The sequence below is a fragment of the Pleurodeles waltl genome, chromosome 2_1, assembly GCF_031143425.1.
Source record: "Pleurodeles waltl isolate 20211129_DDA chromosome 2_1, aPleWal1.hap1.20221129, whole genome shotgun sequence".
Taxonomy (NCBI): Eukaryota; Metazoa; Chordata; class Amphibia; order Caudata; family Salamandridae; genus Pleurodeles; species Pleurodeles waltl.
This window is the reverse complement of record NC_090438.1, coordinates 729400469-729544647: the sequence shown is the minus strand read 5'-3', so window position 1 is coordinate 729544647 and position 144179 is coordinate 729400469. Positions and strand designations below refer to the sequence as shown.

Below are 144179 nucleotides of genomic sequence, written 5' to 3'. Positions count from 1 at the left end.
CTAAGATTGGTGGCATGGCACCCTCCAGTGGCCAGACCGTGCAATAGCCCTAGGTACTGGTCACCTCCATCAGACACCCAGAAGGACAGTCCATTCTGGACTGAAAAAGAACCAGGAGGACGCCCCAGTCGATGGACCTTAGAAACCACTTGGACCTCCCACCAGAGTGCTCCTGCTGGCTTGCAAACGACCGTCAAAGTGACCTACCTCCTGCTTCCAAGGGCACCTTTGTGCACAGATCCTGGCTGATCGATTAGCTCTGCATCTGGCCGCCATGTGCCCGGCACTGAAGATCTAGCTGTGCCCTAAGTGTCCCCACCCTTTGTGGGGACACTTAGGGCTACCTCAACACCCCAAGGGGACCCACTTGACTTACCTTTAAGTCCACCTGTGCAGCGCTTTTCCAAGTGGTACCCTGCAGTGGCCTGGCATCTGCTCCATCAACTTTCTGCAGCTGCTCCTGCCAGAACTGGGAGTCACCCACATTTCTCCAGCTGGTCCAGTGTACCCACCGATGACCTTGACGTACCTGCAAAAGGAGACACTGGTAAACGCCTTGCGTGATTTACTGTGAATTTTCAAACTATTTCTCAATTGATTCCTATGGTGCGCACTTATGCACAAAAAGACTAACTTTATTCAAACATTAAAAATTCATAAAAATGTAAAGTATTTTTGTAAATTGGTCTATATTTATTCTTTTGAGTGGGTGGTCTAATTTATTGGTACTGTGAGTACAACAAATGCTTTGCACTTTTCCAAGATTAACCTAACTGCTCAACCAATCTACCTTAAAACTTAGATTAGGTGGTCTAATTTGTACCTCTGTAAACCAATGTGTGGTTGCCTGGACCCCCTGGGACAGTGTGTCTAGGTACACTACATCGAGAGCCAACCTCCTCCATTTGGTGTATCAGCGGTGGGATAAAGACTTTGCATTTAATAATACCGCTTTGTCAATTTTTTGAGCACACAAATAACTCTCTAAATTGTCTTTAGCCTAGTTGTTTTTGTTTTTCAATTGGCTAGAATTTTTTACTATTTTTTTAAATAATTGTTAGGGCCCTGGGTAGGTCCCTACAACAATAACAAACGTTTAAACGTTCTTACTTTAGTTGGCTGTATCCAAAAAGGGTTTGCAAATTTATAAAAAGGCCCCAGCTTTAGTGAAGTAAACATGTCAGATGCAGGGGTGTGCTGTCACTGAGATCATCCAAGGAGGAGTCCCTTTCTTCTGCTGACCATTCCTACTTAACTGAAAAATGATTGCCAACTCCTGGCATGTCCCAACCCCCACCCCACCTTCCAGGAACCAGCATTTCTCTTGGGGCTACACCTCTACACCTCTTCCCCCACCCCAAAAGGGGTTGTATGGCTCTGCTCCAAGGGTGTCAGGATCTGTTGAGGGGGTCCACTCTCTGGGCTTCTCCACCCCCTTTATTAGCAGGTTGAAGCAGCTCTACTCCCTCTGTGTCCTTGGTGTCCAGTCCCCGAGTTTTTGCAATAGGTTGTTGAGGTGTAGTCCCGCTAGGAGCACCATTAGCAGTCAGCAGGTGGGTGGATATAACAAAATCAGTACCTGGGGGTGATGGCCTTGCAGTTCCACATGTCAGGCCTTTGATACTTCGTTGATCCTTTTCATGAGAAGTCACCTGCCCTGTCTTCTCAGAAGCGTTCCTAGCATCCTTTAATTCCACAAGCTGTAGTGTTCAAGTTTGAGACTAATCCCCCTGGTCATGTGCAGTAATTCTCTGCTCCCCACTGTCCTATTTAAAAACTCTTAATATAGAAATTCCATGTAGGGATGAAGGAGGGGAACATGCTACGTCCATCTTCCCCCTCTTATTGTTTCTCTCAGTCTTGGCATTTGCTGGAGCCCATCACCGGCTGCTGCATGCTGGCTTTCCCCACCCATTGGTGGATTCCCTAATTAGTCTGCTCCAGGCTGCTGCATGAAGAACTGTCCCTGCTTTGGCCATTAAAGTGCCTGCCATTTTTGGGGTCATTAGTCAGGAGATTGACTTTCGCAGGAATGCCATTCGCCTCCTGCTACACAACAAGAATTTGCATTAACCGTCTCACCGCCACCACTACAAACCTCCTCAGCCACCTTTGGTTCGGAGAGTGCAACACAGCACAGAAAATGAGGAGTGTCATTCCGGGGCTCATACTGCAGAAATGCTCTGTGTAAGCTCCCTGTGCTCTCTGGTCTGCTGCAATCTCGTCCGTCTGACTTGAGTTGGCAGAGGAGAAATGCGCATGGCCGCTTCACTTGGCTGCCATATTATTTCCTCTTCTTGCATAGTTAACAGATGTCAAGGTACAGCAGAGATTAAAGTTCAAAAAGAAAAAAAAGAAAAATAAAGATTTCTACCAGGGGAGATCGATTTCCCACGGTGCATCACAAGGGATAGTCAACAAAGAATAAGGACCTTTGCAATTTCCTGGAAGTCAGAAATGTTTCACACTTGAGCAATTGCTGATTATGTTAATCTATTAAGAATTGTATTGCTGTGGGGAGCTGGGGCTTTGCTTTCTTTAGCTGCAAGCAATAAAAAAATAGCTACGGTACAGTTACATTAACAAGTAATTAATTTTCTAGAGTAAAAGTGCATAGGATTGAAAAGACCAATTTCAGGATCCTTTTGATAAAGAGTTACATTGACAATGGCGGCTGTAGCATTGGCTTCCACCATCAACAGTTGTTTCTGTGGGGATGATTTCGGACTGGTACAGAAGAGGCTGCCAGTTTAAGAATACTGAGGAAGGATTCTGCCTCTGCAGACTAATAGGAGAAACTATATTTTGTAGAGGTTTGGTGATTATCACAGCTAATTTTGAAAAGTTGTACATAAATAGTACAATTAGGCAAACCCCATGAACCTCTGACTCTGATAGATTGAAATTGGTCAATCAAGTTATTTTGCAAGTTTAAGAATTTCAATGAGGTGGTATGGAACTGGTACGTGCAAGCTTGGCAACCAACCCATTCAAGTTATGATGATAACGTTCCTCCTATGTTTTAAGGATATCATCAAATTACATGATATCAGAAACTTTAGGATCATCTCAGAATAGACGAAAGAGGATCAAATTTGGTCTTTTGTTCATCCTCTTCCTTTACTGTCACAATGTGGTAAGCAATGCGAAGATAACATTTACTCCATATCATTATATACCTAACTTGACTAGGCAGTACCAAAAAGAGTGGCAACAGCTTTGTTTTTACAGTAATTGATTTTACAGCAAGGACAATCTATCCTCTCTACTGTTTGTCTTCAGAACTAAAGATCAGCTAAAAAAGTGATGAGTTAGCTAGAGTAATAGATAAAACCATTGGCCAGATTCTCCTTTAGGTATTGTGTGAGGTGGTCAGTCTTCGCTGCTCTCACAACATGGATTCTGCTAGAATTTATGATGGGATTTGAGAAATATTAATCTTGTAGTGCACTGAATAGTGGATTAGGAGTGTTGTTGATTTTCTCAAATGCATTGCTGACTGAAGCATAAAGGAGTGTGAATGTGAAATCAGGGAACTCAAGGCGTTCCCACATCGTAGTCATGGACTATCCTGGCTAACTCATTGAATATTGATACCCTTGGAACTTCATGTGATCGCCTTACACTTCTCAGGCACTGCCTGTTTTTCAAAGCCATACTTCCTAACATTTTTTTAAGATTAGATGTCGTTGACAGCTATGCCCATAAGAACACGGCACAGAAAGTCAGTATACTTCCTACCTCAGCCATAGATGTGCTCACAAATAGTCTTTGTTAGAAATGGGGTCTCTAGTTGGCAGTGGTTGGCAACCTATCCAAGTAGAGACCTCACTCTAGTAAGGGTAAGCAAGTCACACAGCCAAGATTACCCCTGTTCTCCCCTCTGGTTGCTTGTCTGAAGCAGTTAGGCTTAACTCAGAGGCAATGTGTAAAATATTTGTACACACACACAGTAACACAATGAAGATACCATAAAGGTACTCCACACTAGTTTAGAAAAAATAGCCAATATTCATCGGAGTAAAACAAGACCAAAATTACAAACATTCCACAAACACAAGTAAAGATGCACATTTACAAAGATTAAATCTTAGTATAGCGCTTAGAAACATAATAGCTCCAATTGGGGCTATCACGGTGTCTTGACGGAGTTGTCTGATGCTACTCACAAGGGAGTGCGGGCTGGTCATGGAGTTACACAGACCCCAGGTACAGTACCTTGGAAAACGATGAGAAAACAAAGATGTTGCATGGAGTCGGGGAAGTGCAGCGTGGCTGGAGCTGGTGTGGCATTGGTTCCTTACTGGCGTCAGTTCCTTACTACTAGGCAAGTGAGGTGAGGTTACGGTGCCTTACGGTTGAATAGGAAGTGATGCGGCATCGGTGGCGAGGCATCAGTTCCTTACGACCCGGCGGGTTGCTGAATGCAGCAGGTCAAGATGGGAGTTGTCAACTTTGCACATTGCGATCACACCCAGAGTTAGAGTGGGGTGCCCGGATGTCTGGTAGACAGCCCACGGTACTCAAGCTGAGGCTGGACTTCAGAGGCACTGCAGCAGCGTTGGGTCGTTGCGCTGGGGGGGACCACGGCTCCGGTGCAGGCAGCAGCGTGGAGTTTGAGAGCAGCCCCAGTTCCGAAGTCGTTCTGGAAGTCGATGTGCATAGTTTCTTCTTGGTTGCTCCAGAGCTCACTTCGAAGGGTCCAGCAACTGTATTTGGTACCACTTGACAAGTCCAGACTCTCATCAAGAGAGCCCAGATGCTGGCAGGTGAAGTCTTTCATGGCTCTGAGACTTCTTAACAGGAGGCAAGCTCAGTCAAGCCCTTGGAGAACCTTGAAAGCAGGATGTAGAAAGCCAAGTCCTGTCCTCCCAGGGCAGAAGCAGCAAGCAGCAGGCCAACCCAGCAAAGCAACAAAGTGGCAGTCCCTCCTACAGCATCCAGCTCTTCTTCCTGGCAGAATGTCCTCAGTCCAGAAGTGTTCTAACTATAGGGTGTCAGAGGTTCAGAACTTAAACTCATTTCTGTCTTTGAAGTAGGCAAACTTCAAAGAGACGTCTTTGTATTGCACAAGACCCTGCGTTCCCTGCCCTTGCCCCAGATACACTCCAGGGGGTTGGAGACTGCTTTCTGTGAGAACAGGCAAAGCCCTATTCAGGTGCAAGTGTCAGCTCCTCCCACCACTCTTGTCCAGGAAGATCAATCAGCCTAGTGATGGGCCATCAAGATATGCAGGGCACACCTCAGCTCCCTTTGTGTGATTGTCTACAGTGAATGCACAAACAGCCCAACTTTCATCCTGACCCAGACGTGTATTCCACAGAAAGGCAGAGGCACAGAATGATTAAGCAAGAAATTGCCCAGTTTCTGAAAGTGGCATTTTCGAACATACAATTTAAAAAACAACTTCACCAAAACATGTATTTTTAAATTGTGAATTCAGAGACCCCAAACTCCAAATCTCTATCTGCTCCTAAAGGGAAATTACACTTAAAAGATATTTCAAGGCAATCCCCATGTTACCCTATGGGAGAGATAGGCCTTGCAACAGTGAAAAACAAATTTAGCATTATTTCACTATCATGACATGTAAAATACACCAGTACATGTCCTTCCTTTTACATACACTGCACCCTGCACATGGGCTACCTTGGGCCTACTTTAGGGATGACTTACATGTAGTAAAAGCAGTGGCGGCTGCCGCCATTAAGGCTTGGTGGGGCAGCGCGTAGAGGGGGAGGGGGAAAATCATTTAAAAAAAAAAAAGAATTACCTGCCTCATCCGTGTTCCTCTGCTCCCACCAGTCCCGCCACCTCAGAACGCCTGTGTTTGCTCCCCTCCCTACACAATCCAGACCCTTCTCTCATTCTGTTACCCAGCATGAAAGAAGCATCTGGCTGAGTGGGTTGATATGCAGCTCGGCTTGGGACTTGGAGCCTGTGCTGGTTCTCAACGCAGCTGTGCAACACAGCCCGGGTGGATAGTTCAAACTGCACATGTTGGTTTGGCCAGCCTAAGGCAGCCGGCCAAACTGATATGCGCACTTAGAGTGTACTGAGTACGCCCTCTCCCTCTGCTGACGCAGGGGTGGCCCCGTCCACCATACACTCAGCACGCAGACTGGGGGAGGAAGCAAAAATTAAAATGATAATAAAATGGTCTTATTATTATTTTTTCTTTGCTTTCAGCTGCCTTTCCGCAGTGGGGCAACGCTCTTCCACCATAGCGGAGGGGCTGCCCCTGAGTAAAAGGGAAGGTTTGGGCATTGCAAATGGGTTCATTTGCCAGGTCGAAATGGCAGTTTAAAACTGCACATACAGACACTGCAATGGCAGGTCTGAAACATGTTTACAGGGCTAATCGTGGGTGGCACAATAAGTGCTGCAGGCCCACTACTAGCATTTGATTTACAGGCCCTGGGCCTAGTGCACTTTACTAGGGACCTATCAGTAAATCAGATATACCAGTCATGGATAAACCAATCACCAATACAATTTAGACAGAGAGCATTTGCACTTCAGCACTGATCAGCAATGGTAAAAGTGCCCAGAGTCCTAAAACCATCAAAAACAAAATACAGCATAGGATCAAAAACAGGATAACAGAAGCAAAAAGACAGGGGAAACCACGCCAAGAGCTGACAGGTCTAACAGTCTTCATCATCTCTGTACATAACTCAGATTTAACTTTATCGATATGGTATACCACTTGGTGTTAGACAAACTGCAACCAATGTCTCCTCTGCCTCAGCATGAGCATTAAGCATCCCAAAACTTACCAGTAAAGGTAAGGAAGTGCCATGACATACTGTTATTACCCAGGACTATCCCACACTCTAGATTATGTGTCACTGCTTTCAGTTTCCATTATCCCTGCCATCTATGGTCATGGTTGACTTTGTATTTCCCAATGCCTACCTGACCTCGGTAGCATAGAGTAAAATTAACCCGTAGTGCCATTACATAAAGCAGCATCACTCACCCAGTCTTTTTTCTTTAGCAGCAGCACCTTGATCCAGACAATAGTGAGTCCTACGCTTACCCAACAACAGTAATGTATCAGTCAGTCCCCTAACAAGGGAAGGGATGTTGGCCACCTACCCACAGAGGAGTAGGCAGCAGGTGAAGCTGGTTCAGTTCTGCAGCAGTACTGTCTGATCAACTTTGGGGACAACAGGGGAGATAGGTGCTAATAGACCCCAACCATGATGGTTAGGGTTGTTTTGCAGTGGTATCCTAAGTAGGGCACTCCTACTTTGGTGCTGCAAACGAGGTAAAGTATGCCCCTTTCTGCAACTGAGTCTTAGATGTGTGGGATGAGCAGCCACAGGCTTCTTAGGGAGGTAGTGTGGAAGCACAAGCTCAGAACTCAATATTCACCTGTCACGATAAGCAAAATTCAATTGAAGTATACAGTGTAATACCACTGGCCAGTTTCCCTCTGGGCACTATGCCCTTCTTTTCTCTGATCACCCCACCGTGGCAACTCTGTTTTGATTGATCCCCAATAAATTGTGGTAAGAGCATGAATGAGGCACTGGTGCATTTTTCATTCCCCACAGCTCAAATGTGCCACGTGTTTAGTCTTTTTCTTACCCCTGATGTCCTAGTCGGTATGGGCACATTCTCAAGTCCTCGTGTTCACTGCAGCACTGTGTAGCGGCTGGCTCTCCACTGCAGGTAGAGACTCATATCTTCACTTTCAGTCTTGACAGGGATTGTAGGAGATGCCAGGCACAGCTCACATCTTCTGTGTGCATGGCGTCTCGACTGAATCGATTGGACAGCTCGCATCTCTGGAGACCTCAGTAGATGCGACCTGCTTCTGGATCGACTCACACAAACTCAGCATGGTAAGTGCACCCTGCCATTGGCTGGTGGGTGAATCATGTAGCGCCACACTTGCGGTGCAAGATGGGCAATTGCATGATGCACAGAGCATGGCTCTTGCGAATTCACAGTGTAGACCTGACAAAGACGATTCAGGGTTAAGACAGCATAACAGTTGCATCCCAATCCAAATTGGTGTAATGTTGGGGGCGTGGCCAAAGAACTTGGCCGACGGGACGCACTTCTAGTGTGCTCCCGTCCCTGGTGAGATCCTGCTTCTATCCTGAGGCCCCCCGGTGCTCAGGGACCCGTGTTCCTGGATCGGGTGGACATCTGGAGGTCGCGGGTGTGTTCGGGACCCAGTTTCGGGCCCCGGCAGTGCGGAATCGGTGGCGACGCTTGCGCACTCATGCTGGGACGGTGTGTGCCGCGCTGCCCTAATCCTACCTAGGATCGCCCAGAGAGGTCCTGGGGGGGCAGGAGGGATATCGATGCCCCACCCTCTGGGAATACGAGGGGTTATCTTCAGCAGCCCGTATTGAAGGGGCTAGGAGCGGCCTACAACCTGGTTTGCGGCGTGAGGGACGGGGCCAGGACGCCGTCTGGCCTTGATTCTGGGTTGGCCTGTGAGCCAGGAGGATTGTGGTACTGCTGCACCTATTGGATTGAGTGGCTGCGGGCTTGGGGAGCCACCTTCTGTGCTGGGAAGTGTGCTGCTGTGTCTCCCCCGGGGCCCTGGAGTTATGGGCCTTTGGCCTGTGTGATGGGTGGATAGAGTCACGGCAAAGGTCCCTGGAGGTCCTCCTGGTCATCCTGATAGAGTAGTCTTGGCGTCTCCGTTCCTACACTATCCTTGGATTCTGCTGTGCTTTGGTCCCTGTTCTGACTCTGCTGGACAGAGTTATCTGTTTATCTCTCAACTGCTGGAGAGTTTGACGCCCATTTGATTTTCTTGCTTTGCTGGGCACTGAACTTTTAAGAAGTGGAGTGCTGCGAATACCGTTTTGGTGGAGCTTCGCTGTCTGGAATCTGAGCGGGGCTGGCAGTCGCTTTGCCTGTGTGGAGCAGCATGGGACGTCACAGGCGGAAGGAGGCCTCACAGGGTAACACCATGGAACAGCATACTACCCATGTGGCTCTCCCGCAGCGACCGGCTAGATCGGAGGTGAGTGGAGATTTGGCCGATACGCCATAGAGTGCTGGTGAGCCGTCGCGAGCGGAGCTACTTGTGGCCATTCAGGGCTCCCGGGTGGCACTGGAGGGCAAGATAGAGACAGTTACGGTGGAGGTCAATTTGCTACGAGCAGACCTGCTGAATGTATCCGACAAGGTGAAGGTGGTGGAGGGCTCCATTGTGGAGCTTCAGTCGGAGGTGGGGACACTGCGGACGCAGATCGCGCAGGCCACATCTACGGTGGGACGGCTGGAGGACGCGGAAGGGAGGTCCCTGCAGAACAACATCAGGTTGCTGGGCTTTCCGGAGCATGCGGAAGGGTCTGCCACGGAATCCTTTGTGGAGAACTGGATCAAGGACGTGTTGCAGCCGATTGGGCTATCTAGAGTCTTTGTGGTGGAGCGTGCCCATCGGGCCCTCATTGCGCCTCTGCGGCCTGGCGCCCCTTCCAGGGCCATCATTGCACGCTTGCTTAATTACAAGGACCGGGACTGTATTCTGCGCGCTGCACGGGAGTCGGATAAGGCGTTGTACGAGAAATGCAAGATCTCAATCTATCCTGATTACACCAATAAGGTGCTGAACTCTCGTAAAGGATTTATGGAGGTCAAGGCGAAACTCTGAGCCATGAGCATCAGATACATGCTCCTGTATCTGGCACATTTGAAGGTCTTGTCGGGTGGCAAGGCACACTTTTTTGATCGTCCTGAGGAGGTGTGACTTTGGCTAGAGATGTGGGACAAGGTGGCCCCCGGCAGACCGGAGGGGCTTGGAGGCACCACCTGGCGGGCCCCTGGCTCAGAGGGACCGGATTGGAGATTACATGGTTCTGGGCGCCTTGCAGAGTCCTGCCACAGGGTGGAGATACAGCGGGATGGCACAATGGCAGTGGTGTTCTCTGACCTGGATGGTTGCACAGCTTCGGAGCAGAACTTGGAGGCGGACGGGGATGCCGAGATGACCCGACTGTTAATTCTGTTGTGTTTTGTTTCTCGTTGGTCCTGAGGGGGGGATGCAGGTCTGGGTGGGGGCTGACCCTCGGGGCTATGGATGCTTGGGTCTCAGGTTCAGGGGGGTGCTGAGTGTTTTGTGTTTGATGCCGGGGGGGGAGAGGTGTTGTGTTAGGCCATTTATTGTGATAGGGTGAGGTTTAGGCTGTGGTCCTGGCAGCATCTACAGGTTGGTCTTACAGTATGGTTTGTTCTAGTTGTTTTACTGTATTTCCGGGATGGGACAGGGGTGGTGAAGGGGTATGTTTATGTTTACAGTTTATTCTACAGTGCAGGTGTTGGAGCGGGGTGTGCTGGCTGTCTTTTTCTGTTTCATCTTGAGGGGGTAGCATACAGCGGGTTATGTCAGTTGGGTGGGTGCATCCACTACTACTGCCATGGGTCGCCTCATTAATATGCTGACTTGAATTGTTCGGGGCCTGAAAAGTTATACGAAACGCTATAGGGTGCACCCGTTTCTTCATAGGCATAAGATACATATTGCTCTAAGAGACTCATATGATGGACGAGGAAGTGTTTAAACTGGCCAAGAAGTGGCGGGGGCAGATGTTTTCTTCCTCCTTTTCTTCATATGCACAGGGGTATCTGGGTGGCCCCCGGGGTCCCCTTTACCCATGTGTACAGCGAGGTGGATGTTGAGGGTCGCTATGTCTTGGTGGAGGGCATGTTGGTTGGTCTACCCATTGTGATCCTTAATGTATATTCGCCCAACACGGACGATCTCTCCTTCTACTCCAGAGTACCTGAGATTTTGGGGGACAGTGTGGATAAGCCCTTGGTCTGGGCGGGGGACTATAACTGTGTGATCAATGGGGAATTGGATCGCCACCCGCCAAAGCTGGGAACCATACCATTAATGGTAGAATCCCATAGAGATGTGATGGTGCACTTTGGTCTCTGGGACGGTTGGAGGGAACGACACCCTGACGGTAGGGAATATACCTGTCATTCTAGGACACATGACACACTCTCCTGATTGGACAGGTTTCTGTTGGGTGGCCTTGACAGCTCGCAGGTTCTGGAGGTTACTCATCTGGGTCGGTTTCGGTCAGATCACGCACCGGTTCGGCTCCAGTTGCAGTGGGGAGAGACAGCCTCACATTCGGCTTGAGGTTGGCGTATGCCCTCAGATTTGCTGACTGATCAGGGATGTGGGGAACGAGTGGGTGAAGCCATAAAACAGTATCTGGACATAAACTGGAACACGACTGCGTCCCGCGGCTTGGAATGGGAGGCTATTGTATTGTATTGTAATAGTATTTATATAGCGCTTACTACCTCTGACGAGGCGTTGAAGCGATTTTTGGCGAGTAGCACGCTACTCCGGAACCCAACAAGAATTAGTGATGGATTAGTACCGGGAAATATGAGTACAGTTTTAGTATTCTTATGAGTTAATTTGAGCTGCGGATATGAGAGTTTGTTAGTTAGATTGACTGAAGTAATGGAGAGGTGGAGGAGGAAAGAAATCCACTAGTGTTAATTGGGAGTATATCCCTCATTTACTCATTCCAAAGGCTTGGGATGAGTAAAGGGGGATGGAGGAGGGAAGGGTTAGGGAGATCATAGTAGCAGGGTGAGATAAATGAAGGAGAATTTAGTACGGTTGTTTGGGAGGTCATGGTAGTAGAGTGAGGTTTGGTGAGGTAGATGTGGAAGCGGAGGGAAGAGGTTAGGCAGAGTTATTTAGGAGATTAAAAGTAGTAGAATGGATTTGAGATGAGTCAGAGTGGGAATGGAGGATAGATTGATAGAGACATGACATATGATGATGGGTAGATAAGTGTGATAAGATGAGAGCAGGGATTCATAGATAACTAGTATAACAACCCACCCAGGAGCCATGCAATGACCCACGAACATGCCAAGCACAGAACAACATACACACATATATATATATATATATATATATATATATATATATATATATATATATATATATACACACATACAAATGCACACATATATGTACATACAATACATAATTAGAACCATGGGTAAATATACTTAGTCAAACAGGTTTAAAGAGTGTCTGTGTATTTTATTGTTATGACATAGTAGCGATACTTATTTTCTAAAGAACTATACATAACTAGAAATAGACCCATAATCAGAAAAAATATTTATCAACATAGGCATATGCAGTCCATAGTTGTTTGAATATGGTGGTTATGAAGGAAAGAGACAACTGTTGACTAGTTTTCTGAAGACAAAAAAAAGTTATCTGTGGCTCTTATAGTTGGGGGTAATGAGTTCCATAGTTTGGCTGCTTGAACGGAGAAGGATGTACCACCTATAGTCTTTTTCTTGTATAGTGGTGTTCTAAGGTGGCGTGCCAAACTTGAGCGGAGGTTTCTTTGTTGGATGTATTTGGTTATTTTGTTTCTGATAAAAAGCGGTCCTGTTCCATGTATAGCTTTGTGGGTGATACAAAACAGCTTGAAAGTGCATCTTCTGGCAACGGGTAACCAGTGTAGTGCTCTCAAGGAAGGGGAGATGTGGGCTTGAGGCTTTACATGTAATAGTAGCCTGTCTGCGGAGTTCTGAATACGTTGTAGTTTTTTCATAATAGATAGAGATGATCCATGGTAGAGGCCATTGGCATAATCCAGTTTGGATAGTACAAGCGAGATAGTAGCTTGCACCTTGTGTGTAAATCCGAGGTGGGGGAAGATGCGTCGTAGAGTCTTCAAGGTGATGAAGCTGGTTCGTGCTAATTTGTCCACTTGGGCATTCATAGATAACTTGGAATCCATGGTGATTCCAAGGTTTTTAACTTCCTTGGATAATTGAGGAGGTGGTCCGAGATCGTCAGGCCAGACGCACAGAGGGTCATAACTTTTCCAGTCACCACATATGAGTATTTCTGTTTTCGAGGTATTTAGTTTGAGATGGCTCCAGGTCATCCACTGATCAACGGCTCTGAGGCAACTAAAGATTTCTGAGTTTTCAATGTTTTTGGGGCATTCTAAATTAAGTAATATTTGTGTGTCATCTGCATAGTCGTAGTATGTGAGATGAAAATCATTGATCAGTTCTGGTAATGATATCATGTAGATGTTGAAAAGCAAAGGTGAGATGATTGATCCTTGGGGGACCCCTGCTTTTGTGAGGTAGGGTTTGGACGAGAAGGGGGGCAAGTAGATGATATTAGATCTTTTTTGAAGATAGGAAGTAATCCAGTCGAGAGCAGTCCCTTGTATGCCGGCTTCGTGGAGTCTTTGAATTAGGGTGTCATGGTCAACCGTATCAAAGGCAGCCGAGAGGTCCAAGAGAAGTAGTGCAGCAACTCCATTGCGGTCGACTGTGTTTTTAAGATCATCCCAGATTGCTATGAGTGCCGATTCAATGCCTCTTCCTGGGCGGAATCCAGTTTGGAAGTCTGAAAGTATAGAATTGTCTTCAATGAATTGTGACATCTGGGCGAATGCTGCTCTTTCTATCAATTTGCCCAGGAAAGGTCCATTTGTGATTGGTCTGTAGTTGTTGAGGTCTTGCGGGTCTAGGTTTGTTTTCTTTAATTACGGTCGTATGTATGCCTTTTTCAGGTCTATAGGAAACGTTCATGTAGTTAAAGAGTTGTTGATGATTCTTCTAACAGGTGTGGCAGCAGAAGTAGATAGAAGAATGTTCTTGAAGATTTGTGGTGGGCAAGGGTCAGAAGGGCAACCGGAATGTCTGCTTGCTTTGATCAAATCCATAAATTCACCATGGGATATTTGTTGGAAGGACTGTAGAGGCTGGGTTGGTTTATTCTTAGAGGGTATTGTAGGAAAGGGGTTGGTGCTGATGGTTTTCTTCTGTTTTAAATATGAGTCCAATGTGTCTGCCTTGGTTGTGTAGTGAGTTGCCAATTGGTTTGTGATATATTGAGTAGAGGGATGACTTCCTTCCATGCATGTAGGTTTTTGAAATTCTTTGAGAATTTTATAAAATTCCTTGGTTGTAGATTGAACATTTTGAATTCTGTCTGAGTAGTACTTTTTTTTAGCTTTTTTGATTGATGATTTGTATATTCTGTTAAGTTTGTGTAGTTGCAGTTTGTCTTGACTGTTGTTTGTTTTGAGCCAGGTCCGCTGCAACTTTCTGATTTGTTGATTTATCTTTTTAAGTTCTGTGTTCCTCCAAGGTGTTGGTTTTCTTTTGTCGTGCTTAGTTTTTCTGAGTGGTATTAGGATATCAAAAGCTTCCTGTAGCCACTCATAACGTTTTGGCACAGAATTAATTGTATCTAGATCTTTGTTGGCTCTTAGTTGTGTTTCTAAGTCATCCAAATTGTTTGCTCCATGGCGATGGGTGCATGTATGTAAGTAGTTGGGGGGGGGTGTTGATTTGTGGAGTTTTATGTCGGAAAGTTATCAAATGGTGGTCAGACCAAGTGATTGGCATGATGCTATGACTGGTAACTAGTTCAGGCTTAGCAAAAAGGACATCTAGGATGTGTCCGGTGATGTGTGTGGGATTCTGTACAATCCGATGTAGGTTTAATACGACTAGGCCAGTGGTGATAGCTTTTGGATGGGGCATATTGGGTTTGTCAAACCAAATGTTTACATCCCCAAGAATGCATAGGTTGGAGTATAGTGTAATAAGGTTTGAGACTATATCTAGAAAAGCATCTAGGAATGTTGAGTTGTTAGGTGGAGGTCTGTAAAGAAAGTTATAGGAGGAAGTTGGAGTAGGGTGGCATCTGTTGAGGAGGGCTTCACAACCTTGTATGGAGATGTTGTCTGTTTTACTGAGGTTCATTGCCTGTTTGAATATATTAGCTAGTCCACCTACTCTCTTGCCTATACTGTTTTGTGTGATGGTTTGATAGCCCAGAGGAAGGGCTTTGTGCAACACTGGGGCCATGTCATCTCCCAACCAGGATTCCGTTATGAATAGTAAGTCAGGTTGTGTGTCTGTGAGCAGGTCGTAGATGTGGTGCTTGTTTTTTGAGAGTGATTGAGTATTTATGAGCTGTCAGTTTAGAAAAGGTGTGTTAATGGTAGTGTTGTTTTGTTTAGAAGGGTAAGTAGTATAATATGAGCTTGAAACAGGAGTGTTGCTAGTTGTGATAACTGTTTGAGGCTCACAATAGTCTTGCTTTTCAATATAGTGTTCCTCTTCCAGCAGGTTAAGGAGGCATTTTGTTGGGTCTGTGTGTGTGGGTGGTGGACTTGGTGGCTGAGAGAGACATGAGGAGTGTACTGTTTTTTGTAGGGTAGTCTTATTATGTAATAGACAAGGGTATGCGAGGTTGCTAAGAGTGGCATGTTGTTTATTTTGTTTGCTTCTGTTTAGTGTGGAGTATGGGTTAGGGGTGGTGGAGGAGCATGTGGATCATGATGTAAGGCTCTAAATTGTGCAATGGAGGAGAGGCGAGTGAATGAAAGTTGCTGGGTTGGGGTGCTTGTGGTAGGTGTTTGTGAAGAGTGAGAAAGTAGGGTTAAAGATAGGATGGGATTTGTATTCTTTGTGTAGTCCTGAGGGTGGGAGTGGGTGTGACGATAAGTGTAATGAAAGTTTGTGTTGCTTTGATGTGCTGATGTGTGTGGTCTGTATTGTTTTTGTGGAATAGTGAGGGGATATTAGTGTAGTTGTTTGTGGTGATGGATTTGTAAGTGAAATAGTGCTGGTGAGTGGAATTAGAGTGTTAGATGGGGTGTTGATGTGTTTTGGAGATGAATGTACGAGGTGATGGATGTGTGTCCGGGGAATTAGTGTTAGTTGTGATGACTGGAAGAGGTAATATGTGTGGTGGAGTGAAGTGTGGGGATTCTATGGTTGTGTGTAATTGGTGAAGAGAGGGGAAGGGTGTTTGTAAATGGTGTGTTGGAAGGCTGGGTTTTGGCATTGTTATGATGAAAGGTGGTCTGTGTCAAACAGTGGATAGTGTTGTTGGTTAGCATGAACAGAGTGTGTATCTGGAAGGCTGAGACTGAGAGAAATGTATACTGTAGTTTTGTGTCATGTGGGTGATGGCAGGTTGTGTTAGTGGGAGTGGACAGAGTAGTGTTTGCTGTGAGAATGTAGGTGTTTGACTGTTGTAGTTGTGGAGGATATGTGTATATGTGTTGTATAATGGGTATTGTGTTGGGTGATTGCAATCTGTCTGCGATCAGTTTGTGATGCATGAGTTGGATGTTTTTGCAGATAATGTGTTTGCATGTTGATGGATGTGTAGGGACTGATATCAAACCTGGTCAGTAGTGAATTGGGCAGCATTTCTGGCCCTAGGTCTACCAGGCCCAAACAGGCAACTGCCCTTGTCCTCTCCGCCCTTGTCCTCTCCGCCCGGGCTGAGACGCCCTGAGTCCTAGGCTTAAATTGCCCTACTGGCCAATAAGAACCTGGTCCTAACCCTAACCAATCCAATTTCTAACCCTAATTCAAACAACTAATGGGAAACCCAGCCCTAATCACCAATCATACCCCTAATCCTGACCACCAATCACATCCCCAGCCCTAGACCAAGCAACCAATCAGAATCCAAGCCCTATCCACCAATCACAGCCCTAGAAACAACAGCCAATCAGAATCCCAGCCCTATCCACCAATCAGAGCCCTAGAAACAACAGCCAATCAGAATCTCAGCCCTATCCACCAATCGCAGCCCCAGCCCTGGAGCCAGCAGCCAATGGAAGTACCAGCTCCCAACAACCTATCACAACAACATATGCAACAACCAATAGGAACTTATATAAGGAGGAAGTTAACTGAAGTCCAGTCCCTGTGGCCAGGGAGGAGGCAGCTGATGCTCTATTCAGAATCTCCTTGGATACAGACAGGCTGAATCCACACTTCCAAGCTAGCAGAGTCTACTTTCCAGGTAAGGGAGAGATTGTTTAAAAACAAACATTGGAATACTGCTGGTCACGCGCTCAGAAATGTGGCTTTTTTAAGGCAAAAACAGGGGGAGCAGACAGTTTCTAAACACAATTTAAATCACAAAAACAGATTAAAAACAGTCTCCTAAAAACACTCTGCAAGATGTATGTAGCCTTTTTACTTAGAAAAAAGAGGGGAGGGGCGGGGGTTTATGAAGTCATGTGCCACAAACTAGCAAGGTAATACACACAGTCACGGCAAAAACGAAATTTTAAAAAAAAGCACCACTTTAAAAAGGCCAGGCTGCCTGAAACACAGAGAGTCCACAGGAAAACAGGCACAGGTAGCTGAAATAAACACTTTTGAGCAAATAATACTATTTACCCAGAAAAGTCTGGGGGCTCCTTACCCAGGTCTTTTTGCAATCCTTGAACACTGGGCTGTATTAGGACACAGGGAAGATGCTGAGGCTCACAAAATGGAGGCTATGAAGGCAGCAATTCGGGGAGAGTGTATAAGCATGGTGGGTGGGGTGCGCAGACAACTGGAGCAGGATCTTACGGCCCTAGAGATTAAATTGGGGTAGGTACAGCGGCTGCCTCCTAACTTGAGCACCACCAGGCAGGAGGAGCTTAGGTTGTACAAGGAGGTGAGCATTTGTTGGGACTCACTAAGCAGAACAACTCTGAGAGGGTATAGGCAGTGTTTGCATCAGGAAGGCTACAAAACAGGCCAACTCCTAGAGTGGATCCTGAAACGGGAGGTAGAGGCTCTGCCAATACTGGGTATTAGGGATACTGAGGGAGCGCTTCTAACGAGGTGTGGTGACATTCTACGGGAATTGGTGTCCCACTTTCAGAGGGTATCTAGATCTGGCACTAAGTCATTAGCAGGGGATGTGGAGCAGTTTCTGCGGCGGTTGCGATTGCCTAGGTTGGACCCGGAGAGTAGGGATGCGCTTGACCTCCCGCTCACTGCAGAGGAGGTGGGAGAGGCAGTGAAGGCTGTGGCAAGATCCAAATCCCCTGGTGGTGACGGTTTTCCTGTGGAGCTTTATCAGGATTTTTCCTCCACACTTGGGGAGAGACTGTTGGAAGTATTTGAGGAGGCGTGGGTGTGTGGCAGGTTGCCGGAAACCATGCGACAAGGCATAGTGTGTTTATTGCTCAAGCCAGGGGGGGGATGCTGCGGATCCCTCTTTGTATCGGCCACTAACTATGTTGAACTGTGATGTTAAGATACTCAGTAAGATCCTGGCCACTCGACTTAGAGGAGTGATTCGGGGTCTTGTGCATGAAGACCAATGTGGGTTTATGCCGGGTCGCAGTACGTCCTTTAATCTGCGTTGCTTAGCGCATGTTCTGCATGAGCCTAAGGGAAAGGAGTTGGAATTGGCACTGGTGTCTCTCGACATGGAGAAAGCGTTTGACACAGTGGAGTGGGACTACTTATTGGAGGTGTTGCAGGGCATGGGCTTTGGCTCTGGCTTTTGCACATGGGTTCAACTATTGTACGCTGCCGCGACAGCGCGTGTGCGTGTAGGGGGAGAGACCTCGGCTGTCTGGGAGATTGACAGGGGTACACGACAGGGGTGCCCGCTCTCGCCTCTCCTGTTTGCCCTGGTAGTGGAGCCATTGGCGATTTGGCTTCGGGAAGAGATACACATAACTGTACACATAATTTCTATGTATGCTGATGATGCATTGATCTATGTGCGGGATCCTTGCGTGTCGGTGCCGGAGTTGTTGCAGAGGATGGCGGTATTTGGGTCTGTTTCCGGTCTCAAGATCAATATGAATAAATCACTTCTGTTCCCTCTTGGGTCTCTTGTTGGAGTTCCTCCGGTCGGGCTCCCTAAAGTGGGGTTGCGCTGGGAGGTGGAGTGTTTTTGGTACCTGGGTATTTGGGTCGCTAACTCGGTGGATGTGTATAACACTCACAATACTGAGCGGGTAGTGGCGGGTCTGGAGCGCTCGGTTACTTTTTAGAATAAGCTGCCCCTCTCTGTTATGGGCCGGGCCTCAGTAGCGAAGATGGTGTTTTTACCCCGGTGCCTTTATCTGGTACAGAACTCCTTGTAGCCGCTGCCTGCGCGGCTTTTTCAATGCTTGGATAGCCTGTTGATTTCCCTAGTGTGGGCGGGCAGGCACAGCAGGGTGGCACTGTCTGTGCTGCAGAATGACCTAGATGGGGGGGGGGGGGCTGGCGATTCCCAACATCAGACATTATTATTATGCAGCGCAGCTACAATGTGCAGCGAAATGGTTGTCAGAGATTGATAATTGGGAAAAGAGATTGTATACTGGTGTGTGCGATGGGAGATCTTTGGCGCACATTCTCGTGTCTGGGGGCAGATCAGACCCCCATGCGCCTTATCTGGTGAGGACTACTGCCGGGATTTGGGAACAGGTGGTGAGGGGGGGTACTCCGGCGGGCTCCCTTTGATAGGTATTTAAGGCTATGGGATCTGTCTCTGTTTCGGGATATGGCAAGGACAATGTCGATGGAGGCCTGGCGATTGGGTGGTTGTGAGGTGGTCGGTGATACGTACCCTAATGGTGAATTTCCTTCATTTGCTGAGGCTCAGGATTTGTTTGAGGTGGGCCCTGGCCAGTTTCTGCAATATGCAAAACTTGAGCGTATAACCCGCGAGGTCTGGGATAGTTTCCCGTTGGCCCCTAGGGCCTCCTCGAGTTTGAACGGTCTTCTTAATTGGGGCGAGGATTCGCACTTGATTGCTCGGTTTTACAGGGCACTACGGGAGGATCAACCAGCCGTGATTAGCACGGGATGTAAGGCGTGGGAAGCTGATTGGGGATACCTATTGAGGATGCTGACTGGGTTGCGGCCTTATCGTTGGTCCGAACGGTCTCATGTAATCGTAGGTTTAAATTGCTGTATTTCAACTTTGTGCACAGGACATATATGACTCCTAGGAAACTAAATAAAATAGACCCAGGTAGAGGGGCCTGTTGTCCTCGATGTGGTGAGCTTGGTGCTTCTTTCCTACATATGGCATGGTCCTGTAGGGCTGTACATGTTTTCTGGCAGGTGGTGACGGCGGCGATCACTGAGTTTTCTGAGCTTGATTTGGAGGTCACTCTGTTGTCGTGTCTCCTGGGTGTGGTGGGCAGGCGGCGGGGTAGAGGGATTGTCTACAGGATCGTACAGTTGGCTTTAGTACTAGCCAAGCATAGAGTAGCGATTGGCTGGATGAGCGCGTGGACCCCTGCGGTCTCTGACTGGCTGCGGGATCTACTGGAGTGGGGGGCGGCGGAGGAGCAGCACATGCGCATAACACGTAGCGATGAGAAGGCGCTTGCTGATGTGGCTGCTTGGAGTGCACTCCTAGAACGGTTCACTGATGAGGAAGACGTCTGCTCTGTGAGCAGCAACGGGACGGTGGGGGACGGGGAAACACACTTTTCCTCTTAGCACTTGTGACGACCAAATGTGGAGTTGATCTATCTTGACTTGTTTATGTTATCAACGGCCTGGTTTCATTGAGTTCTGGGGCTGGCTCCTGGGATTGAGGACCGGATGGTGGGTCTGGTGATGTCTTCACCGATGATGCAGTGCTGTGTGCGCCCCTTTGGGCATCATTATATGTCTGTGATCTTGCTCTGTTGAACCTGCACTGTGTTGATTTTTATGTTGGTCTATAATTTTTCATTTGGAGAAATAAAAACAGATTAAAAAAAATAATAATAATGTTGTAATGTTAGCTGCATTTGCAGCCTGACAAGTGCTGGTGCAGTGCCCACAATAGTTGCAGCTGGTGCAGAATCACTGTAGCTGCAGTCCGACGCAGGACGGCGCAGTTCTTTTTGGGAACAGCTAAGATAGACAGCAAGACTTTGTGCAGCACTGGGCCCCTCTTGCTTTGCTCTCTCAGAGAGTCTGCTCCCTCTATGTGTTCTTTGACCACGAAAACACTGGGGGTTTCCTCCTTGGCCGACTTGCCTTCTGTAAAGCCAGTCAGGCTCCTTCTGTCTCTCAGAAGGCAGATAGGCCTTTAGGCACTAGGCAGATTTTCAGCTCTTCCAGTAGAAAGTGTAGACTTCAGGTGATATCCTCTCACCTCTGGGAGACTGACTGTCAAGCTGGCACCAACTGGTTGCCCAGCAGTTCTTCCTCATGAAGAACTTGGAACCGCAACAAAATGGTGTTTTTTATCCCATTTTTATACACACTTTCTAGACAGGTGATGTGGATGCATTGTATAAAACTTCATAACAGGTGGTTCACTTTCAAGTGTCGTTCTCAGGCTGCTTTCCATTCACAGCCTTTGTATAAGGTGAATCTTCTGACAGCAGGTAGCACTGGGGGTGTCTCCAAACTGGAGCGCTCACAAGACGTGCATAAGGAGGTATAAAGTGTCTATGCCGGACTGTCACCAGCCTTCCTGAACAGTCCTGAACCAGGGACAGACAAAAGGTCTGTCCTTATTTACAAACTTCCTAATGATGCACAACAGAAACTCCAGTACTACACTACACTCCTACTGTAAACTCAGTGGCCGTGCTCTGACAGAATTAATCAGCTGCCTCTTGCTAACGTAGTCAGTGGAATTTCTAAAGGTAGTCTTTTCTCCATTGTCCTTTCTTCATTGTCTGGATCTCCATCCTCCAACCACAAAATACAAGTAATGCACTTCTACTGTGTAGGTAAGCTGTCCTTGTCCTCCATCTTGTGCCATGCCAGGACAAGGACAAACAAAAAAGGATCTCATTGGCTTCAGGACTCACTCATTCACACACTGAGTCCTACTACCACACATCTGTGACATGCACACTATATGTTCACTCACTTGCCACACTTGATGTCAAGGCAAGGTTCTGGGCTTCACATCACAGAGGAATTTTACATGACAGTGGTTGGTAGGCCTTATTGTCACCAATACACATAAAAAGGTCAAAAGGTCTTGTCACTCTAGGGATTTACAAAACACAGTACACTTTAACCACAGCTTATGTATTAAACTCAGACAGGGGCAGTTGTCCTTTGCCCACTATGAGAGTACACTTAATGCACTCTCAAGGCCATGGGACAGGTCCTGGACTTTGCATTTTTCAGTGACAGGCTGAATCCTCTGTGCATAAGCTAAGTTAGTATGATGTCAAGGCCAAAATAAAAGTCAATATACCAGGTATACATACCATCAGGCACTCGGGGCGCAGGTACACTCCAGAATAGCATGGAGGGGACATTCCCCTCCCAACACATACCTGTCAGCCTTATGATGCAGGCAGAGAAGACATACTTGTACAGGCATGTTTTATATTTGATTCAGGAACTTAAAGTGGGTCAGTGTATGCCTTTTGTTCAAGACTCTGTATGCAAAGAATGAGAGTGAGAAGTGATACAGGGTTCACTCACCTTCCCAAACAACTAACCATTCAAAAACAATAGAAAGGAACCCCTTCTGTGCTTAGCCTATCTCTCCATAACTGCCCAATGGGGGCACCGTAAGGTGTTAAAACGACTCTCACCCATGGGATTCCAAATGTCATGCTTCATAATAGAGTCCGCGTCTATATACACCAGGGCTCAAAGTTGGTAGTCAATAAAGCTCCTTTGTTTTCAAAGAGCAACCTGATGGAGTTAAACACAGTGGTAAGATGCACTTAGGACATTGATATCCTCTATATCCCTGGGTCAGCATGTTTCAGCCATTACACCAATGCCTCACCGGGCTAGTTGGCTTTTGTCAGGACCTCACAAGGATCCTGTGAATATCCTGTTTATGTGCATTCAATTGTGAAAGTTCCATTCACCATACTCATACATGCCATATATACTGACACATTTGGTCTCTGTTCTCACATTTCTTTAGTAGTGCCCTATTTAGAGCTTCATGAGGGTAAGAAGGCACATGGACCTTTCCCAATATCGGGAAAGGAGGAAGCAAATAGGTTCATAGCCAGGAAGAGACCTTTGATGAAAGCTTGACTACAAGGTCCACTGCCCTCCTTACAATCATAGAGCTCTAGATTGGGCACTACTAAAGAAATGTGAACATAGAGACCAAATGGTCGGAATGTATGACATGTATAAGTATGGTGAATCAGAAGGGACTCTTTAATCACACAGATATGGGCTACGAACTTTGACACAAGAGGTCTTTCCGTTGAGAGGATCTCTCCACACAGGGGTAATTGGACACTGCATCAACCAAATATGATACCATTGGCCCTGGTTGCTAGATATATGTAGTTGTAGTGAATCTATATTGAGGTTTGAGGAAGGTTCTTAGATACTGGGAGATTTAAATCACTGGCAAATGGGGGGGACACATAGATAGACGTGAGCTTTAGTGACACTGCTTCTATGTATTGTATGATGAGGCTTTCAGAAGTCTCACAGTCATTGAAATGGGCCCCACACGTCTTCAAAATGAAGGAGTTTATCCTGAATTGTGTAAATGCTGCTCCCATACATGGCTAGTCGAAAGAGTTCAGTCGACCATTCTTGGTGCATAAGTACTTTGGTGAGCGCCAATCTCTTAAGATATGGATTTCTTTGACTAGCAATGTTGTTGACATTGGTCCATTGTCTCCAGTGAGTAGTACTGTCATTTACATCTCAATTGTCATATAAAATGGCTAATTTGACCGATTCAGAAAAATCATAAAGGCAGATATTATGCAATGTGTGCCTAATGGTCACCCAGTACTGAGTCAAACTCGGGCAGGACCACGGGATGTGTAGCAGGTCACATTCAGGTTCCATACATCTCCAAAAGTAGGCATGTTATAGGAGATGGGCTTTTCTAAGTCAGTATGGAGTCCAGTACCAATTATGCAGCACTTTAAAGTAAGTGAGCTTCAACCAGATCTCCCTTAGGTCTCATTCATGATGGTCAAGTAGGTCCCCCCAGTCTTTGTCTCTATAGTCCATGTTCAGTCTAACCTGCCAGTGTGTCCTGGTCTCCTGAGATAGCCCATTCTATTTCTTCCTCCATTATGTCATCCTCCAAAAGCTGCCTTCCTTCTTGTAAGAGGGAGGGCAAATGGTTCAGGATGGTTTGTTCTGGAAGAGTGTTATCACTCGCTTCCGCACTATGCATACCGCCCCATGAATTTTCCAAATGCTATTTCTGCAGGATGGGTGAGTTATCCATCCCCTTGTTCCCTGATTGCCATAATTGCTTGTAGAGCTTCCCGTTGCCAGATTTGTGCCACTAGTTGTTGGCTCACTTTCACTCCCTGTTCATAATGCTGCTGCTTCTTCAACCGTAAAAAGGCATATTCTTCCTATGTGGATGTTTTTTTAAAACCTTTTTAACTTTGTTTATTGGTATTTTTATAAAGGTACAACATTTAGCCGAGAGTGGTATCTCTTGGTGCATGACATATATGCAAATGTGTACAGTAAAGCTGGTTCTCAATCGGTAACATAATTAAGTCATGACTCTTCTGTGTATTATTGTGGTATACAGTGCCTAGATTTGCAGTTGCATAGCCTTGCAACCCCTCTCCTGCTCAGACCAGAGGTCATTTGTTATCATCATTGCTGTTACCATTTAAACTATTAACGCTTTTAACTAACACTGGTAAGACATTTCAGTGCTGTGGTATGGCTGCGGTATTCAAGGGTATCTAAACTATCTAATTTGGTAGGTCAGTGTCCCTACCATGGTCTCTCCTCAGTGCCAGTAAAGGAATGGCAGTCCCAATCACCATCCCAGCTGAATCGGTGGATACAGTACATGTGAATTGGCGTCAGAGCAGTGGCCCCTGGCTCCCCCATCTCTTGTGACTGGAATATCGCAACTTCTTGGTTGCAAGGCATGTGTTTTGTCATATCTCCGCTCCCCATCGAGTGGGTCTATAGCCCAGCGCTAGCAAGGCGCGCCCTCATAAGTCTCTAGGACCCCACCCTCCTCTTGTCTCTGCGTTTCCCAAGCCTCCAGTACCTCAGTCCACAATGGAGCAATAGGACGTGTGCGCATCCCCCGGGCCTCCTCCCTGCGTAATGCGTGTAGTGCGGCCTGGGCCCAGGTTGATACATCCCATTTCTAATCTGCCAGGGCCAGGCCCGTAGGGGACTTCCAGACCATAGCAATCTATCGATGCCTGAGCAACACCAGGGCTAGGTCCAAGAACCTGCTGCCAACTCTTTTGGAGGCAGGTCTAGCATGTAATCCCAAAAGACAGAAGGAAGGGTCCAGGTTCAACTGCGTATCAAGGGCACCCCCCCAAAGACTCCAGCACTCCCCTCCAGCACCTCTGTATCTCAGGGCACTCCTATATTATGTGGTCTAAATCTGAATCCACAGCATTGGACCTGGGACATTCTCTGGGTTTGCCACCGTAGATCACCCGGAGTCTGCGAGGGGTAAGATATGTTCTGTGTACATAATTGTATTCAATTAAATGGAGACGTGTGTTGTGTGATACCCTATGAGGGTATGCTAACACTTTCTGCCACTCTGTGTCCGTCAACTCCTTGCCTATTGTCCCCTCCCATTTCTCTCTTAGTGTTTGCAGGGACTCCAGTATAACCTCGTTAAGGGCTGTGTGAAGCCTAGCAATCAAGTGGGTGTCCTCCCCAATTGTCAATAAAAGTTGGAGTATTCTATGCATCTCTGGCTCTGCGTTCACCATAGGTCATGTGTCAATAACTGGTATAGAAGAAATTGCCCCCCCCCCCCCCCGAGACCCCGCTCTCCTCCACTAGTGCCGTGAATTGGCACAAGACCCCTTCACAGAAGCAGTCTCCTAAGGTCGTCACTCCTGCCTGGGTCCACGTCCTCATCTGTTTTCTCAATAGGGTGCGGTCAGGTGGTATCCCCGTCAGTTGTATTTCAGGGGAGTAGGCCACAGTCGCGCCCGTGCGTCTCAAGACACCTTCTCCAGCAGGACAAAGCCACAATCAGTATGACATTCCGTGCTGGGAGGTTGATCCGAGAGCTGAACATCCGTGCTAACAATAGGTCACTTCTGATGTCACCCCGGGATGTAATCTGATCAGGTCGGTACTTACCCGTAAGCCACCTAGCAACCCACTGAAGCTGGCAGGACAAGTAGTATAATTCAAAATCTGGTACACTCAATCCACCTCCGTCAGTGGGGCGGTGAAGGGTGGTGAGAGATGTTCGCTGTCAGCCCCCATCCCAGTGGAGTTCCCTGAGCAGCGCATTCAGCTCCCTAAATCAGCTCACCGGTATATTCACTGGAAGGTTAATGGAGTAGCATAAGAGGCGGGGAAGCATAATCATTATGGATAATGACACTCGGGCCATCATAGAGAGCCTAAGAGAGTGCCAAAAAGCCATGCACGATCTCAAAGACTGAAGTGTTTTACCTAGGTTGCCATCCCGTAGGTCTCTGAGATCATGGAACACTTGTACACCCAGATACGTAAATGTGTGGGGGGACCATGTAATATCACCAGGACAGGAAGAGGGGTGTTTCATACCCGCGGTCAGTGGAAAAACATGTGTCTTTTTCCTATTCACTCTGAGACCAGATGGACCACCAAATTCCTCAAGCAAATAGAGCGCCCAAGGTATCCCTTATGTACCATCCTGCAGGTAAATTAGTAGGTCATCCGCATAGAGCGATACAATATGGTCCGTAGAGCCCCTCTGTATCCCCTAACATGTCCCTCCATTCGTAACAGAGCCGCTAGGGGCTCCATGGCCAGAGCGAAATACAAGGGAGAGAGAGGGCATCCTTGCCTGGTGCCTCGGAATATGAGATAGGCGTCCGATACTCTGCCAGTTCGGACCCTCGTCATTAGGAGGCAATACAGTAGCTCTACCCAATACACCCATTTCTCCCCCAAGTCCACTTGAATCATTACTGCCCTTAGGTAGTCCCATCCTAATGAGTCGAACGCCTTCTCAAGGTCCACTTAGAGGAGTACAACTCCGGGGTGTTCGTCAAATGGCATGTGTAAAAGTGAGAATAATCAAAAACCAAAGGGAGGGCTAAGATTGCGGGAGGTTTTGAAAAAGAGAAGTTGGTCCTGTGTATAGTACTCCCATCCAAATCATAACACAAGGAATACACAGTTCCACTCAGGGATAGAAAATTCAATCCCAACAGTATGCAAAAAAGGGGGAAAGAAGAGAAAGAGAAGGAATCAGACGGTTCCGGTGAGTCTGATCAAATCGGAACAAGAGCCCTCACTCACCAGATGGTGACATGCTTCATCATAGGGCTTTGCTCCTCATCAGGCCGGCACTGCAATGCCTGACGGGCCCTGCATGGGGGCTCTTTGCGGGAGATCTTTTAGTGTAGACAATTACCAGTTGGTGAATGTAGAAATGTGGGATTGGTACAAAAACGTGCTGTTAAAAATGACTAGAGGAAAAAGCAACAGAGCAATTTTAATGGAGATTAAACTTCTGTGATGATTAAAAAATGATGTGTAGGGAAAAGAGATTAGAATAATGACTAATCTACCCTAAACAGGTAAAGTGTCTGATGACCACAGTCCCTCTAGTCTGGGAATGTGATATGTGCAAGTACGGGAATCCCTATACTGCCTCAAAGTCAGGTCAACATCTTTCTCGGAGCAGGAGGCCTCGCCGGCACCTGATGTGCCCTTTCCAACACAAAGAAGGAAGTGAGTTGCTCCGGGGCAACCTCTGACCTCAGCCATTTCTCCAGGAAGGCTACCATGTCAGTACTCTTGACGCCCTCTGGAAGACCGATAACTCGCAAGTTTTTTCTTTGATTATAACCTTCAGCATCTTTGGCTCGTCGTTCCAGTCCTTGGATACTGTCGGTCAACTGTAGGACAGTAGCTTTAATCTCCTGGTGCGCTGGCGTCAGTTCCGTGAGCGTGGTTTCAGTGCGCTGAACTCTGTCTGCTAGCTTCTGGTGGTCTGCTGTCAAAAGGCCCAATTCTGCTGACACCTGGACAATTTCCCATTGGAGCGTTGTTTTGGATTTCTCTATGGCTCCCAGGTTCTTGTCCAGTGTGGCCTGTAAAGAGTGCGGAACGGGGCTCGCCATGTCTGCTTGGGTCATGTCACTTGCTCGGCACCGCCCCTGTGACTTAGCTCTGTTCCGACCTTTGGTCGTCATTCAGTGTGACAAGTGGTAGATTCAAAGGGGGTCTGGTAGGGGTCCCCACGGCCTCATTCAAAGTCACCTTTCCACCCCTTGATGCAAGGCTGGCCAGCACAGGGCCCGATGTCGTGGGATGGGTTGTCGCCGGTCCCTGGTATGCGGTTTACTCTCACCAATATGTCCTCCAAGGGTGTGGGAGTGCAGCTGCATCCTATCACCACTAAGGCCAGTAGCCCTGTCTGTTGCCCCTCGGGGGGTGCTACGTGTCTCTGTGCAGGATCGCAGCGGTGGCATGGATTCATCTGGTGCCAAGCCCATATGGTCCCCAGCTGGGCCCTATCAGACTCTGGGGGTCCTAATCAAAGGGCACACTGTACTCCCGGAGTCTCCTGGTGTCTAGCATTCACCACCACAGCGTGTCCGATCAACCAGCACTCCAAAGGCGTTCCCTCTTAGTGCTGTACTGTACACCAAGAGTGTAGGGTGGTCCAGTCCGGCCTCTCTTCTGGCGTTCACCGCCCCTCACGGTCTGTCGTTGTACCCCGCTCTGATGAGCAAGGGGCCCATCTCGCTTCCTCAGTGTGTCTTTGTGGGGCCCTGGTCCCCCAGTACTTCCCCATTGCTTGGCCCCCCACTGCCCTTTCTTCACTTTGGGGGCGCCTCCGAATCCTCCGAGCCGCATAGATCCGTGGTGGCACAGCCGCCTCTCCTGGCACGCGCTGACCGCAGGTGCTGCCTCAACAGCCGCGGTTGGAGCATCCAGTCACCCAGCTCACTCACGACTCGCTCCGCGCAGTTCGAACCCACACCACGGGTTTCTTAATTATGTCCCCTGTCCTCCCCTGCAATCGGTGTCACTCTCCAGCCCCCTAGATGGGGTAGTACCAACAGGATATCTGCCGGGCCTAAGCGGAGCGGAACATCCTTGCGTCAGCTATTATCGCCAGTCAGGCCACACCCCCTAGTAAAGTGGATGTTAGGGTGAAATTTTGCTTGCTCAGTCCTTTGGGGGAGTTGAAAGGTGGTTTTGGCTGTATATTGTTTGGTCAGTGTAGACGTTTTTAGGTCTAAGGCTGTAACTTTCTCCTATACAGTCTTTTTACTCAGGACTAACTCTCTCATCAATTCCTCACATATGGTAGCTTTCCCTGACGCCCAAATGGTCTGGGGTGAAGCAACCGAGTGTTCATTGTCATCTAAATAATGGTTTAAGTGTGTTGTTAGTTTTTGTTTCTTGTTAGGCAATTTGTAATTGGATGAATTGAGGTGCCAGCGTTTGATGGTAGGTGTGACATATCCTAAGTCCAGTTCCAAAGCCATTGAGGCATGGTTGGAAATACCACCTTTGATAATTATGCAGTCCCTCATTAAGGCCAGTGCATGGTGGTTGACAAGATAGTAGTTGATTCTGGAATAAGTTCCATGTACAGAAGAAAGGAAGGTATATTTCTTCTCTCTCTGGTGCTGCACATGCCAGGGGTCTACCAGTCCAGGGTCTCTAAGCAGGTCTCCCAAATCTATTGTGTCTGAAAAATGTGCTTTGTCAAGTGGAGCAGACCTATCAATGTGCAGATCCTATGCCAAGTTCCAGTCAGCACCCATCACTAATTTTGATTAGGGTATCACCCTAAATCTGTCAGTAGTCTTGAGAAATTTGAGAAAAAGGCCGCCCTGCTGGAGTTTGGAGCATAAATGGAATCAACTATCAAAGTAATAATGTCTCCGGTTGTCATCCTAGCAAAAACATATTTACCTATCAGGTCGGTCCATGTTTTACATACTGTGTGTTGTAGAGACTTTCTAAGCAAGATCGCCACACCACATTTCTTTGGCGAGGAAGGGGAAGGGACTGTCGAATAAATGGATCATTTCTTTTTATAATATTTCTACTTATTACCTTACTAACTCAGTCCCTTCTCACTTTATCTGATTCAGTGTGTGAGAGTTGTATCTCCTGAAGAAGGGCTTGTCTAGGGAGTGGAGACTTAGGCCCATATTTATACTTTTTTAGCGCTGCATTTGCCTCATTTTTTTACGCAGAAGCGGCGCAAACTTACAAAATACAATTGTATTTTGTAAGTTTGCGCCGCTTTTGCTTCAAAAAGGGGTGCAAATGCAGCGCTAAAAAAGTATAAATATGGGCCTTAGTGGCTAGGAATTTTTTTTCTGCTTAATGTACTGTGATATACCATTAACATTTAGCGAGAGGATGCAAAGATTTTTAAGGTGTGGCTCCCCTGTCATCACGTTAGTGGCTCAGTGGTGGTACCAGGATTCAAGGATTCAGAGGACAATATCCATCAGAAAACAGAGGTCCTGAGGGAGAAGAAGGGGAGAGTGAAATGAAAAGCAATCAGTGTTTATGAGGTGAACACTTACAGCTGTGAGTCAATGTAGTATGTGCACTAAATGGGTGACTCTCTGTGAAATAACCACTTCCTTAAAAAAAAAAAAGTCAAGACACGACTATATTAAATGTAGCACACTTCCAGAGAAAACAAGAGACTAACAAACTGTTAACAAACGTCTTTGTGTGGGTGAATTATCTCCCCTCAACCACATGCTGTTTATCACATTATTGGCTTTACCAAGGCTGGGAAAACAGTACCAAAAAGCATTGTTTTCTGTTAATAATGCATATAGGAAATAAAGAATTGAATTTGACAAATCGCTTATGATTGAGTGTACTTTTCAGATGTAAAATAGCCGCTCATGCTAGCCATTGGAAACTACCTGAAAAACAGAGTGGTACAACATCTAACCAGTAGCATGAGGTGAGAGAGTCATACTCCTGTGGGTACAGCAAAAGTCCACTCGATTTATATTTTGAATCTTTGGTTAACAGTATATCTTGAAGACTACTGCCATATCAAGCCGGACATTGAAAAAATGGGGGCCCAATTCACAAAGATGAACTTAGACTTTTGGTCTAAGTTTAGACAAAAAGTCTAAGTTTACGACTTTTTGGTATTCGCAAAGATAAGTTATGAGTAGTATCTTTACATCCGCACTCAGAGCAGATCATCCGCATTCTGGCCGGAGGAAGTAACTCTTCATACTGACACACCTGTGTCAGTGCCTACCATCCCCCATCCAGCTCCTGTTGAAACTCCTCCTTCCCACCCAATTCCCACCTTGCTGCACACACAAAACCAGAACTGCAACAAACAAACTATTTTCAGACCTTTTAACATGACACTGAATGTGTTTTTTGGTTTGGCCCTTGGAGGAGGAGAATAAAGAGGATCTTCAGACAAAGGATCAACCCTTTTGGCATGTCCAGCCAAGATGTCTTTGCCTGATACTTTTTCCCCTGATGTCATCTTGGTGATGGTTTGTGAGTGGGAGCAGGATCTTGACTCTGTGACCTGCTGCTCCCACGCCATCCCAGCCTATGTCAAGATCCTAGCAGCTCTCCATTTGTTTGCCAAGGGGTCGTTCCAGAGGGTCTCTGGTGAACTTTTGGGCATCGCTCAGACAACCCAGTCCCAATGCCTGCGTCAGGTACTGAGCTGCATCAGTAGGAGAGCACATCACCACATACGAATGCCTTATACACTGGCCAGAAAGCAGAGGGTAGCTAGGGATTTCTACCTCAGGTCCCACTTTGCACGTGTGCTGTGTGCAATTGATTGCACTCATGTGGCTCTTCAGACACCTCACCGCAATGCAAACATCTTCTACAAGAGACACAGCTGCCACTCCATCAACGTGCAGGGTGTCTGTGATGCCAGTGGTAGCTTTATTGACATGCATGCGGTGTTCCCAGCGAGTGCCCATGATAGCTATGCATTCCGCAGATCACCTCTTGCCCGGTGGATGGTAGCAGGAGAAGTGGCAACATGTGACTACTGATGAAGTACCATGTACCACACAAGTATGACATGTATTATTGTTTTTTTTAAGATGCACAACCATTAAATAACACTTATTCTCATGCCACATACATGCCCCAAGGAACAGTATGTACCATTTCATTCATCATGTAGTGTACTGATGCAAGAGGGACATTTGCAAATATCACTCCATTTCCCTCCTCCTGTGATGGTGCCTATGCACTCTCCCCTCATCTCCTCACACCATACATACATGCAACCACTGAACCTCAGCAGAGGTACAATAGGGCACACAGACGTACACAAGGCATCATTGAGCGAACCTTTGGTCTCCTGAAGTCAAGATTCAGATGTCTCGACCATACAGGTGGTGTGCTGCATGTCTCACCCCAAGTTATGTGTAAGATTATAGTAGCCTGTTCATTTTGCACAACATAGCATTAAATCATGCCTTACACATACCTCTGGACCGTCATCTAGGTCTGAATCCGGGCAACTGGGCCATTGTACAGAGGCAGGGTATGCAGGTGCGTGACCAGCTGATTAACATTTTCTTCACCTGAGTTACATGTTATGTCATGGCCTTCATGTGGTTTGCAGTCTATTATCAATGATGATAGTTGGACTTTTGACACTCTGTCTATATATTCCATCCTGAGGCTACTTTGCAAGCCATATATGATGCCTATAAACAGCAGTCGCTGCCAAGAGTCAAAAGATGGACCATGCAATGCGTTATGTGCATGTCAGCGATTAGCATGGACAACATCTCTTAGGGCTTCATTGACTCTGGGGAGTAAATGTTTGCATGTGTCAGACCTCCTTGGACAGTGTAACAATAGGAATAGGGGTCTGCTTCATAAAGGACCTCTCCCCTTGGGGTGAAGGTGTCAAATCAAAGGGTGTGTCATTGTACACAAGGGGAAATTGCTGCTATGAGTGTTCACAGTGTAGTGATCCTGCCCCAAGTGTGGTGTCACACACAAAACTGTGTGGCAGAGGCCCTTTGTGACACAGGATGTGTGTGTGTGTGTGTGTGTGTGTCAGTGGCAGTGTGGCCATATGTATGACAATTGTACACCATGGAACAAGTTGACCACTGTAGAGAGACCTGGATAGTACATGCTCATAGCTAACATGTTTGGCAGCTTCTCATGGGATGTGTCACTCCAGGCCTGTGGTTAATCATAGTGGAGACTGGGACTTTTGTTCCTGTTTCACTATGGAATGACAGAGACCACAAGACCCGGACTACATCATGATCATCTGGACTAAATCAGCATATCAAGAATGGACCTGGGAAATTTGGAAGGGCTCCCATGATCACAAATGGTCTTCCTCATGAATTATACTAAAACCTACTGGTCATATTCATGATGTGGAGCAATTTAATATTGTGTGTAATAAAGAATGCATCATACATGTAGGGTCTCATGTACCCCTATGGTGACATGTCACTGTCTCTTCTCAACCCTACAGGTACCTTGCGAGACATATGGCTGCCACTGTCTGGGCAGGTGATGTTATCCTAACAGACACACCCTGCTCCAAAGGTACTTCCAGGCCTACCATGCAGCACTCATTGAATTAACTCTATTGGCCATATTATACAAAGAGTGCCAGGTAAGCAACGCAAATGTACACCCGCTCTGTGCACCCCCAAGACACTTCTGTAGTACAAAAGGGCAGCAGACACTTGTTCTGCCCTTCCTGCATTATGGATATTGCCGGTGTATATATAGTGCCTGCACTAGCACCAGCGGGTGTCCACTCATTAGGTTGGGAGCATAGCCCCATGTAAATGATGGGATCCCTTTGCCACTGCAGCCACGTCACAGATTAGATGTCGGTGCAGAGTCAAAGAAGCTGTCAGGAGGTGCATTTACAGTGTGCCACATAAAATGTTGTGGCACTGTCAGTGCATTCCCTGATGGAAGCCCCCTGTAGAGAAGACAGGTGGTCCTACGGACCCCACAGACATACCTTTGCAGGTAGTTGTAGTCACTCACTGCTCTTGCCTGCAAGGACATCACTAATCCCCCTCAAATGTGTATCCGAGTTGACGTCTGCACAATGCTACATGGAGTGGCTGCTCTAATAAAGCTCCTTTTTCCACTTGACTGTGCCACCCCCAGGGCATCAAAAGTGTGTATCTGCCCTGGGGGCCCTGTATTCAATCTATTGGGGCACACTTTCCTGCTCTGCACCTTTTTAAAGCTCTGTCGAGGTGCAGACAGAGAAAGTGTGTCTTGTGTGAAATGAGGCCCAGCTACCAATGTGGACAGCAGCATGCATCTGTTTCTCTGTGCCCACATAATGTTGGGACAACCTATCAATCTCCCCCTCAGTGAGTATGTCCATATCAGTATTACTGACTGTGTGGGTGGAATCTCCACAGGTCCTTCAGCCATGCTGTATGAGGGGTTCAACAGTACAGCAGGATGGCCGACGATCCTGCTTGGAGGTGGGATTGAACATTAAATGGATGTCATCCTCTCCAATTGTTGAAGGGGGTTTGGAGTGCTGCTCACTGCTGTTGTTTTAGGAAATTGCAGACCACATATATAAGCCGGATTCACAATGGGCCCTGCACTTGAAAGTCTCATTGTGTACATTGTTCCCCAAGTGCAATTACTGAGGGGCCTCTGCCACTAATGCGTAGGCTGTTTGCAAGGCCAGACTGGCTAGGTGGGGAATTTGGTGTTTTCCCAGGAGCCTGTAGGGAGTTGGTATTGTCAGTGTTTGTTGGGTCAGAACCATTTCCGCAATATGTGCCCCCAGTAATGAAGCAGCACTCCTGCATAATCCACACACTTGCGTTTCCTGTCTGTGTGGGGGCTGGTCTGATATTCTTGACTGTACTGCTATGGGTTCCCAGTCCTGCTCTGGCTCTCTGGCCCTTTGTGAATCTGGCCCTATGTATCCAGGGATGAACACCACTACCTGCACATACTTTTGTGATACACTACAGCCTACAAAGGGCCAAACTGTGCTGGCCATTAATGTAGTGTGGTGTGTATCTATACGTTCTTCCATTTCTCCATTTAATGTCCTGCCCTTTTTAAACCTGTTTGCATATGTTACACTTATTTAACCTTGCCTACCACCCCTCGTATGGATTTTACCCTTCAAATGAGGAGTCTACGTTCTGAGTATGTAGAGTACGCTCCAAGTGCGTATAATCTTCACTCAGGGCGTAGAGTCTGAAGAATGGCCGGAACCCAATGAATTTCTACAGGAAATGACACAGAGGAAATGCAAGGCAGAAAGTTCATGACAGGAAGTTGCAGGTAGCCATTTTATTGTTCTTCTGAGTCATCCCCACCTACAGATAGCATCCTCTGCCATCCTGCTGCTCTGTGCATCCTAAATGCTCCCAACATGGCTGAGGCAGTTGATGAGAGTGCACCCCCCTTTAGTGAATGGGCATTGGACATTTTAGTGGGGGGACAACTACCCTCAGCTTTTTAGGGGTCCCGAGGACTAGCTGAGCAATGCAGCACAGGCCTGACTCTGGGCCGACATTGCTCAGCGCTGCAGTGCAGTGAGCGTGTACTAATGGCGGACCAAGACGTGCCGCAAGCACTGGGAGGACCTGAAATGCTGGGCCCGACTGAGGGACCTGGAACTGTTGGGCCAGTCCTCCCAGCCCCATATGCACTGGCCAGACTTACGCCACTATAAAGGAGAGTCCTGAGGACAGCCCGGCTGACCCTCCATGTCCAGCTGGAGGAGTTGGAGCAGCAGTGACCTGGTAAGTGTATGGGCTGCATGATGTGTCTGTCACTATGATGTGAGTAGTGATTGAGCTGTGCCATCATGTGTCTCATATCACCATATACACACTTTGAGCAATTGCTGGAGCAGTCATAAGGCCAATGTCTCATTGGAGCCCATTGGATGCACAAACCAGGGGGCATCCTGGGAATGTTCTGAACACTACTGGAGAAATCGGGCTCACTTGTGTATTTGGAGGAAGAAATGCTATGTCAACACCATGACTGGTGATCCGAGGGCATTATCACTGCTGGGTGCAAGGGCAAAGGGATGGGCCAGACAATGTCCAGTGTGGGGTCAAGATGTTATTTTAGGTGTGGGATGTGGCATCATGCATGCTTTTTGTGTGTATTTTTTATCATTGTAAAGTATTATTTCATGTATCTTGGAGTAACGGCTGACTTTTGGATACCTGTCTCACACAAAATGGTACCAACATTCCAAAGTAAAAACAAATTCACACGTCTCCACAACAGTGGCTCATATATATATAAGAGCATTATTTGATTTTGTTTCTCCATTCCCAATGGACGGTATTATTTTATTTTCATTCTATTCATATACATATAAAAAAAGAAAATGCCCTGTGTCATGTAGTTCATTGTATTTTTCTGGGATCGAAGTATGGAAGTATACATCTGGAGTGGTTTAGCTATGCCGTCAACATGATACCTTTGTACACAGACTGTTCTGCAACCACATGTAGCAATTGACTATCATCAACTATTACTCCACTCAGTTTAAATGTGGAATATGTCTTTTATTTACATTGTCCTTTGTAAACATATTTACAGTGCTCAAGGGGGATCTCCTTTGCTCCTTTTGGTGGTGAGGAACGTTGTGAGGGTGGGCCTTTCCTGGGGTTCAGGGGTGCAGGTGGGTGTGATTCCTGTGCAGGGGTGTGCATCCTGGACAGTGGGGTGGTGGTTCCTGTACAGGATGGGGTAGGGTAGGGTGGGCATCGTGGCCAGCGGTGATGGTTCCTGTACAGTGGGGTGCATACTGGACAGGGGATGGTGGCTCCTGTGCAGGGGGAGCTGCATCCTGGACAGGGGGTGGTGGTACCTGGACTGGGGGGTGGTTCCTGTATGGGGGCCATCCTGGACAGGGGTTGGTGGTTTTTGTTCAGGGGTGGTGCATGCATAGGGGAAGGACGTGACTGTGTATTGGGGGGCGTGTACAAGTGGAGTCTTTCCTTCGTAGATTGATGGTGACCCTATGCAGGTGTCCTGAGCTGGGGACTGGGGTGTGGTGGTGACCTCCGTGCATTGACTGTGAAGGCTGATTTGGTATCATTTTGAGTATCCCCTCCATCTTCTTCCTAGCCAATGCATGGTGTCTTGCACACTGTTGCTTCTGTATGCCCTTGATGTCATTCAGCCTCTTCCCTATGACTTTCCAGGATGTATCCGTCATCTCCAACACCTGGGTCATTCTGTGCACCAACTGTGGGAGTTGGCGCATGCCCTGTAGTGAGGCAGAAATGTCAGTGTAGCTTTTGGGCCACAAATGTCATTTCTCACATCTGACTGCTGTTGGAAGAAATCCTCATCCTACTCTCTACCATTAATATCTGCCAGCCCTCTCCACCTGGGATGGCCTTGGATGCGACCGGCAGGTCCACCAGCAGGGTGGGGGTGGCAAGTGGGAGGTTGTGAAGAGGAGATGTGACCAGCAGGTCCACCAGCAGTGCAGAGGGGCAAGTGGGAGGTTGTGAGGAGGAGATGTTTGCCTAGGGACTATCTGTTCCTCACCGGTCTGTCATCTACCTCAAATGTTGGAAAGAAGGCCTGGGAGACACTGCCAGAGTAGATGTGTGTAGGGGAACCAACACGTCTGACCCAGATGTGAGGGCTGTGAGGAGGTGATGGTCGTTTTGTGGTGTGTGAGGACTGGGCACTCATTGCAGATGTAGGAAGATGAACCATGCTGACCAGAGCAGAGAGCAGATGTAGGCTTTGATAGTATGCTGCGTTGGTCAACAGTAGTGCTCAGGGGATCGGCCTCTACATCCGTTGGAATCAGGCCCTGATCTTCCCCCTCCTCTACTTCCTCCTCCTTCTCCTCCTTCTCATGTGCATTTCTGACAGCTGACAAGGCAGCTGGGAAGAGGAGTGGGTTCTCCCCTCGGATTGCCCAGTGCCTGTCACTGATAGATGGTCCTTCCTTCAGACTCCAGTTATCGTCCTCACCACCTGTAAGACAGAGGTTGCAACAGGCTAAGTATTTTCCTTAATTTGCCATACAACAATAGGCGGTGCAACACAGGGATTGAGTCAAATTATCTTCACTTTAAAAGATGTTCCACATGTGACCTGGTTTGTGTGCACCCACATATGATACCTCACACTGTGGCATTGAGGTGTTCAATGCAGATGTGAAATGCAAAAGCAAACTCACCAGTTCCAACCACAGCTCTGTGTGGCATTGAGGTCCCCCTTGATGTCAGCTCCTGGACTGGGCTCCTTGAGTGTGTTGCAGAAGATATGGTCCTTGATCCAGCAGCTTGTAAAAGAGGTGACACCATAGTTAATGTCCTGCATGATGGATATGTGAAAATTCACACTGAACACACACATCACTGATTATGTTGGGTACATTTTACACACCAACTTCAGATGTAATGCTAAAGTGGCAATATCCTGTCATCCCCTTCCACAAGGATTTGGTTATTGTACATGGGTAGAATATCAATAGTCTACAACACTGTATGGCATGCTTACCTGACAGATGGATGGCAGTGGTTTTGACTGCTGCAGCCAGGATGCCTCCTTAACCCCCTGGATGGTGTCATCCGTATTGCTGAAGTAGTCCTGACAGCAGCTGTGATATAACATTCATATCCGTAACTAAGTGCAAAGAATGATGGTGATGATTCTGCATGTCAGAGGCATAAACCAGTGATCTACAAGTTACAGGCTGCCCTCATATCAACCAGGTATCATGCTTACAGGCAAACATATATTTGGGGGTTACTGAGAGCTACAGTACAGAAACAACTAAGGTGTCCTTCACTTCCTACCTTTGGACACACCTTAATTTTTTAGGGGCATCATGCATCCTACGTATGATGTGGTATCTGCTAATTTGTAAATAAATATTCCAAAACATGCAGAGCTGGTTCATCTTTGCACATCAGATTGTGTCAGTGCATTGCAGGGTAGATGTTTGATATACACAATTATCAACCAAGGAATGGGTAACATTCATTCTAGTCCCCTCTCCCTCCCCCAGGCAGGATAACATTGCCCATTGTGGACTGTGAGGTCAGCCATTTCTCCTCTGCACTCTTTCTGGCCTGTGTTCCAATGTACGTAAACAACATCATGGTCTATTTTATCTGACACTGGATACGGTTATGTACAGCACACATCCTGAAGTCATGTATTTCTAGTTTTACTCATTTTGATTATGGGGAAGGGGAGGCAAAGTAAAATATTAATTGGTCTGGGATCACACAATTTGGTCAAGTGGAGAAGCTGGGCTGATCCCCACCTTTACTAGTTTCATGTTGTGCAGTTCACCCACTAGATGGGCTTCAGCTCTTCTACACCCACCTTGCCAGCCACAACCCCATTCCGCAAACACAAGCCTGCTTGTATCAGCGCACCCCTCATTCACATCATTACTTTAGCTATTTGTTACTGGGAACTTGTCAGCAATTATCCATGTCATGGACTCACAAACAAGTTGTAACTACTCCTCTCTGAGAGACTTGTGGACATATCTATGAGCCCCCTCAAGGCCCTGGATTATCACTCTTTGTACAACTCCAGCTACGCACACTAGTACATCATGTCTATGAGGCCACAGCAAGCCACTGCATGATTTGGAATGGCCTCCTAGCTTTGGAATGTGCCAAGGCTGGACACATCACAGTGCTGCCTTACATTGCACCTGAGTGGCATTCCGTGAAGGGGGGTGTTATTCCCACACAACAACTATTGATTGTGACACTTCCCAGAGTGACAGAACCATGTACGCCTGGGGAAGCACTAACACCTCCTGAAGTGAGTAATAGTGACTTGTAGCATGTAGACTTTCTGTGCTGACCTACTCAAAATCCACCTACATGAGGGCCAATTGAACCCTTAGGGAGGTTCTCCCTGCATACATTTTGAGTTGAGCTTACATTGGCCAACATGTTAGGATGTGGTATACACTTATGAACCATATGTGAGCATATGGAGATGAGTGACAACAGTGATATTAGACACACAACACATGCTGCTGACATTTGAACCACAATTTAGGAGAAGGAGCATTTGGTATAGTTATTTTTATGTATCCATACCAGTGTCTGGCATCCGCCCAGTGTGTTGTACCTGACCAGATGTCACACTTATACATGTTGCAGAGGTCACGGCAGGCTGGGTCCTTCTGTACAACATCACAGGGCCTACAATGATATGTGTGTTTTCAGTTTACATTCTAGTTGACATGTGATATACAGAATTAACTATTTATAGATTCCATGTTATATACCTATGAGGTGACTGATCACAAAGCAGAAGTCATTGCCATCTCCTGGCCATATTTACTCACCAATTTGTGCGGATGGTATGAGTTGATGTGGTCCGTGGCGTTGCCTCCCTGATGGTGCAGGGGCTTCTGCTCCAGTGTGTGACTGCACTCTGGCTGTATGTGTCAACAAAGGAGAGAGGTCATCATACACAACCAAGTTATTTGAATATGTGCAACCTGTCACATTCATAAACGATTGCATCTACATGCCACCTGCAGTGGTAAGTGAATGAAGGACATTAGCTATTGCCTTTTACCAGTATCACGTGGGTGAGGCAGCAGTATTGGGCCACTGTTTGGGACTGGGGAATTTAAAATTGCAATTTCCCTCACAAACGATTCTGGAACTTATAGTGCAATGGACCAACTGAGCTACATGAGAGTCTGACTCACCATGCAGATTGCACACAATTGGGGCAGTATTCATGATCACGTTTGTGGAGTATCACTCACATTGCTTATTTGGTGTCATTTTTAGTATCATCACATATTACCTGGCACCACATAGAGGTCATCACTCACAGGCAGCCCATGGAGCAGGTAGGGGTCCAATGAGGGAAAATACGTCCCTCTCAAGTGGGGTGAGTTGGAGGAGTGCTCCAGTTGATACACCAGGACAAGCTCTTGCCACCTCAATCCTGGTGTAGATCTCTTTCACCCTTCTCTTCTAATCCTGCAACTTCTTTTCAATGTCATTCACTGTCCGTATGTCCTCCTCAATGTAGTGACGGCCGTGGCCAACCGCTGCCATAGGGCTGCCTTCTCTGCGGAACTGCTGCTCTAGGGTCGGATACCATACAGTCTCTTGTAGTTCCTGATGATGTATTGGAGGATCACAGTGCTCTCCTCCACTGTGTAGTTCTTCTTCCTCCTTGTAGGTGGCCTGACTTTTGTAGATGCAGAGCAGACAGGCGCTGTGTTGTTGTGGATAACCCAAACTTTGCTTTTGGGCTGCTTTTATCTGTTTTTTTGGTGCAGAGTTGCAGGTGGCATTAATAATGTGCAGGTGCATGTATTACAATGATTCTGGCCCAAGATCGGATGACCTATCCAGAGTGCAGATGATCCAACCCTGAGTGCGGACGTAAAGCTATTACTCATAACTTACCTTTGTTAATACCAAAAAGTTGTAAATTTAGACTTTTGGTCTAAACTTAGAACAAAAGTCTAAGTTTACCTTTGTGAATCGTGCCCTAGGAATTTCAAGTCAATCTTCAACAACCAAATAAACTAGGGCACACCACTGGTCTTCACCAGAGGTATATATAAGTGTAATGTCACTCCACTCAACAGTTTGATTTTACATTTTGTTGAAATGACTTTACCATCTTAAAAAATGCAGATACAATTTTATTAATCCCAGGTAATGTTTTACCCTCCCTTTGTTGTAATCATTCTCTCTCTTTCTCTCGATCTCTCTTCTCTTTTTCTACCTCACTCTCTTTTTCTGTGTTCTGTTTTTCATGCCTCTCTTTTTCTTCCATTTGTCTAGGGCCTGTGTATGATTTATTTAATGATGACTAATACCCCATTATCCCACTAATAATCTCTTTTCAATTTAATACAGAGAGAGTTTACGTGCTTTCTGCTTGCATTGAAGACTTTCCTGTTTGCAAGCTGCTTCAAAAGGTAGACTTATTTTCAAATTTATAAATGATTTAGGTTTTTATTTAGGGGATACTTGACCTTAACAAATATAACTTTTGGTTCTGCTTCCACCCCAATAAACATGTCTATGAATAGGGGGTATTTTTATGTTTCCTAAATAACTATCCAGCCGCCTCTTTATTATGCTGTTAATATAGCTTCAATATATCCGTATAAGTTAGGGACGTCTGTATTATCTAGAACAGTGGTTCCCAACCTGTGGTCCGGGGACCCCTGGGGGTCCGCAAAGCCTCCTCAGGGGGTCTGCGACTGCTCAGAAAATTAAATAATATTAACAGATTAGGTTCCTATCTTTCAGTAATGACTCAGTGGGGGTCCCCAGGTTTCAATAATGATTCAGAGGGGGTCCCCGGGTTCCAGTAATGATAAAGTGGTGGTCCACAGAAGTCAAAAGGTTGGGAACCACTGATCTAGAAAAGACTGTTAAATCTACGACTGGACTCTTATATTAATTTTCCGACTGATAAATGAAGGAATTGTCAAAAGACAACAAATGATTTTTAAAAGGAAAAGCATACAGCATCCTGCTTACCTGAATCTCGTAATAATATAGTAGACAGCCGGTACAGGCATGTATTTTCTGGCACTGATGCTTAAGCTTCACGTCGATTTCTATTTTTTTTCTCTTCAGTGTTAACAACTCACCAAACAATGTTACACAAAAGGCTTTTGCACCAGTTTTTGTTGTCTCTAGGGCTTCTCAGGTGTTACAAAAGGGACTATAGACTGTGCAAATGCAGAGTTCGTCTCCTACAATTAAAAGAGGGCATTTCACATAATTTGAACAGGGGCATGTGTTCATGCAAATGAGTAACTGCTTCTTTACCCATGCAACAGTCGCATTTATTTATACTTATGTAGTTATTTATGTGTATATGTTTACTTAGCAATCGCAATATGACATTTGGACAAAATGGCGTGGGAAACACAGGCTAACGTGCGCTGCTCCGGAGATAGAGCTTAGTTAGTGCATTCCTTGGGGAAACATTTTAAACAGTGCAGTTAGGATCCAAGTGACAACCCACCCGCCGGGGTGCAATCACAGATTACACAGCTTGAGTTCCCGGGCCTACTGCAAAGTAATTCTTCGGGGTGCTTTTTTTCTGCTAGCTCACACGAGAATCATCCCCTTTACCACGCAGTCTTTTCCACGCCTGCCTGTACCACATATCCTTTATGAAGCAGATGACTTTACCATGTATGCATTTACTGTAGGTCCATTTACCACACATGGTATGTATAGGTAACTGTGTGTCTCTCTCTCTCTCTCTCTCTCTCTCTCTCTCTCTCTCTATATATATATATATATATATATATACATATATATATGTATATTCACTAAAAAAACAAAGGTTACAGGGAAGGTCTTTTTAAATTCTATTTCCTAACTATGACATCTCTGTAACCTTTGTTTTGTTTAGTGAATTTCTAGGGTTTTTGTAATCATTAAAATAAAAATGCCCATTGCAATGCACTGGGTGGGGGGCGGTGGAGTTGAATGCAGGCCAATGAGTCAATGTCTCTACCCCATTCCTCCTGCCCTCAGTGACTCGTGCCCTAAGGTAACTATAACTTGCACCCTTGCTATGTACTGCTAATTACCCTAGATATTCATCACTCATGACATCTTCTCTGACATCATTGATAATATCACTGTAACATTTGCAGCAAAAATATTGATAAGAAAACTGCATGGCGAGGGCACGAGTTATAGCTACCTTAGGGCACGAGTTATAGTTACTTTAAATAACTCTAACTATAGCAGCTGAATTTTTATGGTTTTGTGTGTGGAAAATGTGAACCTAACTATAAAACTATAATGTCTCTGTAACCTTTGTTTTTTAGTGAATATATATATATATATACATTCACACACAAACATACACACACACACATATCTATCCACCTATCTATCTATCTATCTATCTATATACATATGTATGTTCTCTGAAAAAAATAAAGTTGAAAGTGACATTATAGCTAGGTTTTTCACCAAATCATGCCCTAGAGTAAATTTAGCTCGCACCTCTGCCATATACAGTGTTGTCTTCAATTATGTCATTTCAAATGTTACAGTGATGATATCAATGATATCATAGAAATGTCATGAGTGTTGTAATATGTAAGGTAATTAGATTTATAGTTACTTTAGGGCACGAGTTATAGTTACTTGATATATCTTAACTAGTGATTGTTAGTTGTTTTGTTAGTTTAAATATGTATGTTTAACACTTCATTTCCACCTAACTATAAAGCCATTTTGACAGTTGTTTTTCATGAGGTTTTTTTTAATAACATAAAGTATGCTGCCCATCACCAGGGACAGCATGGGGTTCGACACAGTGCCTGGCCTGGCTTTGTATGTTACTCTGGTGAGTTATAATGATAATTGTGTGCAGAAAAAGTAGCTGCTCCCCTGGTAACATACAGCCTTTTCCAGAAAGTGATTTACCAAGGAACAAAAGAGTAATGATCTTTTGTGACCACTGTCATGAAAAACACCCCATGTCTATGCACTCCACAAGATGGGGCATGTGCACAAGGGAGGAAGGAACAAGACCTTGAGGATATGGCTGCAGGATGTTTATAAGTGGCAAGGCAGGTGGACTCTGCAGGACCTTCCACTTTTGCAGTTTCGAGTGCAGCAGTACTACCAGCCAGGACATTTGGTGCAGTATCTGTACCTGCTGCTGGGACTGTTGTGCCTGTGGACATGTTGACATGTTGAGGCAAGACAGGGACATATTGGAAGAGTATGCTAGTACTGCCACTTACTGCCTCCTGTGGCACAGTGTCATAGAGGCTCAGGAGTGAGATGCCAACATTAATAGTCAGCATGTTATTACTCACCAGTGCCCATTTGTTAGAAATCGGGTCTTTGGTTGGCAGTCAGGTTACCCCTTGTCCAAGCAAGGACCCTCACTCTAGTCAGGGTAAGCCACACACAATCCAAATTATCCTGTGCCCACCCTCTGGTAACTTGGCACTTAGCAGTCAGGCTTAACCTGGAAGGCAATGTGTAAAGTATTTTGCAATAGATCATGCAATAACACAGTAGAACACCACAAAAATACACCACACAGTGTTTAGAAAAATATATACTATTTATCTGGCAAGATGCAGGTAAAAAACTATCAAGAATCAATAAGTATATGTTAGAATATCACTGTAAAAATGATATAAAGGGGGTCATTACAACATTGGCCATAAATGCTGCTTACCGCCGTGCAGAAGCCCGCCAACACACTGCCGCGGAATTCCGCCACAGCTATTATGACCCACAGCTCGGAATCCGCCAAAATCCAGACACCCACACAAGTCCGCCACACCAGAGGTCAGTGATAAACTGGCGATAACAAAACCTCCACCATCACGCCAACAGGAATACACCCACACTATCACGACCCACGAATCCACGCGGCGGTCTTTCAACCGCGGTATTCCATTGGCGGTACACACCGCCGCGCTCAAAATACACACACATTTACAAAACACTACCACATTGGACAATTCCAAATACACACACCTAATACACATACACACACCACACCCACACACTCAATACAATATAAAACACACACCCACATCACCCACAAACCCTTACGACCACAAATTTAGACGAAGGCCAGAGAGAAAACACAGCAAAGACAACCCCACCATACAGAGGCACACAACACCATCACACATACACATCCACGCACAAAACACCACACACCCCTAAACATCACCCCACACATCACAACACACACCACCTCACACATCACCCACACCACCCCATGGCACCGCAAAGACACCCTAGGTTTTCTGAGGAGGAGCTCATGGTCATGGTGGAGGAAATCATCCGGGTAGAGCCTCAGCTATTCGGATCACAGGTGCAGCACACCACCATAGCTAGGAAGATGGAGCTATGGCGCAGAATCGTTGACAGGGTCAACGCAGTGGAACAGCACCCAAGAACTAGGGATGACATCAGGAAGAGGTGGAACGAGCTACGGGGGAAGGTACGTTCCGTGGTCTCAAGACACCACATCGCGGTTCAGAGGACTGGGGGCGGACCCCCACCTCCTCCCCCACAACTAACAACATGGGAGGAGCAGGTCTTGGCTATACTGCATCCTGAGGGCCTCGCAGGAGTAGCTGGAGGAATGGACTCTGGTAAGTCCAATCTTTCACTACTTCATCCCCCACCCTACCTGCATGCTGTCACATACCCCCACCCTCACCCCCATCACTCCAACTCCTCACGTATGTCCCACTATCACAACCCACCCATCCCAACACCAAGCCCTGCATGCAACACCAAAGCATGGACACCCATCACCAATGCATGGCCACTGCACATACCCACACACACCCCTAAACAATTATCACACAAGGTCCTACACAGGAATGCAAGCACTGGGGTACAGGGTCACCCACCCATTGCACACCATGGCACACACAGATGTAATAATTACGCCTTTACACCCCTGCAGGACCCCTACCCAACGTCACCGGAGAGGAGGTTCCAGACATGTCCACTCCCCCCACAGAAGAGGCCCACAGTGATGACAGCAGCTCTGTCCTACTGGATCTAGATGACCAGCCTGGCCCATCTGGGACCTCGGGACAGTCGGTTCCCCTCACACTGGCACAAGCCACAACAGAACCTCCCCTCTCTGGAAACACCAGCACAGCACCCACCCAGCGGCCCATACCTCTGTCCCCAGGATACGTCAAGCAGCAGTGTGTCCACCACTACAGGGAACCCAGGCTAACCCACCACCCCAAGAACAGCAGGGACCTGGGGGCAGTGGCAGTGGGCACACGGTTCAGGGGACAGAGGCCCAGGAACACAGGGGAACTGGGAGGACTGCTGTGCAACAGGGGGATGACAGGCCCAGGGAACCCACTCTCCACAAGGCCCTCTCCAACATCATGGGAGCCTACCACCATTCCCAGGAGACGATGGCAACGATACTGGCCAAGTTTCAGGAGACCTAGCGGCTGCAGGAGGAACAGTATTTGGGGTTCAGGGAGGAACTCAAAACCATCAATACCACTCTGGGCACCATTGTAGGGGTGCTGAAGGAACTCGTGAACACCAGGAGGGACACTGTGGCACAACAAGGGGCCCCTGACACTAGCCTGGTCGATGAACTGCCCACCACCTCCGCCGCGCCAGTGGACAGGAGGCACCGCCACAGGACCACGACACCAGCACCCCACCCCCTGCAGGTGGAGAACCACCCCGCAAGCGGTCCCTGAGATCCAGGACAAAGACAGAGAACAATGCCAAGACCCCCGCCAAGAAATGAGACCACCCCGATTGTGATCCTTTTGTCCCACTTTGTCACCCTGTCCATCCATCAACTGCCCCACTCCACTTCACTTCCTATGCCCCTTTGGACAATGCACCTGCGAGACTAATAGACTGGGCTCTGCCATGGACATTCCTCCACCATCACCCCTGGCCATTTTACAACCCCCTCCACTATTTAGCACTTAAATAAACACCCTTAAATCACAAAACTATCTGGAGTCAGTCTGTGCTTTCGAAAATGTGTATTTGCAATAACTGAGGAAAAATGCAATATCCATTGTATTGTCAACATACCTATGCCACACAGCTCTAGTCCATGAGGAAACAAAGCAGATGTCACACAGTGGGACCCACATCTGTGAAATCGAAAGGGAAAGTGACAACTCAGGGTCCATACACTGGGTGAAAGTGACAGACAGATGATAGGTCTTACAATTTGATCAGATGTAGGAGGTGGTGATGTCTTCTTACCTGTGTCTCACTGGAAGTATTGATGAATCACAGTGTTTCTGTTGTTGATATCCTCTTCTTCTGGTTCCTCGTCTTCACTGTCCACAGGCTCCACAGCTGCCACAAGACCTCCATCTGGATCATCTGGACCATCCTCCTGCAGAAAAGGCACCTGTTGTCGCAAAGCCAAGTTGTGAAGCATACAGCAGGCCACGATGATCTGGCACACTTTCTTTGGTGAGTAGAATACGGAACCACCTGTCATATGGAGGCTCCTGAACCTGACCTTCAGGAGGCCGAAGGTCCTCTCTATAACCCTCCTAGTTCGCCCATGGGCCTCATTGTAGCGTTCCTCTGCCCTTGTCCTGGCATTTCTCACGTGGTCAGTAGCCATGACAGGTTGGGGTAGCCAGAGTCACCTGCAAATGTCGAGGGACAACTGTTAGAAACACACTAACCCTTAGGGACAACCCCAGACACTTAGTCACGCTGTATAGGGTCCATGTCCTCACCTAATAGCCACACACGGTGCCTCTGGAGTTGCCCCATCACATAAGGGATGCTGCTATTCCTCAGAATGTAGGCGTCATGCACTGAGCCTGGAAACTTGGCATTCACATGGGAGATGTATTGGTCGGCCAAACACACCATCTGCACATTCATAGAATGGTAACTCTTCCGGTTTCTGTACACCTGTTCACAATGGCACCAATGATGTTGGGGATATGTCCCAGGGCATAGAAGTCACCTTTCACTGTAGGGAAATCCTCCACCTGAGGGAAAACGATGTAGCTGCGCATGTGTTTCAGCAGGGCAGACAACAATCTGGACAACACGTTGGAGAACATAGGCTGGGACATCCCTGATGCTATGGCCACTGTTGTCTGAAAAGACCCACTTGCCAGGAACTGACAGCACCTGCACTAGAGGGGGGATACCTGTGGGATAGTGGATAGCTGACATCAGGTCCGGCTCCAACTGGGCACACAGTTCCTGGATTGTGGCACGATCCAGTCTGTAGGTGACAATTACATGTCGCTCTTCCATTGTCGACAGGTCCACCAGTGGTCTGTACACCGGAGGATGCCGCCATCTCCTCACCTGCCCCAGCGGATGTGCTCTATGGAGGAGAACAGCGAGCAGAGGGTCTGCCAACACTGAGGTACGAAAACACAACTTTATTGCACACATTTTTCAATCCGCTATGTCCCTGTCTTAATGTGTATGCAAGGCCTAGATATGTGTGACGTATTTAAAAATAATGCCATGTGGCCCCCTGAAATGGCGGCTGCCTGATCTGTAATGTGGGACAAGAGGATATGAGGTAACTGCGCTGGCGTTGTACACTGTTGTGGTAGGCCGTCGAAGACCGCGGCGCAATCCTGCATTGGTTAACATTGGACCCTATGGGTCCCAGGAGCCAATGACGATTTACGCCGGCGGTGACGGTACGCGCCGCCGTGGACGTGACCGCCATTTTCTATCTGTTCACTCACTTGATACCTGATCTTCGACCAGAGAGGACCTACACTGCAAGTGCTGCTGTGACCTCAGTCTGGAAGAGACAATGGCTCGTGTGTCTGGGGAAAGGGCACCTGCCTTCACCACGGAGGAGTTGGAGAAACTAGTGGATGGGGTCCTCCCCCAGTACACGCTACTCTACTGTCCTCCAGACAAACAGGTAAGTACACTGTGAGCATGCTGTATGGGCAATGCCTGTGTGGAGTGGTGTGGATGGAAGATAGGGGGTGTAGAATGAGGCGTGCATGAAATGACGGTGAGTGCATGTGCGTTATGGCAAGGGTAGGAACGCGGGCCAATGACTGTGACGGTCCGGACGGTTATATCTTCTTCTTTTTCCCTGTACTATTCCTGGAGGTCAGCGCCCACCAGAAGAAGGATATTTGGCGTGCCATCGCCAAGGAAGTACGGACCCTGGGGGTCCCCCACAGACGGAGCACCAACTGCCGGAAAAGATGGGAGGACATTCGCCGCTGGAGCAAGAAGACGGCGGAGGCCCAGCTGGGGATGGCCTCCCAACGTGGGAGGGGTACCCGTCGCACCATGACCCCCCTGATGTTCCAGATCCTGGCGGTGGCATATCCGGAGTTGGATGGGCGCTTGAGAGCATCACAGCAGCTACAAGGGGGTGAGTACACTCTCATTCAGCTGAATCAGTGTGCATTACGAGGTGTCTGGGTGGGGGAGGTGGGCTTTGGTTTCCCCTAGGCCAGGGTGAGTTTAGAAGGCGAGGTCCCTTCGTAAGGCAGGCCATGTGGCACACCCCACCAGTGTTCAGAGCCAACTACACCTAGTCAGGCTCGTGTGACTTCCATGTGTGCTGCAATCGGGCATAGGCCTTATACCCCATGTCCCTGTGATTAATTAGGGAACTCTAAGTCCACGGCGAAGTGCAGAGGTCTTCTGTGTCTGTAGTGTCTGCCAACAGTAGCGGTATTGCATGCACTCAACATGTCTTTCTTCTGTCTTCCCCCACCCCCCTTTTTTTGGTCTCCCTGTTCTTGTGTGCAATAGCATCATCAGGCAGAGGAGCAGTGGCACCGGAGCAGGAGGGAGCTGCATCCCACATGGCCCTGGAGGGCGAGACATCAGAGTCTGAAGGCACCAGTGGGACGGAGAGCGAGGGGAGCTCCACGGCGGGGACAGGGGCTGAGACCAGCGACACAGACTCCTCCTCTGATGGGAGCTCCCTTGCGGTGGCGGGCCCCTCTGTGCCCCCGAATCTACAGGTACAGCCGCTACCCCCCCCCTACCAGCACAGCCCTCCCAGCAGCCCCTCAGTGTGTGCCCCGTGGCCGCTCAACCAGGAGGGTGGCATCTCCTTTGCCCCAGTCACCTCAGCCCCTGCCACTGTCAGCCCTGCTGCCCTCAGTGAGGAGGCCATTGACCCCCTCCGATCCCTCACTGTTGGGCAGTCTACCATTCTGAATGCCATCCAGGGTGTAGAGGCAGTTGCAACAGACCAATGCATACCTGGAGGGCATTCATTCTGGTCAGGCAGCCCAACAGCGAGCTTTTCAGACTCTGGCCTCAGCACTGATTGCAGCCATTGTCCCTGTGTCCAGCCTCCCCCCTCCAGCTTCCTCCACCCAGACCCAAACCCCTGAACCTCAGCCTATCCCAAGCACACCATCAGACCAGCATGCACACACCTCAACACACAAGGGAAGCTCAGGCAAGTATAAGCACCAAACATCCCACAGGCACTCACGCAAGCATCATACCCATGCAGACATACCAACAGCCACTGCCTCCACGTCTCCCTCCTCCCTCCCTGTCACATCTCCACTCACACCTGCATGCACTACATCTTCATCCACTACGTCCATCATCAGCACACCCATCACCACTCACGTGCACTCACCACCCCTACTACCATTCACACATCCACTGTGTCCTCTCCCAGTGTGTCTGTGAGCCCACCTCCCAAGGTACACAAACGCAGTCACACACCCACCCAACAGCCATCCACCTCACGACAGCCTCCAGCCCATGCACCTTCATCCAAAGTCAGCAAACATACAACTCCTACAACCACTACCTCTTCCTCCACTCCCAACCCCCTCCATCTACCCGTCCCAGTGTGTCTAAAAAACTTTTCCTGTCCAACCTTGACCTCTTCCCCTCACCTCCCCCACCCCTTCAGTCCCCTAGGGCACGCCTTTCCAGGTCCCAACCCAGCACCTCAGCCACCACATCAGCGGGAACAGTGGTGCCAGCAGTAACCGGCTTCTGGAGTTCACCAAGCAGCAGGGCAGCCAGTGTGCCAAGGAGCCAGACCACGGACAGTCCCCCACCTCAGAAGCATAAGAAGTTGACCACTGCCCAGAGGGAGAAGGGTAAAACACCTGCCACCAAGGGCTCTCCCAGGACTACAGTTGGGTTTGGGAAACAGCTGCGCCACCATCCAAGGTGGGGAAGGGGCACAGAAAGAAAGGAAAGTCGCAGCCAACCTGCACGGCGGACAAGACCGCCACCAGCACCGCTGCCAAGAACACCGCCGCCACCAGCACCGCTGCCCAGGACACCGCCGCCACCAGCACCGCTGCCCAGGACACCGCCGCCACCAGCACCGCTGCCCAGGACACCGCCGCCACCAGCACCGCTGCCCAGGACACCGCCGCCACCAGCAACGCTGCCCAGGACACCGCCGCCAGCAGCACCGCTGCCAAGGACACCGCCGACAGCAGCACGCTCACTGAGCCACCCACCAACACCGCAGGCCAATAAGCGCTGCAAGCACCGCCGATAATGAGGCCACCACGAGCAGGATGAAGCACTCTGGGCACAAAGCCCCCTCCAGAACCAGTGGAGAAAGGCATCCACTACCTCTGTCCTTGGCAGGATGAAGCACTCTGGGCACAAAGCCCCCTACAGAACCAGTGGAGACTGTTATCCACTTGAGAGACTGTGGCTTTGCACTCCCCAGGATAAAGCAATGGGCAAACCACCCACTGGAGAGACTTGAGAGACTGTGGCTTTGCACTACCCAGGATAAAGCAGTGGCCAGACCACCCACTGGAGAGACTTGAGAGACTGTGGCTTTGCACTACCCAGGATAAAGCAGTGGCCAGACCACCCACTGGAGAGACTTGAGAGACTGTGGCTTTGCACTCCCAGGATAAAGCAGTGGGCAAACCACCCACTGGAGAGACTTGAGAGACTGTGGCTTTGCACTCCCCAGGATACAGCAGTGGGCATTGAGCCCCCTTGTGGATCTGGCGTCGTGCACTCATCCAGCTGAGGTGCCCCCCCCTTCTCTTCCCCCTGAGGTGCCTGTTGTATTTCTATCTGATGCCCCTGCAGTGTTCTCTCCGTTTTGATTGGGTATCTTGTGTGGGCTTCGCCCATGCATTTTGGGCTCAGTGGTCCACGGACTATAAATGGTGCAGTACCTGGATCTGTATTCTTGGTGTATATCTTTGTTAATAGTGTATATATATTTTTGAGTACTGGATTTTAATTGATTACAATCGTTACAATCATTTCCTTTTGTCTTTGCATTCTTCCAGGGCGGTTGGGGGTGTAACTGTAATGTACCAACATGTATTAGTATGTGTGCTGTAGTGGGTGAGGTTGGGGGTGTTGCGTGTGTGTGTCACTCCCTTTTCCCTCCCCCCTGCCCTGTGTCGTAGGTGCAGTACTCACTGTGGTCTTCGCCACCGGCATTCGTGCTCCTGGTAGAGGAGTAGGAAGACAAAGGCAGGTAGAATATGGAGTTCTGGCTCCATGGCGTCCTGGTTCCTCATGGAGTGTGTAGAGGTGAGCGTTTTCCCTTCCAAGTCCTGTTTCCGCCGTGTTTTTGTTTGCGGTGAATCCGCCCCGGAAAAGGTGGCGGATTGGCCTGTTGTAATACTGTGGGCGGTACATTGTCTTCCGCCTGTCTGTTGGCGGTGACCGCCACGGTGTTTGTTTGTACCGCCGTGGCGATCGGAGTGTTAAAGTGGCTGTCTATGTTGGCGGTTTCCGCCATGGTCGTGATAAAAAAAAAATCCGCCGGCCTGTTGGCGGTTTTACCGCCGCTTTAACACTGAACGCCAGGGTTGTTATGAGGGCCAAACTGTCTTTAGTCTTTAAAATGCAATATGGCCCTCATTACAACCCTTGCGGTCAGTGATAAATTGGCAGTAATACCACCAACAGGATAGCGGTAACTACCGCCAAATAATGACCATGGAGGTGCAAACTCAGATAGATAGCCACCTTACCACACCGACCGCGAGGGCACAAACAACACCCACCATGGGGGCAGCTGCCTACAGCCAGGCGGAAGTCAATGTTCCGCCCACCATATCAAGAGACACGAATCTGCCACCTTTTCCGGGGTGGTACCAATGACATCAAAAGCCTGGCGGAAACAGAACACAGAAGGGAAAGGACTCAACTTTGGAGACACAGGGAACAACCACGCCACCATGGAGCCTGAACTTCAGATCTTCCCAATGATTTTCTACGTCCTGTTCCACCACAAACACCAACGACAGCGAAGACAACCAAGATGAGTACAGCCGCCTAGCACACAGGGGAGGGAGGGAGGAAAAAGAGAGTGACACCTACACGCACAACACACATCCCCACCCCCAACACCATACACACAATCAGATGCAGTAATAAAACAGGAATTGATGAAAGTGAGTGTAATAATATAAATACAGTAGAAATACGAAAATTCAATCTAATGGTATATACATATGTACAGTTCAAAGGACACAGCCCAGTCCTCAATGTGTGTGGGCCACAGCCCAAAGTCCAAGGCCCCACCTGTCACCTGCACCAACACTGCAGGGGCATCAGTTGCAAAATAGGCAGGCCCCTCAGGGGGACGGGGAATGGGGGGCATCTCCGCCGGCAGGTGGAACAACACCACTGGTCCTGGAGGGGGCAACATGCCCTGTGCTTGGTCCTGGGGAGTGCTAGGCCACAGTCTCTCAAGTGGGTGACTTGCCCACTGGCTCTGGAAGGAGGCATTGTGCCCCGTTCTTCTGATCCTAGGGAGGATGGGGTGAGTGGGTGTCATACCCACTGGTTCTGGAGGGGGCATTGTGCCATGTGCTTCTGATCCTGGGGAGTGCAAGGTCACAGTCTCTCAGCTGGGTGTCATTCTCATAGGATTTGCAGGGGGCAGGCTGCACAGCAGCCCATGGAGGCAGGACTACAGACCATCCGCCGGCAGTGACGGCTGCTCAGTGGTGGTAGTGGTGCTGCTGCAGCCGCTAGTGGGGGGAGGCTCCAGTCCATCCCCTGCAGCCTCGGATGGCTGCTTACTGGTGGTGGTGGTGGTGCTTCTGGTGCTGGTGGGGGGAAGCTCCAGCCCATCCCCTGTAGCCTCGGATGGCTGCCTACTGCTGGTGGCTGTGCTGCTGGTGGTGTTGGGGGAAGCTCCAGCCCATCCCCTGCAGCCTCGGAAGGCTGCCCACTGCTGGTGGCGGTGCTGCTGGTGCCGGTGGGGGGAAGCTCCAGCCCATCCCCTGCAGCCTCGGACGGCTGCCCACTGCTGGTTGTGGTGCTGCTGGTGGTGGTGGGGGAAGCTCCAGCCCATCCCCTGCAGCCTCAGATGGCTGCTCACTGGTGGGGGTGGGGGTGGTGGTGGTGGTGCTGCTGCTGCTGCTGCTGGTGAGTGGGGGGAAGCTCCAGCCCATCCCCTGCAGCCTCAGATGGCTGCCCACTGCTGGTGGTGCTGCTGGGGGGAAGCTCTAGCCCATCCCCTGCAGCTTCAGATGGCTGCCCACTGCTGGTGGTGGTGGTGCTGCTGGGGGGAAGCTCTAGCCCATCCCCTGCAGCTTCAGATGGCTGCCCACTGCTGGTGGTGGTGGTGCTGCTGGGGGGAAGCTTCAACCCATCCCCTGCAGCCTCAGACGGCTGCACAACCATGGTTGGTGGTGGGGGCTCCAAGTCCCTGCACCAGGCCCCTTGTCCTTCTTGCCTGCTGGTGCAGGCCCTTTGACCTTCCTGACAGCAGCTGGGGATGGCAACTTGCCCTTCCGGGCAGCACTTGGGTCAGGCTCCTTGCCCTTCCTGGCAGCAGCTGAGGATGGCTCCTTGTCCTTCCGGGCAGCACTTGGGTCAGGCTCCGTGCCCTTCCTGCCAGCAGCTGGGGATGGCTCCGTGCCCTTCCTGGCAGCAGCTGTGGATGGCTCCTTGCTCTTCCTGGCAGCACTTGGGTCAGGCACTCTTTCCTTGAGGCTGCCTGGTGCCCTGGATCCTTTACCACCACGAGTGGGTGTGGAGACTACTAGGCCCGTGGACTGGGTGGCTGAGGTGCTTGCCTGGGTTTTTGCCACCCTGGCCAGACGTGAAGGACGGGGGTAGGGGTAGGGAAGAGGTCAATGGCGGAGAGGAAAGGTTTCTTAGGGACACTGGGGTGAAAAGAGGGAGAAGGTTTGGGAGTAGAGGAAGAGGGAGTGGTTGCAGGAGGTGTCTATCTGCTGTGTTTGGGTGCAGGTGCATGGGTTGGATGCTGTTGTGAGATGGATGGCTGTTGGGTGTCTGAGTGCTTGCCTTTGTGTACCTTGGGAGGGGGGACAGACACAGTGGGAGAGGATACGGGAGGTGTGCATGGCTGTTGTGGTGGTGTCTGCCAGTGAGGTGTGTGTTCTGCTAGGTGTGGTGGTGATGCTGGTAGTGGATGATGGTGTAGTGGATGCAGGTGTGAGTGTAGATGCAACTGGGAGGGACGGGGAGGAGGAGTGGGACACAGTGGAGGCAGTGGATGTTGGTTTGTCTGCATCTGGATGGTGTTTGTGTGAGTGCCTGTGGGATGATGTGTGGTGCTTGTGTTTGCCTGTGCCACGCTTGTGTGTTGTCTTGTGTGCATGCTCGTCTGCCTGTGTGCTTGGGATAGGTTGGGGTTGAGGGGAATGAGATTGGGAAAAGGAAGTTGGAGGGTGGAAACAGGGACAATGTCTGAGAGGAGGCCAGAGCCTGGATTGATCTCTGTTGGGCCACCAAGCCAGTGTGAATGCCCTCCAGGAATACATTAGTCTGTTGCATTTGGGCTGCCAGCCCCTGGATGGCATTCACAATGATTGACTGCCCTACAGAGAAGGATCGCAGGAGGTCAATAGCCTCCTCACTCAGGGCAGCAGGGCTAACTGGGGCAGGGCCTGAGGTGCCTGGGGCAAAGGAGATGCTCACCCTCCTGGGTGAGCAGGGACGGGCAACTCGCTGAGGGGCTGCTGAGAGGGTCGTGTTGGAACGGGGTGGCGGCTTTTCCCTTTAGCTGGGGTGGTCAAAGAAGTGTCTGCCACCACCAGCTTCCATCGGAGGAGGTATCTGTGTCTGAACTGTACCCTCCTGCCTCTGCCATAGTGCTCCCCTCGCCCTCCGACCCACTGGTGCCCTCACCTTCGGTGGACTCTGCCTCCTGGGTCCTGTGGGATACAGCTCCCTCCATCGCCGGTGCCTCTGCTGCTCCGCCAGATGATGCTAATGCACATAAGGACAGGGTGACAAAACAAAAAGGGAGGGGAAGAGACAAAGGATACACTTGGTCAGTGGCTGCACCAACACCACCGTTAGTGTACACACCACCATCACACACAGGGAACAGCCCTACGCACTATGCAATGCACTACCAGTAATAATGCTAGCCACCAGGGCATGGGGATGGGCACATGCCACCAACTGCAGCACACCTGGGACCCATACAGCCCTGACCATTACTGGATGCCTACAATCTAGGTAGCAGGATTATCACTTCAGAACCCTGCCCAACATGAGACCTACTCTGCAAAGTCAGGCCTGGCCTAGAGGCACCCACTGACACACATCCCCCACCTCGGTACCCCCTACCATGCGTAAGTTGTAATGATGGGAACTGTACTCACCCCCTTGTGGCTGCTGTGATGCCCTCAAGCGCCCATCCAGCTCCGGATAGGCCACCACCAGTATGCGGGCCATCAGGGGGGTCGGGGTTCGACAGGCACCCCTTCCTCGTTGGGAGGCCATCCCCAGCTGGGCCTCCGCAGTCTTCTGTGCCCAGCGTCTCAGGTCCTCCCACCGTTTCCGACAGTGGCTGCTCCGCCTGCTGTAGACCCCCAGGGTCCGCACGACTTTGGCGATGGCACGCCAAATACCCTTCTTTTAATGGGCGTTGACCTGCAGAAAAATACACACAGGAAAAGGTATCAGTCAGACCGTCCTGCCTGTTGCACTTATGGCCCACCATACCCCTTCACATCGCCATTTGCACACACTGGTCCCAGCACCCAAGCTCCACGCCACACAGGGAACATCCATCAACCCCCCTATATGAGGCCTTCACACACACCACTCCATGCATTCATGCCCCATGCACCGTGCTCACAGTGTACTCACCTGTTGGTCTGGAGGCCCATACAGCAGTCCGTACTGGGGTAGGACCCCATCCACCAGTCTCTCCAGCTCCGCCGAGGTGAAGGCAGGGGCCGTTTCCCCAGTTAAATGAGCCATGGTAGGTTCCAGACACAGGTCACAGCAGCACATGCAGTGTAAGTCCTCTCCTATGGAAGGTCAGGTAGCAAGTGAGTGATCAGATAGAAAATGGCGGTCACGTCCGCAGTGGTGCATACAGTCATTGCCGGCGTACATCACCTTTGGCCACTGTACCCCCTAGGACCCAATAATAACCAATGAGGAGTTGCACGGTGGTTCCCGACCGTCTACCACAACGGCGCACAATGTTAGTGGAATTACCTCACTTCCACCTGTCCCTCCACACAGGACGGGCGGATGCCCTTTCCGGGGGAAGGGGGACAGGCCCTGGATAATAACTGCGTCACAGTTCAAAATTGGACATACAGGACAAATGCCACTTATACATTAAAAATTAACATAATGCATTGTACTGTTGTGGCTACGATGTACAATTTGTGACTGCCTCCTTACTCTTTTGCCCCATAGATTGCTACTGCTGCGGATGAACAGGAGATGGAGACATACCCCCGTGTACAGACCCCAGGTGGACTTGGCAACAATGGAGGACAGGCACATCATCCTCACCTGTAGATGTGACAAGGCCACAATCACAGAGCTGTGTGCACAATTGGAGCCTGACCAAATATCTGCAATCCGTCACTCCACTGGGATCCCCCCTCTTGTGCAAGTCCTGTCTGTGCTCCATTTCTTGGCATCTGGTTCTTTCCAAGCGACAGTGGGCTTGGCAGCAGGAATGTCACAGCCAATGTTCTCAGTAGTGCTCACAAGAGTGTTTTCTGCCCTGATTAAACACATGTGCAGCTACATTGTTTTCCCCCAGGTGGAGGATTTGGCCACAGTGAAAGCTTACTTATATGCAATGGGACATATCTCCAAAATCATTGGGGCAATTGATTGTACACATATTGCATTTGTCGCCCCCGGCAAAATGAACAGGTGTTCAGAAATCAAAAGAGTTTTCACTCGATGAATGTCCAGATGGTGTGCTTGGCAGACCAGTACATCTCCCTTGTCAATGCTAAGTATCCAGGGTTGGTGCATGATGCTTTTATGCTGACGAATAGCAGCATCCCAAATGTGATGGCCCAACTACAGAGGCATAGGATGTGGCTAATAGGTGAGCCCTGGTCCCCACCCAGTATAAGTTGGTGTATGGGTACCCAAACCTATCATGGCTACTGACCCCTGTGAGGAATCCCAGGACAAGAGCAGAAGAACAATACAATGAGGCACATGGGCTAGCAAGAAGGATTATCAAACGTACCTTTGGCCTCCTGAAGGCCAGGTTTTGGTGCCTCCATCTAACAGGTGGATCCCTGTGCTACTCACCCAAGAAGGTCAGCCAGATAATCGTGGCATGCTGCATGTTGCACAACCTGGCCCTGAGACCCCATATGCCTTTTGTCTAGGAGGAGGAGGCTGGAGATGTCTGTGTGGCAGCAGTGGACCCTGTGGACAGTGAGGATGAGGAGGCAGAGGATGAGGACAACAGAACTGCAGTGATTCAACAATACTTCCAATGACACACAGGTAAGACAGTGTTACTTCATATTTCATTGTCATTTTATGGTTTTTCTTTGTCACTGGCATGCTGTTCTTTCCCACGTCTATGCCCAGGTGGTTCTCCTTCTGCAGAGGGAGGGGTGCTGGTGGCCTGTTGGTTCTGTGGCGGGGCCTCCTGTCCACTAGCGGCAGTGGAGGTGGAAGGCAGTTCAGATGTTTGGCTAGTGGCAGGGGCCCGCTGTTGTAAGACTGCCTCCCTCATAATGATGGCCATGTCTGGCAGCACCCCTGCAATGGAGACCAGGGTGGTGTTAATGGCCTGCAAGTCCTCCCTGATCCCCTGATACTGTCCCTCTTGCAGCCGCCTGTTCTCCTGCACGTTGGCCAGGATCTGGCTCAGTGTATCCTGGGAATGTTGGTATGCCCCCAGGATCTCGGTGAGTGCCTTCTGGAGAGTTGGTTCCCTGGGCCTGTCCTCCCCCTGGCGCACATCACTCCTCCCTGCTTCCCTGTTGTCCTGTGCCTCTTTCCCTTCCCCTGAACCATGTGCCCACTGCCACTGACCCCATGTCCCTAATTGTCTTGGGTATGAGGTGTGCCCTGGGGTCCCTGTAGTGGTGGACTCACTACTGATTGACGTGTCCTGGGGACAGAGGTATGGGTAAGCCGGGTGGGTGCTGTGGTGGTGTTTCCTGATGGGTCAGGCTCTGTGGTGGTGTGTGACTGTGCCTGGGTTACCGACTGCCCAGAGGTCCCTGATGGGCCGGGTTGGTCATCCAGATCCAAGCGACCAGAGTTGCTGTCATCCCTGTGGGCCTGTTCTATTAGGGGACTTGATAGTGCTGGCACCTCTTCGCAGCTGACATTGGCGGGGGTACCGGTGGGGTTGTAAATGCAGTGTTATTGTTTCTGTGTGTGACATATTGTGCATCAGTGGGTTGCCTGTTTGGTTGTATTTGCCCTGGCAGCTTTCACTTGTGTAAGTTGGTATGTGGTGGGATAGCTGATTCTCTCTAGTGTGCATGCTTTAGTGATAGGTGTCCATGCAGGTCTGTGAGTGGTGCCCATGCATTGGTATGGCATACAGGGCTTGGCATTGGGATGAGTGATATGTGATGGTGGGGTGTGTGGGAGGTGGTGGAGTGATGGGAGTGAGGGTGGGGTGATAGTAGTAAAGTGTTGACTTAAGAGTCCAGTCCACCTGCTACTCCGGCCAAGCCCTCAGGATGCATGATTGCCAAGACTTGCGTCTCCCATGTTGTGAGTTGTGGGGGAGGAGGTGGGGGTCCACCGCCAGTCCTCTGTACAGTGAGTTGGGTGTCTTGCTGCAATGAAACATACCTTCCCCCATAGGTCGTTCCACCTCTTCCTGATGTCATCCCTGGTTCTTGGGTGCTGTCCCACGGCATTGACCCTGTCCACAATCCTCTGCCATAGCTCCATCTTCCTTGCAATGGATATCTGCTGGACCTGTGCTCCAAACAGGATGATTTCTTCCACCATGACCCGTAGCTCCTCCTCTGAGAATCAGGGGTGTCTTTGTAGTGCCATAAGTGTTGTGAGTTTTGTGGGTAAGGGTGTGTAGGGTGATGTGTTTGGGTGTGTGATGTGGGGTGCATGGGTGGTGTATAGGTGATGATGGTGTGTGGCTCTGGTCTTGTCTGTGGTCGTGGTGTCCGTCTCATGGCAATGGTTTGTAGTCGTAAAGGGTTGTGGGTAATGTGGGTGTGTATTTTATAGTGGTGTGTGGGTGTGGTGTGTGTATGGGTGTCAGGTGTGTGTTATTTGAATTGTCCAATGTAATGTTGTTTTGTATGTGTGTGTGTGTGTGTGTGTGTGTGTACCGCCAATGGTTTAACGTCATTGAATGTCCACCATGGTGATTTGGCCGTAATTCTGTTGGCGTAACGGTGTGGGTTTTGATACCGCGGGTTTATCACTGACCTTTGGTGTGGCGGAATTGTGTGTGTGGCTGAATAGTGACGGATTTGTGTGTGTGTCATGAATGGCGGCGGTGGCGGCGGTATGTTGGCAGCAGTCAGTGTGGCGGCAAGTGGGATTTACCGTCAATGTCATAATGAGGGCCTAAGAGTCTCTTGCAAGCACAAAGTACCTGCTTTGCATTCAAAATCTCTGCAAGGGACCGCAGAGGAGGAGATGCATGGAAAACGGGGAGGTGTGTGTCGGTTTCTCCGGGCGCATACAGACAATGCGTTGTTTATTTTCCATGCAGGGAAGGCTTTGCGTCGGTTTCTCCGGGCGCATATAGACAATGCGTCATTTATTTTCCATGCAGGGAAGGCTTTGCGTCGGTTTCTGGGGCGCTGTCTTGGATCCTCTTCAGGTTGCCGGGTTTTCGGACGCCCCGTGGATGATTTGTTGAAGTCCTGGACACGCAGGACGAAGTCACAGGATCTGCATCGTTCCAGTGGGCAATGTGTGGAAATTTCTGTTGCACAGCAGGCGCTGTGTTGATTCCTCCCAGGAAGTCGGGCTGCGTCGTTCCAGTGGGCAGTACGTCGAAGTTCCGGTCGCAACACTGGCTCTGCGTCGATCTTCTCTTGCGAAGTCGGACTGCATTGTTCTGGTTTGGCGTGCAGTGATTTTCTTACTGCGATGCAGGCTGTGTGTCAAATTTTAATCGCACAAGGAGCTCTTTGCAGAGATGAATGCTTTTTGGTCCTGAGACTTCAAGAAACAGGAGGCAAGCTCTAGCCAAGCCCTTGGAGAGCACTTCTCAGCACAGCCAGAGAGCAGCAAGGCAGCAGGGCAACAGCAAGTCAGCAGTCCTTTCAGATAAGCAGTCCAAGTGAGTACTTTGGGCAGCCAGGCAGTTCTTCTTGGCAGGTTGCAGGTTCTGGTTCAGGGATTCTTCACCAGTGGTTTCTTGTCCAGAAATGTCTTGTGAAGTAGAAGTCTCTGAGTTGGTAGGGTCAGAGGCCCTGTTTAAATACCCAAATGTGCCTTTGAAGTGGGGGATGCTTCAAAGATTAGCTTAGAAGTGCACAAGGCCCCCTTTGAGTTCCATCCTGTCTGCCAGGGTCCCAGTAGGGGTTGTGGCAGTCCATTGTGTGAGAACAGGCTACTGTCCTTTGACATGTACGGAATCTTAGTGAATCTAAGAGAGGGAAAAATACTTTCCCTTTCAGTGCACAAACTGATTCATGTGGTTGGAATTGTATTAACTTTAGTTCCATCCTGATAATTGTTTGAAAAGCATGTACATTTTGTCTTAAAATACTTTCAGATAGATTGTTGCAGTAGCTCTGATGCTATTGGATATATTTCCAAATATTTATGAATACCCCAGAAAGGCATTAAGTTATGATCTAGCTTTCCTAGGCAGTAGTTGGATATTAGATGATAGTCACAAACAGCATATCTTTTTTCTACAATTAGATATGGACAGTAATTTCTTCAGGCAGATTTGCTCTCATCCTCAGTTTTCTCAACGAGGTCTATAGTTTTCACTTGTGTTTGATCATGTGTTCTGCAGCAGCAAATGCAAATTTAATTTGGTATTTCAAAAGTGGTTTCTTGAAACTGAAGATTGTCCATTTTGTAAATGTCCAAGTTCATTAATGGATTTTCTGGTGGATTCTGAGTTCAGCTAACATCTGTAGAGGTGTTATCACATACTACACCAAAGTATTTACATTAGATGTACAGTGCAATACTGTTCACTTGAGCTGGAATTGATTGAATTAGAGCATTATTGAGTTGTAATTGCAAGGGTAGTGTTTTGACAAAGTTGAATAATGTATGGAAGGGGGCTAGGCTAAGCACCAATGGAATAGGACATGAACCACATTGCTCCCCGCCAAAACTCCACCCTCCCAGCCCAGGAAGTCCCATTCAAAATGCAGATGTGTGCAAGTGTGACTGAGTATCCTGTGTTTGGGGTTGTCTGAGTGAATGCACAAGGGAGCTGTCAACTAAACCTAGCCAGATGTGGATTGGAGGCAGGCTGTAAGGCACAGAAGGATTTGAGTTTAGAGAAATGCTCACTTTCTAAAAGTGGCATTTCTTGAATAGCAATATTAAATCCAACTTCACCAATAAGCAGGATTTTTTATTACCATTCTGGCCATACTAAATATGATCTGGCTACTCCTTGCAGATCAGAATCTACCACTCAAACAGTGTACGAGGGTAGCCCTAATGCTGCCCTATGAAAGGAGCAGGCCTCACAGCAGTATAAGACAAATTTAGGAGTTTTACACTACTAGGACATTTAGAACACACATGTTCATGTCCTGCCTTTTACCTACATAGCACCCTGCCCTATGGGCTACCTAGAGCCTACCTTAGGGGTCACTTTTATGTAGAAAATGGGGACTTTAAGGCTTGGCAATTACTTTTAAATGCCAAGTTGAAGTGGCAGTGAAACTGCACACCCATGCCCTGCAGTGGCCGGTCTGAGGCATGGTTAGTGGGCTACTTACGTGAGTGGCACAACTAGTGCTGCAGCCCACTAGTAGCTTTTAATTTACAGGCCCTGGGCACATGTAGTGCACTTGAATAGGGACTTACAAGTAAATTAAATAAACCAATGGTGTATGAGCCAATGTCACCATGGTTTAAGGAGAGAGCACATGCACTTTAGCACTGATTAGCAGTGGTAAAGTGTGCAGAGTCCTGAAGCCAGCAAAAATTAGGTCAGAAAAAGAGAAGGAGGAATGCAAAAAGTTTGGGGGTGACCGTGCAGAAAGGCCATTTCCAACACCATCCCTAACATGCTTAATTGTTTTACCCACCCTACAGTCCTGTTATTTATCCTTTCCATGATGTTGGTCCGGTTAGGAAAAAATACAGAAAAAATGTGCAAAATCAGAAAGAGACAAAAATGGTTCTTTTCACAACTACCCAACTGCACATTAATCCACAGAACCGTATTAATGTGTGGCACTCCTTTTGCTTGATGATCTTTTCTCCAAAAGAAATCAAGCACCTTTCTTAGGGGATTTTTCTTCTTGTTGGTCAAGTATTGAAGCATGGTTTGAAATAACTAAACATTAGCGGGATCCATAGAACATAATTCAGCTGTAGATGTGGTGATAATGTTTGCAATATTAGCATTTGCTTCTGGTTCTGAGTTCCTATGTTGCAAGTAGTCAGCACAGCTTAAAGTAAGAAACCAAGTTGGTGGTCCTAGATTTCTGAGCATAAATTTCAGTTCTTCATGTCTTCAAAACCAATATTCATTTGTCCCTCACTGAGATGTCATAATATTCATCAAGTTATATTCTAGGTTCTCATCTTTCTCCTGCTGTTTTTTGGATCTAATCATGAGCTGTTACAATATTGAAGGCAGTTCTAGACCGCATTACGTGAGTATCAGTATAAGAAATGATTGAAATGTCATTTTTGTATAGGAGTGTGAAAATATAAGGAATGTCTAGACGAAAACATGGATCTTCTGAATATATTCTTGTCGCTTGTTACTCTGATGCAAGCATTTGTGCTAGGCGATCATCATAACACCCACCTTTCCCCTTGGGGTATAAATCTGCTGAACATCTTCCTTCCAAACTTTTTTCCCCCAAACAATAAATGGCTCTTTTCTAGCTTCCCTCATCTGATAGAGTTCTAAAGTATCACCCATCATATTTCTTGAAGGAAGTGGATGTATACATAATGTTCATATATTTCTTCAGCATGTTTGGGAATGATCTTTTGAAACTGTCTATTAACATTTTATGCTCCAATAGATAAATTAAAAAGTGAGATAAGTTGTTCTATGTCCATATCTTTATAGTAGATATTGTTTTTTGAAGGTTAGATATAGGGTTCTGAACCTTGTCAGAACTTATTAGTTTCTGCCAGTATTGTTTGTCTTTTTAGGCGCTTGATTAACTACAACTAATAAAGGTTCCTCTAATTTGCATTGTATTCTAAGAGTAGAAAGGTTTTTTTGAATCTAAGAGAGGGAAAAGTACTTTCCCTTTCAGTGCACAAACTGATTCATGCGGTTGGAATTGTATTAACTTTAGTTCCATCCTGATAATTGGTTGAAAAGCATGTACATTTTGTCTTAAAATACTTTCATATAGATTGTTGCAGTAGCTCTGATGCTATTGGCTACATTTCCAAATATTTATGAATACCCCAGAAAGGCATTAAGTTATGATCTAGCTTTCCTAGGCAGTAGTTGGATATTAGATGATAGTCACAAACAGCATATCTATTTTCTACAATTAGAAATGGACAGTAATTTCTTCAGGCAGATTTGCTCTCATCCTGTTTTCTCAATGAGGTCTATAGTTTTCACTTGTGTTTGATCATGTGTTCTGCAGCAGCAAATGCAAATTTCATTTGGTATTTCAAAAGTGGTTTCTTGAAACTGAAGATTGCCCATTTTGTAAATGTCCAAGTTCATTCATGGATTTTCTGGTGGATTTTGAGTTCAGATAACATCTGTAGAGGTATTATCACATACTACACCAAAGTATTTACATTGAATGTACAGTGCAATACTGGTCACTTGAGCTGGATTTGATTGAATTAGAGCATTATTGAGTTGTAATTGCAAAGGTGGTGTTTTGACAAAGTTGAATGATGTGTAGAAGGGGGCTTAGCTAAGCACCAATGGAGTAGGACATGAACCACATTGCTCCCCGCCAAAACTCCACAATCCGAGGTCATATGACATCAAACCAGCCCATAACTGCCCAAAACTATATAGGGCACAACATACCTGCACCAGCGGTGCCCCTGTAATGTTCTGGTGCCTGATAGATTTGGGAGAATGGCCCCGGACCCAACAGTGAAGTGGGTGTACCTGGGACCTGTGAGTAACCGCCACTGGGAGCGGGCGACTGGGCTGGTTGGATCATGTGCAGGGAAGTGGCAACCTAGGCACCCGCATCTGCAGCCTTCAGTGCCTTACCACCGGTTGGGGGCTGGGTGGTGCTGGTGGCTGCAGACCCAAGGAGGCTGACATCTGGCGTGGCGGAGGCCCGGGAGACGATTGCAGCTATGCCCATTCTTTACTGCCGAACGCCATCTGCTGCATCCCATGATGCTTTCGGGCTGCGCTGCAGCTCCCACAGACTGATCTGCGGCGGGGAGCACTCCGATAACGATCCAGGGATGTGTGTCCACTGAGTCCCCCCCCACCCAGGACTTGGTCCCGTTGTGTCAGTGGTCTCACTGACCTGGCCTACCATAGAATGGGAAACAACAACCGAGCGGCCCAGAGACGTGCACTTCCTGCCTAACTGAGGCCTGCCCTGGGAGTTGGACTCACTTGAAGCAGTGGGCCAGGTGCTTGCACATCTCAGGAGATGATTGGAGCCCGTGCCCCTGCTGCTGCTGGGGGTTACTCTGCTCCCTTTGTGGCTGGGGGCCTCACCGCTCATCAGTGGCATTGGGACACGGTAGGAAGTTCACGCCTGCTACGCCCTCAACAGCTCCTCCACGCACTCTCTTCCCCTCCACTTGGAACAGTGACAACTAAGCAGCCATCTTAGGCCCGAGCAGACTGAATTGTGAAGGGGTAACTGAAGACTGGAAGTTAGCAAAGAAGCTAGCTGACAAAATGGGACACTGAGTTGTCTACCAAAGATGCCCAGACACATCTCATAATTAGTGGATTTGCTGACGCAGTCACTCTCCATTAAACAAAGGGCGCCCCTGCTTGTGTAACTAATGTGAGGATTGGTGACAAACAGGCAGTATAATCACCCGTTGTCCTTCTGCCCTTTGTGTAATACCTCAGAGGTCTCGGCGAGACAAACCAACCCGCTCCAAATGTGCCTTTGGTGAATGTGCCTATAGCAGAAACTGTGGGACTCCTAATTGGACATAGATTGTTGCCCTGGCTACTGGTGGACCCATCATTCCCACTGTCCAGATTGCACTGAATGTTGCTCCCACCTCCCAGTGCACTCCTGCCCTTGTGCAGCATGGTAAGAATGGGCAAATCCACTAGAAAGAAAGTTGTACTGAACCCTGGCTCTTCTCAAGACATAATCCTAACTAAGAGATGATGACATCAGGCATTGTATCACCATCGGGGGTCAACCAGAGACCACTCTTGACACTATCCTGCAAGCTATAACCGCCTCTGGGGAAGCACTGGAACTAAAGATTGACACTGTGGCCGCTGACATTGAGCTCCTCCGAGATTATCACCGGCGAGTTGCAGAGAGTCATGGCTACGGAACATGTGCTGGAAGACACTACACTCGAACTGATGTCCATGAAGGAGCTAGTACTAGTGGAAAATGTGGTCAAGAGATTGGAAAGTAGAGCCAACAATGTTGAAAACAGGGCAACTAGAACAATCTACGCATCATTGGCCTGCCAGAACGTTTCGAAGGGGTGTCTGGTCAAATGGTTGCTTCTTAGAAAACTAACCCCGCGACTGAGTAGCGCTTGAAAGAGCCCACCGAGTACTGGTGCAACTGCCGGTCCCAGGCACACCCCCTAAGCCAGAAGTAGCTAAACTTCTATAGCGATTGAGACAATATACTTCAACGGGCAAGGAAAAGGGGGCATCATGGTGGAGTCAGAGAGTGATGATCTTTCCTGACTTCACCAAAGTGATTCAAAAACAACAGGCGTCATTCATGGATGCTGAGTAGCGCCTTTTATCCCTGGGAATAAAATAAGCATGTTGCCTCCAGCCAGATTGCAGATATCCCACAAAGCGGACACCCTCTTCTTTACGTCTTCTCAATGGTGCTACTGGGATGGGTTGGATCAGATACCAATAGAAGGGGGAGGATCCCAAAACCGTGGTAGAAGAAGTTCTTGGAGACCTCCTAGGAAGAATGTAAAAAAGAACTCATGAGCCATCTCATGCCGATCCCAAGCACTGACTGACAACGAAAAGCGGTGGAAGTGGTGGCAAGAGCCCTTGGTGGTACCGGCACCAGCCCCCCTCAGTGATTGAAGACGATGACTTGAGAGATTCTAACTCTGATTGGGGCTCAGTTTCCACCCAGTGTTCCGGGAACTCCTTGCCAGGGGTCACCCCTGGTACCTTTGATGAGGTAATTTAACATTGGGTATATTTTTATGGGAATGTAATTTACAGTGCCTTTAACCTATGATTATTTTGAAACTGAATGGTTGCAGGGCGATATGTGGGCTCAATTATGCTGGGAGTACCCCAGGTGGTATGATGTGAAGCTGGGCGTTGATGTGGCAGGTGCACCCCCATTATTTTTCTGTTGAAGTGTGTGAGAGACACTTACGTAACAGTTATATGTTGTTTTGCTTGTTTGGAAGGGGAGCAATTCTCTTCTTGTCCTGGGGTTGGGAAGTTGTGTGTTTGTCTTTCAAATGTTAAGCTTATTAAGTTGGCAAGACCCAGCCTGTTTAACTGCTTATGTCTTTCACAATATGTGGACCTCCACTAACACTGAAGAATTACTACACACTATAGTAGTCCTCCCAAGTGATTATTCCCTACGGCTGAAGCTCTAACATATAACTTATTAGCTGGAATGTCAGAGGGTTAAATAGCATGACCAAGAAATATTAAGTACATGCCTACTTGAAAATTAGAGGGATTAATATACCTTAGTGCAGGAGATTCATTTAACTACACCTGAGAGGGAGGCACTGCGAAAGAGATAGTGAGGCCAATTGAATGCTACATCATATTCGGCTTTTGCCAGGGGGGTCCTAATTTAGATCCGACCAGGAGTGCATTTCCAAATGACAAGTGACCTTATTAATCCAAATGGATGATATGTAGTAGTATCTGTGCGTCTCAGACGTCGTGACCTCGCAATCATGGGCATATACTCCCCCAACATAGATCAGAGGAGTTTCCTTACTGATTGGCTAGGGTCATGGCATGATAAGTTCCACATGACATACTAATATGTGGGGACTATACCTTTATTGCAGCCCCTGTATGTGACAGATCCCACCCACCACTACTAGACTCCCTGACTTAAAGATTAGCCTAGACATTCTTGCATGGCAACACCACTGGGTGTTACTAGATTCCTGGAGGTGCATACACCCTGGATCAAAGACTGTTCCTTTTACTCAAGCAAGCACATCTTGCATATACGACTTGACACTGTCTTATGCTCCCTAAACATCCATAGCACTATCCAGAGCACGGAATACCTCTGCCATACAATTTCAGATCATAATCCCTTACTACTTACATTAAATTGGAACAGAGAACGCCCTAAGATACCAGATTGGAGACTAAAAGTAGAAACCCTAGAGGACCCAGTATTCTTTCACACAATAGGTGATGAGATACTGAACCATTTCTCAGACCGCACAGCCACTGCCACCTCCCTCCTCCTTGAGTGGGTTGCATTCAAGGTGTTTGTTAGGGGAAGGTGCAGAGTAGAAGTGGTGGGACTGAGGCGCACACTACTGAGGGAGGTTGAAACATATGAGAAACCACTTTGGGACCTAGAACTCGCTCGTCCTGAGCACCCGGAACTGAAACAGCATATTTGAGACGAAAGAGAGCAGCTGGAGGTTTCTATGGAAAAGCTTTGCTACTTTGACTCTCGAGCGTACATGGTATTCACAAATGCAGAATGTGACAGGGCTGTAACTTTGTTAGCATGGCTGGTGATCCCCACTACTAGGAACTGCCTAATACTTGAAATAGCACCAGAAATTGGAGACCTGCTGTATATCCAAGATGGTATTAATAGCAGATTTGTGAGATACTACACTATGGGGGTCATTACAACATTGGCGGTAAAAGCCGATTACCGCCGTGCAGAAGACTGCCAACACACCGCCGCGGAAATCCGCCACAGCTATTATGACCCACAGCTCGGAATCTGCCAAAATTCAGACACCCACACAAGTCCGCCACACCAAAGGTCAGTAATAAACTGGCGAAAACAAAACCTCCACCGTCACGCCAACAGAAATACGCCCACACTATCACGACCCACGAATCCACGCAGCGGTCTTTCAACTGCGGTATTCCATTGGCGGTACACACCGCCGTGCTCAAAATACACACACATATACAAAACACAGCCACATTGGAAAATTCCAAATACACACACCTGATACACATACACACACCACTCCCACACACCCAATACAATATAAAACACACACCCACATCACCCACAAACCCTTACGACCAGAATTGCGATAGAAGGCCAGAGAGAGACGCCACAATCTATAACCAGGCATCCACAGGCACACAACACCATCACCCACATAACATCCACGCACCCCACACAACACACCACTAAATATCACCCCACATATCATGACCCACACCACCCCATGGCACGGCAAAGACACCCCATGTTCTCTGATGAGGAGCTCAGGGTCATGGTGGAAGAAATCATCCGAGTAGAGCCACAGCTATTCGGATCACAGGTGCAGCACACCTCCATAGCTAGGAAGATGGAGCTATGGTGCAGAATAGTGGACAGGGTCAACGCAGTGGGACAGCACCCAAGAAATAGGGATGGTGCGTTCCGTGGTAACCAGACACCACCTTGCGGTACAGAGGACTGGTGGCAGACCCCCACCTCCTCCCCCACAACTAACAACATGTGAGGAGCAAATCTTGGCGATTCTGCATCCTGAGGGCCTCGAAGGAGTAGCTGGAGGAGTGGACTCTGGTAAGTCAAACCTTAACTATTACAACCCCCACCCTACCTGCATGCCATCACATACCCCCACCCTCACCCCCATCACTCCAACTCCTCACATATGTCCCACTATCACAAACCGCACATCCCAACACCAAGTCCTGTATGCAACACCAAAGCATGGACACCCATCACCAATGCATGTCCACTGCACATACCCATACACCCCCCTAAACCATCATCACACAAGGTCCCACACAGGAATGCAAGCACTGGGGTACACGGTCACCCACCCATTGCGCACCATGGTACACACAGATGCAATAATCATGCTTTTACACCCCTGAAGGACCCCTACCCAATGTCACCGCACAGGAGGGTCCACACATGTCCACACCACCAACAGAAGAGGCCCACAGTGATGACAGCAGCTCTGTCCAACTGGATCTAGATGACCAGCCCGGCCTATCTGGGACCTTGGGACAGTCGGTTCCCCTCACACAGTCACAGGCCACCACAGAGCTTCCCCCCTCTGGAAACATCAGCACAGCACCCACCCAACAGGCCCATACCTCTGTCCCCAGGACACGTCAATCAGCAGTTTGTCAACCACTACAGGGAACCCAGGCTAACCCACCACCCCAACAACAACATGGACCTGGGGGCAGTGGCAGTGGGCACACCGTTCAGGGGACAGAGGCCCATGGAAACAGGGGAACTGGGAGGGCTGCTGTGCGACAGGGGGAGGACAGGCCCAGGGAACCCACTCTCCACGAGGCCCTCTCCAACATCATGGGAGCGTACCATCATTCCCAGGAGACGATGGCAACGGTACTGGCCAAGTTCCAGGAGACCCAGCGGCTGCAGGAGGAACAGTATTTGGGCTTCAGGGAGGAACTCAGATCCATCAACTCCACCCTGGGCACCATCGTAGGGGTGCTGAAGGAAGTCCTCAACACCAGGAGGGACACTGTGGCACAACAAGGGGCCCCTGACACTAGCCTGGATGATGAACTGCCCACCACCTCCGCCGGCACTAGTGGACAGGAGGCACCACCACACCAGCACCCCACCCCCTGCAGACGGAGAACCACCCCACAAACGGTCCCTGAGATCCAGGACAAAGACAGAGAACGATGCCAAGACCCCCGCCAAGAAAGGAGACCGCCCTGAATGTCATCCTTTTGTCCCACCTTGTCACCCTGTCCATCCTCAAACTGCCCCAGCTCCACTTCCTATGCCCCTTTGGACAATGCACCGGTGAGACTGATAGACTGGACTCAGCCATGGACATTCCTCCACCATCACCCCTCCCCATTTTACAGCACCCTCCAATATTGAGCACTTAAATAAACACCCTTAAGGCACAAAACAATCTGGAGTCTGTCTGTGATTTCAAAATAGTGTATTAGCAATTATAGTGACAAAATGCTCTTACAATTGTAATGTCAACATACCTATGTCACACAGATCTAGTCCATGAGGAAACAAAGCAGATGTCACACAGTGGGACCCACATCTGTGAAATCGTAAGGGAAAGTGAAAACTCAGTGACCATACACTGGGTGAAAAGGACAGACAATAGAGAGGTAGTAGTGTTACATTACATGAAGTAGGCAGGTTTGTCTTCTTACCTGTGTCTCACTGGAAGTATTGCAGAATAACCGAGTTCCTGTTGTCGATGTCCTCTTTTTCTGCTTCCTCATCTTCACTGTCCACAGGCTCCACAGCTGCCACAACACCTCCGTCTGGACTATCCTCCTGCAGAAATGGCACCTGTCATTGCAAAGCCAAGTTGTGAAGCATACAGCAGGCTACGATGATCTGGCACACCTTCTTTGGTGAGTAGAATAGGGAACCACCTGTCATATGGAGGCACCTGAACCTGGTCTTCAGGAGGCCGAACGTCCGCTGTATAATCCTCCTAGTTCGCCCATGGGCCTCATTGTAGCGTTCCTCTGCCCTTGTCCTGGGATTCCTCACTGGGGTCAGTAGCCATGACAGGTTGGGGTAACCAGAGTCACCTGCAAATTTCGGAGGACAACTGTTAGACACACACTAACCTGTAGGGATATCCCCAGACCCAGACAACTATTCCCACTGATTTGGTTCCATGTGCTCACCTAATAGCCACACCCGGTGCCTCTGGAGTTGCCCCATCACATAAGGGATGCTGCTATTCCGCAGGATGTAAGCGTCATGCACTGAGCCAGGGAATTTGGCATTCACATGGGAGATGTACTGGTCGGCCAAACACACCATCTGCACATTCATCGAATGATAACTCTTCCGGTTTCAGTACACCTGTTCATTTCTGTGGGGGGACCAAGGCCACATGTGTCCCATCAATGGCACCTATGATGTTGGGGATATGTCCCAGGGCATAGAAGTCACCTTTCACTGAAGGCAAATCCTCCACCTGAAGGAAAACGATGTAGCTCCACATGTGTTTCAGCAGGGCAGACAACACTCTGGACAACACGTTGGAAAACATAGGCTGAGACATCCCTGATGCATTGGCCACTGTTGTTTGAAATGACCCACTTGCAAGGAAATGGAGTACTGACAGCACCTGCACTTGAGGGGGGATTCCTGTGGGATAGCGGATACCTGACATCAGGGCTGGCTCCAACTGGGCACACAGTTCCAGGATTGTGGCACGATCTAGCCTGTATGTGATGATTACATGTCTTTCCTCCATTGTCGACAGGTCCACCAGCGGTCTGTACACCGGAGGATGCCGCCATCTCCTCACATGTCCCAGCGGACGGTGCCAATGAAGGACAACAGTGAGCACAGAGTCAACCAACTCAGAGGTACGTACACACAGCTTAAACAGAACACGATTCATAATCCGAAATAAGCATGTATGAGTATTGAGGCAAGGCCTAGTTATGTGTGACGCAGTTAAAAATATAGCCATGTGGGTCCCTGAAATGGCGGCTGCCTGACCTGTAAAGTGGGACAGTGGGATATGAGGTAACTGCGCTGGCATTGTACACGGTCGCGGTAGGCAGTTGAAGACCGTGGCGCAATTCTGCATTGGTTAACATCGGACCCTATGGGTCCCAGGAGCCAATGACGATCTACGCCGGCGGTGACGGTACGCACCGCCGTGGATGTGACCGCCATTTTCTATCTGTTCAATCACTCGATACCTGATCTTCGACAGGAGAGGACCTATACTGCAAGTGCTGCTGTGACCTCAGTCTGGAAGAGACAATGGCTCGTGCGTCTGGATAAAGAGCCCCTGCCTTCACATCGGAGGAGTTGGAGAAACTCGTGGATGGGGTCCTCCCCCAGTACACGCTACTCTACGGTCCTCCAGACAAACAGGTAAGTACACTGGGAGCATACTGTATGGGATATGCCTGTGTGGAGTGGGGTGGATGAAAGATAGGGGGGGGGAGAATGAGCTGTGCATGAAACGACGGTGAGTGCATGTGCCACATGGCAAAGGTAGGGATGCGGGCCAATGACTGTGACGGTGCAGTTGGAAATAACTTCTATTTTTCCCCTGTACAATTCCTGTAGGTCAGCGCCCACCAGAAGAAGGATATTTGGCGTGCCATCACCAAGGACGTCCGGACCCTGGGGGTCTATCACAGATGGAGCACCCACTGCCATAAGAGATGGGAGGACATTCGCCGCTGGAGCAAGAAGACGGCGGAGGCCTCACCTGGGGATGGCCTCCCAATGTGGGAGGGGTGCCCGTCGCACGATGACCCCCCTGATGTTCAGGATCCTGGCGGTGGCGTACCTGGAGTTGGATGGGCGCTTGAGGGCATCACAGCAGCAACATGGGGGTGAGTACACTCTCATTCTGCTGATTCAGCGTGCAGTGGAGGTGTCTGGGTGGGGAGGTGGGCTGTGGGTTCCCCTAGGCCAGGGCAAGTGTGCTAGTTAAGTCTCCTTTTTCAGGAAGGCCCTGTGGCACCCCACCCCACCTGGGTACAGTGCCAACTACACCTAGTCAGGCTCCTGTGACATCCATGTGTGCAGATGTCAGCCATAGCCTTGTAGGCCATGTCCCAGGGATTGAATAGTGGACCCCAAGTGCGCGGCGTAGTGCAGGGGGCTTCTGTGTCTGTCGTGTCCGCCAACGGTAGCGGTAATGCATGCACTCAACATGTCTTTCTTCTGTTGTTTCCCCCCCCCCCCACACACTTTTTGGGTTCTCCCTGTTCTTGTGTGCATTAGCATCATCAGGCAGAGGAGCAGTGGCACCGGAGCAGGAGGGAGCTGCATCCCACATGGCCCTGGAGGGCGACACTACAGAGTCGGATTTCACCAGTGGGACAGAGGGTGAGGGGAGCTCCACGGGGGAGACAGGAGCTGACACTAGTGATACGGACTCCTCCTCCTCTGATGGGAGCTCCCCTGTGGTGGCGGGCCCATCTGTGCCCCCCCTTCTACAGGTACAGCCGCCATCCCCCCTTCTAGCACCGCCCTCCCAGCAACCCCGCAGGCTTTGCCTTATGGCCGCTCACCCAGGAGGTTGGGCATCACCTTCGCCCCAGGCACCTCAGGCCCTGCTCCAGTCACCCCTGCTGCCCTCAGTGAGGAGGCCATTGACCTCCTCAGGTCCCTCACTGTTGGGCAGTCTACCATTTTGAATGCCATCCAGGGTGTAGAGAGGCAGTTGCAACAGATGAATGCATTCCTGGAGGGCATTCATTCTGGTCAGGCAGCCCTTCAGCGAGCTTTTCAGACTCTGGCCTCAGCACTGATGGCAGCCATTGCCCCTGTGTCTAGTCTCCCCCCTCCAACTTCCTCTACCTAGACCCACACCCCTGTACGTCAGCCTACCCCAAGCACACCATCAGACCAGCATGCACACACCCCAACACACAAAGGAAGCTCAGGCAAACATAAGCACCACACATCCCACAGGCAATCACGCAAACATCACACACATGCAGACATAGCAACATCCACTGCCTCCACTGTGTCCCCCTCCTCCTCGTCTCCCTCCTCCCTCCCAGTCTCGTCTCCACTCACACCTGCATGCACTACATCTACAGCCACTACCTCCATCACCAGCACACCCACCACCACACCCCGCTCACGTGCAGTCACCACCCCCACTACAATTCACACATCCCCTGTGTCCTCTCCCAGTGTGTCTGTGACGCCACCTCCCAAGGTACACAAACGCAGGCACACACCCACCCAACAGCCATCCACCTCACAACAGCCTCCAGCACATGCACCTTCACCCAAAGTCACCAAACGTACACCTCCTACAACCTCTTCCTCCACTCCCAAACCCCCTGCAGCTACCCGTCCCAGTGTTCCTAAGAAACTTTTCCTGTCCTCCCTTGACCTCTTTCCTTCACCTCCCCCACCCCGTCAGTCCCCTAGGGCCAAACTCTCCAGGTCCCAACCTAGCACCTCAGCCACGACATCGGCGGGATCAGTGGTGCTAGTAGTCACCGGATTCTGGAGTGCACCAGGCAGCAGGGCAGCCAGTGTGGCAAGGAGCCACAGCACGGACAGTTCCCCACCTGTCAAGCATCAAAAGTAGGGCAGTGCCCGGCGGGAGAGGGGGAAGACACCAGCCATCAAAGCCGCTCCCAGGGGTACAGGTGGGAGTGTGGAGTCAGCTGCGACACCTTCCAAGGTGGGGAAGGGGCACAAGAAACCCGGCAAGTCTGGGAAGATCGGCACAACGGAGAAGACCGCCATCAGCCCCGCTGCCCAGGAGGCGACCGCCATCAGCCCCGCTGCCCAGGAGGCGACCGCCAGCAGCAGCCCCGCTGGCCCAGACAGGACCACCAGCAGCAGCCCCGCTGGCCCAGACAGGACCACCAGCACCAGCCCCGCAGGCCCAGACAGGACCGCCAGCACCAGCCCCGCAGGCCCACAGGCCCAGACAGGACCGCCAGCACCAGACCCGCAGGCCCAGTCAGGACCGCCAGCACCAGCCCCGCGGCCCAGACAGGACCGCCAGCACCAGCCCCGCAGGCCCAGACAGGACCGCCAGCAGCTGAGTCGCTGCCAAGGACACCGCCGCCACAAGCACCGCTGCAATGGACACCGCCGCCACAAGCACCGCTGCCAAGGACACCGCCGCCACAACACAAGCACCGCTGCCAAGGACACCGCCACCACAAGCACCGCTGCAATGGACACCGCCACCACAAGCACCGCTGCAATGGACACCGCCGCCACAAGCACCGCTGCCAAGGACACCGCCGCCACAAGCACCGCTGCAATGGACACCGCCGCCACAAGCACCGCTGGCCCATGAGCGTCAAGAGCACTGACGCTACTGAGTCCGCCACGAGCAGGATGAAGCACTCTGGGCACAAAGCCCCCTCCAGAACCAGTGGAGACAGGCATCCACTACCTCTGTCATTGGCAGGATGAAGCACTCGGGGCACCAAGCCCCCTCCAGAACCAGTGGAGATTTACATCCACTACCTCTGGCCATGGCAGGATGAAGCACTCTGGGAACAAAGCCCCCTCCAGAACCAGTGGAGTATCACATCCACTACCTCTGTCCTTGGCAGGATAAAGCACTCTGGGCACAAAGCCCCCTCCAGAAGCAGTGGAGACAGGCATCCACTACCTCTGCCCTTGGCAGGATGAAGCACTCTACCTCTGTCCTTGGCAGGATGAAGCACTCTGGGCACCAAGCCCCCTCCAGAACCAGTGGAGATTTACATCCACTACCTCTGTCCTTGGCAGGATGAAGCACTCTGGGCACAAAGCCCCCTCCAGAACCAGTGGAGTATCACATCCACTACCTCTGTCCTTGGCAGGATAAAGCACTCTGGGCACAAAGCCCCCTCCAGAACCAGTGGAGTATCACATCCACTACCTCTGTCCTTGGCAGGATGAAGCACTCTGGGCACAAAGCCCCCTCCAGAACCAGTGGAGACAGGCATCCACTACCTCTGTCCTTGGCAGGATGAAGCACTCTGGGCACAAAGCCCCCTCCAGAGCCAGTGGAGACAGGCATCCACTACCTCTGTCCTTGGCAGGATGAAGCACTCTGGGCACCAAGCCCCCTCCGGAACCAGTGGAGATGTACATCCACTACCTCTGTCCTTGGCAGGATGAAGCACTCTGCTGGGCACAAAGCCCCCTCCAGAACCAGTTGAGACAGGCATCCACTACCTCTGTCCTTGGCAGGATGAAGTACTCTGGGCACCAAGCCCCGTCCAGAACCAGTGGAGATTTACATCCACTACCTCTGTCCTTGGCAGGATGAAGCACTCTGGGCACAAAGCCCCCTCCAGAACCAGTGGAGATTTGCATCCACTACCTCTGTCCTTGGCAGGATGAAGCACTCTGGGCACAAAGCCCCCTCCAGAACCAGTGGAGTATCACACCCACTACCTCTGCCCTTGGCAGGATGAAGCACTCTGGGCACAAAGCCCCCTCCAGAACAAGTGGAAACTGTTATCCACTTGAGAGACTGTGGCTTTGCACTCCCCAGGATTGAACAGTGGGCAACCCACCCACTGTAGAGACTTGAGAGACTGGCTTTGCACTCCCCAGGATTGAACAGTGGGCAAACCACCCACTGTAGAGACTTGAGAGACTGTGGCTTTGCACTCCCCAGGATTGAACAGTGGGCAACCCACCCACTGTAAACACTTGAGAGACTGTGGCTTTGCACTCCCCAGGATTGAACAGTGGGCAAACCACCCACTGTAGAGACTTGAGAGACTGTGGCTTTGCACTCCTCAGGATTGAACAGTGGGCAACCCACCCACTGTAGAGACTTGAGAGACTGTGGCTTTGCACTCCCCAGGATTGAACAGTGGGCATGTGGCCCCCTCGTGGATTTGGCGTCGTGCACTCATCCGGCTGAGGTGCCCCCCTTTCCCTCCCCCCTGAGATGCCTGTTTTATTTCTCTCTGATGCCCCTGCAGTGTTCTCTCCGTCATGTTCGGGTACCTTTTGTGGGCCTCGCCCATGCAGTGTGGGCCCAGTGTTCCACGGACTTAAATGGAGCAATACCTGGACTTCTATTCTTGGTGTATATATTTGTTAATAGTGTATATATATTTTTGCGTACTGGATTTTAATAGATTACAATGGTTACACTCATTTCCTTTTGTCTTTGCATTCTTCCGCGGGGGTTGGGGGTGTAACTGTAATTTATCATGATGTATTGGTGTGTGTGTTGTCGTGGATGAGGGTGGGGGTGTGGGTGTTGCGTGTTGCGTGTGTGTCCCTGTTTTTTCCCTCCCCTTTCCCCTGTGTCGTAGGTGCAGTACTCACTGTGGTCATCGCCGCTGGCGTTCGTGCTCCTGGTAGAGGAGCAAGAAGATGAAAGCTGGGAAAATGTGAAGCTCTGGTTCCATGGCGTCCTGGTTCCTCGTGGGGTGTGTAGAGGTGTGCATTTTCCCTTTGAAGTCCTGTTTCTGCCGTGTTTTTGTTCGCGGTGAATCCGCCCCGGAAAAGGTGGCGGATTGGTAGGTTGTGATACTGTGGGCGGTACATTGTCTTCCGCCTATCTGTTGGCGTGACCGCCGCGCTGTTTGTTTGTACCGCCGTGGCGGTCGGAGTGTTAAAGTGGCTGTCTATGTTGGCGGTTTCCGCCACTGTCGTAATTCCATTTTTTTTTACCGCCGGCCTGTTGGTGGTCTTACCGCCGCTTTAACACCGACCGCCAAGGTTGTAATGACCACCCATATGCCCACCTACAGATGAGCGACTTCATAGACGCTGCCGCACTCCCAAGACTCACGGGGAATGAAGCAGTAACGTTGGAAAGTCCCATAACGCTGTAGGAAGTGCATGCAGCGATTGGGACCATGGCACAGGGGAAAGGCCCCGGCTCAGATGGGCATATGCTGATGATTTAGGACTAAGGCCTTCATTACAACCCTGGCAGTTGGTGTTAAAGCAGCGGTAATACCACCAGCAGGCCGGCGGGAAAAAAAATTTAATCACGATCATGGCGGAAACTGCCAACATAGACAGCCACTTTAACACTCCGACCGCCACAGCGATAGAAACAAACACCTTGGCAGTAACCGCCAACAGACAGGCGGAAGACAAGGTTCCGCCCACTGTATTACAACACGCCTATCTGCCACCTTTTCCGGGGCGGTACCAACGCTATCAAAAGCACGGGGGAAACAGGACTTGGAACGGAAACCACTGACCTCTCGACACCCAACGAGGAACCAGGAAGCCATGGAGCCCGAACTACAGGTCCTGCCCATGCTGGTTTACCTCCTCTTGTATCAGGAGCAGGAAAGATGCCGGCGACGACCACAGTGAGTTCTGCACCTAGCACACAGGGGAGGGGGGAGGGAAAAGAAAGTGACACACACACACAGCACGCAACACCCCCACCCTTACCCACAACACCATACACACAAATACATGCAGCAACATTACATACACACCCCGTCACCCCCTGGAAGAACGCAAGGACAAAAGGAAATGATTGTAACGAGTGTATAGGCCAAATAAAAAAAATATTATATACAAATATGTACAACAACTGCACAAGACTGGATAAAAATTAAATCATTGTCCGTGGATCAGTGTCCCAAAATGCATGGGCGAAGCCCACACAAGGTACCTGACTCGAAACGGAGAAAACACTGCAGGGGCATCAGATGGAATATAAACAGGCACCTCAGGAGGAGGGAGGTCACCTCAGCCAGATGAACGGACGACACCACTGCTCCACGAGGGGGCTCCATGCCCACTGCTGGATCCTGGGGAGTGCAAAGCCACAGTCTCTCAAGTCTTACCACTGGGTGGTTTGCCCACTGCTTTATCCTGGGGAGTGCAAAGCCACTGTCTTTCAAGTCTTTCCAGTGAGTTGTTTGCCCACTGCTGTATTCTGGGGAGTGCAAATCCACAGTCTCTCAAGTCTTTCCAGTGGGTGGTTTGCCCACTGCTTTATCCTGCGGAGTGCAAAGATACAGTCTCTCAAGTCTTTCCAGTGGGTAGTTTGTCCACTGCTGTAGCCTGGGGAGTGCAAAGCCACAGTCTCTCAAGTGGATAGCAGTCTCCACTGGTTCTGGAGTGGGCATTGTGCCCAGAGTGCTTCATCCTGCCAAGGACTGAGGTAGTGGATGTGATTCTCCACTGGTTCTGGAGGGGGCTTTGTGCCCAGAGTGCTTCATCCTGCCAAGGACTGAGGTAGTGGATGCTTTTCTCCACTGGTTCTGAAGGGGGCTTTGTGCCCAGAGTGCTTCACATGCAGTGTGGCAGGTCCCATTCCCTCCCCTGGGTGTGTGTGCCACGAGATTGCCTGGGAACAGATAGCATGATACTCCATGGCGGCAGCGACACACTCCACCCTGCTGCGACTTCGCCTGCTACCTGCAGGTACAAACAGTCCTGGGAGCCATGCCTCATGTACGCTGGGCAGGGTCCAGGACGTCTCTTGCCGCCTCGGACAGCTGCCCACTGGGGATGATTGCCATGTCAGCTGTGGTGGCACTGTCTGAGCACGTCGCGGGGCTGGTGGCGGGGCTTGCGGCGGTGTCTGTGGCAGAGGTGCTGGCGGTGGTGCATGTGTTTGCACCTGTTGAGGGACACAGCAGGACATCTCCTGCAGCCTCGGACAGCTGCCCACTGGGGATGATGCTGGGGACTGTTGCTGAGGCAGCAGACGTGCAGGTGGCGGTGCTGGTGCAGGTGGCGGTGTCCACCGCCATACAGGTTGATATTGTGATTGACAGAAGGGGTGACTCTGGTCCCTCATCCGGAGCCACGGTGCCCTGTCCTGACCTGCTCTTTGGCTTGTGTCCCTTCCCCACCTTTGATGTCGCTGCTGGTTCCTTGCCACTCTCCCCTTTTGGCTTGGACTAGCCCTTGCTTGCTGGTAGGTGCGGCTTCTCCCTCTGGCATGTGGGCACCTTCTTCACCTTGGCAGGTTGCGGAATGGCCTGCTCCTTGGCCTCGCTAGGTGGCACACTGGCAGCCCTGATGGGTGGTGCCCGAAATGAGACCGGAGTTGCTTGGACCACTGTGCCTGAGGATTTGGTGGCTGAGGTGCTGGGCTGGGACCTGGACAGCCTGGCCCTACGGGTAGGACAGGGTTGGGAGGTGTAGAGAAGAGGTCAAAGTTTGCGAGGAAGAATTTCTTAGACACACTGGGATGGGAAGATGGAGTGGTGGTAGTGGTTGTAGGATGTGTACGTTTGCTGAATTTGGGTGAAGGTGAATGGCCCGGAGGCTGTTGTGAGGTGGATGGCTGTTGGGTGGGTGTGTGCCTGTGTTTGTGTAGTTTGGGAGGAGGGCTCACAGACACACTGGGAGAGGACACAGGGGATGTGTGAATGGTAGTGGGGGTGGTAATTGCACGTGAGCGGTGTGTGGTGATGGACGTGCTGGTGATGGAGGTAGTGGCTGAGGATGTAGTGCATGCAGGTGTGAGTGGAGACGAGACAGGGAGGGAGGAGGAGGACGTGGAGGAGGGCGACACAGTGGAGGCAGTGGATGTTGGTGTGTCTGCATGGGGATGGTGCTTGTGTGAGTGCCCGTTGGATGTGTGGTGCTTATGTTTGCCATGTCTACTCTTGTGTGTTGATGCTGGTCTGATGGTGTGCTTGGGATAGGCTGAGGTAGAGGGGATTGGATCTGGGTGGAGAAAGTTGGAGGGGGAGGCTGGACACAGGGACAGTGGTTGCCATCAGTGCTGAGGCCAGAGCCTGAAATGCTCTCTGTTGGGCCGTCTGGCCAGAATGAATGCCCTCCAGGTATGCATTTGTTTGCTGCAAATGCCTCTCAACACCCTGGATGGCATTCAAAATGGTAGATTGCCCAACAGTGAGGCATCTCAGGAGGTCAATAGCCTCCTCACGGAGGGCAGCAGGGCTGACTGGGGCAGGGCCTGAAGTGCCTGGGGCGAAGGAGATGCCCACCCTCCTGGGTGAGCGGGCACGGGAAACAAGCTGAGGAGCTGCTGGGAGGGTGGTGCTGGTGGGAGGGGTGGTGGCTGTACCTGTTGATGCGGTGGGCACAGAGGTGCCCGCCACCACAAGGGAGCTCCCATCAGAGGAGGAGTCGCTGTCGCTGGTGTATGCTCCTGTCGCCGTCGTGGAGCTCCCCTCGCCCTCCTTCCCACTGGTGCGTTCAGACTCCGTTACTTCACCCTCCAGGGCCATGTGGGATGCAGCTCCCTCCTGCTCCATTGCCACTGCTCCTCCGCCAGATGATGCTAATGCATGCAAGAACAGGGTGACAAAACAAAAAGGGGGGGAAAGACAGAAGAGACACATGGTCAATGCATGCAACACCACTACCGTTGGCGGACACAACACACAGGGAGCAGCCCTATGCATTAAGTCATGCACTAGCTGTGTAAGGGAAAAGCACATGCCCAAGGGGGACTCTGTTTAGACCCATTTCATGCACAGCTGGAAGCCATGGGAGCCTGACTAGGTGTAGAGGGCAAATACCACCTTTGGGGTTAGAGTGGGAATGAGGCTGCAAATCAGTGGATCTACCTTTGTGTGTCTGCCCTGGCCCAGGGGAACCCACAGCCCACCACCCCCACCCTGACACCTCGTCAAGCGCGCATAGTCAGCTGAATGAGGTGTAGTCACCCCCTTGTGGCTGCTGTGATGCCCTCAAGCGCCCATCCAACTCCGGATATGCCACTGCCAGAATCCGGTACATCAGGGGGGGGTCATGGTGCGACGGGCACCCCTTCCACATTGGGAGGCCATCCCCAGCTGGGTCTCCGCCATCTTCTTGCTCCAGCAGCGCAGGTCCTCCCATCTTTTCCAGCAATGGGTGCTCCTTCTATGGTAGACCCCCATGGTCCGCACTCCCTTGGCGATGGCACACCAAATACCCTTCTTCTGGTGGGCGCTGACCTAGAGGAAAAGTGAAGTTAGAATGGATGTTACTCTCCCGTACAGTTCTTCTCACACATTGCCCACAACCCTCCCACCCTGACCCAGACATACATACACACACCATCCTCACATGCTGGCCTGTCCCCCTCCCCCCCCTTCCATCCACAACACTCCATACAATCATGTGCCATCCACCATGCTCACAGTGTACTCACCTGTTTGTCTGGAGGACTGTACAGGTGCGTGTACTGTGGGAGGACCCCATCCACCAGTTTCTCCAACTCCTCCGAAGTGAAGGCAGGGGCCCTTCCCCAGACACTGTAGCCATTGTCGCTTGCAGACACAGATCACAGTAGCACTTGCAGTGTAGGTTCTCTCCTGTTGAAGGTCAGGTATCAAGTGAGGGAACTGATAGAAAATGGCGGTCACGTCCGCGGCGGTGCGTACCGTCACCGCCAGCGTACATCGTCATTGGCTCCTGGAACCCATAGGGCCCAATGATAACTAATGCTGAATTGCGCCGCAGTCTTTGACCGCCTACTGCGACGGTGTATAACACCAGTGCAGTTACCTCATTTCCCCTTGTCCCACCTTACAGGTCAGGCAGCCGCCATTTCAGGGGGCCACATGGCAGGACAAATAACTGCGTCACACCTATTTAGGCCAGGACTACAGACAGATAAAGGCACAAAGAGAAAGTGTAATGTTTTTGCTAAACAGCCCAGTGTTGTATGACCCTCTGCTCAGCGTTCTCCTCCATAGGCCACGTCCGCTAGGGCAGGTGATGAGATGGCGGCATCCTCCGGTGTTCAGACCCCTGGTGGACCTGTCGACAATGGAAGACAGACACATCATTATCACTTACAGACTTGATCGTGCAACAATCCAGGAACTGCGTGCCCAGTTGGAGCCTGACCTGATGTTAGCTATCCGCCATCCCACAGGATTGCCCCCTTTAGTGCAGGTCCTGTCTGTACTCCATTTCCTGGCCAGTGGGTCTTTTCAAACAGTGGCCATGGCATCAGGGATGTCCCAGCCAATGTTCTCTAACGCGTTGTCCAGAGTGTTGACTGCCCTGCTGAAACACATGCGCATCTACATCGTTTTCCCTCAAGTGGAGGATTTGCCCACAGTGAAAGGTGACATCTATGCCCTGGGACATAGCCCCAACATCATTGGTGCCATTGATGGTACACATGTGGCATTTGTCCCCCCCCCTCGCAGGAATGAACAGGTGTACAGAAACCGGAAAAGCTACCATTCTATGAATGTGCAGATGGTGTGTTTGGCAGACCAGTACATCTCCCTTGTGAATGCCAAGTACCCTGGCTCAGTACATGACGCTTACATTTTGAGGAATAGCAGCATCCCTTATGTGATGGGGCAACTCCAGAGGCACCGTGTGTGGCTAATAGGTGAGCCTAAAGTCCACACACAGTTTCATTTGCTGACTGGGTATGGGAGATTCCCTAATGTTTGGAGTATGTCTAACAGTTGTCCCTCGATATTTGCAGGTGACTCTGGTTACCCCAACCTGTCATGGCTACTGACCCCAGTGAGGAATCCCAGGACAAGGGTAGAGGAACGCTACAATGAGGCACATGGGCAAACTAGGAGGATAATAGAGCGCACCTTCGGCCTCCTGAAGGCCAGATTCAGGTGCCTCCATCTGACAGGTGGCTCCCTATACTACTCACAGAAGAAGGTGTGCCAGATCATCGTGGCCTGCTGTATGTTGCACAACCTGGATTTGCGACGGCAGGTGCCTTTTCTGCAGGAGGATGGGCCTGATGCTGGTCTTGTGGCAGCTGTGGAGCCTGTGGACAGGGAAGAAGAGAAGGCAGAAGAAGATGTAGACAACCAAAACAACATCATCATGCAATACTTCCAGTGAGACACAGGTAAGAAGATGGAACTGCTTCCCACATCTCATACTATTGTAGGACCTAGCATACATCTGCCTTTTTACCTCTGTGTATGGACCCTGACTTGTCACTTTGGCTTTCCATTTCACAGATCTGGGTCCCAATTTGTGCCCTCTGCTATGTTTACTCCTGGCCTACAGCTGTGTAACATTGGTATGTGAACAAGTACATTGAGATTGCTATATTCCAGAGATTTTGCAATTACACATTTGTGAAAGCACAGACTGACTCCAGATTTTTGGGTGATTTCAAGGGTGTTTATTTTTGTGCTAATAAGTGGAGGGGTGTGTGAAATGGGCTGGGGTGATGGTGGAGGAATGTCCATGGCAGAGTCCAGTCTCTTGGGCTCACAGGTTCATTGTCCAATGGAGCATAGGAAGGGGAGCAATGGCAGTTTAAGGTGGACATGGTGACAAAGTGGGACAGAAGGGTGACATTCAGGAGGGTCTTATTTCCTGGTGGGGGTCTTGGCAGTGTTCTCTGTCTTGTTCCTGGATCTCAGGGACCGTTTGCGGGGTGGTTCTCCTTCTGCAGGGGGTGGGGTGATGGTGGCCTGTTGGTCCTGTGGTGGTGCCTCCTGTCCACTAGCGCCGGCCGAGGTGGAGGGCTGTTCATCGTCCAGGCTAGTGTCAGGGGCCCGTTGGTGTGCCACTGTGTCCCTCATGGTGTTGACAAGGTCTGCCAGCACCCCTGCAATGCTGACCAGGGTGGTGTTAATGGACTTCAAGTCCTCCCTGATCCCCAGGTAGTGTTCCTCCTGCAGCCCCTGGGTCCCCTGAAACATGGCCAGTACCGTGCCCATGGTCTCCTGGGAATGGTGGTAAGCTCCCATGATGTTAGAGAGTGCCTCATGGAGTGTCGGTTCCCTGGGCCTGTAGTGGTGGACACACTGCTGATTGACGTGTCCTGGGGACAGAGGGATGGGCCCGCTGGGTGGTGCTGTGGTGGTGTTTCCTGAGGGGGTAGGTTCTCTGGTGGTTTGTGACTGTGTCAGGGGAACCGACTGTCCCGAGGTCCCTGATGGGCCAGGCTGGTCATCCTGATCCAGGCGTGCAGAGCTGCTGTCATCACTGTGCGCCTCTTCTGTGGGGGGACTGGATATGTCTGGCACCTCCTGTCCGGTGACGTTGGGTATGGGTCCTGTTGGGGTGTAAATGCATAGTTTTAGTATCTGTGTGTGCCATCTTGTGCATTGGGTGAGGTACCCTCTACTCCTGTGGTTGCATCATTGTGTTTACCCTTTTGTGATAGTTGATTTGGGGTCTGTGTGGGTATCTGTACTGGACATGTTTTGGTGACGGTAGTCCATGCATAGGTGTTGGATGTAGGGCCTTGGTATTGAGATGTGTGGGTTGTGATAGTGGGACATATGTGAGATGATGGAGTGATGGGAGTGAGGGTAAGGGTGGGGGTATGTGATGGCATGCAGGTAGGGTGGGGGATATGGTAGTAAAGATATGACTTACCAGAGTCCAGTCCTCCTGCTACTCCTGCGAGGCCCTCGGGATGCAGTATTGCCAAGACTTGCTCCTCCCATGTTGTTAGTTGTGGGAGAGGAGGTGGGGGTCCACCGCCAGTCCTCTGTACAGCAATCTGGTGTCTTGAAACCACGGAACGCACCTTCCCCGTAGGTCGTTCCACCTCTTCCTGATGTCATCCTGTGTTCTTGGATGCTGTCCCAATGCGTTGACCCTGTCGACGATTCTCCGCCATAGCTCCATCTTCCTCGCAATGGAGGTGTGCGCTGCACCTGTGATCCAAATGGCTGTGGCTTTACCCGGATGATTTCCTCCACCATGACACTGAGCTCCTCCTGTAAAAACCTGGGGTGTCTTTGAGGTGCCATGATGTGGTGTGGGTGATGTGTGAGGTGCTGTCTGTTGTGATGTGTGGGGGGATGTGTTGGTGTGTGTTGTTTGAGGTGCGTGGATGTTTTATAAGTGATGGTGTTCTGTGTCTGTGGATGCTGCTGTTGTGTTTGCTAATCTCTCTCTCTGGCCTTCTTCCAAAATTTACATTGTAAGGGTTTGTGGGTAATGTGGATGTGTGTTTTATAGTGTTCTGAGTGTGTGTGTGTGGTGTGTGTATGTGTATCAGGTGTGTGTATTTCGAATTGTCCAAATGTAGTTGTGTTTTGTAAAAGTGTGTGTATTTTGAGAGCGGCGGTGTGTATGGATTACCGCGGTTGAAAGACCGCCGCGTTGATTCGTGGGTCGTGATAGTGTGGGCGTATTCCTGTTGGCGTGACGGTGTGGGTTTTGATATCGCCAGTTTATCACTGACCTTTGGTGTGGCAGACTTGTGTGGGTGTCTGTATTGTTGCGGATTCTGAGATGTGGGTCATAATACCTGTAGCGGAATTCTGCCGCCGCAACGGTATGTTGGCAGTCTTCAGCACGGCAGACAGCTGGATTTACCGCCAGGGTTGTAATGAGGACCTAAAACTGGTTATCCTGTACACCAAAATGCCTTCAGCTTGTCTTTGATTTGGGTTTTAGACGGCCATTTGCTGTTCAAGTACTGCCTGACCAAATTCAGATCCTCATCTTCTTTGAGGTTTGTTTTCCATATTGCTTCTGTTATCACCCCCTCAGATATTACACAGACATTCGAGAGCACAACATCTTCCTCCTCTGAAAGTTGTTTGTCATCCCCGAAACTATCTGTGCTGGGAGGTAATCTAGATAGGCAGTCTGCTGCTTTGTTTTTTTACACCTGGGATGTAGTCAACTGTGAATGTGTATTCCTGCAGATTGATTATCCACTTCCTAATGCGACTTGATATAGCATCTAGACCTTTCTTCTCAAATATCTCCTTTAGCGGTTTGTGATCAATTCTGACCTTGAATTCTCTAATACCACAACTTCCTCTATCAGTAGCTGGGCTTGTAGCAGTGGCAAAGATGGTAGCACTCCCTAGACTGTTGCACTTCCTCGTTACACCTTGTTATCCCTCAGCAAACTTTTAAACACCTAAACTCATTATTGACCGACCTTATCTGGGGGGCTGCCAGACATAGGGTAGCGCTGACCAAACTTCAGCATTCAACAAGAGACAGAGCATAACTGCACCGGATTTTGATGTGTAGTATTTAGCAGCGCAACTCCAATGGTTCACCCAACGGATTGCTGCTCGTTTACGCCCTGACAGGGCAGTGGAAGGGGCAGTTATGTGCTGTTCCCTCCTCTTCCATACAATCCTGACCCCCGGAGCCCCCCTCATGAGAACGCAATGGGGGTACGAGTGGTGCATCTTTGTTGGCGACGACCTCTTCAGGGGACCTGTGTCCGCAGACCCTACTTGCGGGGCTTTCTACTCCATAACTTAAAACACATATCCACAGGTGCTGCATTGAGGGGTCAGGCAGACTGGTCCCAATATGGAGTTACGAGTTTAGGGGATCTCTATCAAGATGGTGAGCTTATGGCGTTTGACAACTTCTCTGGTACCTACAAGGTACCTTGACGTCAGGTCCTTCTACACTGAGCAGTGGTGGCAACCATTTTCACCCATAGGCTGCCCCGAACAGCCCTCCCACAGAGGTTGCCAGATCCTGTGCACCACCATGGGCCGCTGCAAGACAGCAACCTGTTTTTACCAGGCTCTGCAATAAGATATTGTGACACCCCTGAGGGGACTTAAGGGGTAAATGTGAAGAGTCGCTGGTACACACATTCATAGAGGTGGATTGGTCCTCAATAATTGCCAATACATACACAGTGTCTAGGAACGTTCGCTTTAAACTAATCAGCTTCTACTTCCTACACAAAGTATACTTGACCCCCAGGAAAACAGCTTGCATCTTTCAGACATCAACAACTTGTCCAAGATGTGGAGAACCAAGTGCAGAAATGCTCCACATGGTGTAGTCCTGCCTTATTCTGGCTGGCAGTTGGGATGAGGTGGTTGAGTGCATGAATAAAGTTACCCAACGATCCAACCCACACACTCCTCTGGCCTGCCTGCTAGGGGCTTTCCTCATCCACACACAGGTAAGTCACCAATAGGTTTACAGACCTTGCTATAGTCCTAGAAAACAGTAAATTACTATGAACTGGAAAGCCCCACAGGGCCCCAGTTTGCCTAAATGGTGAAAGGAACTTCTCAGATGGGCGAGTTATGAAGGCGCAACACTCCTCTGGGAGACCAAGTGCAGAAGAGACTTAATGGACATAGCCAAAGTGTGGGATCACTTACTAGACTGCCTGAAGGAACCAGATGTATATTGTCCAGCTGACTCCCCTCCACCTGCTGATGACCCAGCAGTAGCACAAAATTAACCCTTTACGCGTTACGCAGAGCACCAAGTACTAACACGTCAGGGAATGTGAATAATATTACATAGAGCAGGGGGCTCCAACCTTTTCCGTAGTACAATTTACTTTTGTTCAGTGAAAATCATCAGTAAGATCTACTTTTGTTCAATGAAAATTATTGTGAGCTACTACTTTTAGTTTTGTAACAGTGACCACATCAGACAGGAGCACCTTAGCAGCCACCCTATGCAGGAATACCAGCAGTGGTCACCTCCAAGCATCAGGAAGTTTGCCAGCAATAATGTAAAAAATGCTTTGTTTATTTGAAATACCTTCACATGGCCAATAAATAGCCATAGCAGCAATGCCAGAGCATCATTTTTAAGGCAACTTAAAGAATATCTTTGTAGGTTAGTAGCTGTCCAAACTGGGCTCACGTCTAAGGTCTGTAGTAATTTAATTTTGCTGAGAATAGCTGATTTTTTACATGTAGCCACACAATGTCTTAGCTTCAGCATGGAAATATCTTGAATTTTGCAAATGGAAGTGTAGTTCCATTCATATACAGGGTTGTTTCACTCCTGTACATAATCTGCAGAAATAATAGTTTTATTTTTCGCTACTTCCTACTACACTTTCATGTAACAAACAATTAGTGTGTTAATGGTAAGTCTCTTCATGAAATTATAGTTCAGTACTGGTGGTATGTCTCCAACTTCCCTGGACATTTGTACAGATGTTTATTCTTGTTAGTTCTTTCTTTACAAATAAAAATAAAAAGTTTCTTTTTCATGTGAAATGCTTTCTCAACAATACAATGAACTTTTTGTTTATGTACTAATGTGTCAGTTTTTTTTCCTTTCGAAAGAAAGTGTTTGGAGTAGATTTGAGGACACTAATTTTATGTTGCTTTGCAGTAATGTTCCTAATTCTTTCTCTTCTTGTCACAATGTACACGTTTTTTAATACTCACTATTTTTTAACATTTAATACGTACCTGCTTATGTTGTTCTCTCTAGGGTTTGTTCATAGCAAGTTTATTACTGTCCATCCGGGGATGCGTAGAAAAATTCTTAATAGTGTTAATAGTCTTACCAGTACATTTGTTTGTCTCTGCAGGTCTTTGTTCTATCTGTGTGTTTTGTTGTTGACTCATTTTTCTGCTGTATATCTTCATGTGTTTCCTCTTGTGATATTGTTTTGCAGGCATGTTTGTAAACCAGAGAAAATATGGTGGTTGAAGTACGTAAAAAAATATTTGTTTCATAAATAAACAGGCTTATCAACATTACCCTGTTTTGGTTATATAAACATGAACTATATTTTACCTCTGAGTATGACATAATAACATTTACCTGTTGTATTACACAATTTGTAGTTGATGTATAATCTGTAATAGTTGCATATTTTGAAAGAGAAAATAGAGCTGTTTAACTTTCCAGAAGTCACCACAGTGAATATGGTTGAAGAAGATATTTAGTACTATCGGGCTATGCTTGTATCTCAGCTACTGAGATCAGCCAATGAGATTTAATGTGACCTCTTTCTTTTTATGAATTGTATTGCATATGTATATATTAATTGGTTTTTATTATCATGTGACCATTAATGTTCCTTTTAGTTGTTCATGCATTAATTCTGAAATATTACATATGCAGACTAGTTTATGTTTTGGGCTTCCTTGTTACTTTTAGTAGTATTGTGGCACATATGAAGCCCAAAGTGAATGAAAGCTAATCATTGTTGTTGTTATACAAATTGTGTATATTATTTATTTTCTAGTGGCCAATTATCATATCCTCCACATAGTAGTTAGTTTAGATCATTGTGTGGTGACTGTTCCATTTTGTTGCCTAGGAGTGCATAACACAGATGGTTTGTGTTTGGCATGTTGGGCAAAGTTTTGTTTTTTGAGCCAGAGAGCATGCAAAGAACACCTATGTATACTGAGATGTATTCTACTTGTTGTGTAATTGTTTCCATTTTCATGTGGCCATAAACGTGTCGCAGTCTGTCTGTTGTTTGGCTTTCCTTGCTACATTTAGTGGTATTGTGCTACAAATGAAACCCAAAGTGAACTTACATCACTTAGTTTTTGGCCCTTACAACTTCATACCCACTTCAAAACATCAGTAGCAAAAAGGATCATTTAGACTGTCAGGTAGGCTCTCATTATTCTAATGAGGCTACTGGATTTCGAGTGGCAGAATCGCACGCGGTGTGGGAGACTGAGTCTAACCCACTACAGGTGACACCTGTCGCTCCAATCCGGGTTCTGCTCCAGCTAACTAGCAGTGCCTCATCTCTACTCAAGGGCAGGGATGATTGGGCAGCCGAGCGCATGACATAACTGGTTTCTCAGGGAAGCCGTGGTCACTCAGGTCTCATCCGTTTTTCTCAGTTACATTAGTCTCACATACACAATGACAAACAGAGGCAGTATATATTTCAATAATGCTTTAATAAAGCAACTGCATCTTAGATAGCAAAGTGTGGACTGCAATAACCAAGATGATACAGCATGACAAGATTAAAATTGTGACAAGGAGAGTAAAACATAAAAATAATGCTACCATATTGTCACTAGAGTCAACAGACTAATTCCTACCTAGGCTATGACAGAGCACAGCGTTTTAAGCTCTAATTCTGCCCTTCAGGTTCCCCTGGGAAGACATCATCCACCATACCTGAGCAAAGGCCTGAAGTCTGCAAAACAGCTGTAGCGAAGCATTCAGCAATCACCATACAGCTGTGGTTCTCTGGTTGGAATCTCCCTCTAACGTGGTGATTTATCAATCTGCCATTGATTTAAGCCAAGAGTGCCATAACAATGCAGCGCTGAACTGTAGAGACAGCAGGTAATACAATTGAACCCCCAGTGTCTGCCCTGACTAAAAAGACTAACTAACAGATTGTCAGGACAGAGAGATGCATTCATCCAAGATGCTACATAACAGGGTCCTTAGCTCCAAGTTGGTAGCCCACCCCTGAGGGAGGGAGGGAGAGTAGAGTTCCAAGGTTCATTCAATACTGTGTTTCTAACTGTCAGTTAACACAAGCTGTAAGAGACTGATCTTACCCATTACAAGTAAAAAGCTAGACATTGCACCTAGTGTTAGGTGTACTGTACATACTATGGTAAGCACCAGAAGAGTCGTAACTGACAGAAATGCTGTAATAGATATTTATGTTGTGATGCAATGAAAAATAATAAAAAATGGTTAACAAAAACAAAAGAACAAAGCCAGCAGACTTTCCCTGCCCTTCACCTAGGGATTTCCTAGTCCTCAACCAAATTAGTCCGCGTCAAGGCACACATCTGTCAAGACTGTGTGCAGAGAATGTCTCTCCAGTTTCTCTCTTGATTGCCAGAGGGAAGGGCCACTGCTCCCGGTAGCCACGGTGCCACCCTGCACAGTAATATACCTGAAAGGAGTCAGGTGTCTCCTGAAGAGGGTCTTGTGAGGAAAAGGCCTCAAAAGCCCGAAAAAACTCCTTATCAATTTGGTGAATTCTTGATTGTAGCTGATAGTGGATGTTGAGGTTGAAAAAAACCAACCTGAAATCAAGGTTGAGAAAGAGTGTATGCTGAGGTCTTCCAGAAAAGAAAATGAAACTGGAATGTTGCCAAAGATGAAAACTCAGGAAATGAATGTGATGCAAATAATTATTTTCAATCCCAGGCCTTGTTTGAATCTAAGCTTGAAACAATAACATAGGAAAAGAGATTTGATTGGTAACTTATGGCAGCAGACAGAGGAACCATCTTGGATAGGCATAGATATAGGGTTAGTCACACCTCCACAGGATGGTGTTTCCCAGAAATGGCAGATTGTGGAAGTAAAACCCCATGTTTGACACCTCTCAGTTATTTATTCCCTGTCAACGACCTCATGCACCACCTAGTGCTCTGCAGTGCCGGCAGTACACCCGCTTAGAAGTTGCGACCGTGGAAACACTGATGCTGGACAAGTGGAGCGATGGAAAACATTTCATCAAATTGTGGGCACAGGAATCAAAGATGGTCTGTCTATTCCTCCAAGGACGTGAGACTGGAGGAACACACCGCTGCTGGTGAATCCTGTTAGAGCAAGGATAAATATCACAGCCCTCTTTGTGATTATCCAGCCCACATCTAGCTGCTCAGATCCATAGTAAGGAATCAACAGAATCTCAGAAAGGTGCTATTCAGAGAGATAGAAAGGTGATAGGACAGCAACTGCGTGCTCTGTGTGGAGTCCTGCTGAAGCTGGTAAAAGATCTGCTTAAGGATGAGGTAACACAAAACCAGACACATTGTACAGTGTCTGCTAAATCAGAAGACTCAGAAACTTAGGATACAGACACAGAAGGAGAGAGCCCTCCTATTTTGTTACAAACATGGGACAGATGGGTGTTATACAAATGCATTAATCCAAATTACCTATAATATGATGCATATAATTTGGTTACTTTTTAAGGGAGGGATCCATGTGAAATGTAATGAGATTTCCATGCGGAGTGCCTCATTCACCTTTGAGGAGAACCTCTCCTTAAATTACAGGTAAGGAAAGAGGGTTGTGAAATGGAATGTCATGCTATAGTCCACCATAGCCCAAAGGAGAATAGCAAACTGCAAAATTGAAAATATTTTGACTGGGTTTGTTCAGGTATATATTGCTGAGGAAGGGCTTAGCACTGTTGTTCGTAATAATTGTAATTGGATGTATATAGCTTTTAGTACCCCTGACGAAGCATTGAAGTACTGTTCCCAAGGCAGTGCACTGCTCCAGAACTAATATTAGTTGTTAATCCAGCGTTATTGGTTATTGATAATGAATTTAAGGCAATATGATTTACAAACATTTTGATAAGTAGAACATCGAATAATTTCTGTTGAATCCTCTAAGAGCTGATACCTTATTGAAGTAGGAGACATACCCTATATGTATCTAAAGTATGTGAAAGTCTAACTTTCAAAAGAGAAAGCTTGCACAAATTAAGTGTGGATTGCTCTTTCACGTGTGCCTCAAGAGGTAGGTGTTAAGAAAGCCCAAGTTTCATTCAAATGCACCGGGCTGAGCATCTGATCCTGTCCTCTATGTAAGGTACTATGATTATAGAGGTCTCATGCCAGTAAATCAGGTTAAACCAGTGTTTCCCTGTCAAGTTCTTAGATACCGGAGTACCTGTGTTAGACCGTGGGTACCCCACTGCAGGTGTTTTGAATTTGGAAGTGACTTCAGGCACTGCCCTCTATCCACTTAGATAATCACATACCTTCATCACACCAAATTGCTCTGGCAAGCACCCTCCTATGACTATAAGGTACTTTTTCTACCACGTACATGTTGTGCACACTAGCTTGCTACCTAAGGAGCCAACACAGTACATTACTTCCAGGAACATTTAATTCCCTCAAAACTATACATATAAATTTGACAAATATTCGAAATAGAACGTGTATGGAGAATGACCTTCCCCCTCATTTATCTTCAAGTAAGGAATCAGTTCTCTTCTCCATTCTATTTAATTTGCATGTGAGCCCACTGGCTGCTGTGTTTCAAACAGTTGTATTAATGTTTTTTATAGGCTAATAACAAACAGCTTGTCACTAAGGCTCTCATTAGAAGTGGCCTAGTAAATGGGCTGGACTTTCCTCATCCCTAGAGTTACCAATACTGGAGGTACTGGTAATGCAGCAGAGGAGAAAATACAGCCTACTACAAGTTGGACCCAGTGGGTTCACTAAGAAATTAGAAATTACATGGGGAATTGTTAATTCAAATCTGGTTCCCCAAGCAATTCCTTATTTTCCCCATACATTTGCACTGAGGTTTCACCTTTGTTCAGCAGGTGGATTCTCTATGTCAGGATACTTCAATTCGATTTCCTCAGAAGCAGAAGATAACTCCTCAGTCCCGACCCGAGCTACTCACAACGAATATTAATCCTTCGTGCTGAGTACCCCGGAGGGGGAAAGGGGAATGGGATGGTTCTCTTCTTGATTCTTCCTTTGAAATAAGCACAAGATTACTCTGCAAACCTTCTTCCAGTTTGGGCTTTGCTGTCTCCACTGAGGATATCTCTTTGCTTTTCTCATGCACTTCTTTGATTTGACTTGGCAAGTTTGTGTGGTCATGACACTCTAGGTGAAAGTAGAGGAGTGAACAGTGTTCCTCTAAATCGCATAATTTCGATGAGGCTTGTAACTGCTGCTACCTGCCCCATCAGAATTAAGAGGCCACTGGTAATAAGGACCTAACGGTTAATTCAAATCCTTGACTAACCACAACTTGCATTCAGGGATGACTAAAAGCTGTGAAAAGCTGGATGAGCCATTATATTAAAAATGTTACGGTAACAGAATGGATATTCCATTACTATAGAATGGAACGACCACTTAGGAATCCAATTTCTGGTGGAAAGAACTTAGGGCCTCATTACGAATTTGGTGGGCCAGAGACACATCCTGGTGGTCCAATCACCAGATTGCGATCATGGCAGTCGGAGTGCCAGGAGACCGCCACCTCCGCCAGGATCAGGGATCCTGACAGGCTGGCAGCAGTGAAAGTTGTGGTTGGCCACAGTGGTGCCAAACTTGGCACTGCCGTGCCTATCACCACTTTCCTTTCCTCCAGCCTTATCATGGCAGGGTCCCCGCCATGAAAAGGCTGGTGGAAAGGCCGAGTTGGGAACCACATGGGGGGCCCCTGCACTGCCCACAACCATTTCATGGGCAGTGCAAGTGCCCGCCTGTTAGCACCCTTGGATTGTGCACTGTCTCCCTGAGGGAGGCATATCAAATGCTGATGTTTCTGGTGGTCAGCGCGGTGGAAACATCGTAATACGACAGTGGTGAGGGTGCCGGCTTGAAGACCACCTCACCACCGCCATATTGGAGTTCGGGCAGTCCAACCACTGAACTCTTAATAAGCCCCTTAATCTCGACAAACAATAAACATAACCTAAAGGTCTAATTAGATACACAGTTAACCCTGACTCCCCAGATTAATGCTACTCTGCATTATTTTATCTTTCAGGTGGCTGTTGAGACGTATTAGTCAATTTTTTGTTTTACTAGCAGAGTGAAGAGAGTGGTTGCTTTCATTTAAACATGTCACAGTGTTGCTATTTACATAATAATGTGAATGCATAATACTGCAGTTGGCTTCACAGAATTGGCTTCAAGTAGTTGAAAGTACCCAATTAAAGTCACTATGGTGGTCATTATGACATTGGCGGTCAGGTTACCGTCACACCGGCGATGGCGGTAGTACCGTCGCCAGACCGGCAGTAATGACCTCCAAATAATGACCAAGGTGGTGATTTCTCTCATAGACAGCCAATGTACCACACCAGCCGCCAGCGCGGTACGAACACTGAACAAGGCAGTAGCCACCTACAGGCAGACAGAAGACATGGATCCGCCCACCATATAATGACAAAGCACACGACCAGGATTTCCGGGGCGGTAGCAACAACACCAAAAGCCTGGCAGAAACACATGATTTAAAAGGAGACACTCACCTCCAGGGACACAGAGGAGTCCGTAGCCGCCATGGAGCCAGAACTGCAAGTCTTCCCGATGGTGTACCACACCATGGCTGTCCTGGAGCACCAACGCTGATGAAGACGGTGAGTACAGCCGCCTAGCACACAAGGGAGGGAGAAGGAGGGGGGAGTGGCACACACACAGGACAACATACACACCACAGAACCAGCTGCAGAGTAAATCGACAGTAACAGGACCCACGAGCAAAGAAGGCCAGGACATACCTCTGTTCCAACCACTGTAATCATCTTGGAGGACAATTCAGATTCAAGGAACATACAACTGCATATGTACATGCAGGCCCAAAGGCCAGTTTAAAGCCACAAATGTCCACAGGGTAGAGCCCAGGCCCCAACTTGACTACTGACAACATCGGGACTCCACTGTTCAGGGGCATCATGTTGGAAATGGGCAGGCACCTCAGGGGCTAGGGGTGGGGGGATGTGCATCTCTTTGTGAGGGGGCTCCTAGCCCACTGGTTCTGGAGGGGACCCATGCCCACTGGATACTGAGGGGACTCCTAGCCCACTAGATACTGAGGGGGCTCCTAGCCCACTGGATACTGACGGGGCTCCTTGCCTACTGGATACTGAGGGCTGTCGTTGCCCACTGGTTCCTGAGGGCTGTCGTTGGCCACTGGTTCCTGAGGGCTGTCCTTGCCCACTGGTTACTGAGGGCTGTCCTTGGCCACTGGTTGCTGAGGGCTGTCCTTGGCCACTGGTTACTGAGGGCTGTCCTTGGCCACTGGTTCTGGAGGGCTGTCCTTGGCCACTTGTTCTGGAGGGCTGTCCTTGCCCACTGGTTCTGGAGGGCTGTCCTTGCCCACAGGTTCTGGAGGGCTAGCATTGCCCACTGGTTCTGGAGGGCTGTCCTTGGCCACTGGTTCTGGAGGGCTAGCCTTGCCCATTGGTTCTGAAGGGCTGCCCTTGCCCACTAGTTCTGGAGGGCTAGCCTTGAGCACTGGTTCTTGAGGGGTGTCTTGGCCACTGGTTCTGGATGGATGAACTTGGGCTTTGTCTTTGTAGGGGCCTCTTTGGGCTTTGTTGGCGCCTCCTCAGGCTTTGTCTTTGTTGGGGCCTCCTTAGGCTTTGTTTTTGTTTGGGCCTCAATGGGCTTTGTTTTTTTAGGGGTCTCCTAGGTCGTGGGAGGGGTCTCCTTGGCCCTAGGTTTTGGAGGTGGCTCCATGCTCTTGGTTGTCTGTTTGAGAAGTGGGAGCACTTTAGCTCTCTGTTTTGTGGGCGGAGGAGTGTCCTTGGGCGGGGGGCCAGCTTCGCACTCATGAGCCCCTTAGTAGCTGCTGGAGACTTTGTGGGTGGTACAGTGTCAGACAGTTTGCTTGTGGTACTGTCCTGGGGGTGGTACCTTCCTCTTACGGGCAGGACTGGAGGAGGGTGAGGGAAGAGGTCAAGGCAGGCATGGAAAAGCTTCTGAGGGCCAATGGGGTGGGTTGTGGGAGGAGGGATGGGAGTAGAGGCAGAGGGAATGGTTGTAGGAGGAGGAGGTGTACTGGACTTGGGTGCAGGTGCATGGGCAGTGTGCATGTGTGAGGTGAGTGGCTGTTGGGGGTCTGAGTGCAAGCATTTGTGTGTCTTTAAAGGGGGGGCAGACAGGGTGGGGAAGGACAAACAGGACGTGTGGATAGATGTTGTGGTAGTGTCTGCAAGTGAGGTGGGTGTGCTGCATGATGTGGAGATGGTGGTGATAGTGTCTGCACATGTGATGTATGGGGTGTCTGGGGGTCTGCTATTGTGGTGACTGGGCAAGGCTGTGTAGGTGGCAGATTCAGGGACTGTTGATCCAGTGCATGCAGGTGTGAGTGCGGTTGTGACTGAGGAAGGAGGAGGAGGGGGAGAGTGTGGAGACTGTGGATGATGTTGTGTGTGCACCTGTCTGTTGGCTGTGTGAGTGCTTGTGGACTGAAGTGTGCTGCCAGTGTTTGTCTGTGCGACTCCTGTGTGATGTTTTGTGTGCATGCTTGTCTGAATGTGTGCGTGGGATGGGTTGGGGGTGAGGAGACTGGGACTGGGAAGTGGTAGTAGGAGGGGGCACCAAAGAAACAGGAACACTAGCAGCCGTAAAAGAGGAGGCCAGAGGCTTGAAACGATCTCTGTAGGGCCGCCAAGCTACCGTGAATGCCCTCCAGGAAGGCATTGCATTGCTGCATCTGGGATGCCAGCCCCTGGATAGCATTCACTATGGTTGACTGCCCTACAGAGATGGATCCCAAGAGGTCAATAGCCTCCTCACTGAGGGCAGCAGGGCTGATTGGGGCAGGGCCTGAGGTACCTGGGGCGAAGGAGATGCCCACCTTCCTGGATGAGCGGGCACGGGCAACTTGGTAGGGAGCTACTTGGTGGGCAGTGCTGGTACGGGGGTGGCGGTAGAACCTGTAGCTGGGGTGGTCCCAGAGGGGTTGTCCACCACCAGGGAGCTCCCATCGGAGGATGAATCAGAGTCAGTGGTATCACCTCCTGTCCCCGCCGTGGTGCTCCCCTCGTCCTCCGTCCTACTGGTCTCCTCGGCGTCGGTGGATTCTGCCTTCTGGGTCCCGTGGGCTGCAGCTCCCTCATTTGCTGGTGCACCTGCTCCTTTGCCAGATGATGCTAATGCACAGATGGAAAGGATGCCAAAAGGAGAGAGAGGGGGAGAAAGAAAGGGAGCACAGGGTCAATCACACACTGTACTCACCCCCTTGTAGCTGCGGTAATGCCCTCAAGCGCCCATTCAACTCAGGATTGGCCACCGCCAGTATGCTGGCCATCGGGGGGGATCAGGTTCTGACGGGCACCCCTCCCTTGTTGGGAGGCCATCCCCACTTGGCCCTCAATGGTGTTCCGGGCCCAGCATTTCAGGTCCTTCCACCGTTTCCTGCAGTGGGTGCTCCGCCTGCTGTAGAACCCCAGGGTCCGCACTTCCTTGGCGATGGCACACCACAACCCTTTCTTCTGATGGGCGCTGACCTGCAGAAGAAACACAAACAGTGGGACACCATGAACAAGACAATCCAGCCAGTTACACATATGGCCTACAAATTGCATTAGCCCGTCATCAGGCACACTCATGACCCGTACCCATGCATTATCACTGCCACCAGCCATACCCCCTTCCCTCCCACAGTGAGAAACTGCTGGCACACTCATACATCTCTTTCAGCCATGTCGCATTCATCGTTCCCATGATGTACTCGCATGTTGGTCTGGAGGCCCTTACAACTGCCCATATAGGGGTAGGACCCCATCCACGGGCCTCTCCAACTCTTCTGACATGAAGACTGGGGCCCTTTCCCCTGTCGCACATGTCATGGCAGGTTCCAGACACACGTCACAGCAGCACACGCAGTGTAGATGTCGTCCTGTGGAAAGTCAGGAATCAAGTGAAGTGATAGAAAGAAAATGGCGGTCACGTCCCTGGCGGTGAACACCGTCATCGGCGGCGTTGATCATCATTGGTTCCCATAATCCATAGAGGGCCGTGTTAGCCAATGAGGCATTACACGGCGGTGCAGACCATTCCTCCAGATAGGTGATTTACCCACTGTGAAGGCTGGATTCTATGCGATGGGACATATACTACATGTAATTGGGGCCATTGACGGGAGCCGTATTGCCTTAGTTCCCCCCAGGGCCAATGAACAGTTGTACAGGAATTGGTAGAGTTTCCACTCACTCAATGTCCAGATGGTGTGCCTTGCTGACCAGTACATCTCCCACATCACTGCCAAGTGTCCTAGGTCAGTGCATGATGCCTTTGTCCTGAGGAATAGCAGCGTCCCACAGCTGATGCCACAACTACAGAGGCACAGAGTGTGGCTTATAGTTGAGCCTGAGCTCCCACCCAATCTATGTCAGTGTATACCTTCAGGTGCTATACCCCATGCCATTGTGTAGGACTAATGTGTGTCCCTTACTTCCTGCAGGTGATTCTGGCTACCCAAACCTGTCCTGGCCCCTGACCCCTGTAAGGAATCCGAGAACAGGAGCTGAGAATAGGTACAATGATGCTCTTGGGCGTACCAGGATTGTTGAAAGGATCGTTGGGCTCCTGAAGGCTAGATTCAGGTGCCTCCATATGACAGGTGGATCCCTGGGCTGCTCCCCTTAGAAGGTCTGCAGGATTGTGGTTGTGTGCTGCATGTTGCACAATTTGGCCCGCAGACGGCATGAGCCCTATCTGTAGGAGGAGGAGGTGACAGTGCAGCTGTGGCAGCAGTGGACACTGAGGACAGTGAGGAGGAGGATGTGGACAACAGGACAAATATGATCCTGCAGTACTTCAAATGACACTCAGGTAAGACTGTTGAACTAAACATTTCTCAATTTTTGTGCTGTGCTGTGTGGCTCTTCCATTATGCTAGTCATGACCTTTGCATCCCACCTGACTGTTACCTATGCCTTCCCTTATTGCAGATGTTGCTGTGGTTACAACAGTGTAATGCTGTCATGTGTACAGACAGCTGAGACACATTTGTAGGATGGATCAACATGTAACTGGACATTTACACAGGTTCATGCAGTTCATAACAGTTTGATACATTGTACATTACCTTCAGATAAAGCACTGTTACTCAAGTTGTGTCCAAGGATGTTTATTAAGAATTGGTATATGATGGTTGGGAATAGTCCAGTGTAGTGGGCCAGTCTGTTTGTAGCACAGGCCCAGTGTCCAAGGGGCCATAGGAAGGGGAGCAATGGCAGTTCAAAGTGGACAAGGTGACACCGTGGAACACAAGGGGGACATTCAATATGGTCTCATTTCCTGGGGGTGGTCTTGGCAACTGTCTATCGTGTCTGTCTGGGTCGCAGGGACAGTTTGTGGGGTGGTTCACCTTCTGCTGGGAGAAGGGTGCTTGTGGCCTGTGGGTCCTGTGGCAGGGCCTCCTGTCCACTAGCTGCAGCAGATGTGGAGGGCTGGTTAGTACACTGGCTAGTGGAAGGGGCCCGCTGGTGTGCTGCGTAGTCCCTCATGATGTTGGCCATATCACCCAGCACCCCTGCAGTGGAGACCATGGTGGTGTTCAGGGCCTGCAATTCTTGCTTGATCTCCTGGTGGTGTTCCCCCTGCAGCCGCTAGTTCTCCAGCATGATGTTCATCACCTGACCCATCTTGTCCTGGAATTGTTGGTAAGCCCCCAGGACATTAGTGAGTGCCATCTGGGCAGTGGGTTCCCTGGGCCTGTCCTCCCCCTGGCACACAGTTGTCCTCAGACCGTCCCTGGCCCCCTGTGCCTGTGTCCCCGGAATGGTGTTACCACTGCCATTGGCCCCAGGACCCTTATTGACTTGCCTGTGAGGTGTGGACTTGGGTCCCTGTTCAGGTGGGCACACTACTGATTGACGTGTCCTGGGGACAGAGGTGTGGGGACGTTAGGTGGCTGCTGTGGTGTTGGATTCTGAGGGGGGAGGCTCTGTAGTGGACTGGGTGTGGGATGGGGTAGCCGACTGACCAGTGGTCCCTGATGGGCCAGGCAGTTCATCCAGATCCAGAGCTCCAGCATTGCTATCATCACTGGGGCATCTTCTGGTGGGGGACTGGGGAGCCGTGGCACCTCCTCGCCACTGAATTGGCTGGGTCACCTATGAGGATGTAAGTGGTGTATTATGCTACATGTCTGTGACATATTCTGCTGGTGCCTTGCTGCAATGATCATTCCATCTCTTCCTTATGTTGTCCCTTGTGCGTGGATGTAGTCCCACGGCATTCACCCTGTCCACGATCCTCCGCCATAGCTCCATCTTCCTGGATATGGATTTCTGCTGGATCTGTGTTCCAAACAGCTGTGGCTCTACCCTGACTATTTCCTCAACCATAACTCGCAACTCCTCATCGGTGAAAAGGGGGTGCCTTTGTGGGGACATGGGTGTTGTGTGGTGTGTGTAGATTGTGCAGAGAGTGATGTGTGATGTTGTGGGGTGTCTGGTGCGTGTGGGATGAATAGGTAGTTGTGATATGTGTGTGCAGTTCTCTTTTGTTTTAGCGTCACTAAATGTATCTGTCTTGTGTTAGCAAAGGATTGTGGGTGATGTGGGTGGGTGTTTTATAGTGCTGTTGGTGGGTGTGTGGTGTGTGTGTATTTGTTACAGGTGTAGGTTTTTTGTTCTGGCCATTATTGTCTTGTCTTGTATTTGGGTTGCCTTATCCACCGCCGCAGTGTTCACCGCCAATGGTTTACCACCATTGAATGTCCTCTGTGGTGAATCATGGGTCATTATTTGTAGGGCATAGTTTTGGTGCAGTAATGGTATGGGGTAGTTTCAACAGTTTATCATGTTCAGTAGGTGTGGCGGATTTGTGGTTGTGGCAGTTTTCAGTTGGTTTTGCGTGTATGTGTCATAATCTGGGAGACGGATGTTCACCTCCGCGGCTGTATGTTTGTGGCAGTCACCACGGCGGTATTTGGAATTTACCACCAGTGTCATAATGAGGGCCTGTGTCTTATGTAGAAAACAATGTATAGTCAAAGGCCGTCTATTTTATGAATTTGTTTGCATTGGAAGCTTAAGTCTTCATACCATGGTTCATGTTCTTAGCACGGTTATCCGTTTCAACCTTTAATAATCTAATTTTGGAGCAAGATCTTTGTTAGCATTTGTGGCTGTACTGTGAAACTCAAACTCCAACCTTTAACAGATTTCCTAAGTTTAATGGAGGCAGTGTAATTAATTTGCAGGGCTAAGATGTCTCTGGATTAATTGTGCTCTCAGAAAAAAAGGAAATGCCATTGTAGTTATGTGAAAGTAAATAGTTGTAACTGCATCAAGAAATATATTTTCACTTCTTGAGTGGATAATGACATTATTTCTTGTCTGGATCATTCTTTGTGTGCCAGTGCCTTTTATAACTATATTGCATGCTGAGCTCATTAGAGTGTAATTAAACACAATAAAGTGTTTTCTATGGACTATAGATTGATTATTAAACATGACTTTGACCATGGATACTATTCATTTTGTCTCAAACAAATGTAGTTGTAAAATATTATCTGGTTAATGAAAATATTGTTTTTTTAAGTGGATATAAATATGGAACAAAATTAAAAAATTTGGTTTTAATCATTTTAAATGGCAAACATTCGTTATGAACCAAGTTGCATTCTGACCAGCAGACATGGCGGACTCGTGAACGCTCTCCTCTGCTCAGGCCTCATGAATATCCTGACCGTACTACCCCGTTGGGGGTCTGAAGACTGGCACCAAACGCTGGAGAGGAGAGGAGAAACACTTGGAGGGCTCCTACGACGGGCGGCAGAATGGAGAGCGAGTTGCGGGGAAACCGGGCCCGCATGAGCTTCCGGCTGCGTCAGGTGAGGCAGTGCCCGAGGGACAGCGTATGCCCGGAAAGGAACGGCCAGGTTGCGGATGACTTAAGCAGCCCAGAGGGCTTGGTGGACTCCCGGACGGAGAAGGGGGTGCTGCAGGAGGCCCTGCAATAGAGTTGTATTAGAGAGCCCTGGGCCCTGGCTGTGACGCATCGAGGGACAGAGGTTGAATCCTCGTCGATGGCAGTGGGAGACTACGAGAGGCCGGGCTGGCCCCTTCTATACTTATAGCAAGTAGTGAAGCCATTGAGAGAGCTGCCCTCCGGGCGTTGGACGGCCGGGCGCGTCGGAGTGCCGAAGTGTGGGAGAGATGGAGATGGTGACCGTGAGTTAAGCGTGGCCCCTGCACGGGGCCCCCATGTTCAGATGGGATCCACTTGGGGGGGCACGCTGATCTGGACCCTACAAAAAACCACGACACCATTGAGACCCGATGAGGGCCATGACACTGTTCCCCTGGGGGCATTAAGCGGAGCAGCCAACATTAGTGGTAAGAGGCTGTGTCTGCCTTCCGCTCACCTGGCCGACGTTTCAGAGGGTAGCGAGCGGAACATTGAGGAAGAGAGCAGGCGGTGACTGTGCGCACCATGACGCCGGATCCCCAGCTGAACAGCCCTGCCTGGGGGGAGTAAAGTGACTTTAACGAAGCAGCGGGGCTCCCACCAGACCCCCTTTGACATTGCCACTTGCCACACCGAATTACTTCTAAAAGCCAGAATAGATCTAAGTGACAGGGGCGCTGCAGAGTAAGCGGCATGGCTCAAACGGACATGGCGAACCCCGTCCCGAGCTCCTTACAGACTACACTAGACAAGATCCTGGGAGCCATAGAGGGGTCCAAAACTACGCTTCAGCGAGAACTAGGCCAGGTGTCCGCGGAATTGGGCCTGCTGAGAGCTGACCACCAGAATTTAGCAGACAAGAGTCCAGTGCACTGGACCCACGCTCATGGTCCTAGCTCCAGCCCACCAGAAGATAAAAGCTACCGTCTTACAGCTGACTGAACGTATCAACCGGTTGGAACGACAGTCGGAGGATGCAGAAGGTGGGAATCGGAGGAATAACGTTCAGGACATTGATCTTCCGGAGGGCGTTAAGGGTGCCGATATGGTGGCCTTTCTAGAGAGATGGTTGAGGACAGAGGTAGCCCCTGACCAACTCACACCCTTTTTCGCGTTGAGACCACTTGCCCCTGGCCGGCCCCCATGACATACTGCTGCAAAGGGCCGGAGAAGTTGGCCCTTCAAGGTGGAAAATGGGGCAGCAACCCTCTTCCGAGTCTTCACAGCAGATGCAGGCCAGACGGGCCTCCTACGCAGCAGTGAAGCGGGCGCTGCTTGCTGTGGGTGATAATAGAGGGGCACACCACCTTCGTCCAAACACCAGAGGAAGCATGGACGTGGCTGGAGTCACACATGCTCACACCACAATGGGAATGGCAACACAGCATGGACGCAGGAAAATGAGGAAACGGACTCTGACTCTCACCACACTGATGAGACCCCAAGTGTGACCCCCCCTACCTCAGATGACCTGGGATGATTTTGGTCACTGACCCCACAATGAACTTGGGGCCACGACGGAAACGGACACCCCCAGTTTCTCGACTGCTACTTCACGTATGGCAAGAACACTATACGACTTGATGCTATTGTTATGTTTACTTCACATTTACTGGGCAACCGATGGTTGCGGTATGCGCTGGGGGTTGGGGATTGTTTTTTAATGTTGTTGCTGTGCGTAGGAGGTTCGATATTGCTGACTTGATGCAGATACTGGTGGTTTGGGACCGAGAGGAGGAGACGATGGGCTGGTGTTGTTGGGGAGAATGGGTGTCCCTCCCTGATTCCGACTCCCACCAGTGGCGGACTACAAGCTTGTAACTTGGAATATCCGAGGGATGGAGATTATTACTAAGAGCCACAGGATCCTGGCATATTCCAAAAGAAGGAGGGTACACATAGCATTACTTCAAGAAACACACATTACTACACAAGAGGTGGACAGGCTGCGACGCAGATGGAGAGGGCAGATATTTGTTACCGCATACTTGGCGTTTGCAGGGGGCGCACTGATATGGGTGAGGGCTGAGGTCCCGTTTGAAGTCATGGCCATAGATACAGATCAGGAAGGTCGATACGTACTAGTGGAGGGCAGGTTGCACGGTCGACATGTCACACTGGGCTGTGTGTATGCCCCCAACCAAGAGCAGATCCCTTTTTTGCAGACCCTCTTGGGATGCCTTGCTAGATATTTGGGGGGACAGCTATTATTTGGGGGGGGGATTTCAGTTGTGTACTGGACACTGCGATGGACCACTCCCGCGCCCATTACCTGGGGCGGCAGCACATAAGACGACAAAGGGACTGAACGAGTAGGTGTTACACTATGGGCTGGAGGACGTCTGGTGGCCTCCGCATCCTCATGATAAAGACTACTCATACTACTTAGGTCTCTGCCTACTGCACACCAGAATTGACCGGATGTAATGCACTGGGACCATTAACCCCACGATCAACCATTCTGAATACTTAGGACGAACTCTGTCAGACCACAGCCCGTTATTGCTTACCTGGCGCTGCGCCAGAGTTAGGACCATTCCGACATGGAGACTCCAGCTGATGGCACTAGAGGACTTGGCTTATATAGACGCTCTTAGGTCCCACTTACTAGAACACATTAGCATTAACAAGGGAATTACTGCAGCACGATACACTGAGTGGGAGACCTTAAAAGTAGCGACATGGGGACACTGTTTGGGACAGTCGGTAGGGATCAGACGAACCTTTGAGCTTGAACTAATCCGGCTAGAGAAGGGAATACATGATGGAGACAATGAACAAGGCGCGGATCAGGAGGCACGGCAACAACTCCTTAAAGCAAAAGAGTCATATAATCAGACTCAGGAAAGGCTGAGCTGTCATAATTATCAGAAGAACCTGGGGTCATTGCATGCAGAAGAGGGTAAATCTGGCAGAATGCTAGCATGGCTGGTACGCCCTGGAGGGGAGGGCACCCCGATCACGAGCATCCGGGGAGCAGATGGGGGGCATATGCACACACCGTCAGATACATAAACAAGGCATTTAAAACATACTATATGACCCTGTATAGACAGACCGAGGAAGGACTTGCCACAGTCACTGAGGCACCACTTACACTCACTCCCACTGAGGACTCTTGCACAGGCAAACGGGGACCCCCTGGGTGAGCCAATAACTCTGGAAGAAGGAAAGACTGCTATTACACAATTGGCAGTGGGCAAAACGCCGGGCACGGACGGACTCCCAATGGAGTTTATAAAACATACGTAGATATCCTTGCACCCCTATTGGTAGAGCTCTACACGTAGGCATACGATAGGGGCATACTCCCTCAGATGTTGAGGGAGGCACTAGTGTTCCCCTTGCCCAAAATGAAATCGAACGAGGCCTCAGTGACTGACTTTCGACCCCTGTCTATGATGAATTGCGATTTCAAGATCCTGAGTAAGGCTATAGCTAACCGACTGTTTCCGCATGTCCCCCTCCTCATACATGAGGACCAGAATGGTTTTATACCTGCGCACAATACATCTCTGAACCTTAGACGGCTATTTTCACTCTTCCACAGACCTCAAGATGAGAAACACCCAGGTGCCGTGCTCCTGTCAGTGGACCTGGAGAAGGCATTCAATTAATTGAGATGGGATTAACTGCAGGCGGTAATGATACAGATGGGCTTGGGGGAGAGGTGGGTGCGGTGGGTTGAACTATTGTACTGCCTCCCAATGGCGAGGGTGCGGACTGGCAAGACAGTATCAGACGCCTATATTTCGGGGCACCAGATAGGGATGCCCCCTCTCACCCTTATTGTTCGCACTTGCCATCGAGCCTCTAGCGGCTCAGCTCCGTTTGGAAGGGCGCAGTAGGGGGGTGCAATGGGGCTCTGTGAACCATGTAATCTCGCTCTATGCGGATGACCTACTATTTTATCTGCGGGATGGAGCATCCGGGATGCCTGGGGCGCTTAGTTTATTTGAGGAATTCGGGGGCCCGTCGGGCTTCAGGGTGAACAGGAAAAAGACATGCATCTTCCCACTGGTCGCGGGTGCGGACCACCCTTCCTCCTGCCCTTCCGATATCCCATGGTGCCCCCATACGTTCAAATACTTGGGAATACAATTATTCCATGACATGCAAGGCCTCCGAGACAGCAACCAAGGTAAAACGCTTCAGTCCTTACGGTCATGCGTGGCATTCTGGCACTCTCTTAGGCTTTCCATGATGGCTTGAGTATCATTATCCAAAATGATTATGCTGCCCATTCTTCATTACTACTTCACTAATCTCCCAGTGAATATACCAGTGAGCTGGTTTAAAGAGTTAGACAGGGGCCGACAGCGAACATCACTTTCAACTCTCCGCCGCCCCACGGATGGAGGCGGATTGGGGGTACCAGACTTTGAATTATATTACCTGTCGAGTCAGCTTCAGTGGGTAGCTAGATGGCTCGCGGGCAGGAATCGGTTAGACTTGACCACATCCCGGGGCGATTTCGGAAGAGATCTATTCCTAGCGCAGATGCTCAGCTCCCAGATCACCCTGCCAGCACGAAGTGTCATAGTGGCGGTGGCCCTGTCCTGCTGGAAACGGTGCCTGAGACATATGGGCATGACTATTGCCTATTCCCCCGAAATTCAACTGATGGGGATACCCTTGGGGACACCTCGCACCTTCTCGAGGAGCCAAATGAGGACTTGGACCGGGGCAGGGGTGACGACAGTGGGGGATTGTTTTCGCGAATGGGTCCTACTGCCATTTATGGATCTGGTTAAGGAGAGTGGAGTACCTGGGGGGGCAATTTCTACTATACCAGATGCTGACCCATGCTATGAGGGGACTATGGCTCATGATGAACGCAGAACCAGAGGTGCACAAAGTACTCCAACTCTTATTGACAATGGGAGAGGGTTCCCAGGCTCTATAGAGCCCATAGCGAGTTGACTCCGAAGTCTTTGCAAACGCTAAGAGTGAAATGGGAAGGGACGCTGGACCAGGAGATGACGGACACAGAGTGGCGGAAGGTGCTGACACAACCTCGTAGGGTATCGCGTAACACATGTCTCTGTTACATCCAATATAATTATATACACAGAACATATCTCACCCCACATAGACTAAGGATAATATATGGCGGCGAACTCAGGGGATGTCCCAGGTGCAATGCTTTGGATTCAGATTTCGACCACATGACATGAGGGTGCCCCAAGTTACAGCAGTACTGGTGGGGGGCATTGAGAGCTTTGGGGAGGGTTCTGGACAGGCAGCTGGAGTTGGATCCTTCCCTCTGCCTACTTTGACTACACTCCAGACCCACCTGTAAGGCGGTTGGCAGCAGGTTCTTGGACCTAGCCCTTGTACTGCTCAGGCGCCGGATTGCCATGGCCTGGAATTCACCTACGGGCCTGGCCCTGGTGCACTCGAGACGAGATGTATCGATATGGGCACAGGCTGAACTACATGCACTGCGGAGAGAAGAGGCTTGTGGAGTGTGTGCACATCCTATTGCTCCCTTGTAGGCCGAGGTGCTGGACACATGAAAGACACAGAGACGGGGGGTAGGTGGGGAACTGGAAGCCGAGGAGGATATGCCCCGCTAGGAGTGGGCCCCATCCCCGAATTGATGGAATATAGGGGAAGTGATGTGACTTATGTCATACAGCAGAGACCACTCGGTGTGTTCATTACCAGAGGTAGATGGGCAGGGGCCACTGCAATGATGCCACTACACCTACTCTGCCTCAACCCGTAAACCCTCAACAACACCTGTAGCCAGCCGGGGGAACCCTGCTCAACTCCAGGAGAGGAAGAGGGGCCACGGTAATGATAATGATCTCCCAACTCAGATAACCTGGCTATTCTTGAATACCTCTTTTATACCACAGTATGGAACTGTTCCTCGGGCGCGGTGTTTAATGTTCGATTTAGTTATGTTAATGGTTTGAATGGTAATATTACGGATGATAGCGAATGTTAATTGGCTGATGTGGGGTAGTTGTTGCAGGACTAGGCGAAGGCAGACTTATTTACTGAATATATTGGATGCTATCAGTAAACCCAGAAGGGTCGTGCTACAACTGTAACATTGATCAGGATCCAGCTGAAATGTCGGACCTTTCGTAAAGTACCATGCAGCACGATATATCACTCCTGTCTAAGAACTGTACTTCATTTGAAAAATACCAATAAACAAAGTTTTTTTTTAAATCAACAGAGTTGCATTTATTATTAAAAAAAGGGATTATAATATGATAGTTTATAGTACTTGTGAAAGTAAAATTGGAGATCTGTCAGTACTAGTAGATAAACACTTTAGAGGGACATTTGGTATTGTGTATATACAAGTAGAACTGTAATCCTTTATTTTAGGGCATACTTATGCCCCACGGTTAGCAGGGGTATGTCAGGAAGTTGGCTAGAGGTTCCTGCTTACCACTTTTTGAAGCCCATGCTCACAGGTAGAGATACTCCAAATCTGCTTGTGGAAGGTGCCTTTCAGTGAAGGAGAGACTAGTGGTCATCATGGACTGCTGTGCACAGCAGTGTGCTGTCAGTGAACTATGATTCCCAGCAAGCCTTGAACTTGTGTGTTTCCAGAGAGACAATGGCCATTCCTCGTTGTTCATGGTCTCCTTTACTAGACAGCTATGCTACAATGTTGCTACAGCCAGGACCTCATTATATGACCTCTGGATTTCTCTCAGAGAATTCTGTTGCTTCTCTAAGATTGTCAATATGATTTGTGGGTTCAAAGGAATGTATCCTGAAGTTGTGTTGCTGCTGAAAAATAACTTTGAACTATTCTTTTGAAACTTATTGACCTATTAAGATTCATATTATATTCTACTAGGGTATTATACTTTCAGTAGGCACATAGGAACTGGTAGGATTTTGTGAATAAGCGGATATTAAGAGTATTGGTTATCTTTCCTGTAATACAGAAGTCACAAAGAAATGCATTTTCCACAGGAAAGTATAAAGTGACGGCACTTGAGGTAATTATCCAAAGCACAGGGAGAAAAATGTATTATTTGTATGTTGGTGTTTAGACATTACCTGTTCTTTTTTTAAATACCAACAGTTGCTTACTCTTGATTACCCAGAGATATTTAAGCTATAACAATTCACAATTACACGTGTGGTTAGTTTTCTGAACAACCAGATTCTTAACATATCTCCTGTGTTGTAGGAATTCACTATATTCCACATACCTCATTCACCGGCCAAGTGATGAGCCAGACTTGTTGGAGTTTTGCATCTCTGTTTTCTCTATTATGTTAATACCCTTTTCCCTCTTCTACCACTGACAAGCATATATCTTTATATGTAGTCACTGGTAGGGGTGGCAAGAGACGGAATAGAACATTGCTCTCCTTGGATCTTGTGCACAAGACCAGTTAGTGCAACTGGACAGAATATTTTTTTTTAAACGTGAGAAATATTTCGGAAAATATGAAATGTAACAAAATTATAGTAGGTAAGAATTTTAGTTGAACAGTAGAATCTATGTTGTACTGGACAATGGGCATAGCAAGAAGAGACTTGTAATATAGTAAAAGCCTAAGGGGTTTGAAAATGGGTTTGAATTAGAAAATGCCTGGAGAATATTGTACCTAAGTGAAAGAGAATATACTTTATTTCTGGCTAGTGAAGAACAGCTGTTCCAACATGGATTTATTTGTGGTTTCTAAAGTAGCAATGATAGACAACCGGCACATATTGGAGTTATCAAAACATCACATCAACTACCTACTACAAAAATGTGTGTTTTGTTGAATAATGTTACTCAGAAAATGTAGTTTGAAACGAGTATTACAAAGCTGAATGATGAACAGTTAATTAAAACAATTAACACCAAAATATTAGCTTTAGGGAAACAAATTTGGGTTAATTTTGATATGATGTCATAATATGGAGCAGATCTAACTTTTTATGATGGGTATATTAGTAAGTGACTTCTCCTTGGAAAAAAAAGTATTTGAGTCAGAAGGAGCTTGAGAAAAAGGAAAAGTATTTTTTCAAAACCACATCAAGCAAAACTGTTATTTGACTAAAGTAGTATTTGAACTTGATGAAATATTGTGTGAAAAAAAGTTTGATTGTAGATGGATTTTAGGGAATACAGTAAAAAAGAGAGCAGATTTTTAGCATAAAGATTACAAAAAGAGTGAACTGAAGAATTATAACTTCCAGTGTAAATTACACACTTTTGACCCTGTTTTTTTCAGTCTCAAAAGTTGAACCATGTTTGTGGCCATCCAGGCTTCCATGAATGGTAGATGCACAACCTTAATATTGTTGCAGAATATCCTTGGCCACAAACATTATGTAAAAACAATTGTGATATCAAGAATTTTGCAGGTAAGAATATAATTTTGTGAAGTGTTGAATATATTTTTTTAGTATAATTGAATATAATATTGTTTTTAATTTGTGTGTTAAAATATATTTTAAGTTTATTTTTTGTCACAGAGGTACTTTGTTATACGCTGTAGGATAACCACACTCCAAGGCTTGTTAGTTTATGAAGAGTTTATTGGCAGCGCATTTTGGATTAGCAGCCTTTGTCAAACCAACACAATAGTAAAAAAGTGACACATTAAATAAAGGACTGACGTAAACATAGAGACAGGAATGTCAGCATGCCTCTGGTCTTCTTCTTTGTTAATAATCAGAAATCTTGTTTTGTACAAATACACACTATTCAACGTTACTCACTCAATGAAACAATCATGCATTTCAAGTATCCCAGAATTCAAACATTATTATGTAACATCTTGGAAATATAAAAAGTAAAAAAATGGCATCTCAGCAATAGTTAAGTAGTACAGATGCTCATTAGTCAATGTATGTACCACGTGTAGAGCCCATTGCGAGTTGACTCTTAAGTTTTTGCAAGCGTTAAGAGTGAAATAGGAAGGGACGCTGGGCAAGGAGATGATGGGCACAGAGTGGCAGAAGGTGCTGACACAACCACAGGTGCCAATCCGTGTTAACCTATGGACCGCTGGTTACTTGTGGTAGCATTACATTTTAAATGGTATAATCCTGCATATATGTCCACACTCATAGTACAGTGCACCCTGCCTCTTGGGCTGTAGGAGGCCTGCCTTAGGGGTGACTGACCTGTCTATGGGCAGTAAAGTGACTCTGTCTGCAGTTGGTGTGGGCAGAGGTGAACTCGAGCAGCAGGCTGTTTGTGCAGGCTTCAAGGCAGCTCTGCAGTTTCACTTTTACTCGAGTCACATAGTGTGGCATAATCCATGCTGCAGCCCTGGTGACTCCTTTACAATCTCTGCCCTGGATACCACTGGTACCACTTACTATGGACTTACAGGGATGTAAAGTCCTTACCAATCAGGCCTATGCAATTTGTGGTACAGTTGAAGGGAACGATCACTGGTGCTGGGGTCTGGTTACAGGCCTCGGCACACTTACAGGTCAAAAGGGACAGAATCAAGCAGAAAAATTTAGTGGGTGACCATCCAAAAACAGCACTTTACAACAACTTCCATGAGCAAATTGTGCACTAACAAAATGCATGGGAGCATGGAGGCACACTATAGCTTACTCTAGGACACACCAGTGGACTCCCACTTTACTTGAGGAGTTGAAGATATTTTTGGGCCTTGCGCTCGGAATGGGTTTAGTGCAGAAACCCACCTTGCAGTTCTACTGGTCAACTTGTACAGGTTGGGTAACCCCCATCTTCGCACCATACATGAGCAGAGATAATTGTTTTGCTATTGCATGGTATGCTGCATTTCAATGACAATTCTGCTGCATTGTCCCGGGACCATCAAGACCAGGTCAGGTTGTTCAATATTCGATCTGTGGTGGAACATTTGTCTGCTGGATTTCCAGACATTTATTCTCCTGGAAAGAACATAGCCACCAACGCCTAGAACCTGTAAAGAGAGTGGCTGTGGCATCAAGTTGCATAAGCCCACTAGCCCCCCAATTTTTTTTAGTGCTACAAGGTGTGGAGATGGCCTGCCCACCCACCCACACATCAGGCCCAGCCTCCACCTATTTGACCCAAGCAGTCTTTGTGCCTCTCCTGGGGCCTAAAACATACCCATCTTTTTGGCAAGAAGGTAACATTATTTTGGATTTTTTTTATGCATATCCATAGCAGAGTTGGGGTATGTCCCAAAATCATATTACTTCGATGTTGAATGGATGCACTTTTTGGCCTCGGGTCAGCTGCCACCTGAAGAAACCTACTGAACCTAGACATTTCTGAAAACTAGACAACCGGGGGGGGGGGGTATATTTGACTACACTAGTAAATATTTTACTATACTATTTTACTATACTAGTAAATATTTGATTTACTAGTTAGTCCCGAGAAGTGCACTAGAGGTGCCCAGGGCCTGTAAATCAAATGCTACTAGTAGGCCCGCAGCACTGATTGTGACACCCACATGAGTGTCTCTGACCTGCCACTGCAGTGTCTGTGTGGGCAGTTTGGAGCTGCCAGTTCAACCTGGGAAGGGTACCCACTTGCCAGGCCCAAACCTTCCCTTTTACAACACGCAAGTCACCCCTAAGGTAGACCCAAGGCAACCCAATGGGCAAGGTGCAGCAAATAGGTAGGACATTTACTGTGTGTACTATGTGTTTTACGTGTCCAGATAGTGAAACACTGCTAAATTCATTTTTCACTATTGTACGGCCCATCTCTCCCATAGGTTAACATAGGGATTGCCTTGAAATATCTTTTAAATGTAATTTTCCATTGGGAGCAGATAGAGATATGGAGTCACAATTTAAAAATACTTTCACTATTGTAAGGCCTATCTCTCCCATAGGTTGACATGGAGATTGCCTTGAAATATCTTTTAAATGTAATTTCTCATTGGGAGCAGATAGAGATATGGAGTCACAATTTAAAAATACTACTTTTGGTGAAGTTGTTTTAAATTGTAAGTTAGAAAATGGCACTTTTAGAAAGTGGGCATTTACTTGCTTAACCGTTCTGTGCCTCTGCCTGGCTGTGGAATACAAGTCACACAAAGGGAACTGAGGTGTGCCCTGTATGTTCTGTTGGGTCTTCCTGGGGTACAGTGGAGGGAAGAGCTGACACCTGCACCTAAATAGGGATGTGCCTGTCCTTACACAAAGCAGTCTCCAATCCCTTGGAGTGCATCTGACGCCAGGGCAGGAAAGGCAGGGTCTTGAGCACTACAAAGACATTCCTTTGAAGTTTGCCAAATAAAAAGGCAGAAATGAGTATGATTATTGCGCTTCTGCGACCACAGCTTCAGAACACTTCTGGACTGAGAACATTCTGCCAGGAGGAAGAGCTGGATGCTGTAACAATAACTGCCACTCTGCCTGTTGCTTTGTTGTGCTGGCCTGCTGCTTGCTGCTTCTATCCTGGTAGTGAAAGGACTGGACTTTGCTTTCTACATCCTGGTGTCCAGGGTTCTCCAAGGGCTTGAACTGAGCTTGCCTCCCTATTAAGAAGTCTCAGAGAAATCAAAGCCTTTATCTGCCTGTGCCTGGACCCTTTTGCTGAGAGTCCTGACTTGCCAAGTGGTGCCAAATCCAGCCCCTGGGCCGTTGGAAGTGGACACTGGTATCCCGAGGAAGCAAATCTACCCATTAGATCGCCACAGCTGAAAATTGTCGCATTGCTGGGTTGCGGCAGAAGAATCGATTTATTCCTCTGGATTAAAACTCTTTGCAACTTTTTTAAAGTGATATCTTTGATTGAGTATGTTGGATTTTTGTTGTTTTGGTCTTTTTTTATTCAGCTAAATAATGGCTATTTTTCTAAACTAGTGTGGAGTACTTTTGTGGTGTTTCCACTCTGTTATTGTGTGTGTGCGTGTGTACAAATACTTCAAACATAGCCTCCTATATCAGCTTGACTGCTTGAGCCAAGCTACCAATGGGGTGAGCAGGGGTTATCTTAGCTGTGTGGCTGCCTGTGTAGCTCCATTGCTCTGACTAGAGTGAGGGCTTCTACTTGGAGAGGGTGCAAACCATTGCCAACTAGAGACCCCATTTCTAACATTGGGAGTCTTGGGAATGCCTGGTGGAAGGAAGTTTGTGGCTGCTCGCAGATTCCAGAACTTTCCATCACAGAAATATGAGGAAAACATGTTTTTTAGTCAAAGTGTGTTGTTTCCGAAGGATTCTGGGTATAAAAAAACCTGGTGAGAACAAAGCAAGTCAGCCCACCATGTATACCGTGAGGTGTCTAGTTTGAAAAATGTACAGGTTTGCTAGTTTTCCCTAGGTGCCGACTGAGCTAGAGTCCAAATCAATAGCTACCCATATTGGAAATACAGGGTCAGTTTTCGTTGAAAAAATGTGATGCGTCCATGTTATGTTTTGGCCTATTTCCTACTGCAGGCACTAGGCTTACCCACACAAGTTAGGTACCATTTTTATGGGAACACTTGTGGGATCATAGAATTTTAGAACATTTGTTATTACCAATTAGATTTTGCTGCATTTATGACTCTTAAATGTAAGCCAGTGTATAACAAAGAAGACATTTTGAAAAATACCCTCTAAATCACACGCTAGCATGGGTACCCACAAATTTAGAGATGTACAAATAACCACTGCTCCTAATCTCCATATCTTGTCCCCATTTCAGAAATACAATTCCTTGATACTCATTTTTCAGTCTATATATTTCTCTATATGAATTGATCTGAACTCAGTACTCAATGAAAAATCATTGTACAGTGAAGCTCAGTTGTTGGCTTTGGGTACCTTGGGTTCTTGGAGAACCTACATCTCCTATATATCCCCACAACCAGAAGGGTCTACATGTCATAATAGTATATTGGTTTTGTAAAGCGGCAATCGTGACAAAAAGTTACAAATGAAAATGTCACAAATGCCTGATCTTTTTTTCAACAGTTATGTTCTTTGAGAAAACCTTGACAGATTTACTCATATGACCCCTTGCTGAATTTGGAACTTTGTCTACTTTTCAGAAGTCTATAGCTGAGGATCACCCATGTGTTTCACAGTGGTATCCACCACTAACTGAAGTAGGTTTGAGAACACAAAGAATAGGAAAAATAGGCTACCTCTTTGAAAAATGCAAAAACAGTGGTAAAAAATAAGTTTTTTGATTGAGCTCTGCATATTAAAAAACTCAAAATGTTGCTATATTTTGCTGATTATTTTGACCCCCTCCAGGGGAATCCAGAAGCCCTGGGTACCTCTAGAATCTCAAGGATGTTGTGAAAAAAGGCTGCAAATTTGGTGTGGATACCTTATCCGGAAAAAGTTATGTAGCTCTGAGTGGAAACTCCCCCAAATAGCCAAACAAGGGCTCAGCACTGGAGGGGTGGAGATGGAGGGAGTTGGAGGCCCAGCAGCTAATGGGTTAACTAATAAAAACACAAATATTGAGAACCAAAATATTGCTGTTAAAAAAATCTATTTTTACTTATATTAAGAATACAAGTATTAGATACAAAAACATTGTTACCTTTAAATACCCACATAGATTGTCAAAGATATCGCAACACACAAAATCAACTACATTAAAAAAAATAAAGACATTTGATTACAAAACAGTATATTAACAGTATAGTAGGTTAACCAACAACAATGAACTCTAAAACATATATAAATAATTTAACAATGTTATAACAATTATATATAACTAAACGAAAGTTAAAATACTCCTAAGAAACTATACACTTCAATACATCAAACTATAGTAAAACAAAAAATATTTACAAAAACTAAGATATAGACATTACACAAAAAGACATAAATATTTATACATAAATAATACACCCAAAATACCACTTAAAAACAGAAATATATATATATATAAACATTATAAAATAAACCTTAATTACTGTCCACCAAAAAAGAAAAAAACTGGAACAAAATTCAACCTAAACAAACACTAACTAATAAAAACATCCATAAAGCAAATTAACCAACAAAAACTATACAATCAATTAATCTATCACTGTAAACGGAACACAAAATGTGATCTCTTACTATACCAAAAACTATGAAAGCTGCGAGACAACAATACACTGTTGTATTTGCTCCAGAAAATTTGAAAACAGAGTGGAAGAATACATACAACTACCTTTAAGGTAAGTAAAGCATTTAATTAAACAAACCTACAACTAAGTGAACTAAAAAAGTTAGATTATAAATAATTAACCACTCTGTTTTTTTATGTCATAAACATAAGAAACTACAGAAGAATTACTACACCATCAACAAACTACAAACCCAAGAAACTCCAGCAATCAAATACTTGAACAAATGAACATAAAAAAATATGTAAATTGAAAACAATTCTAAATATCAAGATAACCGTAAACTCTCAAAATAAAATTAAAATCCTCCAGCCCCTACAAGATACCAATAAACAAAAGTTGAAAATAAAACTAAAACTAAACACTATTTTCTGCTCAACAGAGAAGTCCCCATTATAGCACCCCTGACAATAAACAACTGCAATTTCCATCAAGAATACATATGTAAGTATAAAATAGAAAACAACAACCATAATTTTGTATGTACATTATACATGTAAAGTAAAAGTATTTACATGGCATTAATCATATGACACTATTTTCAGAAATAATGACAGGAAGAGAAAGATACATTACATCACAGTAAGGGAAACAATTACTCTCTCACATGTGCTACACTTACAGCCAAGAAAGTACAAGCACTGAACATGTTAATTGGAAATATACAAAATATTACTCAGTAGTTTGTTATGGGAAGGCTGTACAAAAGATGATGTTGTAAGTGGGAGGAAACACAACCACCTCCCAAATGCCATTGAAATTGAAGCAGGGCATGTACTACAAGATTTAGGAGAGGCAAGCACTGGTTTCCCAAGGTTCACACCTAAAATACGAACATATAGGGGGTCATTCTAACCCTGGCGGTAAAAAACGCCAGGGCGAATGACCGCGGTAGCACCGCCAACAGGCTGGTGGTGCACCGCTGGGCATTCTGACCGCGGCGGTTCAGCCGCGGCCAGAAACGGAAAGTCGGCGGTGTCCCGCCGACTTTCCGCTGCCCTTGAGAATCCTCCATGGCGGCGGAGCGCGCTCCGCCACCATGGGGATTCTGACACCCCCTACCGCCAGCCAGGAACAGGATGGCGGTAGGGGGTGCCGCGGGGCCCCTGGGGGCCCCTGCAGTGCCCATGCCAATGGCATGGGCACTGCAGGGGCCCCCGTAAGAGGGCCCCAAAAGGAATTTCAGTGTCTGCCTAGCAGACACTGAAATTCGCGACGGGTGCTACTGCACCCGTCGCACTCCAGCAACTCCACCGGCTCCATTCGGAGCCGGCTTCATCGTTGCTGGGTCTTTCCCGCTGTGCTGGCGGGCGGCCTTTTGGCGGTCGCCCGCCAGCACAGCGGGAAAGCCAGAATGGCCGCCGCGGTCTTGTGACCGCGGTGCGGTCATTTGGCGGTAACCGCATGGCGGGCGGCGCCCGCCGCGGTTAGAATCACCGCCATACTCTCTAAAGTACCTGAACATATTAGAGGCCAGCTACCAGCTATACCCACCTTGAAATGCTTAATAGCACAAACTAAAAAAAACACCAGTGATACTCCTGCTCCTAGAAGATACCAAGTTACCTAAATTCTCAAACACATATCCAGCACACATAATGAAGGGCTCTTCCTCCTACATGCCAACCTTTTCAATGAGGAACACATTATATTTACTATAGAAGATAACGTATTAAAACTAAGCCAATGTCAAACATGGATGATGGATGGGACATTCAAAGTGTGCCCCAAAGCATTCACTCAGCTATACACCATACATGGTGAATATCAAAACACAAATATACCATTCATATATGCCTAGCTACCTAATAAACAAAGTAGCAGTTACTACAAACTACAAAAAAAAAAAAAAGTTAAAACTACTACCCCCCACAGAAAAGAATAATTGACTTTGAACACGTTGTGATCAAAAAAGTACCCACACACAGCCACTCAAGGCTGTTACTACCATTTAACCAAAGCATTTGGAGATACCTTCAACAATCTACACAAAGGGGCTCATTATGACTTTGACGGGAGGTAAAATCCAGCGTCAGGATGACTGCCTATGTGGCCGTCCCTCCATGGGCCCTATTACAAGTTTCCTGCTGGGCCGGCGGACGCAAACAAGTTTCCGCCTGCCGACCCAGCAGGAAACTCACCACAACATTGACAGCCGGCGACAATGTTGCAGTGCGTCGGGTGCAACAGCACCCGTCGTGCTTATCAGTGTCCGTAATTCAGGCAGTGAAAAGCGCAACGGGGCTGTCCATGGGCATGTCCAAGTGCATGGGCAGTGCTGGGGCCCCCGATGCCCCTTTTCCGACAGCCTTTGCTTGGCAATCCGACAGCCTTGCGAAGGCTGGTGGAAAGGGGACTCGTAATCTAGAGGGCAGCGCTGCCCTGGCGGATTACGAACGCCAATACTGCCAGTCTATCGACTGGCAGCAACCTGGCGGTGCCGGCTGTCAGTCACGGTCGTATTGGGGCAGTCGGACCGCCACTATGGCGGCAGTCCAACCCCTCCTGCAAGTGTAGCGGTCTTAATACTGCAACACTCGTAATTAGGTCCTAAGTGAAAAACATGAAACGTACAGCCAATTTGTTTTTGAAATAAAAACAAAATACTGCACTAGAATATGTCCCTGTAACAGAGGTAGCTGACAACTACTACTTACTTAGAGGAAGTCAATTCTACTAACAAAATAGCACAAACTAAGGCCCTCATTCTGACCTTGGCGGTCGGCGGAGAGGCGGCGGTCGGACCGCGAACAGACCGGCGGTCAGAAAAATGCCATTCTGACCGCGGCGGTCACCGCCGCGATCGACCGCCACTTCCCCACTCCGACCGCCACGGCGGTCATGACCGCCGGGCTGGAGTTTGCGCACTCCGGCCCGGCGGTCGTCCCAAGACCGCCAACGGTATCATGACCCTGCCTACCGCAGCGGTTTCTGGCGGTCGGGAACCGCCATGCGAACCATGGCGGTAGGCACTATCGGGCCAGGGAATTCCTTCCCTGGCACTGATAGGGGTCTCCCCCACCCCCCACTACCCACCGAGTCCTCCCCCCACACCCTCCACCCCCCTGCCACCCCACAGAGGTGGTACGAACCCCCTCCCCACCCCCACCCCGACATGCACATACATGCACCCCGACATGCACACACCCCCAACATGCACATATACACACCCCCTACACACACATACACAACGGGGACACATACCCGCACACATACATGCAGACATGCGCACCTGCCGAACAGCACACATTACCCATAGACACAGCAGCACCCCCCGCCCGCATACACGCACTCACACACCCCCTCTACACACTCATACGCACACCCCCATGCACGCCCACATCACACAACACCCCTCCTCCCCCTCCCCTCACGGACAGTCAACTTACCTTGTGCGTTGGTCCTCCGGGAGGCGACGGGAGCCATGGGGAGGTGACCGCCAACAGAACACCGCCAACAGAAGACCGCCACACAGATATGTGGGTCGTAATTCTGTGGGCGGTGTTCTGCTGGCGTGGCGGTGGAGGTTGACCAGTCTCCACTTTTCCGCCGACCTCCAGTGTGGCTGCTGGCGGTTTCCCGGCGGAACGCTCCCAGCGGTCGGAATGCGCACAGCGGCATACCGCCGCGGTCGGCGGTCTTCACCGCAGCGGTAACTCGGCGGTCTCGCGAAAAGACCGCCAAGGTCAGAATGAGGGCCTAAGTCCCTTAATGGACTATTTTGAAGAAACCTCGGTTGGCAGAATGTACTGATCTGGTCACAGACACCAATCCAAATACCAGATACCATGGTGAAGTCTCTGTGACAGTGCCATGGCTTAAGAAGTCAAGACCTTCAACACAGTAGAAGGATAGCATAATACCTTCCATCCTACACTAGGGAGAACCCAATCTACACTTTACAAACCTTCTATAGTATTGAGTGCTGGTATGAAGTCTTAGCGATTTGTTTCTTCAGGTTGTCCAGTTCTTGTCATTGAGCAAGGTTTGGACTAGCTGTTGCTTTTTGTTTTAGCTGAATAGCAGGAATTCAGTATTGATAGGTGTAAGCCTTAGATAGTTGTTGGACGAGGCGCAATCGCTTTTTGAGATGTTGGATTACTGCAGCAGAAGCTGCTTTCAAATGCAGTTGCATATCACCTGCTGCTTGTTGCATTTTGATATTGTTATCTATGAGTAGAGTCTCAAGGTTTCAGTGTAAAAGTTGAAAATAAATGGAGGAAAGATGTAATCCTTGGAAGCTCCGGGGAACTCAGCAGGTGATCAGGATCTTCTGGGACCTGGAAGTGTGCATGTCGATAAACTGGTGTCGGTTGAATAAGTAGGAGTAGACATAGTTAAGAAACTCTCCAGTGAAGCCTATCTGGTCCCTTCATATCAGGAGGCAAATACCATCTTTATAGGTGATGTCAGCATGTGGTATTTGTATTGTGCAAACGTAGCCAAAAAGACAGCAGAGTGATATACATGGTCAAAGAAAGGCAAACGTACAGTTAACAAGTGATAGAAGAGGTAGTGAATTATTTATTGCTATACTATTGTGATATAACGTTCTTTAACTCTTTCCTAAGGTAGATGTCCTCTATGATTTGTAAGGTAGCTAGCTTTGTGTTGCAGCCTAATCTAAAGCTGAACTGATAGTTCAGGAGATGGTTGATGTTGGTGTGATTTTGAAGCAGTACCACAAGTACTTTTTCAGTGATCTTCCCGATGAAAGATAGGTGAGTTATGGTCTGATAGTTTCAGACATCATCCTGGTCTACTGTGGGTTTCGTTATGGAGCATCTGGCCTGTCTTGAGAGCTGCAGGAAAGATGCTTTGAACGAGGGAGGTATTGAAATTGCTGAAGAGGGGTGAAAGAGCTTCTCCAGAGAGGACTTTGATAAATGTAAGGATGTTGGCAAGGTCTTTGATAGATAGGAATTTGAAGGATGCCTGTTGTGGTATGTATAGAGGGCAAGTGGGTATTAGAAGATATGCAGGTTTGGTGTTGTTGATGTACTGTCAGATCTTCTGTATTGTTGCACTAAAGAAATGGTTGATATATTGCACTTGTCCGGGTAACATTGGACAGAACTGCCAGCCAAGGGGTTGATCCAGTGCCTGAATGTTTTGAAGAGTGTTTTGATTGTGTTCACAATTTGTTTGATGGTGCTGATGTAGAACTTGGCCCCTCTCTGGTCTTCCGACGCCTCTGTAGGGGCTTCAAACATTTCAGATTTGGTAGTTCAACTGTTGTATCTGGTGTTGATTTTCTAACTAATGCCTTGCAAAAATAGATCTCATGCTTTTATTCCTAGCTGTAAATTTATGCTCTATTTTAAATTTTTTCACATTTCTGGATTTTTGTCGTAACACATATTTTAGAACAAAGACATTTAATTATGCTGATCACCATTTCATTGACACAAGTGTGATAGGTTTTTATGGGCATTTGCTCACCTAGGAATGGATGTTGAATGGCAGGTCCTTAAATCATGCCCCTGCAAAAGGCACAGTATATGATGTTATATGCCAGATTGTATTGTACATGTAGCAGTTTGATGTTTCCTTATGTCAGATCTGATCAATAGATTTTGTAAGTTGGGTTTATGTGCACACACATAGTAGTTTATGTTTTGGTAGTAGTTCTGTATCAGTTCCCTTTGTGATATCCTTCAGTTCTTTTCTGTGTTTTTCTGAATCTTGTATGTTTGTGATGTGTATGGAAGAATGCATTTGGTTCTATGATTCATTTTTTTTAAATGTTTCAAGTGCTTTGTCTCTTGAGACGAATAGCGTTCTTTCTTGCCATTTCTGTAGGATGTCAGATGAGTAACCATGCTTCTCAAATGTCTGCATCTCTGTTACACATTGGGCAGAGTTACAAGTTGGCTATGTGGTAAATCTTTAATATGTGCCACTGGATGTAAACTCTTTGCTACAAATAGATTATTGCTATCAGCTTCTTTAATATATGGGTGTAGCTGCACTCTTCGGTAAGTTAGATATATTGTTGTGTCCAGATAATTGACCATGGGCTCGCCAATTGTTAAAATTAATTTAATGGAGCAATAGTTATCTTGGAGGAAATGTCATAAACCAGATACTTATGTTGGTGTTCCTGCTTGTACACTTAAATGGCTAGTATAGTGTTAATGTATTACTGCCAATATTTGATGTAGTGCTTTCAGGATTCCATTTTGGAGAGTATGCTCTTGTTCAAATGAGTGCATAAAGCTATTTGTTATATTGCTGTCTATGTTTATCCCAAATATTTGTAAATATTATCTGTCATTAAAGTTAAAATAACTGTTGAAAAGGATAGTTTAAAAAAAATACTGTATTCTTTCAGGTGTTCAAACTCTGGCTGACCTTTTAACATCTGTTCTGTTGTTTGGACCCCCTGAAACACTTAGAACAGATGTTGGTCAGGATACAGTGGAGAGAAACAGACTATCAAGGCTACCATGTGCCAGATCGAGTGGTCCAGTGTAGTCTGACTTGGGCATCAGGTGGGTAATGGGAAGATTTGCCTGTTGGATGCCAAGAGTCAGTCAGTTTTGGAGTGGGAGATGCAACTACCCAGATACAAGAGTTTTGTTAGGACCCACTGCTTCCTACAGGAACTTTGTAGCTAACTTTGGCCCCCCTTTAACAGCTTTAACATCAACGATGCTACCCACACAGGTGATTTGGACTGAGGAGTATCAGAAACTATTTAAGAAACCGAAGAGAGCACTGTACAGTGCACTTGTACTGAAAGCTGCTTACTACAGTCAGCCATTGTTAGAACAGACAGATGTTTCAGACAAGGGTGTTTAAACAATGCTGGCTTACCTTCATGAGAAAGCTAAGGATATCCAATGGCCTTTATTAGTCATAAGTTACTACCCAGGGAACAAAACTGGGCGAACATTGAAGAGAATGCTTTGCCATAGTGTGGGCTTTGAGAAAATTCTGGCTATATCTGATTGGTACTAAGTTTGTGATCCAGATCAATCACAAACAACTCAAGTATTTAATGTCAATGAAGGGCGAATATCTCAAGTTGCTGAGATGGTCTATCTCACTGCAAGGTCTAGGTTTCACAGTAGAGCATAATGACAGAACGAAGTACAGGAATCGTCACTCCCTTGCAGCCAATATCCCCATAAACACACACATTCCTGAATCCAGCCCTCTTGAGGCTAAGCTACGAACCAGGAAGCTTACCAAAGGTGCAGTTTCTCTAGTATACTGCTTCTTGGTCATCAAAGCCACAGATGGGTTCCAGAGACAGAGGTGGGAGGCATGAGTGGGGGAACTAGATGACAGATTGGAGGGAGGTGATAATGGCCACTTTGCAATTAGCAATTTCTACACGCCTCAGGCTAGTCCAACTTAATTACCTTTGTCTCACCTACATGATCACCGAGAGGCTTCACTGACCAAGAAGGATTTCTCAGGCCGATTGTGTCTGTTGTTCGCCAGCTGGTGCAGATTTTTTCCACATGATCTGGTCCTGTCACGGGTTAGCCTGGAACTGGGAAAGAATGAAAAGAGAACTCTGATCAGTCCTAGACCGGCCCCTAGAAATCTCCCAAGGAGTTGCCTGTCTCGGCCTAATAAAATACTTGGGGGGGGGGGGAGCCAGGACTGGAGCGTATACTGATTGGGATTCCCACATTGATCGCCAAGCAGGACATTACCAAGAGTTTGAAGTCCAAGAACCCTTAAATGGCCATATGGTGGATGAGGGTGGACTGGTGCGCTCTACAAGAACAGCGTATCTACACAGCCAGGGGCTGCCTGCAGGAGCTTTGGAAGATCTGGGGCAAATTATGGAAATATCCTGTCCTGGGTCTCGATGGCTGATCAATTTATGTACGTGAATAGTGGTGATGTGTGACAAGGTTATTTCAACTGTACTGTACGATGAAGCAATAAATAAAATTGTTTATCAGAAAAGACTATAGGAATGCAGATGGACTTTCCCAATGGATTTGGTGATTCCACGAGTGGACAGCCTCAGTAGTGGAGTAAGGCTCGGTTAAGTCGGCTCTGGAAGGTGCATCTTTTGGGATAGAAATGTCTATGTATAGTGTACAGTATGGTCCCCCACCGTAAGTTCCTGACTCTGAATAACTGGGATCCTGGTTCTTGATTTTGGCTCCAGCCTCATGCTAATCCAGTGTGCTTGTGAAGGCCTAGAACTGTCTCTTGACAGAAATGAGTTTCTGCACTTGTCCTGCACCTGAACATGAAGGAGCACACCCAGTATGCCATTGTCTACTGACAGTGGACTACTGTCACTGTCAAGGATTTAGCCAATATGATTGTGGTGCTGGCAGCGTACTATTGTCGTTCTGCTGTGGTCCTCCCTGGATTGCAGTGCAAGCCTCCTGCCTGCCCAGCTCTCCCAGATGAAGAAGTGAAGCATCACACCTGCTGCCACCTCCTGCCACCACTGCCAGAAATGAACTCTGAGGCTTGCTCTGTGGTGACCCCGTAAAACCGAGACTTGCAACAGGCACTGAATGCTACAATTTACCTTAATGGTAATCTGCCCCTAAGCCTAGAGACTTTCCTGAGAGACACTGGTCCCGGGTTGGAGAGAACTACCTAAACTTGCCAAGGGGAGAGTACCAGAGAGAGGGGCGAGGTGGTGCAGAATACAAGGCACCATAGCTTTAGCACCAGGACACAAATTGTGGCTGTTTTGTATGGTGTGAACACTGGGTTGAACATTCAGTTATGGTGCTGCTGTGGGACTGTTGAGTGCTGAGTTTATGCACCCCCTCACTATGTTTCTGAGAACCCTGTGACTGCTTGCCATAACTACCACTGAGAAGTGCTGAAGGGGTTGTACTTGTTCCACTTTGTACAGCCATAGTTGGACGGGTCCTGGGAGATCAGAGGCGAATAGACCCAGTCCCCTCATCTGTGGCCCAGAAGCATCAGCTTGCCACGTGTCCCACCCCTAACCCCTAAACAGCATCACACACAGTTGTTAACAGGTCCAGTTGAATAACTAAGATAGCCCAGTCTCCACCCTTCTACAATTTATTGTCTGAGGCTACATCCTCTAACTCAGAAAGGAAAGTGACAGAGTTGCACTTCCCGGGGTGTACCTCAAACTCTGTTTTGTGTTATATTTTACTACTAAAATCCAAGATGGATCCCACTGCTGTCAGTCACACAGTCACAAACAATATGGAACCTTCTAGCGGTCACCAATCATGCAATTTGTACACAGGTGAAGGTAGGCAATCTTGTCTCTTGGTAACTGCAGTGGCCATTTTGGGTTTCCACTGTGGTGGGAGCTTTTTCTGAGCATGTGTGAAGGCTTTCTTGTGAATAAAAACAAAAAAGGCAGACTGCACAACCATGCTAGGGCTGACTTTTATTGACATGGTACTGAAATTGCAATTCTGTGTTTTTAAATTCTGACTGTTGTTCTAAATGTTAAGAGCTTAGGGGGCTATTCTCAAACTACACTTTGTAGTATGTTTTGTGCGGTTCAAAATGCCATTTACTAAACTATGTGCAGATGTCTCTGCCTCTCCTCTCTTGTCTGTGAGGAGAGCTCCACACATGTGCGTATCATTTTTTGTAGTAAATGCGGGGGGGACCTGGGGTGTGGCTGGGAAATAGGAATTATTTACTATAAAATGGGAGGGTTTTAAGGAGCTATAAGGGGGGTTAAGGGAGAATAAAGGAGAGGTTTAGGGAGGGACAGACACCCACCCACAAAAGAGAAATACTATTGTTATCCACAAACCCCACTTCTAAAGTTCTTAGAACCACAAAGGACTCGAAACATTACTAAAAGTCTGCCATCTGAGCCTTTGAGTAAGGTCGGCACCAAAAATAGCCAACCTTTAGTACTGCAACACACTCCTATAGAAATAACGGGACCACCGATTAACAGTGGCAATACCTAGGAAAATAAAGGAATACCTTTGGGGGAGAGGGGGTTGAAGATCCCAATCTTTAAACTTTTGTACACAATCCTGTGCTATCTTTTTTTTTAATCATCTAATCGCTTTGTTCTCATTAAAGAAAATCATGTTTAATTGTATACCAAGGCTTTACTTAAGTTCCAGTTTTTATTAAAAAAAGGAAATCCTATTGAATGATATCATATGACTATTTTATTATTAAGATCCATTTTTTCTTGTTGTATTTTATAAGAAGACTTACAACGGCGGCATAACTGGGTAACACAAGGAATTGTTTTAAGCTTCACTAACCATCTACAGACACAACACATTTCAACACCAGGCACTCACAGCCAGGCTAACCACATAAGAAATAAACTGACACACTGAACATCTTTTTCTGCCTTCACTGTGTTGGTGAATATGTTTGTTGCTCTGCCCAGCATTTGGAGTGATCATTTTTTGAGGAAGAAAGAGAGGGTTCACAGAAAAAACATCAACATTTTTCGGATTTCCACAGAAGCAACCATTGCCACACACTGCTTCTCACTTGATGTGATCTTTGTTGTGGTTGCTGGGACTCATCTGTATCCTATTCCCAGTTTACCCCTGCCTATATCAAAATAATCACTGCACTCCATTAATGGCCAGTGGCTCTTTCCAGAGGTTCCTCTCTGACAGTGTTGGCACCTCACAAGCAAGCCAGTATTGACGCCTGCAAAAGGTACTGAGAAGCATCAACAGACGAGCGCACCAAGTCATTGCCATGACATGGTTGCTGGTGGAAAGGCAAAGAGTGGCAAAGACATTTTAAGTCTTTCCCCACTTCCCTTGTATGGTAGATGCCATTGACTGCACCCACGTGGCACTTCAATCACCTCACCACACAGCATACTTTTTCCTCAATGGAAACCACTGGCACTCCCATCAGTGTTCACGCTGTCATTCAAGGGCTGCTCCACTGATATGTGTGCTGCCTTTCCTAGAAGCACACAACAACTGTATCATTCTTTAGTCACATCTTGCATGTTGTTTGCTTGCTGGGGATTTTGGTGATCTGGCACATTGGTAAGTAACAACACCTCACACTGGAGGTACATGTGCATCTGGAGATGGCATCTCAAACATTCTCAGTATTCCTGACACAATTCATACGGATTACCCTAATACCCACTGAACATATGTAGGCATAATGTATTATATCCAGAAAGAGGGCCAAGTTATCAAACGTTCACGTCTTTGTTGCAGACCATCCTTGTTATGCTGTCTCTCCCCATCTCCTCACAACCTACAGATGTCCAACCACACTACTGCAGCATATGTATACATACATACAAAAGGTATTATTAAAAACACTTTGGGGATTTTTAAGTTTCAATTCAGATGTCTTAACCGTCCATGGAGGATTGGTGTATTTCCCAGAAGTTGTGAGCAAGATTGTTGTATCCTGTTGTGTTTTCCACAGCGTCACTATGCAATGGGTTTACATATAGATGTTGTCCCTGACCTATGCCCACACCAAGGTACCAGGGGTAGGGTACAGAATAAAAGTCAGGGGATTTGGGTGCAGGATCAGTTGGGTAAATCATTTCTTTTTTGAGCTGCTAGTTTGCTTGCTGCATTTATGTGGTTGGACAGTGTTGAATGGGAAATTCTACCACATTGTCCATATATATATATATAGTCCTGAAACAACTCTGTCTACCATAATGTAATTAACAAACATGCTGTGCTCTAATTTTAAATCACTTGCATCTTAATTTTCTGTAACCTTTAAACACTGTTCATTAGCAATACTGAAGTACAAACATCCTTAAAACCTTGATTCCTCACACATACGTTAAGCACACAGACAATTCCTGTTATTAGTTTTGTTAAATTATTTTGGATTTTCTCCATATGCAGGCGTCTCCCTCCTGCAAGCGAGGTATCTCTGCCTGCATGCCAAGGTATTTTCTCCCTCATGCAGAGAGCTCCCTCTCATATGCAGAGTCTCCACCCCACATTAGGAGTCTCGACCCAAAATGTGGGGTAGATACCTCTGCATTCAGGGCTAAGATCTCCGCCCACTGCAACAAATGGAAAATTACAGGAAGGGGGAAGAAGGGGGTGGTCATTGTTGTCATTCTGAGCCATCCTCTCTACACCACACCACCACCCTCCATCCTGCTGTTCCTTTCTATATTCAAATTCCTAGCATGGATCCGGGACAAGTGGAGAGGGCCTGCTCATTCAACAGTGACAAATTGCAGAACATTTGTGAGGGTGTCCTTTATGGGGTCCTGAGACCCAGCTGATCTATGCAGCATGCGCCCAAACAGCTCTATGCACTGCAGTGCAATGGGTTTCCACACCTGATGGAGGAAACCTTGCTGCAAGCACTGGGAGGACCTTTGTTGCTGGAACCATAAAAGGCCCAGGATATTCTTAGAGTGTCCTCCCACCACATTCTCAGCACCCCCACATGACAACACTGTACAGGTAGGTCCAACTGGACTGACTCCCTTCGCTGCCATTTGGTTGGATTGACTAATCATCTGATGTTAGCATGAAGAAATTGTTTTAAAGTTCTATTTTCTGGGACTACATAACAGTTAAAACACAACCTGAACATTTGGTAACTGTTACATTTTTATTTTGTCAATGTTAGTTGATGTGATACTGACACTGTGTAGCTTTTTCTTCATTTCTAACCCTAATATTTTTTATAATAATAAAATTCAAAATGTGCACAATTATTTTTTTTAAAACATTTTATTCCAATAAATGGCTGACTATCCACACTCAGCTGTTAGATTTGAAAGTCTAATCACTTGATGTTACATAAAGAAATGCTTTAAAAGTTTTATATTTTGAGACTACTAAACAGTTAAAACACAATTTCAACATTTGGGATCTGTTACATTTCCATTTTGTCAAAGTGTTTTTATGTGATGCTTACATTGTGTAGCTTTTCCATAATTTTTAACCACCATATGTTTTATAAGAATATTTTACAGAAAAATCAACAATCAGACATTGTGCTTAAATTATAGAGTTTGGCGGAGATGATACTTAGTCGCAAACAGAGTATCCTGCCCACCAAACTCTTGGTTCACCTGCCTCATTTAGAGAAGGGCAGATTTCTGATTCTTCCTCCTGCAGCCTGATGGAGTAGGTTCTGTTGGAGAAAGGACATTACACCATCCGCCCTATTCAAGGTGCATTTTAAAATGCCCTTTTTTCTTGTCTGTCACCATCAGAAAAAAACTGAGGATGGGGGACAAGAAAAAATAATACCCCACGTCCTTGAAGAAAACTCCCAACACACTTCTGAAGTTGGTTTGAAAAATAAAAAAAAATGTCAACAGCTTGGTGTATGCCCGTCAAACCTGAAAGGTGCCATACATCAAACATTTAGGGCCATATTTATACTCCGTTTGCGCCGAAATTGCGTCGTTTTTTTTGACGCAATTTCGACGCAAAACTAACGCCAACTAACGCCATATTTATACTATGGCGTTAGAGGCGAATAGCGCCAAAGTTCCCGGAATGTGCGTCATTTTTTAGCGTGAACCCCTTCCTTGCGTTAATGATATGCAAGGGAGGCGTTCCCGTCTAAAAAATGACTCCCAGGCCTTTACGTGGTATTTATACTCCCGGGCAAAAGAGACGCCCGGGAGTTGGCGTGGCTAAAAACGGCGCATTTGCGCCACTTTTTAACGCCTGCTCAGGGCAGGCGTTAAGGGGCCTGTGGGCTCAAAATGAGCCCACAGGTGCCCTCCCATGCCCCCAGGGACCCCCCCTGCCACCCTTGCCCACCCCAGGAGGACCCCCAAGGATGGAGGGACCCACCCCAGGGACATTCAGGTAAGTTCAGGTAAGTATAATTTTTTATGTTTTATATTTTTTTTTGGTGGCATAGGGGGGCCTTATTTGTGCCCCCCTACATGCCACTATGCCCAATGACCATGCCCAGGGGACAGAAGTCCCCTGGGCATGGCCATTGGGCAAGGGGGCATGACTCCTATCTTTACAATGATAGGAGTCATGTTGATGGGGGATGGGCGTCGTTAAAAAATGGCGCAAGTCGGGTTAAGACGATTTTTTCGACGTAACCTGACTTGCCCCATTTTAAGACGCCCATGCGCCATTTTCCCCCTACGCCGGCGCTGTCTGGTCTACGTGGTTTTTTCCCACGCAAACCAGGCAGCGCCGGTCTGATTGCGCCGTCTAACGCCATTCCATAAATACGGCGCCCGCATGGCGCTTCAGAATGGCGTTAGACGGCGCAAAACTTTTTGACGCTAAACTGCGTTAGCGCAGTTTAGCGTCAAAAAGTATAAATATGGGCCTTAGTACATTTAAAGGGACTGTGTGATGGTTCCTTTCAATGTACAGAGATGACCACTAGTCTGGTGGTCATCTCTAAATTTGACTGGTGGAGTACCCTGAGGATGTTGGACGTAATCTACTCTCCCATCAGGGCAGACACTACTCCTTCCACCAAACTGTAATCAAGCCCATAATCCTTTAGAATGCATTGTTTTTCTTTTGCAAATACTCTCTAATCTCAGAGGCAATATGTGAAAGATGTAGCAAAACATCCTTTCTGCTTTAAGCACAGGATTAGTAAAAGAAAAAACACATTTTCATAAACTTTTATCCTTTTATAAATGCCCAGTTGGAATTTCAGAAAAATGGTATATTAACATTGGATTGTAACAAGTTTGTTAAAGACTGCCCAATGTCGGTTCTTTTGTTTAGTGGTATGATATCCATTTTAAATAACTTTCATTTGGTATGCAGTATTTATCAAATGATTTCAAAATGTATCTCTTTTTTTCTACATTCCTTTTCAGTGAGACGAGCCTGGCTACGGGAACATCTGACTAGGACCTAGGGCAATGAAGGAGATCCTTGACTGCAAGGTGGGGACATTCACTAAACATCATCAGTGAGCAGGAGGAACCCACCATAAACAAGTGGTGTGCACCCATCCTGAGACAAATCAGATCTTTCACCAAAAGACGACGCACAAAGGATGAAGAGCCAGCTGGTGGGGTTGTCAACTCCACCAGTCAAGATAAGGCAGAGCATAGGGCTGCTCCTGGCTTTGAGCAACACCATCCTGTGTGGTCCGAAGAGCAGACTCCATCACTATTTAGGCCTCCACCCACCCCTTCCTTTACTCCAGGTGGCCGCCATACCATTGGGGCCTCCAGTTGCATCCCCTGCACTGAGTCCTCCAAGTACCCACAATGAGCAACACCAGCATTTGAGGAACACTTTAACCGCTGACACTGGAGAGCCATCTAGTGCAACATACTCTCTCCCCCAGAATATTTGTCTTTGGTTGCTCTCTAGGACAGTGGTTCCCAACCTGTGGTCCGGGGACCCCTGAGGGTCCGCGAAGCCTTCTCAGGGGGTCCGCGAGGGCCTAGAAAATTAAAAAAATATTAACAAATATTGACAAATTAGGTTCCCAGCTTCCAGTAATGACTCAGGCGGGGGTCCCCTGATTCCCATGATGATTCAGTGGGGGTCCCTGGGTTCCATTAATGTTAAAGTGGGGGTCCACAGAAATCAAAAGGTTGGGAACCACTGCTCTAGGAGATCATGGGACCTGTCGGAGAGGTTCAGTGAGATATCTGGGCATGGAGAGGTCTAGCTGTTCCAAGCCTTGTTAACTGAACATCTTCAAACTTTGTGTGGCCTTATGACCTCCTTGATAGCAGTTCCTCACTCTTGTCTACCTCCCCAGCCAGTCCCATCTCCGGTTATCCCGCTTCCTAGTTAATCTATCATCCATTTTTCCCCAGCTAACCCAGTGTTGTGGGGTGTGTGGTCCTGTCATGACAAAGCCATTTAACTTCCACGTCGGAGGAGGACTTCAACATTTTGGTGGTGAAGACAGAGGGGGAGAAAGGCCAGGAACATTTGCCCCCACGCCAGAAATATGATTCAAAGATGTTCTTTGGCTTGGTGGTTTGACTTTATAATATTTTAAGACAGTGGGTTGTTATTTTTAGACTGTGAATGAATTAATCTTTGCCAATTAATCAAAATCAGTTCAAATGCCTCAATAAAATGTCCAAGGTGCATGATGTTTAAAATGTTAAACGTTATTAAAATGCATTTAAAAAGTTATAAACTCATAATATGTAAAACCAATCAAATCAGAAGCTGCTGTCGTTGAGCCTAGCCCCTCATAGGTCTCTTTGTGTTTAGACCTAAAGCTTGCGTGTTATTTTTAGACTCTTTACAAGCTTGTTTTGTTCAATGATCCACTGTGTAGATAGACTAATTGCCCTGATGTTTCCTGGTGTGTTTTTATTATTTTCTCACCCCCTCCAAGTTTGGATTTAATCTCTCCATGAAGACCCCATTTTATTTATTTTTGGCCATTCCTGGGGACAGTTTCAAATTGGCCCCAATTTTGATTTTGCAAAACAATATCTATTTTGAGTTTAAAATATGGAAAAAAGAAGAAATAATGTCTGTTTTAATTTTTACACTATTTTGTGAAGTCAAAGAATTTTTTTATTTAGAAGTTTGTTTGTTAGACTTTATTTTTTTAGAAGATATTTTCAAACTCATATTGACATTTTACATCCAGTACATTTTGAAGATAAACAAAGACCAGATCCTAAATGACACTATCCCTTATTGTAAATGCCACAACATTCTACACGGATAAAAGATAGAGAAAGGTTTTACACAAGAATATCTATAATTTACTTTACAGATTTGTTTTTAGTTAATCTGTTAGGGATAATGTTGGCAAAATGTACAAAACAAAAGTTATTTTGGAGGATCTATCCTACTACTCTGCCTGCTTAATACTGGTGGTGATATATTGGGAGAGTAGACAGTGTTTGTCTTGTGTGTGGTTGAGTGTGTCAAGGTTGAGTTGGTAGTAGAGGTTGAGGTGATGCAGGTGGAGGCAGATGTTGTGTATATGCTACAGGTGGTTGTGGCAAAGGTGTGAGGTAGGCAGTTGGTGTGTCCCTCTTACGTTGAAGTGCCTCTACAGAATTTTGTGCATGGGTTGGCTGTGAAGAGTGACTTTGGCATGTTTTGCTTATTGTCTGTCATCTTCATGGTCAAAGCATATTGCCTTACACTATTCCCCCAAAAATTTGAAATTTTCTTGGTGCATCTTTGCTATGTCATGGTAACGTTTCACATAATCCAAGGCATGGGTCTGTCTGTTATGCATATGAAGAGATCCTTTTAGGAAGATAGCAATGTAATGGAGAGTAGCCCACATTGCATGAATATCTCCTTACACTTTAGACTATTATTGGAAGAAACTATTGTCCAAGAGAACATCATTAGACTATGCTAACTTCCTCTCCCTCCCCATGCAGGTGTTGCTGTCTGACAGGGCCAGCACATTGTAGCACAGAGAAGAGTGCCATCTGGGAGGTTGTGGGGAGGAGAACGGTGAATGGGGGATACTTGTTCCTCAGCAGGAGCATTATTTTCCTCAAATGAATGAAAGAAGACCTGAGATGCACCTTCAAGGGATGAGTTTGTAGGAGATTATACAAAGGTACCTATTAGTTGAGGGCTGTTTGTGGGTGAGTTGTACATAGGTGGAACAAGCATCTGTAGTTGCTTAGGTAATTGCTGGGGACTGGCAATCCTCAGGAGGGATTTTAGGGAAAGACTGCTTTTTAGCCATAAAGGGGTCTTGGAGATGTTCTGTGTCGGGGCAACAGTGTCCTCCTATACGTCTAGGTCCTGGCCCTCCTCAACCAAATCCTTCTCTTCCTCCTCTTCTTCACAAGCAGTGTTGGCTGCTGCGATAGTTGATTAGAGGAGGTTTGGATCCTCCCCTTGGATTGTCCGCCAGCCTCTGCTTGTTTATGGTTGAGCATCATCGTCAAGCGTAATATCCCCAGTACTTGGGAAAGAAGAGGGAAACAGTTGAAGATCACCATATAGAGTTTTGTGATTAAAGTTCAGCTCTACTTTAATTGAGATTGCTTGGAAAAACCAATACAGTCAGTATCCTGGAAACATAAATTAATTTATGAAACCAAGTGTTGATCCATGCATGGAATTATTATATCTCAGCAATGTCAACTCACATGCTCGCAGGTCAGCTGCAGCCACAGATGATGAATTTCTGGATATCCCCTGTGAGGTCAACTTCTGAACCTGTGCCCCTGTAGGTGATGTTTCCAAGGATCCAGCAGCTGTAGTGATAAAAAATAATATTAAATGCTTATTGTCTATTTATAAAAGGATAAATGACCACACATTAGAGATACATTAAAGAAAGGTAAAGCTATCAACACTAATAAAAAGATATTTAACATTTTATACGGGAAATTAGATAAATATGTTAATGAAAGAATTGGTGATGGGATGCAGAAAGTAAGATCAGAAGTTTCCAAGACTTACCTGGCATACAGATGGTGTCAGGCCTAATAACGTCTGCCAGGATGTTACTTGTTGTCATTGCTGTTGATGATGGCAAACTAGACATCAGGGGCTGTTGTGTGCTAGAAGCTGACAGGAGAGACAGACACACACGCGTATTAAGGAGTCCGTCCTAAATCATGCAAGAAGATGCTATTTAAATGTCTGAGATCCCCAAAGTTTCCTTGCCTGCAAGTTAAGACAAGACCTATGTGATAGTGCTTCCATTATATTGCAAAATGTAAGGTGAATTTTATAAGGCAGTATATAATTTAGTGTGCAAATAAAGGTGTGTGACAAAAGACATACAGCTATTCTGTCAGTGACAAATAAAGAGGTTAGACCCAACGCCAAAACAGCAGATGTTTGACTTACCAATCTCTACCATCCGTGTGCTGCATGATGCCAGTCTGGGTTTTGGTATAGTGCTGGGGGCAAAAGTTGATACTGAGGCAGGTGGTGGATGGAAAAACAACACAGGGATTTAAAAAGATTAAAAGAAAATATGAGTATATAAATGAGTACCAATATAAATTTCAAGGTTAAAGTTACTACAATTATTAGCCATCACAAAAAACATTGTAAAGTATAGTTTTAAGGTTTTGCAAAATAAGTGATAGAAATCTCCTGTAGTACGTTAGTAACATTGTTTTCATAAGGACATACCTGTACATGTAGTTGAGTTGCATTGTCAGAGTCTGTTGCCTCCTGCCATAAGGCTGCCTTCTGTGTTCCACTAAAAGTGAATAGAGGCAGTCCGTTTTTGTAATGTTTCACCACAAATTTTACAAAAAGGTCTGTCACCTCAGTGAAATTTCTTTTCTACTTAAGAAGTGGGTTTGCATCCTTCAGATAGAAAGTGGTGCCTGCAGTAGCTGAAAATCGAAGAGGCAAAAAAAGGAGATTGTATAGCGTGGGCAGTATTTATGTTATTGGAAGGAAATGGATGCCAGGTGTGTGTGATTTGGTTCAGACATATGTAATTCTCGTATTCTCCTCAATGGGAAAGTCTCCTCTTCGGTTAGGAAGGTCTTCTCAAAGTGTGCGGAACGTTTACTCACTTGTCTCCGTTCCCTAAAATGAGGGGGTGGGGCCATACAAGGCTACACTTTGTAGTAACTTTACACTCTGAAATAGCCAAAAATAGTAAAGTTACCTCGAAGTGGAAGAGTAAATGTACATGTCTGTATTTACTCATGTGTACATTTACCTTTGTGCATAGGCCCCACAATGTTTTAAACTTTTACTGGTTTGTTCATCTTTGCTAATTCTTTCACTTATTTGCACATTAATATATCCAGGGCATCAGATAAGGCTAGGACATCTTGGCTGTGGTGGTAACAGCAGCACCCATTTTTGCTTCCATAGCAGACTGAAAGTCGACAGTCTAGCAGTGGGAGCGTTTTCTGAGAATGTGTGAAGGTGTTCCTTCCTATAAAAATAGACAGGCTGCTCAACAGTACAGTGGGCACAGCAAAGGCAAACTGCTGTGTTTAACAGCGTCAAGCACCTGTAATGCTGCTCAAAATTCTGGCCCAAAAGAGTGTATGGTTTATAACAAAAAAGAACCCTTAGGGCTTCATGTACAAATGTCAGGTTTTGCGACTCGCAAATTGCTGATGTATAACAGTGTCTCAGACACTGTTAGCAATTCCCAAATGGGTCACAAGAGACCTGCCTCATTAATATTCATAAGGCAGGTCGCAGTTTGCGACCCATTTGTGAATAGCCAGCACTCACAGGGATGGTGGCCTTCAGGGGTCAGAAGACCACCATGTCTGGGACTACTTTCTAAATAAAGCAGTTTTGTTTTTAGATGCATTCCAAGAATTAAAATGAAAAGTTTCCTTTTCATTTTTTCAGAGTAAGCAGTGGTCCGTGGGACCACTAGCTGCTCTGAAAAAATGTTAGCGCCCCCATTCACAAAGAGAAAGGGCACCCCTTCCTGTTTGCGAATGGCTTACTACCAGTTTGAAAATGGTGGTAATCTATGCATGTTTTGCAATCTTATTTTGGTCACAAAACATTTGTACATACCTTTTGGATTCGGTATTAGGAAGGGGCGCCCAGAACACGCCCCTTCCTAATAATGAGTCACAAAACCCAAATTGCGATTCCGTAACAAGTTACCAAATGGCAATATGGGCCTTGTACATCCCAAAAAGCATTTTTCTAGTCGGAAATGGGCCGATTCTGGAGCTAGGCCCATTTGCGACTAGAAAAATGCTTTGTACGTGTTTGTACATGTGATCCTAGATCTCAAAGTATAAGCATGATAGAAAGTTGTAAGCTACTGGAACAAGGTAGCCTGAGCACAAGTAAGTAGGTGATACTGGCTCATGGAGGAATTACTTTGAGATTTGCCGTGCTGACTGTATTATTGGCAGCCAAACACAAAACTGAGATTTTTACTGTGTTGTCTTGCTAACATTTAGATGTGCTCTTTTTTAGGAAGAACCTGGATGCATGATGCTCAAGGTCCAAATTTTGGTAATAAGAATTTTGGCAGGGCTTTCAAATAATGAAAATTGATAAAGTGGGATAGTGGGGGCTGGGCACTGGTTTTAAAAGATTATGGCCCTCATTATGACCCTGGCGGTCGGTGATAAAGTGGCGGTAATACCGCCAACAGAGGCTGGCAGTAATTACCGCCAAATTATGACCATGGCGGAAAGATCTCCGAAAGACAGCCAATGTACCACATCGACCGCCAGGGCGGAAACATCAGCCACCACGGCGGTAGGCGCCTACAGCCAGGCGGAACAATGTAATTGTTCTGCCCACCATATTACAACAACACAATCCGCCACCTTTTCCGGGGCGTTACCAACGACATCAAAAGCCTGGCAGAAACTGAGCTCAGAAGTGAAAGGACTCCCCATTGGAGACACAAGGAAGAACCACGTTGCCATGAAACCCGAACTGCATGTATTTCCAATGATATTCTACGTTCTGCTCCACCACGAACACCAACGCCGGCGAAGATGACGACGGTGAGTACAGCTGCCTAGCACACAAGGTGGGGAGGGGGGGCGGAAAAAGAGAGTGACACACACACGCACCACATGCACCCCATACACACGCTCCATACACACAACCAGATGCACAAGAAAGGAAGTTAATTCCAGAAATCGGCTGAATAATGCAAGGACAAAATGAATTTATCAAAGTGAGTGTAATAATATCAGCACAGTAAAAAAAAAAAAAGTTAGCCAATGTAACAGATATTTACAAATGTACAGAACAAGACACACTGCCCAGTCCTCAGTTCGAGTGGGCGACATGGCCACAGGCCAAAGTCCAAGGCCCCACTTGTCACCTGCATCAACACGGAGAGAACACTGCAGGGGCATCAGTTGGCAAATACGCAGGCACCTCAGAGGGAGGGAGGGGCACCTCAGCCGGGTGCTTGGTCCTGGGGAGTGATAGGCCACAGTCTCTCAGGTGGGTGTCTTCCCCACTGGTTCTGGAGGGGGCAACATGCCCTGTGCTTGGTCCTGGGGAGTGACAGGACACAGTCTCTCAGGTGGGTGTCTTCCCCACTGGTTCTGGAGGGGGCAACATGCCCTGTGCTTGGTCCTGGGGAGCGACAGGCCACAGTCTCTCAGGTGGGTGTCTTGCCCACTGGTTCTGGAGGGGGCAACATGCCCTGTGCTTTGTCCTGGGGAGGGACAGGCCACAGTCTCTCAGGTGGGTGTCTTGCCCACTGGTTCTGGAGGGGGCAACATGCCCTGTGCTTGGTCCTGGGGAGTGATAGGCCACAGTCTGTCAGATGGGTGTCATCCCCACTGATTCTGGAGGGGGCAACATGCCCTGTGCTCGGTCCTGGGGAGTGATAGGTCACAGTCTCTCGAGTGGGTGTCTTTCCCACTGGTTCTGGAGGGGGCACCATGCCCTGTGCTTGGTCCTGGGGAGTGCAAGGCCACAGTCTCTCAGGTGGGTGTCTTGCCCACTGCTTCTGGGGGGGTGGCAAAATGCCCTGTACTTGGTCCTGGGGAGTGCAAGGCCACAGTCTCTCGAGCGGGTGTCCTCCCCATTGGTCCTGGAGTGGACAGGCCGCACAGCAGCCCATGGAGGCAGGATTACATTGTGTCCGCTGGCGGTGACAGCTGCACTGTGGTGGTGCTGGTGGTGGGAGGCTCCTGCACATCCCCTGCACCCTTGGATGGATACACTGTGGTGGTGGTGGTGGGAGGCTCCTGCACATCACCTGCACCCTCGAATGGATGCACTGTGGTGGTGCTGGTGGTGGTGGGAGGCTCCTGCACATCCCCTGCACCCTCAAATGGATGCACTGTGCTGATGGTGGTGGGAGGCTCCTGCACATCCCCTGCACCCTCGGATGGATTCACGGCCATGGTTGGTGGTGGGGGCTCCGTGACAGCTGCTGGTGCAGGCTCCTGGCACTTCTTGCCTTAGGGACATTGGGGCGGGAAGAGGGAGAAGTAATGGGAGTGGAGGATGAGGGAGTGGTTGTTGGAGGTGTTTGTCTGCTGTATTTGGGTGCAGGTGCATGGGTTGTATGCTGTTGTGAAGTGGATGGCTGGTGGGTGTCTGAGTGCTTGCGTTTGTGTACTTTAGGGGGGGCAGACACAGTGGGAGAAGACACAGGGGATGTGTGCATGGCTGTTGTGGAGGTGTCTGCCAGTGAGGTGTGTGTTCTGCTTGGTGTGGTGATAATGCTGGTAGTAGATGATGATGTAGTGCATGCAGATGTGAGTGTGGACGTGGCTGGGAGGGAAGAGGTGGATGGGGAGGAGGAGGAGACAGTGGAAATAGTGGATGTTGTAGTGTCTGCAAATGAATGGTGTTTGTGTGAGTGCCTGTGGGATGAAGTGTGGTGCTTGTGTTTGCCTGTGCCACTCTTGAGTGTTGTCTTGTGTGCATGCTTGTCTGAATGTGTGCCTGGGATGGGTTGGGGTTGAGGAGAATTGGACTCGGAAGTGGAAGTTGGAGGGGGGCGGTAGAAACAGGGACAATGGCTGCCATTAGCGAGGAGGCCAGAGCCTGAATCGCTCTCTGTTGGGCCGCCAATCCAGTGAGAATGCCCTCCAGGAATGCATTAGATTGTTGCATCTGGGCTGCCAGCCCCTGGATGGCATTCACAATGCTTGACTCACTGCCCTACAGAGATGGATCTCAGGAGGTCAATAGCCTCCTCACTCAGGGCAGCAGGGCTCACTGGGGCAGGGCCTGAGGTCCCTGGGGCAAAGGAGATCCCCACCCACCTGGGTGAGCGGGCACAGGCAACTCAATGAGGGGCTGTAGGGAGGGCAATGCTGGTACGGGGGTGGTGGCTGTACCTGTGCTGGGTTGGTCACAGAAGTGTCCGCCACCACCAGTGAGCTTTCATCAGAGGAGGTGTCTGTGTCTAAAGTGTCCCCTCCAGTCTCCGCAGTGGTGCTCCCCTCACCCTCCGTCCCACTGGTGCCCTCAGCGTCAGTGGACTCTGCCTCCTGAGTCCTGTGGGATGCAGCTCCCTCCGTCGCCGGTGCGTCTGCACCTCCATCTAGATGATGCTAATGCACATAAGGACAGGATAACAAATCAAAAAAGGGGGGAGAGACAAAGGATACACTGAGTCAGTGGCGGCACCAACACCACCGTTGGCGTACATAGCACCCTCACACACAGGGAACAGTCCTACGCACTATGCATTGCACCACCACTGATATTGCTAGCCACCAAGGCATGAGGAGGAGCACACACCACCAACTGCAGCACACATGGGACCCACGCAGCCCTGACCAGTCATGGATGCTTACAAGATAGGTATGCAGGATTATCCCTTCAGAACCCTAGCCACCAGAGGACCTATGTCAGGCCTGGCCTAGGGGCACACACTGACACATCCACCACCCAGATACCTCCTCACCAGGTGTACGTTGTAATGATGGGCACTGTACTCACCCCCTTGTGGCTGCTGTGATGCCCAGAAGCACCCATCGAGCTCTGGATAGGCCACCGCCAGCATGCGGGCCATTGGGTGGGTCAGGGTTCGACGGGCACCCTTTCCTCGTTGGGAGGCCTTCCCCAGCTGGGCTTCCGCCCTCTTCCGTGCCCAGCCTCTCAGGTCCTCCCACCGTTTGCGACAGTGGGTGCTCCACCTGCCATAGACCCCCAGGGTCTGCACCTCCTTGGTGATGGCACGCCATATACCCTTCTTTTGATGGGCACTGACCTGCAGAGGCAATACACACAGGAAAATAACATTAGACAAACAGTCCAGCCTGTTACGCATATGGACCACCATACCCGTTCCCATCACAATTTGCATACACATAGCCTAGTACACAAGCTGGACGCCTCAAAGAGGACATCCACCCACCCCCCCTTACACAAGGCCTTCACACACACCACTCCAGGCATTCATGCCACATGCATCGTGCCCACAGTGTACTCATCTGTTGGTCTGGAGGCCCATACAGCAGTCCGTATTGGGGTAGGACCCCATCCACCAGTCTCTCCAACACCTCCGAACCGAAGGCCTGGGCCCTTTCCCCGGTCACCGGGGCCATGGTAGGTTCCAGACAGAGGTCACAGCAGCACATGCAGTGTAGGTCCTCTCCTATGGAAGGTCAGATAGCAAGTGAGGAATCAGAAGAAGGAATCAGAAATGGCAGTCATGTCCGCGGCTGTGCATACCGTCGGCGTAGATCACCATTGGCCACTGTACCCCAAAGGGGCCAATATTAACCAATGAAGAGTTGCACGGCGGTTCCCGACTGCCTCCCTCCACGGTGCACAACGTCAGCGGAATTACCTCACTTCCATCTGTCCCTCCACACAGGACAGGCGTACACCATTTCAAGGTGGGGGGGCCCCCGTATGGATTTATGCTGCGTCACAGGAGAAATAGGCACAACCTGGACAAATCACACTGACCCATTACAGGTTTACAGATTGCAAACTCTTGTTGTGGCCCCAATGTTCATTTTGTGACAGCCTCCTCACTCTTGTGTCCCTTAGATACCTACCGCTGTGGATGAATAGGAGATGGAGACATACCCCCATGTACAGACCCCTAGTGGACTTGGCAACACTGGAGGACAGGCTCATTATCCTCAACTATAGACTTGACAGGGCCACCATCACAGAGCTGTGTGCCCAATAGGAACCTGACCTGAAATCTGCTATCCGTCACCCTACTGGGATCCCCCCTCTTGTGCAAGTGCTATCTGTACTCCATTTCCTGGCAACTGGTTCTTTCCAAGTGACAGTGGCTTGGCAGCAGGAATGTCACAGCCAATGTTCTCAAATGCGCTGACAAGAGTCTTGTCTGCCTTGATAAAAAACACGTGCAGCTACATTGTTTTCCCCCAGATTGAGGATTTGGCCACAGTGAAGGCCAAGTTTTATGCAATGGGAAATATCCCCAACATAATTGGGGTGATTGATGGAACACATATTGCATTTGTCCCCCCCACCCCCTGGCAGAATGAATAAATGTTCAGGAATGGTAAGAGCTTCCACTCTATGAATGTGAAGATGGTGTGCTTGGTCGACCAGTACATCTCCCACATCAATGCTCAGTATCCTGGGTCAGTGCATGATGCCT

At 48.1% G+C, this 144179-nt stretch overlaps 1 long non-coding RNA gene across 1 annotated transcript; it reads left to right on the top strand.

Moving 5' to 3' along the window:
• Window positions 1-41556: 41556 nt before the first annotated feature.
• LOC138259132 (uncharacterized) lies at window positions 41557-134259 on the top strand. Its single transcript, XR_011198646.1, has 3 exons — window positions 41557-41620; window positions 90582-90617; window positions 133051-134259. It is a non-coding gene; the product is annotated as an uncharacterized lncRNA (long non-coding RNA).
• The last annotated feature ends 9920 nt before the right edge of the window (window positions 134260-144179 follow it).